This window comes from Phodopus roborovskii, unplaced genomic scaffold, assembly GCF_943737965.1.
Source record: "Phodopus roborovskii unplaced genomic scaffold, PHOROB, whole genome shotgun sequence".
In the NCBI taxonomy this organism is placed as follows: Eukaryota; Metazoa; Chordata; class Mammalia; order Rodentia; family Cricetidae; genus Phodopus; species Phodopus roborovskii.
In genome coordinates this window covers 23,549,861-23,672,127 of record NW_026126540.1, presented here as the reverse complement: position 1 = coordinate 23,672,127, position 122,267 = coordinate 23,549,861, and the positions used below count along the sequence as shown (strand labels likewise).

The following is a 122,267-nucleotide window of genomic DNA, read 5'->3' as shown; positions in this document are numbered from 1 at the left end:
AATGCCCTTACACACACACCAGCAAAAACAAATTGCTTTCTCCCAGCATTTACAATGAGAATGTATTCAGGAGTCATTAATAAATCCAGTTATATGGCTGTAATGACATGTGTAGTTAAGTCTGTTAGATTATGTGACCTATCCTCATGTTGCCTTCATTGTACAGGTGATATTAAATAACTTACGTCCAGACATACTTCCACCCTCACTACCTTTAAAAATGGGTGTACGAGTGGGTGTGTTATCACATTGGGTGTGGTGGTCATAAGCTGACCGGGAGTCAATTCTGTTTTCTCTATCTAGATCCTGGGGATCAAACCCAAAAAGTCATTAGGCTCAATCAGTTAATGTCTCTAACCACTGAGCCACCTCCCTGCCCCTCTTTGGTTTGAGGCTGTTCCACTTTGTAGACAGGACTGGTCTGAATCTACCACCCCTGACCTCCCACCCTTGCTGGAATTATGGGAATGAGCCATCATGTCTGGAGTATACAAAAATTTAGGAGCTAATTTTTTTTTTTTTTAAAGGAAATATTTTGAGCCAGATGTAGTGGAACATTCAGAGGTAGATGCAGACAGATTTAGAGTTCCAGCCCAGTCAGGACTACAGAGAAACTCTGCCTTGGAAAACCAAGTAAGTATGTGGAGACTCAACAGATGGCTGTCATCACTTATGCAGGGACCCTCCCTTTTCAGGGCCCCCTCTACAAAAGCAAGTGCTCCCAAGCCCCAAACCACCATAGAGACAGTCTTTTTGTTTTACTTTTCCAGACAGGATTTTTCTGTGTGGCCCTGGCCGTCCAGGAACTTGCCCTGCACACCAGGCTGGCCTTGAACTCAGAGATCTGCCTGCCTCTGCCTCCCTGTGCTGGGATGAAAGGTGTGTGACACCATGTCCACCATTAGAGACAGGGTCTAACCTGTACTTGGAGCTTACTGATTTGGCTAACTGGCTGGCCAGTAAGTTCCAGGATGTTCCTGTCTCTGGACTGGTGATGTGTTATGCTCAGCTGCTTACTATGGTGCTGGAGGCTGAACTCAGGTCATCATGCTTGCTTGGGCAAGTGGTCTACCATGGGTGCCATCTCCCACAACCAAGCCACATTCTGAACCCATTTTCATCTTTGTCTGCTCCCAGTGTATGCTCTATGTTAGGCCCCTCGGCTTTCAAGCACAAACAAAGCCTTCAGTGCAGTCTTTGTGGCCTTGTGGAGAAAGCACACTCGGTTTAAGGAAGTCGGTCGGAAGGTGGAGGGACTGGTTCTTTATTTCAAAATGTCGCTTTTTGATATTCAGTATCAAAACAGTTGCACTATGGGGTTCTTTCTCCCGACAGAGGAGAGTACAAATAAGCCAGTAAGCTGCAGCGTGCCCACCTAACAGGCCTCGAAGAGACCATTTGAACATGGCAATTGGGTGGGGACACTTGAGAGATCAGCACACCACCAGCCCACAGATTGCAAAGAATCCTCACAGCCGCTGGGTTGACCAAGACAACCCAACCCCCAAAAGCAAAATTTCAAAGTAATATAAAATTTAAAAAGTTTTCTTTACATAAGCTATTCAAGATTTCTCCAGCACGGACTGATACAAAGCACAATGAGATGGCACTTTAGAGACAGCAGCTTCGGGAACGGATATGAGATGACTCCCATGTGGCTAAATCAGTGGCACAAACATAATTTTCCTTTTCTGGGGGAGGGGAGACACGGACACAATAAGTGGTCACCTCAACATCAAGTGACAACATGGTCCATTCTGTGAGCAATTAGGACAGGGGTAGAGATGAGACAAGCTTGGTCTCAGGGCTGGGCGCACAGTAGCGCGCTCGCCTAGCATGCACATGGCCCTGGGAGGTGGGGGTGTCTTGGACGGCTCACCATCTTATTTGGTCACATCTGATGGAAAAAGGTAAAAAATAAAAACAAGGTTAAAGTTATTCAAAGATATCAAAGCTGAAAACCTTCACAGCCCGGCAGAGGTTTTTTTTGTTTGTTTTTGTTTTTTTTGTTTGTTTGTTTTTTGGCTAACTTCTAGATCCCCTGTTGTTTGGCTAGGACTTGGTGAGGAGAACTGAGGTTTCCCACAGGGGAGCCTGCCTGGGCTCTGCTGGCTGTCGCGAGGCAGGCCCAGTCCTGTGCTCCTCCTCTATGGAGAGCGGAGTCCATTAGGCTGAAATGTCACCTTTCAACAGTGAAAAGGAGCTGGGTTGCTGCTCCAAGCTGTGGAAGTGCTTGGAATGTTAAAAATGGCTGCTAAGACAAAAAGTATTCACAATATGAATATCACAAGTGCACTGAAGACACCGCATTGTGCTCACATTCCCTTAAATATTGTTCCCAAACGTGCTCAGCCCCTCCAGCTGGAACTCTGGGAAGAGGCTGACACAGTTTTATGAAAAAGACATGAGGGGGTAGAGGGGGGTGGCAGGAGGGGAAAGCAGCCTTCAGTTAAAAAGATCAGCCCTCAGTTTCAAGGTCAGCTTCAGGCAGGCTGGCCTCAGGCGGAGTCAGGGTCAGAGGGAGGAGCAGTCGCAGGGCAGGGGCTGGGGTGCTCTACATCTCGTTCAGGTCCAGCAGAGTCTGGTCCAGCATCCTTTGTGTACAGAGGTGCTCCTCTTTGGTGCACTTCAGCTTATCTAGTGGGAACAGAGAGGAATTACAGAAGTCAGTTCAAGCTCTCCTCACTCTGAAACTTTCTCCAGTCACTATAGAAGGAAGCTACAGGAGCCAGTTACTGCATCCCTGGGTTCTGTGGGGACTCACTCTGGCATGCCTAGTGCCTAGGGGAGGGAACTGGGGCGTATCAGCCATTTCCTCTCCCTCCCACAGGCAACTAGGAAGCATTAAGCTCTCAGTCTGAAAAAGCTCGGGCTGAAAGCACCAGACACCCACTCTTTCCTCTGCCCTCGGGTCAGTGTCTACTTGAAATGCCACAAGTGTGAGCACTGTAGGTAAGGACAAGCACCAATACCTAGTAAAGAGCAAGGAAGACCCTCCTGTAGTAGGTACTTTCTCTACAAAGGGGGAGAAGGGGTTGGGAGGGTGGGGAGAAGTCCTCAGGTCTAAGAAGAATATTACCCAGACACATTCTCGTAAGCAAAGCCCATGGAGATGCAGCAAGAAGGAAAGCTATGAGAAAGAAAACCAGTGCTAAGACACCAACCACTTCATCTGCTTAGCAAGTAAACCACGGAGCTTCAGGAAGAGAGGAAAACCAGACCCATTTTCATGCCGCACACCCTTCTTCCCCATCCATGTTTCCCCCCAGTCATAAGAGCCCACATCTGGGCCTGAAGATGAAGCAGTTACAACATCTTGTCAAGTCAGTCTTTTTATTGTTAGGAAATATCCAAGCGAAAGTGCAAACCCTACAGTCTGTGCACAGGTGAGAGAGAGGCTGCAGCTAATGTTCCCCCAAGTCCCCCACTAAATCTTCCAGGCCCCTTTCTTCTAAAATAGAAACAGCCATTGCAACTTCATGGGGGCTGTCAGGACATCAACAGCATTCTAACTGCCCTCATTAAAGAGCAACTTGCTTAGGGCAAAGCAGTAACTTTTTAAAAAGACAATCAGCTTTTTGCTGGGGTCCAGGTCAGTGGTGTGGGTTTACTGGGCATCAGGGAGCCCTGCCCATCAGTCACACAGATCATGCAGCGTTAGCTTCAGCTCATTAGAAAGCAGGCGGTTTCGCTCAAGTTGGCTGTAGAGACGCTCTGCAGCAGCAACAGAGAGAGGGGAAGAGGAGAGGAGAGACAGGAGGAGAGAGAGAGAAGGGGAGGTTAGTAAAGGCAGAGGCAAACGTGTCTTTCAACTAGCTGGTCTATGTAGCATGCACCGTGTGGCAGGAGGGTACAGGTACTCAGGGCAGAAGAGTCAGCCAGTTGGTGGAAAGACCAACAGAGGGATACAGTAAGAGTATCAGCTATAGGACCATTATGAATGGGAAAGAACACTTTCTTCACATTATCTGTACCCTGGGCTAAGAGTCACAAGGCAGATACAGTGGGCATAGAAAGAACTATTCAGTCACCAGGGATTGGAAAAACCAAAGGAACACCTCAACCTTTTCCCTATAAAAGGACCAAACACAACACTGTGCATAACTATCTCACCCACTCAATCTTTCACTTTCCAGTGCTTCTCACTGTAGAATCATCTAACACGCATATCCTAAAGTCTTCCCCAACTCTTGTTCAGGTTCCCCTTATATACAAGAAACTCAACCTATTAGGGTCAGCAGTATATCCAGCAGCCAAAAAGATCCAAGCCAATTATAGCTATTGTGGGGGGTGGGGGTGGGGGAGTGGAAAGATGGCTCAGAGGTTCAGAGCACTGGTTGCTCTTCCAAAGAACCTGGATTCAATTCCCAGCACCCACATGGCAACTCATAACCACCAGGAAGTCTAATTCCAGGGAATCCAATGCCCTCTCTGGACTCTGAAGGCACCAGGCATGCATGTGGTACACATACACACAGGCAGAAAAAATACCCCCACAAAATAAAATGCAATTAAGAATAACTACATTGGCTCCTTGCCAAGGGTGGTCACAGCTTCCAACTTGGGCCAGTAAGGAGGGGAAGCTGAGGCTTTACTTTGAATATAAATGTGATGCCCAGCTCTATATATTTAAATCTTAAAACAACAACAACAACAAAAACTAGTATTCATAGGGTACAGCTACTTATCAGTGGCTAGACTCCTTAGGTATAAAAATAATCTTATCTCTCTGAGGAGCAGATGGGAGGGGAGCGGGAGGAGAAAGGAGGGGAAACAAACTGGAATGTGAAAAATAAACAATTTAAAAAATTCTCTTGCTACTATGTTTTTATCTTATAACCTGAAACATTACTTAGGTGCACACTTAATTAGTGCTCAGGTCGGCTGCCTTTATCTGGGGTTTCCACTTGGAGCACATCTTTAAGGGGAAATGGATAATAAAGATTTTCGTCTCCACACCACTAAGGAGATAGTATTTGCTTTGTTGCTCTGGCTCCCTGGCTCATCTCCACCTTGATCTTGACTGGGATTATAGGGGTGTACAACCCCACATAACTGTAGATACATCTTAAACAGAGTTTGGAGATAGGAAAGCAAATTATTCTTGACCTACCCCTATTATCAGTCTCTGAAGTTCACATTATTTTATTTTTTTGTGGTAAGGTGTGGCAAAGTACCTCTGGCTGTCTTGGAATTCACCATATAACCAGAGATCTGCCTGCCTCTACCTATTTTTGCATTATTATGTATCATCATATAAATATGTGATATACAGGATATTGGATAGGAAGTCCTCAAAGGGGTCATGACCCACAAGTTGACATCCTAGAGGTTTAGCACTATGCAAGGAGTCTGGCATCGGGCAGACAGTGTTGTGACTAAGGTGTTACACCACCATACCTGGTTCCCAAAGTTCAAGTTCAATTTCTGGTTTCAAGGTGGGACAAGATCTTATTTATATACAGGCCTTGCTCTCTTGCTAGGACGCATCAGAGGGACAAATCACCTAGCTAAAGCAGTCTTTCTTAGGAAGTTGCACTGTCCCTCCTCTCTTCCAGGAAAACATGTGGGAATGAGCACAGGTAGGGCGGGGGGGTGGGTGGGGGGGGGTGGTGTCCTGTTTTTTCTAAGACTATATATCTCAGGTTGGCTTCAAACTTGTGCAATCCTCCTCCCCTTGCCTTCCAGGTGCTTTCATTATAGATGTGTGCCTCTATGCTTGGCTAGAGATAGGTTTTGGCTGTCACAATGACCAGAAGGTTCTATAGGTGTGTGTTAGCCAGAGGGCAGCAATATGCTTATGTACAGAATTTGTGTGCATAATCACCCTTACATGACAAGAGTAATCAAGTCAATAAACTCCAACAGGATTGGTACTGGGCTGGCTTGACTGAGGAGTCTCAGCTCATTACTCACGAAGTTCCTTTCCTATGGATAGTGCCCATCCCTATCCAACTTAGTTAAAGTCCCACACCCGTCTTGGGAAAGAAAGGTGGTCCCTACAAGTTGCCCTCTGACCTACATATCTCCACATGTGTGTCTATCTGGTCATGTAAGTGGCACCCACATTCACACAATAAATTAAAAAGGAATCCCAAGGAACTGCAGTGCTATTCATGTAGGGAAGCTCCACTGCCAGGCACAGGAGTCCAAGCACATCTGTTCCTCACCACAACAATGGCAACAAGGGAAGAATAAACTTACTGATCACTGCCTAAGGGGCCCCGCCCTGACAAGAACCAGGAGGACTGCATTAGGACACAGAATTCCAAAGAAAGGACCCAAACTAGTACCACATAGTGTATGAAGATACCTTTACTTTTCTTGTAGAAAGAGACCTACCAACAGGGTAAAGTAGAAACTACCAGAAAGAAGAAAGGGAGCTCTTCCCCCCCCCCATCCCTGTTCTTATCTCATTGTTTATTAAATGGTGCACACACTAGGCAATCTACCACTCAGCTATGTGTGTGTGCATGCATACATACATACATACATACATACATACTAATTTATATAGCGCCCTATCCTACTATTAGAGATAGGGTCTCACCAAATTCTCAGCTTGATCTTCCAACTAACTCCTGACCTATTCTAAATGGCTAAAACTGTGCTGAGCAATGGTCTTGGGGGATTACTTACATTAAATTTTATTTAGTTAAAAGTAAATCTGGAATTCTAGCCTAACCACAAGACACGTTTAACAGGCACAGAAGCAAGTGATTATTGTACTGGATACCAGTGCCCAAATTCTACTGGGTACAACTCCTTTAAGGTGCTCTACTGTCTTTTAAATATGTTGTTTCCTTCCCCATAATGCTCAAAGCATACCCTCAAATTACTAAAGCAGTGAATGTCTGTTGTAGCTGTCCTGTCAATCTGCTGTAGCTGAGAGTCATCAGTACTCTTCTTCCTTCTAGCCCCCCAACTTCCGTGTGTGTGTGTGGGGGGGGCAGGTTGAGACAAGGTTTCTTCTATGTGTAGCACTGGCTGTCCTGGAACTCTCCGTAGGCTGGCCAAGCCTTTCTTTTAATATTTAATCCTTTTTACACCTGCAGTTGTTGACTTTGTTGTTTTCTGTTTTGCTCTTTGTATGTGAGACAGGGTCTCTTATGTCGCCCTGGCTATCCTCGAACTCACTGGATTGGCCCGTGTCTGCCCTGAATACTGGAATTAAAGGTGTGTGCCACCACGACCGGTGTCTGTAAATGTTCTTTATGGTTCTAAGGTGTTTGTGTTACTTACAACTCTTTGCAATCCCTCTGGATTCCAAAATCTCTTTTATCCACACCCCCCATTCTAGCCTCAGGATCTTGTCTTCACCCTGTTTGTCAGACACATGCTTCTCTCCTAAATCACCTTTTCAGCATCAAACCCAGTAACTGAACTTTACTTCCACACAAGTACTTGTCAGGACCGTGAGTATCCATCTCACAGGTATGGCTATACACGCCTGTAACACAGCACTTTGGAAGCTGAGGGGACAGGGTTGTTTCGTCTCAGGTTAGCCTGGGCTTCAAAGTGAGATGCTAGCTCAGAAATCTTCCTACTAGCACAACCCAGAACAAGCCCCAATCACTCTCCAGAAACCTGCAAGCTAACCTAGTATTTCCCAAAGCATTGCATATTCATGGATAGTGGTGTGTGCACTCATAGTATACCTTTGTGAACTTTAGATAAAACATTTTGAAATTGAGAATGAATTTGAAAAGAACAAAGGTAATAACAGGCCAATGACAGCTAGCATAGGAAAAAAATGCCTGCAACTTGGGGTCAGCACACTGTTAATGTGTTCTCAATTACACACACACACACACACACACACACACACACACACACTTTTTTTTCTTTCTTCAAGATAGGGTTTCTCTACGCAACAGCCCTGGCTGTACTGGAACTCACTTTGTAGTCTAGACTGGCCTCAAACTCACAAAGATCCAACTGCCTCAGCTGGGATTAAAGGTGTATATCACCACAGCTCAGGTGGTTTTTGTTTTTAAAGACAGAATCTTACTATACTGGCTGGCCCAGAACTCCACAAGTAGACTGGCCTGGCCTTGAACTTAAGAGATCTACCTGCTAGGATGTAAAGTATATATCACCGTACCTCACCTTGTTTATTTTTCATTGAGGGTCTTATTATATAGGTTGGTGTGGCCTTGAAGTTTTTATTTGTGGTTTCCCTCCCCTCTCCTGTCCCTCTAATAGTTGGTCTTTTTGTTGTTGATTGTTTTTGAGACAGGGTTTCTCTGTAGCCCTGGCTGTCATGGAACTCATTCTGTAGACCAGGTTAGCCTTGAACCCTGCCTCCGGAATGCTGGGATTCCAGGCTTGCCCATCACACCCAGATACAACAATGTCCTCGTAGCTATCTGGTGAACTCTTCTTAGCAAGGAGGTGCTCATGTCACAGCACACACTCATTCACCACAACAGTGGCACTTCCCTGCAGCACTTTTAGCAACTGTCCCGTCTCCCAAATCTACCTTTGCAGCTATTGTGTGTTTTTTTTTTTTTTTTAAACCTTGTTTCTGCTCATTAAAAGCCAATCCTGAGGCTGGTGATGTAGCTCAGTGGCACAACAAACAAATCTCATCTGAATCTGGCACAGTGGTGGCACATGTCTTGGGAGGCAGAGGTAGGCCTGCCAGAAGCTCAAGAACAGCTTGGGTACATACGGAGTTCTAGGACAGCCCGGGCTAGTGCAAAGCTGTTTCAAAACAACAACAAATATCTTTAAAAAAAAAAAAAATCCAATTTGGGAGCCATCATGGAACCAGACCCCTCCCACTTCTGTCCCCAAACTTTCCCATCTGCAGCTCACCCAGCAGCTTTCACTTTGGGCTTGTCCTTTTCTCTTACAAGTTTCAGAGCAGCTCGAGCCTGCAGGCAGTTCCTTATCTGTAGTAATCTCTTTATTGGAACGTATCTAGATAACATCAGCACTCCAACCTCTACCTCAGTCTCAACGAGACAGGAAGAGATAATACATACAGGTACAGGAATCTTATTTGCTAGAGACTTCAGATTAGGGAACACTTCTCTATCTCGTTATATCTTTCCTTTCCCTCCCTCCCTTCTGTCTTTGTGGTACTGGGGTTCAAACTCAGAACCTTGTGCACATTAGGTAGTGTTCTCCACTGTGCCATATTAATAGCCCTGGGCACAAATAGAGAAAGCAAGTTTCAAACATAAACTTGATTAAGAAATGGAAATGCTATGTAACACTTAGCTATAATATCAAATTCATCCCTGTATAAACTGGAACAGTTCTGAAGTGCTGATACTTAGTTCTACAATATGTATCCAGAGAATTTCACCAGTAGAAATTTAATAGTAAGTCATTACCCTCATGTGCACATGACTGGTTGTTTTCATTTTTCCAACCATCTACTGTGTGTCTTAATGATATCCAGTTAGAAAACAAAGTTCAACAAATGGCAGCAGCCTCAAATAAGTGAGAAATGTTTAAAGACAAAAGGTGCATCCATTGAAAATTCAACCCATTATGCTACACGCTTTTCTGTAACCTGGGATGATAGAACTATTTAACTGTAAGGATGAATCTCACAGGCCCAGTATGCTCTGAGGATGTCATGTCTGAATCTTTGGCAAAAGGGTAGCATATCAGGGAACAATTCAATGGTTTACTGACCTTACTATATGGGAAGGGGGTCTAAGGAAATGAAAATGTCCCAGGTAGACTAGTTAAGAACTTGGAAGTAAAAGACTTAAGATGGTCTTTAAGGAGTAGCACTAGATTTCCTATCATGAGGAGCCTTTACTAGTTCACCACTCTGACAAGACTCCAATCAGCAAGTTAAAACGACAAGAAAACACACACACAAAAGTAACTTTGATTATACATAAATCAGAAGGGGACAGCCTAACACAGCCGTCCCCACATCACACCATCAGGGCTCCTTCTTAACAGCCTTGTCAATAACAAATGCAGGAGGGCATGAGGCTTCTGGAAGCTTAACAATTTAATTTGGGATGGGGGTGAAAGCAAGTATGTAAACTGCTTTTGGTGTCTCCCATCCCCCAGCCCTAAGGCTTTGGAAACCAGCCAGGCCGACCCAAATGGAATCCAGAGCGACTGGGGTGTTGGGTTCCCCAAGGAAAGGGGGTAGATCCAGAACAGAGCAGAAACGGTGACAGTTTATCTGTATGAAAAAGGACACTCCAGGTGAGAAGGGCTGGCTCGGCTGAGGCAGCAGCTTGGGAGAGGGAAAAGGCAAAGAGAAGCAGGACAGCCAGGCACCTGAGGGTCCAATACTCAGCTACTTCTGGGTTAGTGGGCAGAACAGGCACATTAGCATTAGAGATCACATGAAGTCCCCAAAAAACTTTTGGTGCTGTTCACTGGTTGGCTTGCTTAGGGACTCAGCTCAATTCTTAAACTGGCCGCTTCTAACCCTGGAAATGCCACATTAGCACAAACTTCAGGGCATAAATCAGGATGTATGTATGTGTTCTCAGTTTGTTTTTTGAGACAGGGATTCTCTCTAGACATAACCCTGGCTGTCCTAGAACTCAGAAATCTGCCTATGCCAGGATTAAAGGCTCACACCACCATGTCCATTGTGGTTTGCTTTTGAGACCCCATCTTGCCATGCAACATTAGCTGGCCTTGAACCTGCATCAATCCTTCTGCCTTAGCATCTAGGCTGCAAGGATTATAGCTGTGTGCCCCTACGCTCAGCATTAAGAAACAAAAATGAAAACTTAGTGCAAAGAACTGGGCACAATGGCACAAGTCTGTAATCTTAGGAGAATTTGAAGTTTGAGGTCAACATGGCTTAGAACTAGACCCTGTGAGAACTAGAGGGGAGAGTAAGAGAGAGAAAATTACATCCAAGATTAAATGCCTCCCTGGATTCTGCCAAACAAATAACCAGCACCAACGTTTTTTTTTTTTAAGTGGGTGGAGGCTATGATTCAAGGTCAAAACCCAAGCACACTCTGCGCAGTCTGCACCCTCACCCAGACCAGGAACCCAACCCACACTGCTGCCTGATAGTTACATAGAGGTCATGTCATTGAGGGCGTGGTCCAGCTCGTCGCTAATGGCCTTGTACTTCAGTTTCTGGGCATAGAGCTCGTCTGGACAGGCACAGGAACCATAGGGATGATGAAGGGGATAAAGTGAACGGTATCAGAAGCAGATGGAGAGAGGGAATCATTAGAAAATAGGAAAAATGTGACTGTGGGTCTAATACCCGAAAGGAAAAACACAAAATTGAACTATTCTGGCAATGGTGACCATTTTCAATCTACCTTACCCAATGGCCAATAGTACTTCCTGATTTCTCCAAATCAATGCAGCAAGAACGGAGAACCTGAGCACATGCCAGCTACTAAGGAACCCAAGGGACACCATTCCCACCCAATTCTGAATCAGTAATGACACTTAAGGAAGACAGAAAAGGGAGAAAGCACACACGCATGGTATACTTCTCTGCTTACTCAATGTGATCATTATTCATGGGCCTTTGCGCTACACTCTGCCTCCCAAAGAACAGCCAGCTACCAAGAACATATCCAGGGAGTTCTCAAAGCAAAAGACTTGTTTCCTTGGTAAGGTGGATGGACACAGCTGTCTAATATCAAGAACAAGAAACCCTGACACCGTTCAGCTGTGAGATTGGCTACTATCTCCTGGAGAGATGGCATACAACTTGAGTGATAAAAAACTATATAAAGTGGCCATATGACACACAGGACTTCACTATCTCTTAAAAAAATCATGGGTTCCGTTTCCATTTCAACTCAGACTCAAGATTTAAGACCACTAAATTTAGAGTTAAATACAGACATTACATCTTTTCAAAGGAAAGATGGTAGATTTCAGAAATAAGTAAAGTTGTATTAAAAGATTAAAAAAAAATCAACTCTAGGGTTTGACCTACTTTGCTTAGCTATTATAACAAAGGACAGGATACAACATATATTCCAAGTCACTACCAATTTCCCTTGATGAACAGAGAAAAGGCTCAAGATTAACGGGCAAGACCTTCCCCTCTCTCAACCCCCTGCCTTGCTCCATACCTTCCAAATCATCAATGGTCTTTTCCAGTTTGGCTACCGATCTTTCGGCAAACTCGGCACGAGTCTCTGCCTGAGGAAAGAGAAGATCAACCAATCAGAATGAAAGATGGTCATTTTTCTTCCCCTCTCACTTGTACACCATTGAGAACCAAGGCTAAATTATTAATTCTATCTTCCCTCATCTCACCTCCTTGAGTTTGTCAGTGAGAATCTTTATCTCCTCTTCATACTTGTCTTCTTTTTGAGAATACTGTGAAGAGAAGTAGAAGAGCACAAACGTCAGAGCAGAAATGGGCTGCACACAAACAGCAGCCATGGGAGTCTTACATGGCTCAGACACTCTCCTATATTTGATGTACCAAATGGTCCAGGACTAAAAGCAAGGACCAGTTTTTGACAAAGGGTTAGACCCAACCATTTCCACACATAAATCACACAGAGTAAACTCTGCCAAGACCTTTCTTTTGTTAACAACAGACCTAAATTTTGACCTTATTCCTAAAATCCTAAAGTGGGTTTTTTTGTCTGTTTTTTTGCCTTTCTCCAACTTAACCAGGAGGATCCATTCCCTTGTGATGGTAAATGGTAATCATCTGTCTTGACTGCTACTAGGTAGGTCTGAGGTCTAAGAGCTGGCTGACCCCATCTGATTGCTTACAAGTCAATACAGCCCCTTTAAAACTGCCTTTCAGCACAGCAATTCAGCTGGAGGAGCACATGACTCCAGGCACTGGAGACCATGGCCTTATTTGAACCTAAGCAGTGGAGGTAGCTAGGAATTAACATTAAACCTACAATCTGGGTGGACAGAGATTGGGGGGGAAAGGACAATTCACTGGCTTAAAAGGAATGGGTGTGTCTAGTCTTTCACTAAGAGCAGGGCTGGGCCCAGGCCCCAAAGCCTGTCACCTTCACAAACCAGCCCTACCTTCTCCGCCTGAGCCTCAAGAGACTTGAGGTTGTTGGTGACATTCTTCAGCTCCTCCTCCAGCTCAGAACACTTACTGTGAATATTTTAAATACCGCAGGAGAGGATAGGGGGAGAGGAAGAAATAAAAAAAAAGGAGAGAGACACACAGATGTGAATTGAAACTATGTGTAGAGAGAGTTGGACTGCACATCAGGGAAGAATAGATTCTGGGTAACCTGAGCAAGCATCAACCCTCCCCCTCTACCATGGAACATGTGTGTCAGGAGCTGGACCTCCTGTGCTCAGAATGTTTGGTTCTAATAAAGAAAGAACACTTGAGAGAAATCACTCACTACCAGGGACAAGTTACAGCTGCTATTTGGGGGTGGAGATGGGAACAGATCCCCAACACAAACGCCCCCCCCAAATCACCCAAGAGAGGCAGAGACCCTTTGGGGGAGGCAGTGAAGCAACTAGGGAAGAGATGAGAGATGCAAGTAAGTGGAAAGGAATGGAGCATTCCATGAAGAGATGAGAAAGCACTAACACATCAACTGGTGGAGGGAGACAGCTGCAAAACAGAATCAAACTCAAAAAACCACAGCACAGGCACAGACCCTCTCCGTGGGCTCAATGGTTAGTACCTTTTCTTCAGCAGCACTCAGACACTTCAGGTTCTGGTCCATCAGTCTGATCTGCTCATCCATCTCTCGGCAACGGCTGTTAGTGACAGTCACGGGAATGGCACAGGCCAGGTTGTGGGGAAAAGGTTAAAAAAGGAACAGCAAGAAAACAAGCCGCAAAATGGGGTGTGGGAGTGGGTAAAAATAAACAAACAAATGGGGAGAAAACACCACCATGGTCATGGTATGTCATGTCTGGGGTGGGGGGCGGGTGATGCAATGCAAGCACATACACATACTCATCCATGCTGACTTTGTTACACAAGGCCAAGCCAGTACCAATGGGCAGCAGGTGATTTCTCTAAAGCCTTTGCTCTCAAGTTCCCAGGCAGAATGGCAAAGTGGTAAAAACAGACCAGGTCTGAAGTCAGTACAGACCAAGGAGGAAGAAGATTGCTGGTGAAAGGACCCAACAGGATCTTCCTACTAGCTGTATGCCATATTAGTCTCGACCTTCCCTCAATTTGAGAATCTTCCCAAGAATAAGCAAGCCTTGCTACCTGTTACCAGTCAAGGTAAGAGAAAGCCCAAAGCCGTTCTTAGAGGCTAAAGCTGTCTAACCACCCTCCCAGGCCTGTTTAACAAGGTCGAAGGAATGCTAGTTTACTTGAATTAGTGCCCAAGCAGGCAGGACAGTATGACAAGATCTGGAGACAAAATACTCACGACTCTGCCAGCTCGGCCCGTTCCTCCGTGCGTTCCAGATCTCCTTCAATAATCACCAACTTACGAGCCACCTATAAGAAAGGATCCTGGTAGAGCTCAAGCAAGCAAAGGGAATACCCTTTCATGACTGTCTTTGTAGAGCCAGCAGGTCTCTGCAGAGGTGACTCACCTCTTCATACTTCCTATCTGCCTCTTCTGCGATGTGCTTGGCTTCCTTTAGCTGGATTTCCTGGAGTTCCATCTTTTCTTCATCTTTTAGAGCTCGGTTTTCAATCACCTTCATACCTCTGCCAGAAACAGGATGAACCAGCAATGACACTCTGAGGTGTGTGGCCAGCTCCATCCCAAGGACTCAAAACTATACTCTTTAGAGTCCATTCTTGTTTGTCACACAAATGGAAATTCAACAGCACTTGAGTGCCTGTACTTTTAATTTAAAACTCTCTTAGGCCAGGCAGTGGTGGCACATGTCTGTAATCTTAGCACTTGGGAGGCAGGTGGATCTCTGAGTTCAAGGCCAGCCTCATCTACAGACAGCCAAGGCTACACAGAGAAACCCTGTCTCAAAAAAACAAAACTAAACTAAACTAAAACAAACAAACAAACAAAAACCCCAACCTTTCTTTTCTGGTTTTTGAGACATGACTCCTCTAGTCCTGGCTACTCTTGACTGACGGCCTCTGCCCACTGAGTGCTGAGATGAAAGGCATGTGCCACCACTGCCTGGCTAAAACATTTTCTTATAAAACACTTTGGGGGAGGAATAGGGTGTTAGGTCCCAGTTCAACTCATGAAGGACAAACACTAGTAATCTACAAATCACTACCATTTAAAAAGTAGATATGGGGGCTGGTAATGTTAACTTGGTGGCAGAGGATGTGCTTAGCATATAAGGTAGATGCTGGGTTCAATCTGCAAAATCAGAAACAAATCTAGAACAGGATGTGGTAGCACAGGCCTGTAATCCCAGCACTTGGAAAGTGGAGACAGTAATAGGAGATGTCATTCTGTAAATGTGTTTCTCTTATTGGTTAATGAATAAAGGCACTGTTGGCAAATAGGAAGGCAAGATAGGTGGGACTGGGAGACAAGGATTCTGGGAGATGTAGTAGAGGGGATTCAAGATGTAGGGACTTTGAGAGGAAGAGGTCCAGACCCTCTCTCTGATAAGACCACGTGGAAACACTTAGATTGATAGAAATGGATTCATACTTAAGACAGCTAGCCAATAAGAAACACTAGTGACTGGCCAATAGCTTTATATTTAATACAGCTCCTCTGTGTGTTATTTGGGGCTGACGCGGCTCTGGGAACAAGCTGGCAGGAAAGCTGCTTGTAAAAGAGGCAGGAGGATTAAGAGTTCAAAGCCAGTCTGGGCTACATGAGACCATGCCTCAAACAAAACAAAACAAACAAACAAACAAAACAGGTCTAGAGGGAAATCTAGGTCAGAGCCACTGTCAACTACTTTGTTTGGAGTGCTGGGGATGAATCCCCAGAACACCTAAGGCACAGCAGGTGAGTGTCCCACCACTCAGCTACCTCACAGGCAGATACTCTTGGAATTTACACTCCCCTACATTCTTCCATATACCTTTCACTCTCATCAGCAGCCTTTTCTGCTTCCTCTAGCTTCTGCAGGGCAGTGGCAAGGCGCTCCTGAGCACGGTCCAGCTCCTCTTCAACCAGCTGGATCCTACGGTTCAAGGAGGCCACCTCAGCTTCAGCCTTAAGTCAATGGGAAATGAAAACAGAGGCTTGGTGAAAAGAACCAATATGACAGAAGGCTAGAATTCATCACTATGAAGAAGCCAGAGTCAAGTAATACAGATAAAATGTTTAAAGATCTAACATACAGGAATATAAATAAATCAATTTCTTCCTTTCCCGTCTAAGAACTCCCATTTCTTATACATGAAATGTTTTGTGTGACCCAATCTCGTGTTCAAAGCTTGCTTTGAACATGCCATACAGTACCTCTCAAGTGTTGGGATTACAGATATGTACCACAATGTCTAGTTTATGCTATGCTAAGGATGGAAGCCAGGGCTCATATATGCTAGACTGGCATTCTAACAACTGAGACGTACCCTCGGACCCAGAAACACTGTTTTAAAATTCAGTTCCTTGCCGGGCAGTGGTGGTGCACGCCTTTAGTCCCAGCACTCAGGAGGCAGAGGCAGGCAGATCTCTGTGAGTTTGAGACCAGCCTGGTCTACAAGAGCTAGTTCCAGGACAGGCTCTAAAACCACAGAGAAACCCTGTCTCCAAAAATAAAATTCAGTTCCTTGTTCAGACACTATTATCCTCTCTCTTCTGGACTGAATTCAAATTCCAGAACCTGTAAGAGTCAGCAAAGCCAAGTGTGATGACACACACCTTTAATCCCAGCATTTGAGAGGCAGAGGCAGGTGGATCTCTGCCAGCCTGGTCTACATGGTGAGATCCTTTCTCAAAAAAGTAGCCAGAGTTCCATAATCACACACACATACACACAAAAAAGCCAGAAGACACATTTCTGCTTTATAGCTTTATACTCAATAAATTGATGCCTGCTTCTAGCTTTCAACTCCAGATCCTCCTGTCTTTACTTTCTAAATGCTGGGATTACAGGCATGCATATATATATCAGGATACCAAACAACAATATTTCTATCTAGTAGTTATATTATTTTATAATATTTCTCTCTATATTAATTTAGTTTGCAGTTTAAGTTGTTAACCCTCTGGTCATCTTACATTAAAACATCAGGAGGATGACTAACTTCCCTGATAGGAAAGCAAACCAATGCAACTGGAGTAGAGGCTGGAAAGATGGTTCAACAGGTGAAGGCGCCAGATGCCAAGCCTGAGGACCTGAGTTCAATCCCCAGAACACAACTGATAGAGAGAACCAGTTTCTTTAAGTTGTTCTCTGACCTCCACAGTGTGTTGCATATGCTCACTCTCATTCGCCCACTTTAAAAAATAAAGATAAGATTCCTTTCCTCCACCCCAGCCTTCAATAAGTCCCCATATTCCCTTAAGAAAGAATAGCATACTTTGATAACAGTATAAAAAAAAACAAATAAACAAAGCTAGATAGATCCCACCTACTTCCACTCCTCTGGATGTCTGAACTACCTTTTCATTGCTCTAACAACTTCTTAAACTTCATTGACTTCAGTACAATTCATGACAGCAACTTCCCTGGCTTTCACACACAACAAAGTACAAGCTCAAGTCCAAGTCACAAACTGGCTATGAATGAGAAACAAACAAAATGAGATAGTTTGTACATAGTCTGTGGAAAGTGTCCTCATAGGCGTGAACAGTATGTGGCTGTAATCCTAACACTCTGTAGCCTGAGACATAAAGCCCATGAGTTCAAGGCTAACTTGGGCTACACAGGGAGAACCTGTTTCAATAAGCAAACACCAAAACACCCAAGTATAAGATCTTTGCTGCACAAGATGAGATTCAGATGCTTATACCCTGGTGAACTCTAGCTCTCCTCTCAAGCCCAGATTGTGCCTGAATTCTATTACCCTGGTTTTCTCTTAACAGGCAAGGGTGGTGCAGCTGAGGAATCTGGGCCATTAGCCCTATGGGGAGGGATATAACCGGACAAGACTCCTGCTAACAATCAAGATGGGAACAAAAATTTCCACATACAAACACGGGAGATTCAAGAAACTGGGAAAGAAGGCAGGAGTCCAGGCTACAGGAACAGAAGACTGAGATGTCTACATAAATTGAAATTCCCAAGAAGTCATTTGTATTCCTAACTGTACCATTCAGAATGCCACAAAGACAGGCATTCTCTAGTTCTGTGTCTTCTAGGACAGCACAGATACACCCTTACAAACCCAGCAAGGCCAAGCAGTCACAGGGAAGCTGGGCAAACAGGATGGGGCTATGAAACACATACACCACACAGTACATACTCCTTTTGGATGCCTTAACACACACACCACACAGTACATACTCCTTCATACTCCTTTCGGATGCCTTTAAAAAACAACAACAACAACAAAAAAAAAAAGCATGAAAAATGCAGCAACAAGGGCTGCAGAGATGGCTCAGCAGTTAGAAGCACTCGGGTTTGATTACCAGCACCCACATGGTGGATCACAACCATTCATAATTACAGTGCCTGAGGCACTAACACTCTCCCAGCTCCCTCGGGCACCAGGCAACTCGTGGTACACACACATACACACAAGCAAAACATTCATACACATAAAATAAATCTAAAGAAAAAAATTAAAGATAAAAGAAAAATGCAGCTGGATTTAGGAAGCAAATGTAAAGTCCCCAACCAGCTCCTAGTTACTCAAACTGGAAAAAGATAACAGCCTTTGGGGGCAGGGCAGGGTAGTTTCCATGGCAACAAGCTGGCTCTGGTGCTTTCGCCTACAAAACAGCATTTACAATTGAAAAAGGAGGAAGAGAAAATACATTGCTCTTCTAAGAGCAAGCCTCTGTTAAAACCAGAACCAAAGACTAAGGACTCCCTGAAAAAGCTTCAGACAGACCAGAGGGTGGCAGAGTCCAGGACTTCAACAAGGACAGGACATTCTTCTTCCCCTACAGCAGATCAGTTCTCTTTACAAGGAAACAAAAGCTTTCAAAATCAAGATCTGATACTCCATTTAAAGGAATAAGGAAGACAACTTGAATTTCCCTTTAAGTCAGAGGTTACATATACCAGTCAGGTCAGCATCAAATCTTTGGGTTATAGACTAGTCTGTTTTTTTCCAGTTAATCCCAACTGTTATCTGAAATGCTTAGCAGAGCCTGTCTACCTCCCTGCAACTTGGAGGTCTTCCATTCAATAGTAATAGGATTCTCCATTGTTCAGGAGGCAAAATCCTAGTGTTGGAAAGTACAGTCACTTGGTCATATTAAAAAATGGCTGTCTGGTGGTGGTCCACACTTTTAATCCCAGCACTCGGGAGGCAGAGGAAGGCAGATCTCAATGAGTTCGAAGTCAGCCTGGTCTACACAGTGAGTTACAAGACAGCCAGGACTACACACAGAAACCAGACCAAACCCCCAACCCCAACAACAACAAAACAAAACAAAACAAAAAAAAAAAATGAAGGAAGAAAAAAAGATGGCTGACAGCTTTGGCTATGACATAAGCTCAGTGTACATATGGCTCAGTGGGTAAAGGTGATTGCTTCCCATTATACAAGCCTGACAATCTGGGTTTGATCCCCTGCACCCATGTAATGGTGAGAGAAAAGACTCCACAAAGTTGTCCTCTGGGTGCCACACAATGCACGCCGGCACACATACGTCATATGCATACTACATCCCGTAAAGAAGCTGATGGGGAGCTGGTAGACAAGAGATAGAGCAGGGCCAAGGACAGACGGGATAAATCTAAATCTGGCACTTTGCCACACTGGGGTTTCTCTTTTTAGATGAAAGTCACAGGTGTAATTCAAAGTAGAGATAGTACTGGCAGAGTCAGGCCTTGACTGAAGAAGGACTTCTGGGCACACTGTGTGCACGCTCTTACCAGGGAGCTCTAGACTCTATTCTCCAGAATTTCCATTTTACCAAGAGGGAAAGCTGGGAGTTATCTGCTGCCCCAGAGTCAACAAAGGTGGAGTCTACCAAGCAGAGGCACTTAGAGCAAAGGGCTGTTTGCCTCTCCTGTAGCAGTGTGCTCTGCAATGGGGAGGTGGGGGGGGGGGGGCAGTGAAAGGAAAGCAGCAGCCAAGCCAATCCAAACCTGAGCCAGAGAGGTCATAATGCTTGCTATGTGTCCACCAAACACTCGGACATACTGAGCATACTGACAAATGCCCTAACCCCCTTCAGAGACCAAGAGTCTGGGCTTCCAGCCAGAACCAGTGTTCAAAGCCCACTCTCCTCTCAACAGTACTTCCAATGTTTTGGACTAGAACAAAATGAAAAATACTACAGGAAACTTGGAAGAGAAACATTTTTAAAGGGTAAGACAAACCATACATTTAAAAATGGCTACAATGGGGCTAGAGAGATGGCTCAGTAGGTAGGGCACTGGCTGCTCTAGCAGACATGTGGTGAGGCTGAGGGAGTAAGCTCACAAATGACCGCAATTCCAATTCCTGGGGTCAGACACACATAAGTGCACATAAATAAAAATAGTAATAAAGAAAGGTTACAACGGAGATCCCAGCGTGGCAGTTAACACCAGAGAGTATCCCAGAGGCTACAGGATAAGGGTCACCTGGGTCCAACAAGTCAAGGGCAGCCTGGATAGGTAACTTGTGCATTTCTATCATTAACAATGGATACATTTCAGTGTTATGCTGTCACCTGTCCTATACAGGCCAGAATTAAGGGTCTACCTCAGTATAGCTTAAGGCTCCTAGCACTTGAAAAGAAAAAAACCCATTAAAACCCTCTAACTAAACAAAGGAAATGCAAAACTGAAAGTAAGATTTAGCAGGGAGCTATACTATAAAGTCTGTCTCCAGGCCAAGAATAGGAAAAGACTGCCCTCAGAACTTCTCTCAACTTTGGCCTCATCCATTTAACAAGGGCAGGTTGGGTGCCCATTCGCAGTAGCCAGAAAAAGACCTGACCGCTTACTGATGCAACAGCATAGGACCCCAGCAGGTAACGCTAGCAGGTGGAACATGCAAAACCCACATTCCACAGTGGCCCTAGAGAGGGGGCAAGCAGGCCAAGTATCCCACTTCCCACTGAGTCCTCATTACGGGCTAAAGGTCACAGATGCAGAAAGTCAAAAGCTCAAAGAAGATACCAGCCACATCAATATTTAACCACCACCCTACTTCCCCATTCTGAGGACTTCCTCAGGAGACTTCCGTGAAAGTCACTCTGCTGCTTATCACCCCAGAGTCATCACCCATAAGAAAGGAGAGCCAAATTTTCCTACAAGGAAAATAAATGACCAAATTCTGGGACAGACAGACACAACCTTCCTACCCTAAAACCACTCCCCGGGTAACCACATTTAAGTAATGGGCCCAAGGCCAATTCCTTCAACTGTACTGTCCATTTTCCTCTTTAAGACGTTCTCATCTCTAGAACAATCTCACTGGAATTGATAAGGAGAAGTTGCAGGCATGCCGGGAGTGGCCAAGAGAGCCTGTAATTCCAGCACTTGGGAGGTTTAAGCAGGAAGACTTCCGGGAATACAAAGGGAAACCAGTCTCAAAACAATCATACTGAACGCCTGGGAAAGGGTGATGGTGAAGACAAGCTCTGACATCTCCGTGCCCCGTAATAAAATTTTCTTAATAACATCAAGGAGCTATGCTCTGCTTTTCCATACTCACCCCTTTTAGCCCTCAAAAATATTTTCAGTTACCCCCAAACGAGCAGCAAAGGGGAAGAAATACACCAAAAGGGAGAGCAGTAAAGAACACCATAAGCCACAAGACTTATCTTCATTCGGTCTTTCATAAGAATCCATTCATCCCACCAACAGTTGCACAAAAACCATTGTACAGGAAAACTGAGAAAGCAGCCCCTCCCCCAAATCATCACTGCCACTCAATAATCTGTTTCCATCCTCCAGTGTCCAGATCAATCAGCATCTTGCGATTGGCCTGACATTTGACTCTGTTATACACTCCCTTATCAGCCCTGCTTAGTTTAGGAGAAATGTTCTCCGTAAACCAAATTTGCACTGCTCACACTTCAGGCAGAAGTTCCTGCCTTCCAGGTCATGATGAGCAAGGCCAAGAGGTGTATCATCTCCTTTCCCACTTCTCAACGACTGATGGGCGGGAGTACCAGTTAGTTACAAAAGGTCCCCAAGCTCGAGGATGGGAGGTGGTGCTGTGGCCTTAAGCTCCGCCAGTGAGGGAGGGAGCCGCGCTTCCTCTCAGCCAACTGCTGGCTCATTTCCTGAGCAGGAGGATGGAGCGGAAAAGCTGCCAGCAGGCCAAGTCGGGGGCTTTCCGGCGGTCCCCACCTCCCACCCTCATCTTTCACAGGTTAGGCTCGGCCCCTCCCAAGCCAGAGGAGCACACACTTACTTCTATCCCTCTGGCCGGAAACCTCAAGCGAAAGCAAAGGGTCCCCACCCTTCGGGGACAAGTGGGGGGAGGGAAAGACCGCTGAGCCCCTCCCCTGGCCGCGCCCGGCTCCGAGGGACCGAATGAATGAGCTGGGGGGGGGGGGGTAAAGGGAAAGGGCAGCCCGTGGCGCGCGGGGCTCGATTCTTTCCAGGGTGCAGCCTGCTCGCACGAGCATCTACTTTCCTCCGTGTTCGCTTACCAGACCATCGTAATCGAGTCCCCCCCAACCTCGGAGCTCCGCGTCTAGTCCGGGCCTCCAGGACGCCGTGGAGCTGAGCTCCACAGCAGAGGCGCCGGTCCCTTCCCTGCGGCGCCTCGCCCTCCGCGCGTACCTGCTCCCGGGCCCGCCGTTCTCCCTCCACTTCCCGCTGGAGGCGCTCGGCCCTCTCCTCAGCATCATCCGCCTGCTGCTGCAGAACCTGGATCTTGCGCTTCACCGCCTCGATAGTGGTGATCCCGGCCATGGTGCCCACCCAGCTGCTTCTGGAATTCGGTTCCTACCTCCTCCGCTCGGCGTTGTAGCCGCTTCTCACCCTACTTCCGCCTGCTCCGCCCTGAAATACCGGAACTCACCCACCCGCCCGGATGTGACGCCGCTACCTCCGCGCGTTCTCCACCTCCCCTGCCAAGCAGGCGGGAACGCAGTCCACTCGAGGGGCGGCGGGCAGAAAGTGGGCGGTGGGGCCTCCCAGTCGCCCTAGGTGACCGCTCAGGGAGGTCTTTCCTCAGGCCAGTAAAGGGGGGCGGGGTTGGGTAAGGCTACCATAGTAACCGAAAGGTGCTTCGTGGTCTAGCCTCACCCACCAGGCTGCCTCTCAACAATAGTTGGCCCATTTACAAGTACGGTGCTGTCTTAACTCTTCCCCTGTTGACCTCTCTCTTTTATCCAGTGCCTCCCTACCACTGTGTCCTCTCCACTCTGCAGTATAGAGTATCCCGCATGCTTTCACTTCTACTCTACAACAGACTCCAAAAACAGGTTCTGAGAAAAGCCTAAAAGACTCTAGACTTCTTCTTGCAAAGAGTCCCAGTAAGCTCCTTGAAAATCTATTGAGAGGGTTGTGGGTATTGCTCAGTTTTTTTGAGCACGAAGCCCTACACTCGATCTCCAGAAGTGTGGAAAATGACATAGTGGCAAGTATGTGTAATCTCAGCACTTAGAGGGGTGGAGATAAAGAATTCAAGGTCATTCTTGGCTAGATGATGAATCCAAGGCTAATCTGATGAACTATATAAAACCCTGTCTCAAAACAAAACCCAAAACTATTCAGATAGATTCTCTCCCAGTTCCTGGAAGTCAATAAAGGGGTGAAAGAGACTAGTGGGGCAAATGGGCATCTATAAGGCCAGGTGTGAATTTAACTGTTCTGTTAGAATACCAGTCCGTATGCACGATCAGTTTACCTGCCAGCCAGCCCCTTAGACCCTTGGAATGATTTAGGACTTGGTAATTTAATCTTCATGTACAACCCCTTTTGTAGCCAAGATACTATATCTCTATTCTGTCAGGAAGAATTCATTATTTATGGCTCCCTATTATCATATTGTTGGTGCAGCAGCAAGATATAAGTATCTGGAAAACTATTGTGGAATTTAACCTCTAAACTGTAATAACTTTCATTCGTTTTCCTGCCACTTCTTTCAATTACTTCTACAGGTCCTATGTACAGGATTTCTGAGAGCACAACTGTAAAGAGGTTTATTGTTTTCTCTTTGCTAGTCTAGTTTTTTGTTTGTTTGTTTGCTTGCTTGCTTTTATGCTTGCTTTGTTTTCATTTTTGATTCCCCCCCCCCCAAAAAAAACAGGGTTTCTCTGTAGCTTGCAGTCTGTTCTGGAACTCGCTCTGTAGAACAGGCTGGCCTCGAACTCACAGGGACCCACTTGCCTCTGCCTCCCCAGTGCTGGGTGTAAAGCCGTGCACCACCACTGCCCGGCCTTGTTTTAATTTTTTGAGATGGTGTCTCAGGTAGTCCTGGTTGGCTTCAACTCACTTTTGTAGCCCTGATTGGTCTTAAGCTCTGGATACTTCTTTAATCAGGTGTGAACCATCACACCCTATCTTTATTTCTCTGTATTTCTGTCCCCTCCTCGGAAAGAAATAATGATAAATTCCTCCTTTGATACAACTCTTCTCTTCCCTTGAGAAATGGGATGTGGAGTAAGACTTAGAACTAAAAATACTAATTGGGTTGGGGTCTGTGGAGACTCTGGGTTTAATAAGACACTGCTGTCCTTTCTGATCCTGGTTTTCAGGAAGCTCCCTTCTTTTGGGGAGAAAAAAAAAGACTGCTGTGAAACTACTCAGAAGAAACAAATTGGGTGAGCAATAATTTTCTCAGTAGAGTATCCTGTACACTTTGATTCCCACCAGCCTCCCCCAAAACTAAGACAGAAAAACATATTTCTCAAGCTTGCTTTGAATGAGTGTCTTCACAGGAGTGCTGGTGAAAATTTTGTCATCTGAGTGCTGACCAGCAGGTGGCACTGTTATACCTCTCTGTACCCTTAGAGCTCATCCTAGGCAAACCAAAGTTGAGCCAATACTGCATTGCATTTCTGAAGCTGGTGCCTTTGTACAGATAATCTCTTGATCCAGGGAAGCAGATGGGTAGACAGACTCCCAATAGCTTGTAGAGACATGATGGATGGGCACCAGGGAGACCAACTAGTGCTGTAGTTTTCCTGGTGACAAACAACACAACATCTGTCCATCCCTGTTCTCTCCTTTCCTCATACCCCCCAACACATGTTCCTAAAAAAAGGGTGTTATGACTCGCATGTGCTAAGGCCTACCCATTGCATTCTTCTTTCCTCTTGTTTCTCCCTAAAAAGCTTCTGATTTCATCTTGGATCTTATGGGTTGGAAAGATGACATGCTATGTTGTACAGGCATGTACACACACACACACACACACACACACACACACACACACACAATTTTTCGAAACAGCGTTTCTTTATGTGTCCCTGAATGTCCTGAAACTCCATGTGTAGATCAGGCAGGCTGGCCTCAAACTCAAGAGATCTGCTTGCCTCTGCCTTCCAAATGCTGGGACTAAAGGTGTGCACCACCACATTGTGTATGTATATTTTGCTACAATTTTAAACTATAATAGTAACTAAACTCTGGGAAGAAAAAAAAAACACAAGATTGGGCTGACCTTGCCACAGCCTTGCCCTTTCTTTGTTCAAGCAGCCCTGGAAAATCCTACACATTCAGAAAGGCTTCTCAGATAACCCAAACTGCCAGTGTAAATATGTAGTTATTGGCTTCCTCCTCCCTCTCTCCCCAATACAGTTACAACCAGATAATATGTTGCTTGCTTACTTACTAATCTCAAGGTCAGCAACTGAGCTGTGATCCTTTTCTGTGTTAGACAAGCACCCTTTCCACAGAGGGCACACATTCTGATCTTCGCTTTCTAGTTAAGTCTCTGTGCCCTTCCTTGTTCAGCACTCTTCCCAATTCTGTAGACACCCAACTTTCTTTCTTGTACTTGAAGTTGAGGGTCAGCAAGTTTTCAGTAAAGGGCCAGATAGAATGCCTGGCTTAACAGGTCATACAGACTCTGCAGCAATTATTTTATTGAAGGGAGAAATCTCCTAGATAATATATAAACGGGAGAGCATGAGTGTGTTCTAATACATCCTTACTTACAAAACCAGGCTGTGGCAGGGCTTATCTTACCATATAGACTAGGCTGGCCTCAAACTCATAGAGCCCCACCTGCCTCTGCCTTCTGAGTACTGGGATTAAAGGCGTGTGCCACCATGATCAGCTAGTTTCTTATTATTGTACATCTCTATGAGGGTACTCACTGGCTATGTGAAAAAGGTGACAAGGTTGAAGATTTAAAAATTTTAGACAGAATTTCTAATATTTTTTAATAGGCAGTGGTACCATAGGCCTTTTATTCCAATACTCAGGAGGCAAAGGCAGGCAGATCTCTGAGTTTGAGGGTGCCTGGTCTACAGCGTGATTTCCAGAACTACATAGAAAAACCCTGTCTCAACAAACAAAAATTTTGAGAATTTCTATGTAAATATGAAGAAGCTTCTTTCAAACAAATACAGTGGTAAGACAGTGTTTGTATAGAGTATGTGTGTTTTCGTGTGTGTGCTGTGCTCCTATGTGCAAAACATCCTACAATTGGTAAAACTCGCCCCTAGGAAATTCAATTATCCTTCTGAATATATTGGCATTCTTTCTGGGACCCTTTCCCTCTCCTTTTCCCAAGGTTTGTATGACACCAAACCAAGTTCTTGTCCTGATTCTTAGCTCTTTCTGGCTAAGGACCTTTCCAGGGAAGTGTTACTTAACATCTCACAAAACTTAACCTAACACAGTTATAGTTTGTGAAAAGTGTCCTCCAGCCTCCATATTTAGGGCCAGAGAGACCTATCCATCTGTGCCCATAAGCTGGGCTCAGCAATTCAAGCAGGCCTTCAAGTACCTGCTTAATCGTGGAAACAACATAGTGTTGTTTTTTTATTTTTCCCAAAACAGAGACATAGCAGTGTGTAACGGATAGGACTTTATAAACTATGACTGTGTATAGTGCATGTTCCCCTGTTTACATCTCCAACCTCTGATGTCATGTACTCTAACATTCATTATGTCTCAGTCTTTGAAAGTGAAGAATCAAAGAGAAGAGCACTTTCCCCATGGCAGAGGCTGAATGTGAGGATCTAAACGCATTTGTAAGCCATCCACTCTGTCCTTTAACTGTTTCCCAAAACCAAATGTGATTTAAAATAACATTGGCTTCTATTTTCTCCTCACCCAGAGGCTAAGAAATGCCTGTGTAAATGACATATCTTTTTGTTACTGTTAAGATCCCTATGAGCTAGGTCAATCCAGGGGGTACTGCATTTAATCTCCAGCACCGCAATTAAAAAGTAATAAATGTAAACAATCCTCTGATACTTTTCTTCAAAACAGTCATCCTACATAGTTGACTATTTCTCTTTGCAGAAAGCATTGAGGTTGATGAAGGAAAGCAGGTGCTAAATTATAATAGGCAGTGAGTAAAGGTTTTTAATTTTAAGAGAGAAAAGCCCTGAAGAACTGTACAGTTTATTCAGAACCATTAGGTAAGGTCTGGGGCCATACCTTTGCCTGCTTCCCAGTTTCTATTATAGTCCATCCTTGATAGCTCACAGCTCTCCTATGATCAGGGTTCCCTGTAGCATCTTTGTGGCAGGGCAGATGCCCAACTTGACCAGGACAAATATACCCATATAGGGTCAGGGTCAATGTGACCTCCATTTCCTATTGTGAAATCTAAGCTGGCTTTGTTGGGTAATTGAGAGATGAGAGGTTCCCTATTAATACACACAAGCACATGCCAAACCTTGTACACAAAAGCTAAGAATGTGGCATGGGGGAGGAGGTGGACACCTGATAGCATGCATCTGGACTTGGAAGCTCCTCCCTTTGTCCAGGTCCTAGAAAAGGTCATTAAATTACGGAAGGAGGTTGAATAGTATAGAAATGAGATTGCCATATGTCTCTTTTTTTTTTCTCCCAGTGCTTGGCATAGAACCCAGGGATCCATAAACATTAGGAAAGTGACACTACCATTGAACTGTGCTCTCAGCTTCAATGTGTCTTTAAGTAAGAAAAGTCTGTTCCAATATAAGAGCATGCCAGCATGTTACATGCAAAAGCATTATGTTGGCTATGTACCCTCTGCCAGTGAACCCACAAGGAAACCATCTCCCTCATACTTACATCAGCTGCCTTCTTCTCCGCTAGCTCCAGCTTCTCCTGAGCATCCTTTAAAGCTTCAGAGTACTTGTCCAGCTCATCTTCTGTTCCTTTCAGCTTCTTCTGCATGGTGGCTAACTCATCCTCTAACTGTAGGAGCCCAAAGAGTAACCAGAGACATAAACACATCCATGTGTGCTTGGACTCTAAAGACCTCTGAGCTCAGCCTCCACATTATCAACCACCCCACAAAGAGAGACACACTTTTTCCAGCACTGTTCAATGCCTTATGCTATGGCTTGACATCAGACTCTATAATTTCTGGCCCCAAGATGACCAAGTCTGGAGATTTCATCCTAGACTATTGGATGGTAAACGTTGAAGAGAGAGAGAGAGAAAAAAATGGAGCATGCTCTTACCTTTTACTCTAGAAGTGAAACATTCTTCTAAAATATGGTCTACTTCTAAAGTCCAGCAGGCATGCTGTGGCACAGAAGAAGCCACTGGCTTTCTCAAGGTCATATGAACAGTCAGTCTAAGGTGGATACCCTAGAGGAGTGGATCTCAACCTTCCTAATGCTGCAACCCTCATACCACAGTGACCTCCAACCATAAAATTATTTTGTTGCTACATCATAACTATAAACTTGCTGCCACCGTTATTAATAGTAATATGTTTTTTGATGGTCTTAGGCAACCCCTGCGAAACGTAACAGGTTCATGACCCACAAGTTGAGAACCACTACTCTAAATGTTCTCTGCCCCTCCATTTTCCCATGAAAACCAACCATTCCCCCACCATTTCCATCTCTCTCCTTCTTCTTCTCTCTTTTTGTTTTCAAGATAGGGTTTCTCTGTGTCTTTCCGGCAGTCCTGGAACTCGCTGTGTAGACCAAGCTGGCTTCTGTCTCCTGAGCGCTGGGATTAAAGGCCCACCTCTGTTTTGTAACTAGCAAGGGCAATGCCAGTGCCTACCTGTTTGCTTCTTTCTTCTGCCTGCTTCTGCTCAGCTTCAGCTTGCTCAGCACGGTCCAGAACATTCTCCTTGTCTAACTTCAGCATCTGCATCTTTTTCTTGATGGCCTCCATCATGAGTTGTGACTGTTGGTGGGCTCACCTGTGAACGAACACTAGGGAAGAAAGGAAGGGCTGCCACCTGAGTGGCTAGAAGTTGTCCAAGTTTGAACCTTTATCTGTGGTCATGGCTCCACCTCTTATTCCTAACATGGTCTTTCAAGCTCCCTCCCAACCCATCATTGTTCTCCTGGGGGAACACAGGGTCACAGGCATTGACAGACTGACATCACCAGCAAGGAAAAAAAAAATATTGAGGGACAGCTGAGGCTGATTTTAGACAATGGAAGGTGGGGGTGGTGGGAGGCTGACCTTGAAACTTTCCACTCATTCTTGGCAGCTCTGTGGGTCTTTCAGAAGTGGAGGGACAGAGGAGGGAGAACATTGAAATAGAGAAGGGTTCCTGGGCAGCTCTAGCTGCCAGAGGGTCCTAGTTGCCTTCAGCTCTCTCATTTTACCCTAGACTGTTTTGGATATTAACCAAACTCTACTTACTGGTTGAGTTTCATCTTTGATTCCTGGTATTTTAGGAGCATGAGCAACAGTGAAGAGGGGAGGTCAATCATGATCCTTGACAATTCCCCCAGATTGCCAGTTGGAATTGCTGTGCTATTTTGGGATTCTCTAATTGGCAGGGAGACATCGGCCTGTAAGAACTATAGGGTAGAGTAGGAGGGTTAGGATCTGAAAGGCTATCCCAGGGCTTCAAGTGGGGTGAAACATAAGGAGGGTCTCAGTACAAGGTCATGACTTCTGTTTTCTCATAATGTTCTTAAAATAGAACTTTCATACCCACCTGTCCCAAAGTCTGTGTTGCTTTCTACTGCTTCTCTTCAACTGCTCCCTTTGTAAACCCCTGCCCAGCCTACTGTCCACCATGCCTATTTTCCCCAGTGTAGTGACAGCCATGTTCATAATTCCACTTGGAATCTTGTTATTGACAGGTGGCAATTGATCCCATACACAGTTGCCATATACCCAAGTGTGCCAGAGAAGTGGACACTGCTCAAGGTGACCAAGGGTAGTGGGGAAAATAGAAATGGTTCTAATTAGTTCATAAGGTCAAGGATAGTTAGTGTAAGGCTAAACCGAAGCAGTGTGGTAACTGAGTCCAGCATCAGGGTGGGGGCAGGGCAGAGCTGTCTAACTCATGAGAACCTCTCCACATCAGGAGTGGACAGACTGCTAGATAGACCACCTACTAACTGCTGGAAGAAAGCAAGGAAACCAAGTACTACTTCAGGCCAATCAAGGAAAGGGGGGTCAGGAACAAAGAGAACTAGGAAAGAAAAAGCTGTATCCCTCTCTACTATAAGAGGCAAGATGTGTGTGTGCGTGTGCGCGCGTGCCTCTGTATGTGTGTGTGTGTGTGTGTGTGTGGAGAGAGAGAGAGAGAGTTGATATAGAGTTGATCCCCAGATTTCAGCTTTCTCCCACTTCTATATGATCCTTCCAGGTTAACATGGGCTCCAGATACTTCTCTTTCAGCGGAGTTGTGGAGAGAAATTCAGTAAAACAAACCACAGGCAAGCTGTGGCTATAGCTTTGTAGTAGAGCACTTGCCTAGCATCTGTAAGTCCTTGAACTCAACTGCCAACATTTCAAGAAACAAAACAAAACAACCCCACCCCCAAACACAACAAAAGACAACAGGCACATGGGAACACATTCGTTTAATACAGGGGGCAGAGGCGTGAGGATTTCTGTGAGTTCAAGGCTATCCTAGTCTACATAGTGAGTTCTAGGGCTACATAGAGAGACCCTGTTTCAAAACAAAACAAACAAAAAGCACAAAACAAAAGCAAAAACAAACAAACAAACAAAAAACTCAAAAAACAGGTAAGAGTCTCAGAGTCCCAGGGGCTGAAGTAGCAGAGGGGGTGATGCCGAGTCTCCTTACTGCTGTGAGAATGTTTGACATTTAGTTGGTTCCTAACTTAACAACCCAATATCAAACATATCACACAGAAGCAGGCAGGCGAGCTTTGGTTATGATCTGCCTTTCTCCCCGCTCTGAAGAAAGGTCAGGGATGACAAATCAGAGCCTAGTCATGTACAGATGGAAACCAGCTTCTTCAAGGGCACTGACCCTTGCTCTTCCCCTCCCAAAACACGTTCTGGCTCATCTGTCCTTCAAGCCATTCTTCCTGCCACAACCCTTCTTCCACTGTGTCTGGTGTCTGCTGGACCATGTTTGCCTAAAGCAAGAACACTGGGCAGGGCTTCATATCCGGGCACTTACCATTTCCCAAAGCTCCCATATGGAGCTTCACCCTGTTGTGTGACAGCATCAGCTTCCAGAGGATCACCAGTGTCAACAGCTCCTCAACAGCTTTGCCACCTGCCCTTCAATGCCATCTGAGCTGCCCTGGGCTTCCCGGGGGGCAGGGTTAGGGGTTTGCATAAACTCTGCTTTCCCTTTCCAAGTAAACTTGTAACCTTCCCTGATTTTTCTCCTGAGACTGCTTGATCTTCTCAGTGGACACCAACTTCACAGCAGTCCCAGGATCTTCTGAAATGCTGGGCTGCTCCTTTTTGACATCTTGAAGTTTGTCCCTCCTCATGTCCTTTAGGCACCCTCCTTCAAGTTATCATTGGATGTCCAGAACAGAGAAGCTGTCTCACTCACAGGCTTCGGTCTGGGCTCCAGATAGCTTCTGCCTGGCTAAATTGAAACTAAGGCTTAGATCAAGAGGAAGAGGGAACAGCTTCTGCCAAGAAGTGGCCTGCAGCCCTCAGGACCCCCTTCTTTTCTGCAGCTTTTTTATTACCAGAGCTCCTGGGCTGGATTCTCCAAGGCTCTTCCTTCACAGAGATTCAACATGGTCCTCTTCTCCCCTCCACCCCCATTTTGGAGAGAATTGGGTCTGTGGAGCATCATTTGGCAAGTGGCTGCTTCATTCACTGTGGCAGAAAGGAGCCCAAGTTATAGCTGTATGGAGGGTGGGGGCTTGTATAGAAGTGTAGGGAGGTGGGAGGACACCTTCTATCAGTCCCCAGGCATGTTCCATGTGTCCTTGCTCCCATTCATCCTGGCATCTCCCTCCCCCATACACCCACTCCACAGTGACTTTGATCTGGATCAATAGCTTGTCCCAGTGCTCAATCAATTCCAATTGTGTGGCACTTGCCTTCCAGGGAAAGACTAATAAATGGGCCTAGGTCCCAAGATAGGCACTTGTGGCATTGTGTTTTCTCTTTTGTAGTTCCCAAAGTTCTGTGTGTGAATATGGAATATTTATATCCTTGCCTTCCATTTATTCTTAACTCTCACCTTTCAAGTTCTATTTTTTTCCCTGAAACAATGGGAAAACAGAGGAGGAATAAAAAGAGACTGGACAGGGACTAGCAAGAATGGAAGGTTTGCTACGTGATACACTGCACACCTTTAATTCCAGAACTTGAGGCAGATCTTTGAGTATGAGGCTAGTCTGGTCTACATAGTGAGCTCAGGACAGCCAGGGATACACAGAGAGACTCTGTCTCAAAAGATCAAAAGGTATTGAAAACATTAGTTAGGGGACTAGAGGAACAAAGGAAGTCTGGAATGGTGTGTGGAGGAAGACTTTAGATGGCACAATTAGGAAGAAACATGAAGCCTGATAAAGGCACGTCAGCAGTCCTTTTTCTTTAAACTACACTTTTATATTTTTGTGGCTGTGTTATTGTGCCTATGTTAAGGTCAGAGGACAACTTCCAGGAGTCTATTCTTTTCTTAATTATGTGGGTTCTTCAGTCAACCTCAGATCATCAGGCCTGGAAAGCAAGGGACTTTACCCACTGTGCCTTCCTTCTGAGTTCTGTGGGTTTTCTTCTTCTTCTCCTCCTCCTCATTCTCCTCCTTTTTCTTCTTCTTCATCTTGTTTTTTTTTTTTTTTTTTTTTTTTTTTTTGTAGCTATTTCAAATAGGTCTAAGTCCTTCTAAGCCACAAGACCCAGGGTGTAATATCAGCTATGGAAGCAACAGGGACAAATTGAGTTATGTGATGAGAGCACATAGAATTGGCAGGGCGGGTTAGGGAAGATGGGTGTGATTATGGGCCAACCTGCCAATAATAGAGCCAACATGGCACTGACGAGCCCTGAGGTAATCGGCCAAGGTCAGAGATCCAGGCACGGGATGAAGCATCCATCATGTCCAAATGAACAGAGAAATCAAAAAGGCTGGTTATAGAGTGTAGTGGAAGTGGAAATAAGGAGAGAAAGTACCATTGAGTAGCAAGATAGTGTAATGGCTTCCTGTTTATATTATATATTAAGTGTGATTTGTTCCCACGGCAACCCTATAAGGTAGAGATTGGCTCCATTTTATAAATCAGCAGCCAAAATTCAGATTTAAATTCTTAAAAAATATTTTGTGTGCATGGGTGTTTTGTCTGCATGTCTGTCCGTAGAGGCCAGAAAAGGGTACTGGATCTTCTGGAACTAGAGTTATAAACAATTGTGAGATGCCATATGGATGCTAGGACTCCAATTTGGGTTCTCTGCAAGAGTAGCCAATGTTTTTAACCACTGATCCATCTCTCCAGAAAACTGCCTCACCCCAGCCCCCAATATTAAAATTGCATCAAGCCAAACACCCCCTAAGTGACAGGGCAAGACTAAATCCATCTGGCCATTATTCTCTTAACTCTACCTGTGGATAGATAAGCAGGTAAGAAAGAAGCAAGCTGAGAGAGAGGTGAGGATGGTTTAGATCAGATGAACACAGGCCAGGAACAGATAGAAGGAATGGAAATGCAGTCTCGTTTGTCAAATTCAGGTGAGGTGTTTGTGGCTTCATCTCCTACAAAACTCATAGTCCATCTGTAATTACTGCTCGCAGCCTGCTTTCCCTACCAGCCTGGGAGCTCCATTTCACTTGATGTAAGTAGTCATGTCTGGTAACCAATGATGAGGGATTAGGAGGCATCAGTGATGAGGGCAGAGAGGGAAAAGTGTGTGATGAACAATGACATTGAGCTGGATGTGGGTTAGCCACAGGACTACCAGGCCAGGGTCTGGTGGCTATTTTTGGCCAGTCACTGGGCTTGTGTTCACTACCTACTTACCTGTTTAATCCTGAAGACAATCCTAGCGGGTGGGACTGTCCTCTCCAAGAAAGGGTCCTGTATTGTGACCCTGTAACTGAAGACTGTGCTGTTCTCTTTGTATTTGCTGCCTCTCCATGGTCTTCCTGGGTAGAATGTGGCTGGGCAGAAAGTAGCTTCCAACAGCTAACTGAAAAACGCAGGCTTTGATGAGAGACCAAGGGTAGAGACAGACTGGAGGGGAGAGGAGGAGTTTTGTAGTGGGGACACATCCACATGAAGCTGAGGGTAGGGAAAGATCCTATGGCACAGATGAGTGACCAATGACACTATTGATGAAAGGTGAGAGTTTAGGTGAAAGTATAGCAATTACATCAGAGGACATACTCTCCCAGAAGCTGACTGAAATGGGGGTCTCTGAATGTCATTTGTTTCCCTGTGGCCTACTGGTGCATATGTTATTACTTTCCAGGATTTTCAGTGTCAAAGACCTTGAGAATGGACATGCTTTTTCCAGCCCTTCAAGCCCACCTGCTACATTGTACACCCAATGCCTTAAGGGATTTAGTATGGAATCCTCTGTTTTGTAGAGTTGGAGTAGGAATTCAGGTCTAGAAGAGGCTAATTCATGTTTTTACAATAATGAGATGACTTTCAAACATAAAATTCAGCCCCCCCTGATACTCAAGCACCACAGTGCCCAAAGACTAACAGCCATGATTAAAGCTATTTGTCCATGAATTCAGAAAATATCAGTAAAACCAAAGTCTGAGGCTGTCTTATCATTTTTTATTGCTGGGACAAAACACCATGACCAAAAAGCAAGTTGGAAAGGGTTTATTAAGTTTACACTTTCACAATGCTGTTCATCAACAAATGGAGTCATCAAACAGGGCAGGAAGTTGGAGGTAAGAGCTGCTTCTTACTGGCTTGCTTCCCATGGCTTTCTCAGCCTTTCTTATAGAACCCAGGACCACCAGGCAAGGCAAGACACCACTCACCATGGATGGACCCTCCCATATTGATCACTAATTGAGAAAATGCCTTACAGCTGGATCTCATGGAGGCATTTTTTCAAATGAGGCTCCTTTCTCTCTGATGACTCTAGCTTGTGTCAAGTTGATAAGACCAGCCAGTATAAAAGCAGTGCTCAGAATCTAGGAAGTAAAACTATGGCAGCCAGGAACAAATCAAGACTTGGGGCTGAAAATAAATTCTGTGGTCTAAATCTCAACTTTTAAGAGTATGCTTTATTTGTTAAATCAAACCATTGTGCATTCTCTCCCCTTACAATACTGCAACATCCCACGCTGACCAGAAGGGTTGGCAGCATGAGGGAAGAGCAGTGTTTAGGTGGTGTCAGAGTCTCTCCTCATAGAAAGCTTTGCCCATCTGACTGAGCTCCTGCTGGTACTGCTGATGTTCCTTTTCAAACAGCTGGTGTAAGGCAGCTTGACGGACCTGGTAGGGAAGGCAGTTGGTTCTTTAATGCTCCTTTCAGTCTCTGGTTGCCTTCCCCATCCTTGTATTCCCTTGGACCTGGGCTTAGCAGGATCATAAAAGGAGGTAGTAGAAGAGAGTAATTTCCCCATCTTTGGGTGAATACTCATTGCTCAATAAATATTTTGCTGAGAATGCACCATGAACTAGAAAACCTGCCAGGTACTCAAGATACTAAAAGAGGACATGGCAACTGCCACCTCAGGTGGAGAAGAGAAGCTGGATGAAAAGAGCCAAACAATGCACTGGGAATTGGAAATGTGTTACCTACAGCAGGGTGATGGGACATGCTTATAATTTCAGCATATGGGAGGCTGAGACTGGATGTCAGCAAGTTTTAGGCCATACTGGGATGCAGAGGAAGACCTTATCTCAAAAATAGACAAAATACCAACCCTCCCATCCCCATTGAGTGTGATGGTGCACTTATCCTGGCATGCAGAAGGCATAGGCAGGTGGAGCTCTTAGCTCATGAAGGCCAGCCTGGTCTACATAGCAAATTTCTGGTCAGCTAGGGGAACACAGTGAAGACTGTTTCAAACAAAACACAACCCAACACAAAGAACCCAAGAAAACAAAGCTTCATTAAACCCAAAACTAAACAAGGAGTGCCATCTGTAAACAATGCAAAAATTAAAAAAAAAGTCACTGAGATTTATTTGATGTTAATGTTCTGATAAAAATAATGAAAAATAACAAAAAATCATGAAAAGTCTGAGGCAAACATCATGACAGAAGAGCTTGCTATGCCAGCTGGCAGGGTTGTAGAACAGGAAAGAGGTAGACTCCAGGCTGCCCTCCTGAACTCACCATCAGCAGCTGTTTGTTGGACAGTGCTAATTCCTGTTCCATAGTATCCTGCATCCTTAGGGTAGCATACAGGTTTCTCCGTTGGCTCATTGTCATCTGCCACATACAGTGAGTATGTGAATTCTGCCACCTGTCCCAGGTTTAGAGGTGAGGATTAAGTGGGTTAGGGGTAGACACAAATCCTTACTAATGTGGTTGCTTTGTGACCAGAACCTCTGCCAGTGTCAGAAGACTGCAAAGCTCTTGAAAGGGTAGCTAGAATGGACTTAGATTCAGTAACTGCACTGTTACTGAATCATACCACGAACAGAGCTGTCAGCTGTTAAAGTGCACACACACACACACACACACACAAGCTAAGTCATGTCACCTAGGTCTCAGAATTTGGTCTCAGTTCGTTTACCTTCTGTTTTTCAAGACAGGGTTTCTCTATGTAGTTCTGGCTGGCTTTGAATTCAAGAGATCTGCCTGCCTCTGCCTCCCTAGTGTTGGGATTAAAGACATGTATCATCATAGCCCATCTACCTTTTTAAAAAGACAGTTTCATGTAGGCCAGGCTGGCCTCCAACTCACTGTGTAGCTAACCCTGAACTACTTCTGATGATCCTATCTGTATCTCCTGAATGCTGGGAAATAAACCCAAGGTTCTATGTGTGCTAGGCAAGCAGTCTACTAGTGAGCTTCCTGTGCCACCCCCACTCACCTCTTAAAAGAATGTCCCACTATATAACCCTGGTTCCCTGGAATTATGTAGACTAGTCTGGGCTCAAACTCAAGAGCCCTACCTGTCTCTGCCCTCTCTAGTGTTGGGATTAAAAGCATTTACCACTCAACATACTGGGCCTCCATTTGTGGCTTTTTGAGTGTATCAATCACATTGTAACCTAGGCTGGCTCCTTAGACTCATGCTCATCCAAGTACTGGGATTATAGGCATGAACCTCCATGTCCTGCTTCTGCCAGCATTTTTAAAAAGCACAGGGTTAGAGGGATAGCTGGTGGTTAGAGCACCTCCATGCACAAAGTCCTGGATCCAGGGCTGGAGAGATGGCTCAGAGGTTAAGAGCACTGACTGCTCTTCCAGAGTCATGAGTTCAATTCCCAGGAACCACAAAGTCCTGAATTCAATACCCCAATGCACCAAAGGCAAAATCTTAGCAGGTGAAATACATAGTTCAGTTTTCCAGGTATTGTTCAACAACTATTTAAATATGTTATCTAATTAGTACAAAGCCAGGCAAGTAACACATAACACATGCTCTTAAAAAAAAAAAAAAAAAAGAAAAGAAAAAAGAAAGGCAGAACTAACACTTGTGTCTTTCCTGAAAAGATTGGGAGGCAGGCACAGGAACAAATGGGTCATCTATTAGGCATTAACATGCTCATCTCCATTTACTCCGAGAATAAGGTTGCCTCGTCGGCTCCATGTTTTCTTTCTTGAGGAGTTCCCAAGGAGAGCTGATTTGGACAGTGGCTCAGGGAGAGGAGAGTCAAAAAGACAAACTGAGAGGAGATGGAAACACAGTTTACCTGTTGACCATCTTCTTAAGTGCCACGGCTCTTTGCAAATTCTGCAACAGAAGTGAGTTATGTTCATCTGCCTTCATTACTAGAATCTGAGCATAGTACCTACGTTGGAGGAATGAAGTAGTTTCTTAGGGGAAAGTGGGAAAGCTCTACCTTTCTCAGAATAAACAAATGAGAAAATACAGTGGTCAGAGTGGGACATTTGTGAACAGCTCCTGTTCCAAAAGTAGTTTCTTGTTTTTGCTGACTCTCCTGCACTCTACTAAGCCTTTCTCAGGAATGCTATACTTTGGGTAAACCCACCTGGAAACCACACCAAGGGAAACTCCTCCAACTTCCAACCCTCCTTCCAACTCTGCATACCTCTTCTAATTTTGTCATTTTTTCCGCAGACATATCTATAGACATGATGTTTCTGAGGCCACTGAGAAGGCTCTCCTTTCTGTTTAGTTTGGTCACCAAGGTTTCAGTAGTCATAGTAACATTTAGGCGTCCAACAATGACCCTGGTCCTGTGAGTTGACTGGCTACTTGGCCTGTTGTCCTGGTGACCGACTTAAAGAGAATCTTGGTTCTCTAGCTTTCTAATAGTGACAAGACCAGGTTATGAGCATGAGCCACATAGTCCCTATTTCAGGATTTCAGACTATTTTCAATGTCTAGATCCAGATACACAGTCCAACCAGTTTCTGGCAGCAAAGCTTCACACCCTATGCTCAGTAAGGGAAATGCAGACACACATCAAATTGTTGTTTTAAAGCCCATTGAAATGATTCATGGTCAGAGGTAGTGGCATACTCCTTTAATCACAGGACTGGGAGCAGAAGCAAGTGGATTTCTGTGAGTTTGAGGCCAGACTGGTCTACAAAGCTAGTCCCTGGACAGTCAGTGTTACACAGAGAAATCCTATCTCCGAAGGAAAAAACAAAAAAAAAATTTTTTTTGTAATTTTATTAAATACTTTGTAAACTGAGACTAATATGCTGACAGAGAAAGCCACTTCATATTGTCTCACCATCTTGTCATAGGTTATACCAAGTACCATAATATTCCTTTTTAATTGTCACAACAGTATTGGATGAAGGCAGGACAGACCCTTCCACTTCAAGAAAGTCGTGTTCATGTCTTAACACACCTGGTTTAAATCGAGCACCAAAATTCCAGAGGACATTCTACACACTTCCTCCCTCCCTCTTCCTCATGAGGACCTGCCTGGCTTTTCTTTCAATCAAATCTGAGATTTCTATTCAACTGAGTGCAACAGGGTAGACATAGAGGACATCTCAATTTACACTTGGGACTAAATAGCATTGCACAGGGTAATGAATTACAGTCAAAAACAAGTGAAGATCTTCAAGGAGGCTTTGACACAAACATTAATGACATCTGAATTCAAATCAGAAAAAGTGCTGCTGGGAGATAAAGATGTCTTAGCCAATACTTGAAAACAGCTCTAAGAAAGGGCTGGGGAAATGACCTTTCAGACACAGCTGAAAGAACTCTGGCCTCAACAGGAGCTTTGGCTGGTAAAGTCTGGGCCTGCTGAGCCAGACAGCTCAAAGGCTGCACAGGTAGCACCTGCAGTTCCATCACAGAGTACTCTCCAATGTGTTATAGTTGTCCTTAAAGCTCTTCAGCTCCAGGAAGTGCTTAGGGCGTTTGCTCTTCTGACTGGAAGGGAGGTATGTGACCTGGATGGTTGTTGGCGACATTTCAGGTGACTGAGTTAGGTCTTTGGCTGCTGATTGGTGCTGTCTCTGAGAGCTCCCAATTCGTGCTTTGACCCTGAAGAATACACAGAAGACATGAACAGAGTAGGAACTATCAGAAAGGGGCTAGAGAGATGGCTTAGTGGTTAAGAGCACATACTGCTCCTCCAGAGGACCAGAATTCAATTCCTGGGAACCATGTCAGGTGTCTATAACTAGCTCCAGGCCAGAACCTCTGCATATGTTTATACATAACTAAAACTAAAACATAAATCTTAAAAATCCACCCCATAAGTAAAACTAAAATGGTCTGTTATGTATTTCACCAGTTACTAAGCAAGGTATGAACAATGGCACACACCTGTAATTCCAGCAGGCAGAAAGATCATCAAATATCAAGGTCAGTCTGGTCTATATAACAAGATCTGTTACACACCAATGAGTGCATAGGCGTGTGCGCATACATGCATATAGGCGTGTACACACACACAGGCACAAAATGAGCACCCCCACCAAAAAAAAAAAAAAACCCTCACAACAATATCTAAAACAACTCAATACTAAAACCATTTGATAATTTAGGTGTGACAGGAAAATAAAGCCCTTATTTCCATCGTATTCCTTTCTTTTTTTGGGGTGTGGGGAGGAAGAAAGGAAAGAAAGGATCTTATTATGCAGACCAGGCTGGCCTTACAGGCAGTGGGCCATTATACTTGGCTCTAGTTAAGAAAATATCTAATGAAATACATAGGAAATGTTTCCTGGACAGGGTTTCTTTATGTATGTAATCCTGGAACTCACTCTGTAGACTAGCTAGCCTCAAACAGAGATTCAGTACTGGGATTAAAGGTGTGTGCCACTATGACTGGCTGGAAATGCATCTTGACTACTTTAAAGTACATGCTTCAATACTGTTAAGTACAATCACAATGTTGTATAGCCAATCTTCAAAATGCTTTCCATTTTACAAAACTAATGTCTATGTTGATTAAATAATGCTTTCTTACCTTCCCAAGTCTTAGCAACTACTATTCTATATCCTGTTTGAGTCTGACACTTAGATCATATAAATGACATCAGCATTTATCTTTCAAGTGATTTTTCTTTTTTGTAGGGTTTCTTTGTGTAGTCCTGGCTGTCCTGGAACTCACTCTGTAGACCAGTCTGACCTTGATTGCAGAGATCTACCTGCCTTTGCCTCACAAGTGTTGGGATTAAAGGCGTGCTGGCCTCAAGTGAATTTTAACAGGTTTCCTGTCTAACTTCTTTCAAGATTTTTTTATTTGTGTATGTGCCTACAAGTTTATGTGCACCACACATGTGCAGGAGCCCAAAGGTATCAAAGGTATCAGAAGTTAGTATCATATCACCTGGACTGGTCACTCTTAGCCATCCAATGTGATAGCCAATAACCCAGGTACTCCACAGAAGTCAGATACTCTTCACTGCTAAGCATCTTTCCAGCTTCTAAAGGCTTATTTTTATTTCTGCTTTATGTGTATGTGTTGGTGTGAATGTAGGCTACCCACATGTGCCCTCGGAGGCCAGAACAAGTGTTGGATGCTCTGGAGCTTAAGTTATTGGCAGTTATGAATTGTCTGACATGGATGCTGGGAACTAAATTTTGGGCCTCTAGAAGAGTAGCAAGCACTCTTACAAACACTAAACCATCTCTCCAGACCCCTTGCCTAACTGATAAATGCTCTTTCTAGCTTTGTATTTATTTTGGTTTGAATGAGAATGGCCCCCATAGGCCATTGGTGGAACTGTTTTGGGGATATTAGAAAGTGTGGCCTTGCTAGGTGGTGGTGATGCACACCTTTAATCCCAGCACTTGGGAGGCAGAGGCAAATGGATCTCTGAGAACAGCCTGGTCTACAGAGTGAGTTCCAGGAGAGCCACCAGGGCTGTTATACAGAGAAACTCTGTCTCAAAATAGCAATAAACAAAACAAACAAAAAACCCAAAACAAAAAAAAAAAAAGTGTGGCCTTGTTAGATGTGGCATCACATTGGAGGTGGGCTTTTTCACTTTCAAAATATTTACAACATTCCCAGTCTCTCTCTGCCTTGTACTAGTGCATCAGGATGTTAGCTCTACAGTACTGCTCCAGTGCCCTGCTGGCCTGTCTGCTGCTATGCTATGCTAACCCTCATGATGGCCATGGACTCTGAGCCTTTGGTCACAGTAAATTATCACAGCAACAGAAAAGTAAGCAAGATACATGTGGTTGTTTTCATTATTGCTCTACACAAAAGAACACAGTAGAAACCAGGTATTATTTTTATGGCTGTTAAATTTTTTATGTATGAATGTTTTGCTTGCATGTTATATATGTGAACCATGTGCACACTCAGTGCCCAAGGAGGTCAGAAGGCATCAGATCCCCTGGAACTTGAGTTATAGATGGCTGGGAGCCACCATGTAGGTACTGGCTTTTGAATACCACCAGTAAGTGCTCTTAACAGCAGAACCATCTCTCCAGTCTTGTTACTATTATTATTATTTGATGTTACAACCAAGTCTCATGTCATGAGAGTGGCCTTGAGCTCCTTATATAACCAAGGATTACTATGAAGCTCTAGTCTTCACATCTCTACCTTCAGTGCTATGCTTTCAAGTGTGCATTACTGTGGCCAGCTTTATGCAGGACTAGGGACTGAGCCCAGGGCTTATTCATGTTTGGCAAACACTCATCTCCAGACCTTGGTAACTAGCTCTAGATTGGTTTTCCTTTTTCAACATGAATGTAATTTACAACTGGCCTAAATGGCATAATGAAACTATTTTAAAACATTCACTAGTCATATTCTTCTACAAACAAATGCTCAAAAGCAGAGTCTTTATATTGCTGTTCCTTTTTAAAGACAGGATTATAAGCCAGGCGGTGGCCCATGCCTTAAATCCCAGCAATTGAGAGGCTGAGGCAGGCGGATCTCTGTGAGTTCAAGGCCAGCCTGGTCTACAAAGTTAAGTTCCAGGATAGCCAGACCTTGTTACACAGAGAATCCCTGTCTTGCAAGGGGAAAAAAAAAAAAAAAAAAAAAAAAGCAGGGTTATGCTGCTTTATATGGTTAAAGTTGAGTGGGATTCTTACTTTTATTGGACCAAGGCACATAAAGAGGACTCTAAAACAGAAGGAATCCTTATGTGGTAAAAAACTTCATTCCTTTGCTAGTTATACTATTTTTGACTTTTCTTTTTTAAAGATTTGTTTATTTTTATTTACTGTGTATGGCTGTCTTGACTGCATGTATGTGCACTACATACATGCCAAGTTCCTGTGGAGGCCAGAAGGCATCAGATCCCACTGTAACAGAAATTACAAATGGTTGTGATATACCATGTGGATGGTGGGATTGAACCCTGGTCATCTATCTGCAGGACCAGTTAGTACTCTTAACCTCTCAGCCATCTCTTCAGACCTTTTGTTTTGTTTTTTTGAGACATAGCTTCTCTATGTAGCCCTAGGTGTCAAGTAATTAGCTATGTAGACCAGGTTGCTATCAAACACAGAGATTTGCCTGCCTCTCCCTAGTAAGTGCTGGTATTAAAGGCCTGCACCACTATGCTCAGATCATTTTGACATTTTAGTGGGCTAGACAAAAAAACAAAACACAAAATAAAAATTATCAAAATATGCATACAAAGTAGAAGTTTCTCTTACTAGCCTGTAGCACAAAATATCTGCTTGTTAATTTGGTAAGTTCTATGAGAACAGTTTAGCACTTGTATATTCTTCTACACTTACTTTGTTTAGAGACAGGGTCTTGCTATGTAGCGTGGGCTGGACTAGACCTTGTGATCCTTTTCCTTATTGTACTTCTCTATGTCTAACTAGCCATCATTGACATGCCCCACCATACTCACACAGTGGCCAGCTCACTCAAGGCTTCCTGATACCGCAAGTACTCACTCTGGCCAAAGACCTTAGGAAAGAGAAAGGAAAAATCAGTCTCTTTGTTTGGAGTGGTCCATCCCTTTAGGTCTTTGAAGGAAAAACTGTCCAACTTACCCCAGTCCCATAGCGGGCTGTCTCATATCCATCGAGGAGGGTATCAATTAGGGCCTTGCGTACACCCTTGAAAGGAGTACTAGTGTTTCGTAGATCTAGCAAATAGGAGCGGAAATTCTTACCCATTAAAGAACAGGGGTGCCGGCCTTCAGCATGAAATGGGATCTCTGAGAAGACAACAGGAGAATAATACTTTGTCTACCTGTTTTCTAGTCAATTTTCCAAACTTGGAAATAGTTCTAATTAAACCTGGTGGTGACAGCACACACCCCTGCTTCTGGAGGCAGAGGCAGACGGATGGATCTCTGTGAGTTCGTGGCCAGCCTATCCTATAGAGAAAGTTCCAGGACAGTCAGGGCTATAGAGAAATCCTGTCTCAAAAAGCAAACAAACTAACAAAAATATCTTCCATTATCACCTTGAAACCTCTATTTTGCAAAGTTAATATATACTAATAAAATACTACATCTAATGACATGAATGAGTTGAAAACAGTTTCTAATAGAATTAAGATCTGAGGAATACAGTTATGCCCAAGTGGTCATTTGAGCAGTAGCTACACAATTCTAAGCTCTATGCATTGATACCCTTTTTATTCTGTACAATTTGGCCATCTTGGCTTTAAGATATGATAGTGTTTCACCAGAACAGGACACCAAATGTTATTATAGGTGGTTGTAAGCCACTATGTGGTTGCTAGGAATTGAACTCAAGTCCTATGGAAGAGCAGCCAGCGCTCTTAAGCTCTGAGCCATCCTTCCAGCCCAAAAATAGATAAGCAGTCACATAATGTGAAAAAAATTCATTAACTGTCTTTCGTGGAGTTTGTGGAAAAGCAGATGCTATCATTCTTTTGTGGGAAAACAATTATCACTCAATTCATTAAATGTCTAAGTAGAAAAACTTTTAAAAACAAATTAAAGTGCTAGGTGTAGTGTATTGGCACATACCTATAATCCCAATGTTTGGGAGACTAAGGCAGAAGGATACTTAGTTCAAAGCCAATCTGAGCTACACCTTGTCTTGGGAAAAGAAAAAAAAAAAAAACCCAAAAAAAACCTCACAACCATAACCCGGTGCCTACAGAGAAAGCTCAGCAGTTAACAGCACTTACTGTGCTTGTAGTAGATCTGGGTTTAGAGGCTTACAACCTCCCAGAATTCCAATCACAGGGGATCGATAGCCTTTTGTCCACCTGCATACATACAGTACCTAAAAACTCATGCAGGCACACAATACATACAACATAAATATAGTAATTAAGGACAGGGTGTGGTGGTGCATGCCTTTAATTCCAGTACTGGGTAGGCAGAGGCAGGTGAAGTTCTATGAGTTGGAGGCCTTCCAGGGCCAATATCCAAATCCTGCCTTAAAAATAAAAAACAAACCCAGTTTCCTCCCTTCCCCCCAACAAATAAAAACTAAAAGGAAAGAAAGAAACCATAAACTGGGCTGGGGATATAGTTCAGCTGTTTGCTTGCTTATTCAGCATACCAGAAGCTTTGGGTTTATACTTAGCACCAAATAAATTGGGTGTGGGGGCAAAATGCCTACAATCCAGCACTGGTAGAAGCATGAGGCTCAGAAGTGCAAGGTCATCCTTGGAAACATGGTGAGCTTGTAACTATTTCCAAGTGGGTGGTGTTGGCACACCCCCTTCATCCCAGCATCTGGGAGACAGAGGAAGGTGAATCTCTGTTGAGGCCAGCCTGGTCTACAGAGCGTTCCAAGACAGTCAGGGCTACTAAGACAGAAACTACCTCAATAAAATCAACAAATAATTAATTATCCAAGGTGATTTATCTCTTTTGAGACAGCATCTCTATATGTAGCTACCCCTACATGTCCTAGAACTCCATATGTATACCAGGTTAGCTTTTAACTCACAGAGATCTGCTTGCCTGTCTCCTGAGTTGTGGGATTAAAGGTGTGCACCACCACACCTGGATGGATACCCAAACTGATTTCTTTTAATCTAGTACTTTCAAAACTCTAGGAAATCCCATGATGTACAAAGGACAAATCTTAACAAGGCGACTCATTCTGTTCCCCAGGTTTAGATTCTAGAGTTCCCCTTATTAGCTAACTTACCAGAGGCACGGATGGCATCTAGAGCTTTCATCCTGTACAGATAGTTGTAGCAACTTGCTGAAAAAAAAAAAAAAAAAAAACAAAAACAAAACTAGTCTCAGTTTTTATTCTCAAAATACCCCAAGATTACAGTAAATTAACAAAGTGCCTCCTTGTATCTGGCATATATGCAGTAACTGAGGACTACAGATGGTTGTTACAGGTGTTCTAAAGCTGTGGATCTCCTCACTGAAACATCCGTAAGAGCCTGTCACATACTTTGATTCCCCTGGGTTTCAAGCTGCAGTAGTCTTGTATCATCATCTGCAAGGAGCTGGGGTTCATATTTGATATCCTGAACCCTGGATAGTCGAATATCGATCTCCTCTTTTAAGTCCTGTGCATTCAGAGGAAACAAGACAGCATCATTACTTTGTATTCTGCTCCCTAACAATCTGTAACAGGTCCAGAGCATGTAAACTAAGATAAAATCTAAGAATGGGTTTGGGATTCTCTAACATACATCTCAAAGCCAAATCTCTCTCTCTAGACTTTTGAGATGCAGTCTATGTAGCTTGGTTGCCCTGAAACCCACTGTGTAGACCAGGCTGATCTCAAATTCACAGAGAACTACCTGCCTCTGGAGTGCTGGGATTAAAGGAACGTGCTACCTTACCTGTCTTTTTTTAAGATTTACTCGTGTGTTTGTCTGTGCATGTGAGTTGTACATGCACCTGAGTGGTTGGGCACATGTCATGTCTTCCTCTGTCACACTTGCCCCAACCCAAGGCCTGGCATTTTCTCATGGAGGCTATTCAGCAAGCCTCATCAATCCTTTAGTCTTTGTCACCTTCAGAGTAAGGGTCACAAGGGTACAGGGATCAGAACTCCACTTCTAATGATTGGACAACAAGAGCTCGTAACCACTGAGCCATCTCACCAACCCCTAAGCCAGATCTTTTAACTTGCCAGAATTTTTTTAGGTTGAATACCAACATTATTTCTGATTTAGGATATTGTTATAAAGAACTTTCTGTGGGGCAGTGGTGGCACACACCTTTAATCCCGACACTTGGGGAGGCAGAGGCATGTGAACCTCTGTGAGCTTGAGGCCAGCTTGGTCTACAGAGCGAGTTCCAGGATAGGATCCAAAGCTACACAGAGAAACCCTGTCTTGAAAAACCAAAATACTTCCTGAGTTGAGAAAGAAAATGAACGATGAGAAGTTATAACTCACTCTAAAAATGTATAAGAAAACTTGTATGTATATGATCTATAAAAGTTTGTAGATTATTCCACCTGGTATGCCATAAAGACTCGAGAAGCAGGAGGGCTGCTTCAAGTTCAAGGTCAGCGTGGGCTAGATTGAGTTCCAATCCAGCCAGGGCTACAGAATAAGACTTTGTCAAGACAAGGAAAAAAAAAAGTACTAAAAATTAATGTGTCAGTCCTTACACATTCAGAAGCAACCAACTCTATTAGTTTCAAGTCCGTCTAACCTTAGGGGATGCCAGAGCCCAAGGAAGTAAGTTTGTTCTATTCTAGGACAGAATCTTGGGCCAAGGATTAGACAGCTATATGTATTAGTATTACATAATGTCCAACCATTTCCAAGTGGTCTTATTAATATATACTTTCAGTACCAGTGGATAAGAATTTAGATATTCTCTCTCTCAATATGTACATATATATTCACATACATATGTATGTTTAAGTCAAAGGAACTTTGACATCATGTAGTCTAGAAGCTACTAAATATCTAAGCTTTAATTTGTCATCATGTGTTAGAAACCAATCCCTGCGTCCTTTTATATAGCCAAGTGGAAAGAGCACTGTTGACATTCCAGTCCATTGCATCTTCCTTCAGCCTTTCTACCATGCCAGAATAAGCACATCGGAAACAATACCGGTTAAGGAAAGAATATACTCTAGGAATAAAGAAATAACGTGTTAGCACTAGTTCTACCATTTCCCATTTCTCACTAAATAACAAGGACCTAATGTGAGTGATCACTGAGATACATCGCCAAAGTGTCAGAAATATTGAGATTTATAGTCTATTGAAAAAGGAAGCACTTTTTAACCAACATAAATGACAACTGTGGCACTGTTATGAGAAATTTAAGGTACCATAAGAATATAAAGAGGCTTGCATTAAAATATGTAATATGAGGGCTGGAGACTGCTCAATGGTTAAGAGAACTGGCTGCTCTTCCAGAGGATCTGGGTTCAATTCCCAGCACCAACTGGTATCTCACAACTGCCTGTAACTCCTGTTCCAGGGGATCCAACACCCTCACACAGACATATATACAAGCAAAACACTAATGTACATAAAATACAAATAAATAATTAAAAAATATGTAATATGTGTTAGATGTGGTGTTTCAGGCCTTTAAGCCCAGCACTCGTGAGGAAGAGGCAGGAGGCTCTCTGTGAGTTTGAGGACAGTCTGGTCTATAAAGCAAGTTCCAGAACAGCCAGGGCTGGCAATTATATAGAGAAACCTCATCCTGGAAAAACAAAAAACAAAATAAAAAAAAAATACGTAATATGTATTCTTCTCTTGAGGAAATAACTGAAATCTAGGCTAAGGACCTGGGTATTTTCATGCATGCCTTAATTCTAGCATTCAGGAATTCAAGGCCATCTTTGGCTATACAGTGAGTTCTAGAGGTCAGCCTGGGCTAAAGAGATCATCCTCTCAAAAAACCCACAAAGGAATGAATGAGGCAGCCAAGTGAAGACCATTTCTGGTCAGTGACAGCTTGTGTAAAATTATAAAATTCAGTAAGTAGAGCTTGATGCTGGTAACAGGAGAGTAAAAGAAAAGTTGGTAAAGTCAGTTGTCTTTTACTAAGAAGTGAAAGACTAAAAAAGTAAAAGTATGAGGAGGATGGCAATGGGTATCAGGGATTCTGGTTCAGAATTGGGGATGTTATCTCAGTTGAGAGAGGGAGCTTGTCTAGCATGCACCAGGTCCTGGGTTCAATCTCCAGCACCAAATAAACCAGGAGTGGTGGTGCATACCTATAACATTCTGCACTTGGGAGCTGGAAGCAGGAGGATTAGAAGTTCAGTGTCATGTTTACGTAGGTATCTAGCTCTAGACCAAGATTCAGGAGATCGACCAACTACCAACAGAAAGACTTCAAAGGAGATGGGGACAGGGCAGCCAGGCTATCCAAACTGGGAAGCTCCAAGCTTAGTGTAAGACCCTGTCTCCAAAATTAAGATGGCGAGCAACTGGGGAAGACAGAGATGCCACACTCAGGTTCCACAAAAACACACACAAGACTTTGGATTTATGCATATTAGATTTGAAATCTAAGTTTCAATGTCAGGTGGCAGTTATATATCCTAACAGGTTTCTCATAGAGACAAAGTTCCATTAGAAGACACTTTTCTTAAAGCCAAGTAAAGAAGGAAAGCATTTAAGAAAGTCAAGATTACTACTAGATTACTTTTTGTTTTAATTATTTCTATGTAGTCCTGGAACTTGCTCTGTATTTGCTTGCCTCTGCCTCCTGAGTGCTGGGATTAAAGGTGTGCACCAGGCTGGAGATAGCTTGAAGGTTAAGAGCGCTGGCTGTCTTCCAGACATCCTAAGTTCAATTCCCAGCAACCACATGGTGGCTCACAACCTTCAATAATGGGATCTGATGCCTTCTTCTAGTGTGCACTCATGCATGTGAACAGAACACTGTATGCTTGATGAATAAATAATAATAATAATAAAAAGGTGTGCACCACCACAACAGGCATGATTATTTACTTTTTCTTTTTTGAGACAGGGTTTCTCTGTGTAGCCCTGGCTATCCTGGAACTTGCTCTGAAGACCAGGCTAGCCTTGAATACAGAGATCAGGCTACTTCTGCCTCCCGAATGCGGAGACTAAAGGATATCTCCATACCCAGCATGATAATTTTTTAAAAATAATTTATTTGTATTTTATATGTAATGGTGTTTTGCCTACATGTATGTCTGTGGGAGGGTGTCAGATCCCATGGAATAGGAGTTGCAGAAAGTGTGAGCTACCATTGCTCAGATCCTTTGCTCTTAACCACTGAGCCATCTCTCCAGCCCTGATTATTTACTTTTCTTTTTTCCGAGACAGGATTTCTGTGTAGCCTTGGCTGTCCTGGAACTAGCTCTGTAGACTAGGCTGGCCTTGAACTCACAGAGATTCGCCTGCCTCTGCCTTCTGAGTGCTGGGACTAAAGGTGTGCACCACCAATGCCTGGTGATTATTCACTTTTTAATGTAGTCCAGTGTGGCATATTATTTTAGTAATCTCAGCACTTGTACGGTATTGGCAGGAGAACTTCTTTGAGGTTACATGGTGAGAGAGCCATCTTGGGTTACATAGTGAGTTCAAGGCCAGCCAGGGACACATATATGTCTCACAAATAACAAAATTAAAAAGGTAGGTTAAGGGCTAGAGAGATGGATCAGAGGTTAAGGGCACTGACTACTCTTCCAGATGTCCTGAGTTCAATTCCCAGCAACCACATGGTGGCAGACAACCATGTATAATGAGATCTGGTGCCTTCTTCCGGTGTGTAAGAATACATGCAGTCAAAATGTTGTATACATAATAAATCTTTAAAAAAAAAAAAAGATAGGTAATTTGCTTCCTTCCTTAGGGTTGACAAGAAGGGTGGAACCAAGTGATTAATGTTTTTCCCTCCTCCTTTTTGTAGTGTCAGTGTTCAAACTCAGACTATTATGCATTCTAGGCAAGCACTGTGGGCATCTTTAAAAGTCTGTAAAGGCAATTATTCTTACAGCTCTGGAGCTAAATGCTACCATCCCAACATTATGCTAAAATAAAGCAACATGAAACACTTGTTAATTTATTAGGGCGAAAATGAAAGTAATTGGACATAAAAGGATAGGAAAGTCATCTTGTGAAGTCAGAGAAAATCTCTTTATGCCTAACTATTCAAAGAATCATGTTTACATTGCATCCTAAGGACCTACCTTGGGAGCATTGTGTCCCACGGGGACATGAGGTCCCCTTCTAGATTTCATTGCAAAGCGCATGATTTGTCTCTTCACAAAAATAAACAGCAGTACAAATACCTGCCCAAAAAAATTAGAACCACCTTTAATAATTACGATAACTCAGTTAAAAAAAAAAACATTCAAAATCCCTGAGTTCAAGCTCTCCGGGCAGGATACTGTGGGATAAAACTTGGGGCAAAGCCAGGACGCTAAGGATGGGGATGGGTCCAGGGCTAATAGCGGGGAGGCGTGATGTCTGGGCCCTAGAATTTAAGAGGGAGGGTTCTTAGGCAGGGGCGGGCAGCTTTGACTTGAAGTTCTCAGGCAGTCTATGGGTACAATCAAAAGCTAGGAAACAAAGCAAGTGGTTGAGGAATGAAGTCAGGGAAAAGGTCAGGACTCGGAGGGTCTCTCCTGGGATAGACGCCACAGCAGGAATGGACTGGGGAATCTTCTCACCAGGCTCCCGTATGCCATCACAAGCACAACATTCACTCCGGACAGCCAGTTACTGCTAGACGCCATCGCCTCTCTCTCCGCGAAGACCTGCTAGGATATTCCCGTCGCGCTTGCGCGTCAGTCCAGGCCCAGCGGAAGCCAGGGCCCCTAGGTTCCTTGGAGCTACCCGGCCATTTCCATTTGGTTTTGGGGGAAAACCAAACTAGAATCGGTCAGAAAACATGGAGGAGGGGGGCGCTAGTTAAGCACAGCACCTTCCGCTCCACCCCCGCCACGTGACTCGCGTCCGCAAAGGCACCTGGGAGAGCGGGGTGTGGAGACGCGGAATTACGCCAGTAAGAGGAAGCATAGGAAGCATAGGCCGCCCGGGAGTCACGTGATGCAGGAGGAGCCGTACGGGGCGGGGGCGGGGGTGGAGGTGGGCCGGGCGCGCGGAACTCCGGAGCTGTGTTTCGTGGCGGGGAGGCGCGCGCACGGTGACGTGCGCGGCCCTTTCGCGTCACGTGCTGAGGGACGCAGGAAGGCAAGTGGGAGGGGTGAGGCGCGAGCGCGAGCGCGAGAGGGAAAAGGAGGGAGGGGGTGGGGAGGAGGGAATCTTATATCACGTGACAGGGGCGGCGCGGCCCGGGGTGTCAGTGTGGAGGAGACTGAGGTAAAGTTGGGAGCGCAGCGGCGTTGGCGGCGGCGGCGGCGGCAGCGGCAACGCGGCGGGGCCGGGTATTGTCCGCGGCCCCTTTAAATCCGCGATCCCCTTTTACCCTCCCTCCTTTCCCTCTGTCCTCTCTGTACCCCCCCTTCCCGCGGTAGGCCCCCCCCACGCCGTGTGTTTTCCCGCTGTACATCCTTCTAGTTGTGCGAACCCGGGCGTCCAACCCCCCCTTCTCCCCCCCCCCGTGCTGGCAGCCGGAGGTTTTGTTTATAGTTGGGTTCGCGGCCTACTGGGCCGCGCCAGAGCCGGGGCCTCGATTTGGGAGCGTGGCCGGGGCGGGGCTTGGGGCAGCCGGGGGGGGGGGGGGGCATGCGGCTAGAGCCTGAAGGGGGAGAGCGAGAAAGAGCGCGGGCGAGCGAGGCCCGGGCCCAGTCTGAGGTAGGGTTCTCTACGAGGGCCAGTGTCTATGGAGAAGGCCTCCTCCCTTCCCAATCCTCTATGGGCCTCTGGTCCGGATCCGGCCTGGTCTGGGGGCGGGGGGGGGGTCGATGGGGTGGAGCTGCCCTAAACTCCCCCGATGTGGCCCTCAGTTTGGGGTGCGGAGGATTAATTTGTTCCGGGTGGGAGGTAGAGGCGAATGGCCCCATGGGCTCTTGATGTGGCGCGGAGGGGGGTGAGCCTCCCATCCTCCGCGCGTGGGCTTCTGTCCTCTGTTCGTTTCCAGCCTCTTTGTCAGCTCCTCTTATTATCCTGCTTTCATTCTTAACGACTCTGATCGTGGAATATATTTTTGCTGCTATCTTAAGCTTCCTGTACTGTAGTTTTGGGTACCCAAGACATTTTATTATTTGGGAAGCTGGACATGGAGGCCCCCATGGGTTGTATTACACGCAAGGGACGTCACTAGATCACTGGGCATTTGTCATTTTTTCTCATAATGGGAATGGAATTCCAAATTTCTTGAGACCCTTCACCTGGTGGATAGTCTCTAAATTGCTGCGCAAAGTGATGTCACAAACAAGAGACTGTTTTTTCCACGATTCTTAAAATTTAGCCACCTCTGGATGTTGTGGAAAGAAAAACACAGTAAAAGGCGATTTTGTTGTTAACGTGTTTTTTTTTTTTTTGTTTTTGTTGTTTATTGCCTTTGACTCACTGTGATTATTAAATGGAGAAATCCTTTTTTGTCTCCATCTCCCATTTTGGGGATATCCAATGTGACTTGCTGGGAGGGGGATGTGGGTCGGTTTGATAACCAGCATTAGTAGAGATTAAAACATTTTGGATATGTTTCTGTTGGTAAAACTGTGTTGTGGTCCTACACCATTGTCTTTATTAGATTACCCCAATGATTGTTTATGTTGTGAATGGGAGATACTGCTGTGTATAAAACAGTGAAGGGCAAAATGTACTGCTCCCTACCCCTAAGTGTTCCTAACTGGGAAGGCTCCTTATTAGAGTGAAGTTGGTTGGGGAATGGGACACAGGTCTTTGGGACACAACTAAGCATCCAGAAATAAGTTCTCTGTAAGAGGTGGTAAGCCTAACCCATCCCAGTCCAACTTTAGAATGTCTGAATTGTTTCCCAAATTAGATTGTAAGCTCCCTGAGAGCAGCAACTAAGTCACAAAGCTTTTGTATTTCCTGAAGTATTGGACTCTAGTAGATACTCAATAAATACTTATTGTTTATTTTTTTCAGTAACATTTCTCTGGCTATTTTTTTTTAAGTAGCTGGTTTTCAAAATATAGTCAAGGGCACTTCTTTGTTGAAACCCTTACTTGTTCCTGTAGGTCTCTCGGTTTCCAATACTTCTTTCTCATCCTACTTCCCTTAAATACTTACACTTTTTTAAGAGTTAACAAACATGGTCACTCACTCCCACTGAATAACTCTTTGTTTGCTATTAAAAAGCTATTCTGTGCCGTTACATGGTTTGCCCCGATTATTTACTTTTGACCTGTTGCTCATTATTATTAATTAGGAGGCAAAATATTCTTAATTTCACATATCAAAGTATTACCAAAGAGGGGAATAAAATTAAAAACAAGAGTGATTAAAAGGATTTTTTCCTGGGTAGTTATGTGTTTTCCAGTATGACTTTGTAATATATTTACATCCAACTTGTAAAATAATGTGCAGTGATTTAAACAGCTAGTCTTACAGCTTATGTTTATGGTATAATTCTCAAAATTTGTTACTATAATGGAGTAGAAACCATTCAGGAGTAGGTTGGGATTGATTATTCCACATCTAATTTTAAAACGTAAGTAAAAAGCCTTTTATTGGTGATAAGGAATGTAATTGAAGTCTTTGTTCTTGGTGACCACATCAAAAAACAAAGACCTGTACAATCTATTGACAAAACTTGATGAAGGATTTATCCACAGGAAAGTCTGCTTTCTCTGTTATTCAAGAAGTAGGTGAAGTTCTTGCATATTTCTATAGAACTTTCATAACCTCAAAATCTATTGTCTTCTGGGCAGTCTAGAATTACCCTGTATAGTGTTTTGTTAGTGAAAAACAAAAACAAAACAAAAAACAAAAACCCAAAAAACAAAAAGAAGTAAAGGAGTAAAACAATGAAAAGTAACCTGATTTTGAGCACTCTATCATGATGATGAATGTTTTCTTTGTTTACTCAAAGTGGCAGCTGAGATTACTTTATAAAACAGTATGAAGAAAGGGAACTTAAATTTAGTAGAACACTTACTTGACAGAAAGGACAGAAACTATGTTCTAGTTTTGGGAAGGTTCTTGTATTTTCTGTTTCTCTAAAGAGTGAAATCATGCAAACAGTGTCTCAGATTTAAAGTCATTTCCTAGAAGCCCTTCTAAATATAACTTGGTGATAGGTGTATTTGATTGGGGGCAGTTTTGGGATTCCCTTTGTATTAAGGTGAGTGGGGAGCCTAATCATCATTCTGTTTACTTGAAAGTGTGTATGAGACCAACTGATGAGGCTATAAAAGACTGTTGGAATTTTCTAGGAAATGGATTCTAGGACTAACACATGCCCTAGTAGAGTCATGAAGAGCTAAAACTGGAAAGAAAGGCTAGTTATGAACTTAGCTTTTCCCAAGTAGTAGAAGCCACACACCACTTAAATCAAACAGTTGCAGGGTAGGTAAGGCTATTACTGTTTTAATGTGTGCTGGTTATGTTGCTTTCTCCTATCCTATTGTTAATGGTTATGACCTTAGGCCCTTAACTGAGCCATGCTCACAGCTCCTAAAACATAAGTTGTAATTTCTTTGATTTATAGACTAACCTAGAAGGCTTCCCTCCCTCCCTTCCTTCCTTCCTTCCTTCCTTCCTTCCTTCCTTCCTTCCTTCCTTCCTCTCTTCCTCTCTTCCTCCCCTCTCCCTGTTCCTTCCCTACCTTCTTTCATGTCTGTTTTTTGTGACAGAATCTTGCTGTGTTGCCCAGGCTGGCCTCAAATTTGCAATCCTCTCTGGTCAGCTTTCCAAGTGCTGGGATTACAGGTATGTGCTGTGCCCAACTCCTGGAAGGCATTTGTTTTCTAGGGTTTGTTAATTATCTTTTTTGTCATAGACACTTCAGATACTTTCACATGTATGGAAAGTTTTTTAATATTGATAATGTTTTTGCTTATTTGCAAGATAGCAGTAACTAAATTGTTATGTTTTTAACATCTTTTTAAAAATAGCCACATAGGCCAGCACTTAGAAGGCAGAGGCAGGAGGATTGCCTTGAGTTTGAGGCCAACCAAGGCTACATAATGAGAGTGTCTTCAAACATCACACATACTTTATATACATTTTTGGATGCAGGGTTTGTTGATCTAGTCTAGGACCTTATGTATGCAAAGCATATATTTTATTACTGAGGCACACGAATAAAAATGGTTTAACAGCCGTATTTAAACAACAATATAAAATGTCTCAGTGGCACACACCTGTAGTTAACAGCACTTGGGAAGTAGAAGAAAGATTAGATTTTCAAGGTCAGCTTTGCTACATTGTGTTTGAGGCCAGCACAAACTCAAGAAGATTCTCAAGAGGTGAATCTTGAGTTGAAAATGTAGCTCAGTGGTAGACTGCTTGCCTAGAATATAAAAAAAAAGGCTTGAGTTTGATCCCTAGCCCCACTAGAGAGAAAAGAAAAATTAAAAAAAAAAAAAAAAAAAGGTGAATTTCCTTGGTTTGTTTCTTTGAGAAAAGTAAAGTGATTGGTGGTAAATTTTTGCTAAAACAGAATTAAAAACATTTTACCTACATGTAACCTTCTCTTTCTTTCCTCTTCAGTATTCTTCCTTGTAAATACTGTTATTTGTATATACTGTAAATGATGACGTCGGTGGGCACTAACCGAGCCCGGGGAACCTGGGAACAACCTCAAAACCAAAACCAGACACAGCACAAGCAGCGGCCACAGGTAATAAACATGTAGTGTGTGAATAGCAGCTAGCTGGTAGTGGTTTCCATGCAATGTAGCATCATTCTGTGCTTTGGACTCTTATTTGGGTTTCTTATTCTTGTTCTTGGCTCTTTTAGTTTCAAACCTGATAATATAACATGTTTATACTGTAAAATAACATGTTTACTTTTTTGCTGCTTACTATTATGAGGCTTAGAACTTCACTTTGAGTACTGTGCTAGGTATGTTTTAACAGTGTTTTCCTTCTGGTATCTGAGCTGATTGAGTAGTACATTACTTATTTTCTGGTTCTACATTGCAATTTCTTTAGCCAGTATTTGTCATGATACCTTTTCCCTAAAAGATTTTGACTTATGCTCTTGTTTTCTCCTAAGGTCTTGAGGCCTTCTTTGAGTTTTCCTTTTTCATGAGACGCTAAGGTTTTTATTATAATACTTCTAAATTAACAAGAGAGGAACCATAGACCAGTGCTTTTCAATCTATCTAATGCTGTAACCCTTTAATACAGTTCCCCATGTTGTGGTGATCTCAACCATAAAATTATTTCCATTGCTATTTCATAACTGTAATTTTGCTACTGCTATGAATTGTAATGTAAATACCTGATATGCTGGGTATCTGGTATTTGATCACTGTGAAAGGGTCATTCCATACCCAAAGGGGCACAACCCACAGGTTGAGAACCACAGAGCATAGTTAAGTTCTATAGAAATAAATTAACCTTAGGCATTAAATTTGATTTAGATGTGGTATAAATCACAAACTCTATAACTAGTGTTATGGGTGTTGGTATCAATATGAGTTACTTAAATTGATTGAGCTACACTATAGGTTTCCTCATATGCTCCTTAACTTTCTTTCCCCCCCTTTCCCTTTTCTCTTTCCTGGCTTTTCTCCAGTTTTGATATGTAGCCCTGGCTGTCCTGGTATTCACTATGTATTCCAGGTTTACCTCAAACTTGGATTCTCCTATGTCTCAGTTTTTATGTAGTGGACTTAGACATATATTGTCATTATGATCTGCTTCCTTAAAAATTTCTCTTTTGTCTCTAAATGAACAAATTCATTCAATCCTTCCTTTCCTTCCTTTTCTTTTTCTTGTTTTCCCCTCCTTTTTTGGAGACAGGGTTTCTCTTGCCCTGGTTTTAAAGGTGTGCACCACCACAGCTGGGCTCCTTTATCTTGACACAGGGTTTCACTAAAATTGTTCAACTGGCCTTGTGTAGTGATATTCATGCTTCACCCTCATGAATTGTGGGATTAGAGGTCTGTATCACCAGGAGTGCTCCCCTTAAACTTTTTCCCCCCGGATTTAGTCCTGGCTGTCCTGGAATTTGCTCTATAGATCAGGCTAACCTCGAACTCAGAGATCTGCCTGCCTTTGCCTCCTGATTGCTGGGATTAAATAAAGGTGTGTGCTACCATCAAGTGATTCTTCAACATTTTTTATTTACTAGCCTTTCCAAGTGAATTTGTAGTAAAATTATAACACTTAAATCTCACTTATGATTATCTGGGTGTGTAGTGTTGCACACATGTAATCAAAACATTAAGTATAATCTACATAGGAAGTTAGTTACAGGATAGCCAGAGCTACATAGTGAGACTGTGAAAACTAAAATCAAAACAAAAAAATACTTTGGGAATAAAATTCCTGGTGTCTTTACATATGATGGATACTCAGAAGATACATTGAATGTATCCTTGGGTTAAATCTTATTTGGAGTAAGTGGTTGTTATTGGATTGAAGAAATAGGAACCTTGTTTACACATGACTTTATAAATACACTAATGTTGCTGGGCATGGTGTTGTACACCTTTAATCCCAGTGCTTGGGAGGCTGAGGCAGGTTAGTTTGAAGCCAGCCTAGTCAGCTAGAGTTCTTGGATACCTAGGACTGTTGCACAGAGAAACCCTATCTCAAAAAAACCAAAATAAAATAAAAACTCAAATTAATGTGAATTAATGGGCAGATATTTCAAAATAGTAATGTAATTCCAAGATAAAAATCTCAAACTGTGAACATTGGTGAAAATTTTCATTGCTCTCTGGAGTTATAAAATAGTTCACAACTTCACTTTGTATGTGCTATTCTGTTTAAGTGTCTTAACATTATTTCTTATTTTATTTCCTTAAGGTAGGGTTTTTCCATATCCCTGGCTGTCCTGGAGCACACACTGTAGACCAGGCTGACGGTGCTGGGATTAAGGGCATGCGCCACCACCGATCTTTATTTGGTTTTATTTTTTTTAGAGACAGAGTGTCTCAGTGTAAAACCCTAACTGTCTTGGAACTTGCTTTGTGGACCAGTCTGGTCTTGAACTAACAGAGATCTGCCTGCCTCTGTCTCTCAAATGTTGGGATTAAAGAGGTACATCACTACTGCCCTCCTTTGTTTAGTTTTTTTTGATTAAGTTTTTGTGGTACTGAGAATTGACCATACCGTTTTGAGTAGTCATTGAGTTGTCTCCCTAGCCTTGTATGTATGTATGTATTCTCATGTATGTATTCTCATAAAGTTGTATCATACACTGGCCTTGAACTTACTTTGTAGTCCAGGTCAACCCTGAGCTCTTTCATTCACCTCTAAAATAATGGATTACAGGCTTGAATGATCATACCAAGCTGCCTTTGGATTTTTTTTTTTTTTTTTTTTTTTTTTTTTTTTTTGCAAGGGAACTTGCATTGCTGAGAATTGAATGTGGAGCTGCACACATGCTAGGCAAGTGCTTCACTACTGAGCTACATCTGCAGCATACTGCTTTGGCTTTTTGCTTTCTTTTTTCGTTTTCTTTTCTTTCTTTTTCTTTTTTTCTTTTTTTTTTTTTTTTTTTTTTTTTTTTTTTTTTTTTTTGAGAAAGGGTTTCTCTATGTAACAGTCCTAGCTATTCTAGAACTCTGATCTGTAGACCAGGCTGGCCTTGAACTCACAGAAATCCAACTGTCTCTGCCTCCAGGATTAAAAATGTGTGCCACCACTGTCCAGCTTTTTAAAAAGCTGAGGTGGTAGAGAAAAAGATTTACTACTTAGGTCCCTCTTAGTTAATTTCTTGATTGAGGTTTCTTTATTTTATCTCAATTCCTAGGCTACTGCAGAGCAAATTCGACTTGCACAGATGATTTCGGACCATAATGATGCTGACTTTGAGGAGAAGGTGAAACAAGTGAGTATCCCACTAGCTTTCTGTAAGCTAAGAGAAAAATATTAGAGTGAAAGTGGCATTAAATGTCATTGATGCTTATGTTGAATAATTGTATATACATTGGATATAATTATTCTGGGTAGGGAGATTGCTCACTGGGGAAAGTGTTTGAGGATCTGACTTTGAATCCCATAAAGCCTGGCAAACCATGCATGGGAGCACTCATTATGGGAGTTGGAGATAGGAGAATTTGAGTTTTTGTATAGAGTGATGAATAACCAAAGAGACTGTCTCAAGGTAGAAGTATAGGACTGATAACTAAAGCTGTCCTCTAACCTCCACATATAGGCTGTGGTCCACAAATTCCTGTTACACAGAAATTTGGGTACATTTATACACACACAAGGAAAAATAATTACATTCATTGATAGTTTAGACTATTAATTAATTGTTTTCATTGCATTCCTTTAAATAGCTACCTCATCCAAAAAGTTTTGTCTCTATTCTGTGTGTGTGTGTTCTGATACACCCAGAATCTTGTGACTACTAAGTTCATACTTACCACTGAGCTGAATTCTCAGCCCCTTTGATCTAGCAAGTGTGGAAAATGACAATGTAGAGCAGAAGCTTGTGTGTTTCTACTTGGTTCTCCATTTGATGCTTAATTACTTTGTGAATATTTTTTACCTCATCCTTAAGCCACAGATATTAAAACTTTGCTTTTGTTAACATTTGAATGTGTTTGTATACGTACATGCTATGGTACGTGATGTGGAGGCAACATGATAATTTGTGGGAGTTGGTTTTTTCTTCCTAACTGTAGGTCCTAGCAATTGAACTCAAGATGTCTTGTTTGGTGGCAAGTGCCCTTAACCTGCTGAGCCATTTCCTGGACCTTAAAGTTTTGCTTTTGAAAGTACAATTATGTTTTACATATCTTGCTTTTTAAGCTTGTATCATTCAATTGTAGCTGGTATCTCCTTCCTTCATCTGGCTTCTTTTTTTTCGAGTACAAACTTAGTTATGATGACTGACATTTCTCTTTCAGTTGATTGATATCACAGGCAAAAACCAGGATGAATGTGTGATTGCTTTACACGACTGCAATGGAGATGTCAACAGAGCCATCAATGTTCTCCTGGAAGGAAACCCAGACACGGTAAATTGCTAATAAAGTGTTTTAAAGTGTGGGGTCCTGGGTTAGGAGGGTAGTAAGAAATAATTCTAAAAACAGCAGGTGGGCAGGTGGTCTTAAACCAACATACCTTTTTTCTAAATAGAATAAGAAAGATCTATAGAGATTGTGGCAAATTATAAATAATATATATAAATGATACATATATATGTATGTGTATGTCTCCAGAAGAATCATAGGAGAATGCAAGTGAAGTCAGTCTCTTTAATTGGTCTGGAATAAATTGTTCATTGCACCTGACTGATTTCAAGGCTTAGAAGGTTTGGGTTGCTTTGAATTAGAAATATCACTTTACAGTCTTGATTACTAGTCATGGAAAATGTCTGTTCATTTTAGTTGTTGGTGAGTTAGTTAACAAATTACGAGATTCTAAATAGAGGACTTTCTAATATTTATTAGCTTTATATTTATATTAGTTTTGATCTGCTAGTAAAAAAAATTGTATTTTTTTAATTTTTTGATTTCATTTTACATTCAGCCACAGTATTTGTGATATTTGTATAGCACTTGAGAAACTTTAGTTTTATGTGAGATCATTTTGAAACATTTTCACTACACTGGTCTTATTTATACTGAGGATTTCTGGTTGAGATAGAGTTCATCCTTTAGTATACCAGTTAAAGATATGCATTTGAGTTTCTCTGTATGTCCCTGGCTGTTTTGAAACTTGTTCTGTACATCAGGCAGGCCTTGAATTCAGAGATTCCCCTGCCTCTGCCTCTAGAATGCTGGAATTAAAGGTATGCGTCAATGCTTCCCGACCCAACTGAAGATATGTAAAGATAAAAACTGTCAGCAAACCACTAGAAGATTATCAGTTTCCTAGCATAATAGCAAATAGTGGGAAATGGGTTTATTTTTCTTTTTTTACTCACCACCTCACAATTTCATGCACATAATATACTTTGATCATATTTCCCCTGTTAGCCTTTCTTAGCCCCTTCTGCCTCCTGCCAGACTCCTTTCCAACATCTTGATCCTACTTCACTGTCTATATATGTACCTTTAATTAGATGTGCATGATAATTGGTTAGGAGTTGCTTACTTGAGCATGGGTAATTTTTCAGTAGCTACACCACTGAGTAATATGATTCCCCCTCCTCCAGCTACCATTACTGCCTCTATCTCCTTAGGCAGGGTGGGGCCTTATGAGCCCTTCTCCCATCCATGATGGAATGTTGATGGCCCCAGTCTTGTGCCAAGTGACCCCTGCTGGTATGGGTTAATGGTGAACTTGCCATGTCATATCCAGAAGACAGCTTTTCACAGCACTCCTTACTATCCTCGGCTTTTAAACTCTTTTAGCCATGTTCTGTCATGTTCCCTCAGCCTTGGAAAGGTTGTTGTAGACACCCTACTTAGAGCTGAGTATTTAGCAGTTACGTATTCTCCACACTTAGACCAATTAATGAGTCTGTCAGCTGTTGCTCACAATGAAAAGAAACAGAGAGAGAGAAAGAGAGAAAGAAAGAAGTGATCTATTTAGAGCTTGGTGTAGTGCATGCTTTAATCCTAGCACTGGGGAGACGAGGCAGACAGATAACCTGTAGGTTCTACATATTGAGTTCTAAGATAGCAAGGGCTACATAGAGGGACCACATCACAAAAACTAAAAAGCAAATATTTAGAAGTCAGGTTAATACCCTGTCCATTTAGCCGTTTTCTTCTTTTTGTCTGTTTATGTTTTTGTAAAACTAGGTCTTTAGCCTAGGTTAGGCTCAACTCACAAATCTTCATCTTCTTTTTCTTCTCCTTCTCTTCATACTACTCCTCCTTCTTTTTCTTCTTTTCTTCTTCAAGACAGAGTTTCTCTGCTTTGCTTTGGAGCCTTCTGGAACTTGCTCTGTAGACCAGGCTGGCCTCTATCCCCACCTGCCTCTGCTTACTGAGTGCTGGGACTAAAGTCATGCACCACCAATGTCTGGCTGACTCACAAGTCTTAGTCACAAGTATTAGTGTGTCTGTGTTTTCAGTGTGTGTTCTTATCTGTGATGGGGCGGTGCAAGTGTGTGAGGCCAGAGGGTAACCTCCAGTGTTATTTCTCAGCCACTTACTTTGTATTTGGAGGCAGGGGTTCTCTCAGGGACCTGGGGTTCAGGGTTCAACTAGGCAAGCCTCAGGGATCTGTCTCCACCTCACTAGTACTAGGATTAAAAGTACATGCTACCTTGTTGGGCTTTTTAATGTACAGGTCCTCATACTTGTGTGGTAAGCACTTTAACTACTTGATGTCTCCCTAGCTCTATATATTTACAGGAGTAAAATGTAAACTTCAAACTTGATACCCTCATGCTTCAACCTTAATCCCCCAGCCCCCTCCCCTCACTCCTCTTGCAAGTGCTGGGATTGTAAGTGTATGCCATCATGCACCATGCCTGGCTTAAAATATTTACTTTTTGTTCCTGGGGTAGTTTTATTATTATGTTGTGTTTTTAAAAATACTACTGGTCTTTTTTATTGTGTGTGTGATGTGTGTAGGGGTGAATAGGTACATATGGAAGTCAAAGGCTAGCAGTCAGGAGTTGGTTTTCAAGGCAAGTGTCCTTACCTTGTAACTATCTCATGCTTTTTTAAAGTTTTTACATTTTTCTTTATAGAAGTTATATCTTGTTTATCTTATCTCACCTTACATCCTTAGTCTAGTGCTATAAATCTGACCTTCCACTATTATCTAAAAGGGAGACTATGAGTTTAGGCCACATTTAAATCAGCTACAATAATAAAACCAATGAAGAATCAGTACTGGTAGCATTGAATATATTTTAGTCTGAGATCATTGAGAAAAAACCTAACAGTGTCTCAAGACGATCATAATTCTTTTTCATCATCTGCTACCATTAGTTAATATACACACAGATTTTTGTTTTTCTTTCAAGACAGGGTTTCTCTGTGTAGCCCTAGCTGTCTTGAAACTCATGCTTTAGACCATGCTGGCCTTGAACTCACAGAACCACCTGCGTCTGCCTCCTGAATGCAGGTGTGGCCCACTACTGCCCAGCTTAAAATTTCTCAAACTGGATCCTGAGAAAACAATTGTACCAGCTTTCACCTCTAGTGTGCTCATTGTAGTCCATATTGATCAGTCATGAGTGTTCTACCTTTCTTTAGCATTCCTGGGAGATGGTTGGGAAGAAGAAAGGAGTCTCAGGACAGAAGGATGCTGGACAAACTGAATCTAATGAAGAAGGAAAAGAAAATCGAGACCGTGACAGAGACTATAGTCGGCGACGTGGTGGGCCACCAAGGCGGGGGAGAGGTGCCAGCCGTGGAAGAGAGTGTATGCATGGGGCTTTATCAAAACCAGCTGTGGGTCAGTAATGTCTAGACTCCAGGGATGTGTCAGGCTCCTGCTAGGCAGGACCCTGGAACTGTTATATCACCTATTTGCTTTCTTGTCACCCATCTGTTAAAGTTTGATATCTTTTACATGTACTCTTTCCTGCAATAGTCATAATATGGTGTTAAATGACCATGTAGTCATTTATGAACTTACTTGACTGGACTCTGTTGTGTCTCATCACTATTCTTTAAATAACCTTCATGTTCCAGTCTACCAGGTCATGTTCTCTTAGTTTTGTCTCCTAGACTCTGTATTCAATATAATGTATACTCATCAAACTAATGTATCTTTATTGACCCTGTACTGTCTGTGTATGTTTTATATTCCAGTTCGGGGTCAGGAAAATGGATTGGATGGTGCAAAGAGTGGAGGACCTTCTGGAAGAGGCACAGACAGAGGCAGAAGAGGCCGTGGCCGAGGCAGAGGTGACAGTTTGGTGGGGGAGGGTTAGGGTGATAAATAGGCATGAAATACATTTACCATCGTAGGGTTAACAGGCAGATATATACTAGAGTATATTTGTGCTGGGCAGAATAGGAATGAAAGTAGATAACCCTGGTCTTTATTGGTAATGGGGTGCACTTGCTTGAAGACTCAGCAGAGTGTATGAGCACATGTACATGTGAGTTTGTGTGCTGGTTCATGTGTGGGGATCCAACCTCAGGTGGTAGTGTTCCCCAAACACTTTTTTATTTATTTGTTTATTTATTGATTGATTGATTGATTGATTGATTGATTGATTTTTTTTTTGAGAAAGGTTTGGTCTGTGTAGCTTTGGAGACCAGACTGGCCTCAAACTCACAGAGATCTGCTTGCTTTGGCCTCCTGAGTGCTGGGATTAAAGGCATGTGCCACCATTGCCCATCTTTAGTTCATTTTTATTTATTTATTTTTCAAGACAGGATTTCTTTGTGGTTTTGGAGGCTGTCTTGGAACTAGCTCTGTAGACCAGGCTGGTCTCAAACTCACAGAGATCTGCCTCCCTCTGCCTCCTGAGTTCTGGGACTAAAGGCATACGCCACCAACACCCAGCTCATTCATTTTTATTTACTTATTATATTTTCATTATTTTTTAAAGATCTTTATTTTGTATACATTGTTTTTTTTTTTTTTCCGCTGTATACCTGTAGGCTAGAAGATGGCACCAGATTTCATTACAGATGGTTGTGAGTCACCATGTGGTTGCTGGGAATTGAACTCAGGACCTCTGGAAAAGCAGCCAGTGCTCTTAACTGCTGAGCCATCTCTCTAGCCCTGGTTGTTATTTTTGAACTTAGAAGTTAACCTTTTTTTCTTTTTTCCTTAAGAAAAATTGTGTGTGCAGTGAGTTCAGGAATTCTAAGTTTCTTCTTTTTCCCTCCACTTCTTCCTCCTACCCATTTCAAGGTTTCTGAGAGATGCCTATAGGTGTCTTTTGTTTTTCTGTTTATTTTGCTTGTACATGTTATGTAAGAACTCTGCTCTTGGGTTATAACCCCAGAAACCAGTAGAGGGCATTGGATCTAGATTGAGAACTGTTAAGACTGTTAAGAACCACTCTGGGAACCAAACCCCAGTCTTCTATAATAGCAGGAAGCACTTCTAACCAGTGAACCATTTCCATTTAATGTTAAAAGTAACTTTGCTGTTACCTTTTTTATTTTCCTTACTTATTTCTGTTCTTTTGAGGTAGGGTTTCTCTGTAACAGCTTTGGCTGTCCTGGAACTCACTTTATAGACTTGAACTCAAAGAGATCTGCCAGCCCCCCCCCCCCCGAGTGCTAGGATTTAAGGCATACACCACCACCACTGCCTGGACCAAAATACCACTATAATAAATATCTTCATAAATTTCATAAATGATCGTTTATTTATTTTTTAGGATAGTGTTGAAAAAATGACTTACAATGCATATGATTTTAAGATCTTTTTTTCTTGTGCCAATTGTCAGGAATGCCAGGTAAATGTTTGTCACTGCATTATTCCCCAGCTCAAGGTCCATCTGCCCATCATACCCCCCCAAGTGAAGAGATATAAAAATGCTTAATTACATTTTATTTATTCTGTGTGCATATATGTGTGACACATAGGTGGATGACAGAGGAATGCTCCACCTTTAGGTCCTGAGGACTGAACTCAAGTCATTAGATTGACATCAAATATTTTTAACCCATTGAACCATCTCACTAGCCCTGGTTTTAAGACTTTTTTTTTAAAAAAGTTTTTAGTTACTTTTTGTTTGTTTTGAGACTAAGTCTCACTTTACAGCCCCTGACTGTGTAGACAAGATTTACTTGCTTCTGTTTTCCAAGTGTTAGAATCAAACATTTGTGCCTTGATATGTTCAGAGTTTTAATGTATTTTACTAAGTAATTTCTGTAATATCTTAAGCAAACCTACCAACTTTTCCACTCTAATTATTTGAACAAAGTTGACTTTATTGGTAATGATGAAACATGATATTGTGAATCATAAATTATTATATTCTTAACACATTTCAGAAATGTCACATATTAAAGAAATAAGGGAACAAAAAGAAAAGTGAAACTTCTTAAGAAAAAAAAGTCACTCAGCTTTTATCAGTGAGATAACCCTTAATACTTCCTGTAAATAGTTAAAATATGGGGTTGGAAAGATGGTTCAGCCATTGAAGAGTGCTTTCTGTTTTTGCAGAGGACGTGGGTGGGTTCTGTTCCCAGTATCCATGTAGTGCCTTACAACCATCTGTATCTCCAATTCTAGGAGATCAAATGCGTGCTTTGACCTCCTCAAGTTCTTCCTGCATACATATAGTGCATATATATACAGTCAGGAGTGGTTGCATATGCCTTTAGTCTTAGCACTCAAAGGCAGGTGGATCTCTGAGTTTGAAGCTAGTCTGATCTACATAGCAAATTCAGACCAGCCAAGGCTACATAGTGAGACTCTGTTTCTGAAAACCAATCAAATAAATAAAAATATTTATTTAAACAGTCAAAAACTCATCAGGATGGTAGTATAGGTTAATGGCAAGTTTCGCCTAGCATATGCACAAGGCCCTGGGGTTTGATACCCTGCACTGAGTGGGGTAAGTCTGCAGTATTTCTCCAAAAAATTTACAAAAAGTCCTAAATCTTAAAAAATTTTATTTGACTAAATTTACATTCATGGATAAGCATGGCTGTCTCCTTATCAGATTCTGCCCCTCCCCTCAAAAAAATACCAACTGCTTTTGTACAGAATAGTGAGAATACTGAGGACAATAGTAGTCTACAGCTTTACAGAGCCATTTTCTCTGGCTAGATCAGATGGGGTTTCAAAATTGCTTCTCTAAGGTCTTTAATGCTCTTGTCATCTTCCTCTGGCTATTTTTCCCTGAATAACATCACTGCTGGAGAATTTTTGAGCAAAAAAGCTTTGGGTTTAAGGTTAATTTCAGAACTGGTAAAAAGACATAGTTTTGTCATAAATTTATTTGCTCTGAAATTCGGCTCTAGTAATTTTTGGTGGAATGGTCTTGTTTTAATTGGCCTCTTTTTCCCTTTTCTTTCTTTTTTTTTTGTTTTTTTGTTTTTTTTTTTTTTTGTTTTTTTGTTTTTGTTTTTCACTTACTATTCCTTGATCTTAGCTACTTTTAATTCATAATGTGGGTGAATTTTCTACTTTGAATTTGCAAATTTACTTGGGAATTGATTCTTTACCGATATTTAGCAACATCAGGCATATATTTATTCTCAGTACTTCATTGGTAATGGACAGAGTCCACAACTTGAGGACTTGAAGTGGTGGGTAATTAGCATCTAACTTGACAATCACTGTTCCTCTCCTGTACATTCAGCCCCACTGGTTTCAGAATTATTATTAGCAATTTGATAAACCTATGTAAAGGAACAGCATCTATCAATCAAAATGACACATGGAATTTTTCTTGCTGTACCATCTAAGAATCCTTCTGGCTCCTTTGTTTTTTTTGAGACAGGGTCTCATTAGCCTGGAACTCATTGATAGTTTGATTGGCCAGTGAGTCCCAGGGATGGGATCCATCAGGTTGAGAATCTTATGCTTGGATGTCAAGCACTTTGTGTGAGCTATCTCCCTAAACCAAGACTCAGCAGTTAGCAACAAACAAACAATTGTTGTCAGTGATAATTGTCCTGTGTTAAAGATTAACTGGTGTATTCCGTAGTATTGAATGAAAGGAAGTTTGGTAGTAATCATTTTCTAAGTATCTGGGCTGGCAAGGTGTCAAAGTGTTCAATGTCAACATTTAAAATATGTTTATTTTTCTGCAGGTAGCTCTGGTAGGAGAGGGGGAAGGTTTTCTGCTCAAGGGATGGGGTAAGTTTCATTGTTTTTTTGTTTGTTTGCTTGTTTTTTGTTTTAAAATTTTTTCACCCTGAGAATCAACATAGATAACCTTAGCCAAAATGAGATCACAATCATTTCTAGACTTGTTTTTGAAGTGAGCTCTGCTTTCTTCCTAACATAAGTTGGCTTTATGCTCATAGTCCTCTTGCCTCAGCATCCCAAATGGTGCACAATGATACATGGTTGATTTGTAGAGGAATAAGGTTTGTGCTCATTTCTCAGATATAGGCATTTACCATCTGAATCATTTCTGTATAGCTTATGCTACCATTTTGCATTGAGTGTTAAGAAGAAAAGCATGTGGGATTATAGAATGGGAGAGTGACTCATCTCTGTTAGGAAGGAAGTAATAGTCAATATTCTGATTGTTTTATTTGAGTTAATATTTACTAACATTCTGCTAATGAAGTTAGAAATTTGAAATCTTTTTTTTTTTCCCCCTCCAGAACCTTTAACCCAGCTGATTATGCAGAGCCAGCCAATACTGATGATACCTATGGCAATAGTAGTGGCAATACATGGAACAACACTGGCCACTTTGAACCAGATGATGGAACAAGTGAGTGACTTTTCTGTCTTTGGGATTCTAAGAATCTTTTTTGTTTTGTTTTGTTTTTCAAGACAGGGTTTCTCTGTATTGCTTTGGAGGCTGTCCTGGAACTAGCTCTGTCGACCAGGCTGGTCTTGAACTCACAAAGTGAGTGCTGGAACTAAAGGTGTGCACCAGCAACACCTGGCAAGAATCTCTTTTTTTGGCATGGTGCTGTGGATTGAAAATCACAGTCTGTGCATAATAGGCAAATGTTCTACCATTGGGATGTACTCAGTCCTAGAAATAATTTTGCATGAAGCATTTTGGTTTCAGTGTAGCCAGGGTTGCACAGAGAAACCCTGTCTCAATGATCAAAATTAAAAATACCCCAAAAAACTGGAAGAGTAATTTTTGAGTCCTGAGATAAAAAAGATGATATAGGAATGAAGATTTAAATTAATGTGATTAATGTGTACTTTTGGTTAGCCATTGGTTTGTGGACATATTTTGTGTACCAGTTCTCAGTTCACTTGATCACTATTTATGAAGTCACAAATGTGTTGCTTGCACCCCTACCCCTGTTATTATTTTGTTCTTTCTTACTTTTCTTTTTTCTTTTTTTTTTTACTGTTTTTTCAAGACAGGATTAAGGACTGTCCTGGAACTCTCTCAGTAAACCAGGCTGCCCTTAAAGTCACAGAGATCTGCCTGCCTCTGCCTCCTGAGTGTACCACAGTGTCTGGCTTGGAATTTTTTTTTTTTTTTTTTTTGATGCATCTTAGTATCTTATCAAGAGACTCACTGGACTTTTATAAAAACCATATTTTTTGGCTGACTTTTCTACATGCATCTAGGTATCATGTAAATGTTTAAGGATGTGTTTAGACTTATGGGATACACCAAGGTATGTTCAGTGGTAAAAGACAGTGTGCTGTTTTAATGGGAGTAGCCCCAGAATCATTAAGTGTCTTGGTTTTTGTTTTGTTTGATTTCTTCATGGTGCTGGGGTTTGAACCAGGGCAGTATGCATGCTAAGCAAGAGCACTATTCTTGACCCCTACAGTGCTTTTGTGTTTGTGTTATCATCTAACTTCCTGTCTGAGCTGGCACATGAGAGCTTGTAGTTTTTCCCACTATTTTTTTAGAGTATTATTTTATTTTTTACCTCAAGACAATTTTTTTTATTTTAATTAGAAACAGTCTTATTTTACATATCAATTCCAGTTCCCTCTCCTATGTTCCCATGCCCCCCCCCCCCACTGATCCCCTCATCCACTCCCCAGGTTTTCCCTCTTTATAAAGAGGTCTGACCATCAATGTTAGCACAAGCTGTAAGTTCCCGAAGGCAGAGGCAAACAGATAGATCTCTGAGTTTGAGGCTAGCCTGAGCTACACAGAGAAACCCTGTCTTGAAAAGGAAAAAAAGGTCTGAAATTTTGGGCTTCTTGTCATGTTGCCATTCAAGTTCGTATATACAAATATTCATATATGCAAATGTACGAATATATGTGTGTGGGGGGGTGTTTACATTTATATCTGTATACAGTATGCATGCTTTTTGCCTGTGGAGGCCAGAAAAGGGTGTTAGATCCCTTAGAACTGGAGATTGGTTGGTTATTAACTGCTGTGTGGATGCTGGAAATTGAAACCTGGTCCTCTGGAAGAGGCCAGTGTTCTTAGTCACAGAGGCACCTGTCAGTTTCTTTTTAAAAGTTTTAGTATTTACCATGGTGAAGGCAAAGTTGAGGTACTGAAAAATTCTGGGCATCTTACTTAGGTTTCCCTATCATTTGGTTATAAAATGATGTTTTAACTTAATATGTTGTATAGGCTTTAGAATTGTTCTTAATTTCCTTTTAGCTTTTGAAGGTGGTGGCAGCAATTTCAATATAAAAACGTTACTGGTTTTCACTTACAGTGTATTCTTAAATAATCAGCTTTTTAATCTTGGGAACAAAAGAGAATGAGAGAGAGAGTGTGTGTGTGTCTATGTGTGTACGCATGCGTGGGTGCATGGGCGCGTGGCACCCAGAGTAAGGGAGAGGTAATTCCCAGTCTTTATCTGTACCTGTCTTATATTAAGAATCTGGTTGGAAAACAAGGATTGTTGTAATGATTAGAAAAGAGCAAAGTTTAGAATTGGGAGTCACCAATCAATTATGTATGGCTAGAATGAAATGATAGATGATGCCACTATCATCTCCTTGGTGTGAAAGGATTGATGGTAGCTTTGTAAGCTCCTGTTGTGAACTTCATGATGTGACATACTTTTATGCATGATCTCTTTTATGTTTTCATAGAGCAAACCTTAAATTTCTTTTTTTAATTTAAGAAATAACTCAAATCTACCCTTAAAATATCCACAGGTACAATGGGGATTGTGTATTGGGGGCAGATGTTTTCATTCACAAACAAAATTTCACTGGTTGTTTTTTCTTTTCTTTTCTTTTTTTTTTCAGGACTTGATTTCATTGGGGTTGAGGGGTCAAATTATCCCCGAAAATTTGAGACTGCTCCTGGTATGATACATCCAGGCGCCTAATTGCCCCGGATATTTTTATAGATTTTTATGAACTGAAATATCTGTGGATATGTCATTTTTCTGTCTTTCTGCTTTTTTTTTCTTCCTGCTTTTTCCTTTCATTTTCTGTGCCCACATTTCCCTCTCCTAAAATATATTCATTTAGTAACTATTTGATATTTACATTGATTGACCTTTGTGCTGTGGGAATGCAAACGCTAATCTTTGTTGAACGTTTGCATCTTACTATCTGGTTTCAGTATCTATGAACTTGCAGTACAGGAAAGCATCAAGCACAAGTATTCATATACTTTCCAATCACAATTCAAATCACAAGAGTTCAGAAAGAAAATTCTTGGGACAAAAAACCCAAGTTAGGTTAACTTTCTAGTTCTAACTCCAGGATTATATTAAGAGCTTACACATTTGGGGTTCTATTTAGCCAGAATGATGCAGATGTCAGTGAGGAGAAAGAAAATAACCATAAGAATGAGAGGATATGGTTTGTAATTTTGTGATTTTTATTTCCCTGTACCCTGTAGAAGAATGTTTTCATTATTAAATATTTTGAAATTCTTAAGGGCTTTTTTTTTTTTTGAGGTTGTTAGATTATTATTTGCCTTTTTCCCCTTAATGAGACAGGATTTATTATGTAGACCAGATTGACCTGAAAACTCTTGATTGTGTGTATGTACACATGTTCATGTCTGTCTGCATTTGTATATGCAGAAGCTCTGAGGTGTCTTCATATTATTGCCACTTTTTTGTCTGACTATACCTGAAGCTCCCAATTCAGATAGAATAGCTTTCCAATAAACTCGAGTAACTCTCCTTTTTCCACCTTCTTTGTTTTGGCATTAGTCTCATGTCTTTGTGCTTGGTTTTGTTTTTGTGTGCTAAGCAAATCGTGCTCCCATTGAGCCAAATGCCAACCTTGTAACCAACTTTCATTCGATTTTGGGTATTGAACAGGTTCTCATGCTTGCATAGAAAGACATCAGCCATCTTTCCTTGCTCCATACTCCTAAGTTTGGATGTTCTTGCCTTATACCTTCAAAGTACTGGGAGGAGGGATACTCAACCATTAATTTGTTAGTTTTATTTTTATTTTATAGACACAGGGTCTCACTATGCGGCCTGGATTCTGGGATTAATGGAATTTGCCACCATGTCCAGCAACCGCTTGTAAATTCTTATAGAATCAATATTTAGGTGGGCTTCGAGAGTTACTCTATGTATTTTGAGTTCTAGAGTTTAAAAAAAAAGGAAAAGTTATAGTTTCTAGTACAGATAAATTCTTTTATTAGTCTTTTAGTAGAAGGAAAGAATCCTATTATTTTTTTCTTTTAAAGATTATGTATACAGCATTCTGTCTGCATGGATGCCTTCAGATGAGAAGGGGGTACCAAATCTCATTATAGATTGTTGTGAGTCACCATGGGGTTGCTGGGAATTGAACTCAGGACCTGTGGAAGAGCAGCCAATGCTCTTAACCACTGAGCCATCTTTCTAGCCCCTAAGAATTCTATTTTTCAAGAATGTCCTCATGGTATTTTTTTTTTCCTGAGATTATATTTATGTGTGAGACAAAAATTGTGAGGATAAGAAATTGTAGAGAGAATGGATAAAGCTCTTGTTGTCCAAGCATGAAAACTGGGAACTGGAGTTTGGATTCCTAGCATCCATTTAAAAGCCAGGTGGATGTAGAGAACTTGGAGGAAGTAATGGGATCCCCAGTGCAAGTTGGCAGCTGGGCTACGCAAAGAGATGAGCTTCAGATAGAGTCAGAAACCCTGCCTCAGTGAAGCAGTGTGATGGAGGAAGATGTCTGACATCAACTTCTAGCTTCCATATTCATCAGAACACCTACTAGCACAAACATTGTGTCTGCATGTGAACGTAAATGCATAGTGCGTGTGTGCACACATGAGAGCGCACACACACAAACAGAGCAGGTACCAGGTTAAGTATATGTAAGTGGCTTGACAGTACATAGTAATTTTCTGTGAATGACCTTGGCAGGTCAAGTCAGTATAGTTATACTGATTTAAATCAGTAAGACTTAAGAACTTGATTTATGCTGGTTTTGTTCATTCCTAGTAGCAGATAGGTTATTGTTGTCTTCTGTTCAGCTTTCAAACCTACTCATTCCACTTTCACTACACATGTGCCAACTTTATATAGTTCTCTACCACTAGTGTCATCTCTTCTGATTACCTTGAATTTTTGTTGTTGTTTTATGTTTGTTTGGTTAGTTTTTTTTTTATATTCAAAATAAATAGACTTAGCTTGCATGTTCTGGTTTGAATTAGTAGTAAGCATCTCATTAAATGACTACTAATTTAAAGCTGAGGTCTTTAAAGATACTGCATGGCATGTTAACTCTTGGTGGGAAGGAGGTAGGAAAGGGTCTTGGATGTATGTATGTATGTATGTATGTTTATATATATTCTTTTATCTGTCTCTTCCTCTCCTATTACAGCTCTGTAACCCACCTGAAAGTGGCTATGAAATAATAATCTTATTAAAGCCTTTTTACTTTGGTGTTTGTAAATAGTCTTTCTTTACTTCTGATGTCAATAAATTCTTTCTGATTGCTGAATTCTAATGTTAAAGTGGTAATGTTGTCTGAACATATTTTATGATACATAACTTTATTTTGCCTTTTTTTTTTTTTTTTTTTTTAATTCCTAGGTGCATGGAGAACTGCAACAGAAGAATGGGGAACTGAAGATTGGAATGAAGATGTAGGTATTCCTAGTCTATTCCTTACATAATGTATTCTATCCCTAAGTTACATTTAGGGATAGAAAATGGATATGTTTCTACCTTTCAAAATTCACTGCTAAGATTCTGACCTAAAACTTTTACATCCAAAATAGTGTTCTGAGCCAGAACTTTTCACATATGTTATATGAAGGAGACTGGGCATGGACAGGACTCTGTGGAACCACACTATGGAAAGGGCAAGTTCAGGTGTGTAAGTCCAATAGAGTGGTTGGTTAGGGTACCAACAATGAAATTAGGACTGGGAACAAGCTAAGTGATAGAATGCTTGCCTACTATATGTCAGATCTTGCATTCAAATCCCATCACTGCAAAACATTATTTTTAGTTGGACAGATAGTAGGCAGTACATTGTATAACAGCTGTTAATGTTGTACAACTCTACATGGAGCTATTGCGTTATTTGGCATTTAGTCCTATAATGAATTGCCAGTGGATACCTGGCAATTATGGTACCTAAGCCTCAAGCATAAAATACATTTGGCTATGAAACTTATTTACCTGATTCTTAATTCTTCAATTGAAATGACTGTCCAGTTGGCTATATGCCAGCTTGATTCCACTTGGAAAACTCACAGATGAGTGGTATTGCATAAGTAAAAGAATTTTACCTTTCCTGGTCATAGTGAAACTTATGTTGAGAATTGTGGTTTTCACTGATTATGGATAAAATTATTTTAATATTTTAAGTCTGTTCTCCTTTAAGTAGGTAAGGTAGTTTTGTCAAATTGTTTTGTCAGTCTTAGGTTTCTAAAAATTTTAGTGTCAAAGGGTAATGATTTTCTTTATTTTTGTTTTTTCAAGGCAAGGTTTCTCGGTGTAGCTATGGTTGTCTTGGAATTTGCTCTCTAAAACAGGCTGGCCTCAAATTCCTCCCTCTGTAGCTGAGCTAAACCGCTCTGTGAATATGAACAAGTTCTACTTTCTGAAATTTAGTTGGTGTTACTAAGAGTTATAGTTGGAAAAAAATAGAGTTTAACTCAAGATTGACAAGAAACAAACCTAATTCAACTCTTCTTTAGGAGGAAGAGTTATCACCTATAATTGATTACCTAACCTAGATGTCTTAGAAATGTAATACAGTCACTATTAGTGCAAAAGTGGAATATAGCTAAAATTCCTGAAAAGATACTACTTAACAAGCACTTGGACCTGAACAGGAATTAATGTTATTTCTTTCTTCATCTTGGTCATGCATTTCCTTTCATTGATGGAGAGAAAATGGTGGAAGATAAATGTCCTTTGGGTAGAAGTAGAAGTTAGGGTTTGTAATGAGAAGATAAAAAGGAATTTCCTCAATATATGTGACTAGCACACAGATATCTTTCCTGTGAATTCAGTGTGTATATGGTATAACACTACTATGTTTTATTGCATTCTTTCATTCTATTCTTTGCTTGGATAAAACCATTAAGCAGATTTGGTATCAGCCCATTCAGGATTCTTCAGGGTAGATAGTTTCTTTTTGCATAGTTTATCTCTTTTTCTTGGTATTTACCTTACTTGTCTTTAACTTATCTGACACCAGAAGTAACTGATTCCTCTCCTTGCAGCTTTCTGAGACCAAGATCTTTACTGCCTCTAATGTGTCTTCAGTGCCTCTGCCTGCGGAGAATGTGACAATCACTGCTGGTCAGAGGCAAGTGTGTAATAAAATTGAGTATCCTTGTAAAACACATAGGTTCCTTTTGATTGAGTTATATAGTTAATTTTATACTTGTGTATGCCATGTTTGTGGGTGCATATGGAGGCCAGAGGGGGCATATCAGGTCTCCCCTGTAAATGGAGCTATGAGTGGTTTTGAGCTGCAAGGTATGGGTAAAGCAAACTGAACTTGGGTCCTCTCCTCTGGAAGAGCATCAACTGCTCTTATTTAACCACTGAACCATCTTTATAGCACACAACTTAAAATAGTTCTTTAATTATGTAGATCAGTTTGTCTTATAAACTGCATTGAGTATGTAACTTGCTTTGTAGTAAGCCAGGGAAAGAAGAGCTACGGAATTTTTTTGTAAGCACTTTTGAATTTTACAGTGCTGTTTAGTAGCTTATAATAACAGTCTTTATCTACTCAGGTAATTGAGAATAATCCAACCTTCACATTAATGGGTTCTGCATCCATGTAGTCATCTAGCCATAGTTTGAAAATACTGAGATGTCTGGACATGGTGGTTGCACACCTTTAACCCAGCACTTGGGAGACAGAGGTAGGCAGATGGATCTCTGTGAGTTCAAGGCCACCCTCATCTACATAGTAAACTCCAGATAGCCAGGACTACATAGAAAGACCTTGTGCCCAGAGAGAAGAAAAATGATGGAGAAGAGTCATATCTATATTGAACATATACACACTTTTTTTAGACTCAAAAGTGTTGTAAAGAGCTGTATTTGATGGTACTTGGGAGACAGAGGCAGGCAGAGCTCTGAGTTTGAGGCCAGCCTACTCCACAGAGCAAGTTCTTTCTAGGACAGCTAGGACCACATAAGAGAAACCCTGTCTCCAAAACAGCAACAACACCAAAAAAGTATAACAGGACTGGAGAGAGAGAGATGGCTCATTGGTTAAAATCACTTGAAAGCCTGGGTTCAGTTCACAATCACTTGTAAGTCTAGTTCCAGGCTACTGGAAGCCCTCTTTTGCTTCTGTGGGCACCAGGTGTGCATATGGTGCACAGACATATTTGCAGACAAAATACAAATGCACATAAGTGAAATGAATTAATTAAAAAAGAAAAGAAAAAAGGAATAGAGTGTTAGGAATGCCATAACCAGAATACTGTATTTTTTCTTTTACTATTCTAATAATTGTACAAATCTATGATACTAGTTCATTGTGTAGCAGTTTTAATTTGTAACTACCCAGAGTTGGTAAAGACAAAAAAAAGCTTAAATCCTGTCTTTAAGTCTCTCTGCCAATTACAAATTCAGAAGTTCCCATGATCTTCTCAGGTTTAATAATTCACTGTAATGACATAATTCAGTAGAATGTTTTACTTATTACTACTTTATTATAATCTCAGAAATAGCCAAATGGAGAAGTACTACACAAGGCACTGGAAGAGAGAGAGAAACTGTGTGTGTGTGTGTGTGTATGTGTGTGTGTGTGTTTATTGGGGCAACCAATAAGCCATTGGAATTTTACTTAAAATGGCTCATTCTCCTACCTTGGACATGGGTAGAACTGGGAGAAGCTGGATGTTTTGTTCTTCAGTTTTTGTTTTCTAGTCATCGTACTTATTCTTACATTGTGTCCTATCCTGGGTCACTACTTTAGCAAAAACTTAGGGTAGTATCTTGACATTTTCTCTTTCCTTTCTCTCCCTCCTTCCCTCTCTCCCTCCCTCCCTCCTTCCCCCATCTCTCTCTCTCTCTCTCTCTCTCTCTCTCTCTCTCTCTCTCTCTCTTTCAGATAGGGTTTCTCTGTATAGCCCTGGCTATCCTGGAACTCACTCTGGAGACCAGGCTGGCTTTGAACTCAGAGCTCTCTCTGTCTCCTGAGTGCTGGGATTAAAGGTGCACCACTACTGTTTGGAGAAATTTTCTTTTTGTCTTGATGAGATGCTTGGTGAATTTAGGACCTTGTGGATACTGGACTGTTATTGTACCATTGAGCTACACATCAACCCCATATTTTGGTTATATCACAAGTAAAATTTTAAGTTTGTAGAAAAACTTTTAACTTACTCCATTCTAAATCCATATGGTCTTTTCTTTAGAGGAGAAAGGGGTTTTACTATTTAGGCCAGGCTGTCCTTGAATTTTGAGTAATCAATCCTCTTGTGTTAGCCTTATGAGTACTGGAGATTGCAAATTTACACCACCATGCCCAGCTAATTGTGTGATCTTATATATCTTAGAAATTAGTTTTATGTATTAAAATAATAACTAATTACTTTTGAGTTTCTACCCAGTTGAACTGCTATATTAGAATTTATTTAAAGTGTCAGGTCTGGTTGTGCATAACTTTAATTTTAGTACTTGGGAAGTAAATGCAGGTGGATCTCTGAGTTTGAGTTCACTCGGAGCTACATAGTAAGTTGTTATCTCAAAAAAACAAAGTCAACAACAAAACCCCAACTGGATATATCATGGCCCATACTTATTATTCAGTACTTGGGATAGTGAGGATAGAAAGTCATAATTATGAGGCAAGCCTTGGCTACATAGTGAGACCTTGTTTCAAATGGGAAAAAAATACCAAACCCTGAAGATTTGCTATTTCATTAAATTAATGCTGTCATTAAATTAAATATTCATGTTGACAAATGCTATAGTGGTTCTTATACCTCAGTTATTTTGATTAATATAACATTTTAGGACTTTATGAAACTGTAGCATCAGAAAATAATATTCATGTTGATCTTACCATAATCCAAGTTAGGTGCAGGAAATGTTAGAATGTTTAGTCATTATTCATAAAGATCTCTTTGTCTCCCAAACTAGAATTGACCTTGCTGTTCTTTTGGGAAAAACACCATCTTCAATGGAGAATGATTCGTCTAATCTGGATCCATCTCAGGCTCCTTCCCTGGCTCAACCTCTGGTGTTCAGTAATTCCAAGCAGAATCCCATATCACAGCCTGCTTCGGGGAATACATTTTCTCATCATAGTATGGTAAGTAGGGAATAAACCATCATACTAACCTCAGCAAACACATACACATAATCATTCTGTTGTCCAGGACTTTAAGATACAGTCCTCACAGTGTAGGCCAGGCAAAGGTCTATCTGCCTTCTGATTTATAAACACGAGCACAATGCCTAGCTGCTTGGCCTATTTTCAATTCTCAGATCATACAGTACTTTGTTCCCTAAAATGGAATAAACATTCCAATATTCCAAGCAGAAGTTTCTGGGTTTGTTTGGATTTTTGAGACAGTCTTTCTGAGTAGGCAGGCTGCCCTTAGGCTCATCAGTAGAACTCAGTCATGCTTTCAGGTTATGGTGATCATCCTCTCTCCACTGGTGCTGGGACCACAGGTAGAGGTACATCATGATGCCTTGAAATAAAGTGGTTTTACAGACAGAAAAGGGCTGATAAAATAGAAATAGGTTGGACGTTGGTGGTACACGCCTTTAAACCCAGCACTTAGGAGACAGAGAGCTCTTGAGGCCAGCTTGCTCTACAGATCCGAGTTCCAGGACAACCAGGCTATACCCTATCTCAAGAGCCCTCCCCCCCTGCAATAAAAGACATTGTTACTTTTGAAGTTATTTGCCTTATGAGTAGACAGAAGAAGAGAAAAGTACCTTGTTAACATGTTGTTTTTTGTAGAAGAGTTAAGGCTAAGGATCTTGATTATTGTACTACTTGAAATCACACTGCTTAAGAAACTTGTATCTTCTGATTTTTGAGGTTAATGGATGAACAGTGTAGTTTCATTTTAGAAATTGCTGGACCGCCATAACATTTTTTTCATTCTTTTTTTTTAAGTTTCAGTTTACACTCTATCCTCAGTTCTCCTTCCAACACTTCCTTTAGCCCCCATTCCCCTACCACCACCCAGTCCATTCCCCATCCACTCCTCCATGGATAAGGGCTCCCATGTTGAGTCAACAGAATCTGGCACATTAAGTTGTGGCAGGACTAAGCCCCTCTCCCATGCTTTAAGGCTGAGCATGGCATCCCACCATAGGGGATGGGCTCAAACAAGCTAGCCTAGTATCAGGGAGAGATCCTGGCCCTACTGCCAGGAGCTCCTTAGATAGTCTGAGCTTCATAACTATCTCCCATATGCAGATGGTCTAGTTTGGTCCCGTGGAGTTTTCATAGCTGTCAGTCTATTGTTCATGAGTTTCCATGAATTTGGTTCTACTGTCTCTGTAAATTTCTCCAACATGATCTTGACCTCTCTTGCTTGTATATTCCCTCCTACCTCTCTTTGACTGGATTCCTGGAGTTTGGCCTGGTGCTTGGTTGTTTGTGGATCTCTGTATCTGCTTCCATCAATTACTGGATGAAGGCTCTGTGATGGTAGTTGGGGTATTTACCAATTTCATTATAGGAGTAGGGCAGCTCGGGCATCTTCTCCACATTGCTAGGCAAGTTAGCTGGGGTCATCCTTGTGGATTCTTGAGAGTTGCTGTAACACCAGGTTTCCCCTTAATCCCATAGTGGCTCTCTCTGTTAAGATATTTCTTCCATTACTCTTTGACTGCACCCCCCACTCCTATCCTGTGTTCTCATCCACCCCTCCTTTTCTTAATACACACACACACACACACACACACACACACACACACACACACCAGTTTACCCAGGAGGTGTCATCTACTTTCCCTTCCTGGAGCAATCCATTTGCCCCTCTTAGGGTCCTCCTTGTTACCCAGCTTCTCTGGAACTGTGGATTGTATGTAGTCAGGCTACTAAAAGTAGCCAAGGTTTACATTAAGATAAAGCCTTTGTCACCTGTAAAAACAGCTTCATGCATAGAGGTATTGTTGGGTAGTAAGTGTCTAGCTAGGAGAACTTGGCTGAATTATCTTATGGAATGAGATAATATCATTTATTGAATATTTATAGTGTTGAACATTTTCTTCATATTATTCCCTCAACAGAAAGTCAGTGGTGTTAATAAAACCTGTCGACAAGTTTGTATTTTTTTGTAATCCTCACTAAACAGAACTATAGCCATTTCATATTTCTAGAAAATTACCTCATCTCTTTACTTTATTATACATTTGTAGACTAGAGTTCCAAAAACCTAAAATGTTTTCAAATCTTTCAGTATATGTGTAGTCTCTCCACTTGGCCTTTAAGTGGAATGAGAGTGTTTGCTTGTCCTATCTTGTTAGATATTAGGAAAATGAGTAAAGTAATAGATATCAGTAGGTGTTTGTTATTTGTTTTGAGACAGCTTCTCTTTATGTAGCTCTAACTGACCTAAAACTCACTCCCTAGTTCAGATGACTTTGAACTTGAAACAGTTCTGCCTCCTGACATAAGGAATTAGAGGCATGTGCACCACATGTACCCTAATTTTTTTTCTTTCATTGTTGCTTTTAAATTTTTCCTTATTTACTGTGGTATTGTTATTAGTGTTTCAGGCTAGTCTCAGACTCATTGTAGTGGGTGGATTCTGGTCTCTACAACACAGCTTGTTTTATATGGTGTTAAGGATAAAAACAGTGCTTGGCAAGCATTCTAGCAACTGAGCTAGATTTGTTATTTTTCATTGAGAATAAATGTTAAAGGATCACTTTTCTTTAAATTTTAATAAATCTTATCTGGGTAGTTGGTAGTGGTGCTAGCCTTTAGTCCCAACACTCAGACAGCAGAGACAGGTGGGTCTCTGGCAGAGGCCAGCTTGTTCTACAGAGTGAATTCCAAGACAGCCAAGGCTACACAAAGAGACACTGTCTTAAAAAACAAACAAATTAATAGGCCTTTGTTTATTTTCTGTGTATGCTGATATCTGAGACCAGAAAAAAAGTAGTATTTGGTTACTTGGAACTAGAGGTGTTTTGTTTTGTTTTTTGTTTGTTTGTTTGTTTTTGTTTTTTAAGCAAGGTCACTATATACATTTTTTTTGCTTTTTAATTCATTTTTTTTGGACAACACTACCATCTTCTGCCTCTGATCCCTGCCTCCTGCAGAGAGTAACAGTATGTGCCCACCATGTCCAGCCTCTTTTTTTTTTTTTTTTTTTTTTTTTTGAGACAGGATCATTCTATTTAGCTATGGCTGTGTTAGAACTCAGTATGTAGACCATGCTACTTCTTGATGTAGTCTCTTAGTGCTGAGATCAGAGATGTGCGTCATACCACCCGCACTCCCTTGTCTGGCTCCTTTCCTTTTTTAAATTAGTCCCTCTTCTGCTTTCATGTCTTTTTTTTTTTTTTTTTTTTTTTTTTTTAACCATCCCCCATTGCAACAAATTTCTGACTAAAACTGACAACATGGATACAGAAAACAATTCCATAGTCCTATTACATCCATTTAGTAAAGCAATAGTTCTCCCTCTTGTGCCTTTGATTTCCCTCACCACTGGCTTTTGACCAGGTTTATAGTCAACTTACTATTTATTTTGATCAAGGTATCATAGCCCAGGCTGGCCTGAACTCACTGTGTATTTTTGTTGAGGTTGACCCTGGACATTTTGTTTGTTGTTTTTGAGATAGGTTTTGTATAGTCCCAGCTGGTCTGAAACTCAGAGTCTCTTGCCTTTGCTTCCCAAGTGCTGGAATTAGAAGTGGCTTGTGTCATCATACCTGAGGACCTTGACCTTCTGATGATCTTCTGCTTCTTAGCTTGCAAGTGTTAGTATTCCAAGCATGTGCTTGGTTTATGCAGCATTAGGGTCCAGTTCCAGGTCTTCTTGCACCTGAGGTCACCTTCATATTAATCTAATTAAATTTATCCCTACTTTTATGGTGGTAGTAACATTTTTAATGACTCTCATTCATTCATTGTCCCACTATGTTATCTATTTCACATCGGCTACAAGTTCATTTTCCTCTTACCTCCTAAGTGCTTAAATTTACTGGGTTTTGTTTTGTTTTTTTAATCCTTTGAGATGGGGTCTTGCCATGAACTATGTTCTTCTGCCTCAAGATTTTGGATAGTATAATTTCATAGATGTATCACCATGCTTGTCCTTAGATTTATTTTGTTACTAATATATGAACTACCAAAATTTTACATTGTAAGGATGTCATGCTGTTCATGTTTTTAGTGCTTACTGTATACTGTGCATGCTATAGTTGGTAAAAATGTTCCACCTTCCTATAACTTTATGATGTATACTACTTTTACTGTTTCAGATTAGGAGTAATTTTTCCAAGATAGACACTCAGAATTTGAATGTAGGTATTGTGACTCGAGAATCTGTGCTCATAATAATGCAGTATACTTGGTCTGGTAGCTTTTTTTTTTTTTTTTTTTTTTTTTTGAGGCAGTATCTTAATGTGTTGTTGTCTTAAACTTGTCTTTAGTATCTGGGATGTAGGTATTTGCTATCCCCCTTTCCTTGTTAGCATTCTTTATTTGAACTATAGGCTTTTGGTCTGTCTTAGTGTAAGCTGAGCAAGGTTACTACTTTAAACTTCTCTAATCTCTTTGTTGATATGCAGGTGAGCATGTTGGGGAAAGGATTTGGTGATGTTGGGGAGGCTAAAGGAGGTAGTACAACAGGCTCCCAGTTCTTGGAGCAATTCAAAACTGCACAGGCCCTGGCTCAGCTGGCAGCTCAACATTCTCAATCTGGAAGCACCACCACCTCCTCTTGGGATATGGGCTCAACAACACAATCACCATCACTGGTGCAGTATGGTAAGATGATGAGTGACTTAAATTTTTACACATAAATTCATTTTCTAGAAAGTAGTGGGGGACTGGATAATACATTCTGGGTTTGGAAAGTTGTTTGATTAAAAAAAAAAGTTTGATGCTATATTTAGCTTTAGTTCTGTGTTTCTTTATTGATCTGGTAGACCAGGCTGGCCTCAAACTCCGAGCTTTGCCTGCCTCTGCCTCCTGAGTGCTAGGAATAAGGGCATGTTCCACCCCTCACCAGCTTTTGATTTTATTGGGCTGTACTTCAGTACAGAAATTATTCAATAATTGTCACTTATAGAAGTGAAATGAGATTCTGTCCTAAAAGACTATATATGATTATATGCAACTTGAGTTCGTGGGTGGATAGATAATTGGTGTGTGTATTTGTCATGCATGGTACATGTCTTCATTTGCTTCTGTTGCTGTAATAAAGACATGACCAAAAATGAACTGAGGAAGAAAGAGTTTACTTGGCTTACATGTCCTGATCATAGTCTATTACTGAGGAAGCCAAGGCAGGAACTTGGGAATTGGAAGTAAAACGGAGACCATAGGGGAACACTGCTTGCTAACTTGTTCCTCGTAGTTTGTTTAGCCTGCTTTTTTATAGTTATCTGATGTCATTCATTAAGAAAATGTGAGCCAGGTGTGATGTAAGCCTTTACTCTTAAGCATTCAGACAATAGAGACACTAGGATCGTTTTCTTTTCAAGGCTAGGACTTGTACTTGTCCTAAAACTGGGAATTTTAGGACAGTCAGTGCTACCAAGAGACCCAGTCTCGAAAAGAAAAGAGGAGCTGGAGAGATGGTTTAGCAAATTAAGCATAGTGGCTGTTTTTCCAGATTACCTGGGTTCAGTTCTAGCACCCACATGATGGCTCACTACAATAGGTAATTACAGCCTCAGAGTCTCAGAGCGGACATGGCATGCAAACAAAACATGTGTACACATAAAATAAGTAAATCCTTTTTTTTTTTTTTTTTTTTTTTTTTAAAGAAAATGACCTACAGACTTGACAACAGTCAGTCTAATGGAGATATTTTCTCAACTGAGGTTCTTCCCACATAACTCTAGTCTGTGCCAAGTGGCAGGAATCTTTCTGCATTGAGCCATTTTGCTTGAAACTTGGTCTTTTCCTAGTTCTCGTATAGGACAGTAATATTACTTTGGGGACTCATCAGTATCTCTGGCCTAATATATGTTATATTTTCTTCTTGCAGATTTAAAGAGTGCAAATGATTCAACAGTGCACAGTCCTTTTACAAAGCGCCAGGCATTCACCCCATCTTCAACCATGATGGAGGTGTTCCTTCAGGAGAAGCCACCTGCAGTGGCTACCTCGACAGCTGCACCTCCCCCACCCTCTTCTCCTCTGCCAAGCAAATCCACCTCGGCTCCACAGATGTCTCCTGGGTCTTCAGACAACCAGTCCTCCAGCCCTCAGCCAGCTCAGCAGAAACTGAAACAGCAAAAGAAGAAAACCTCCTTGACATCTAAGGTACTTGAGTTTCTCAGAGATTTTTAAGGCAGGGAAGTTATAGGATTTAAGGATATAAACTATGAGAATGTATTTTAGAAATTTAAGGATGAAAGGAATAATTTTTTTTTTAAGTCTACAGAATGATTTAATAAACAATTACACCCTTCTCCCCTTTCTTTATAGATTCCTGCTCTGGCTGTGGAGATGCCTGGCTCAGCAGATATCTCAGGGCTAAACCTGCAGTTTGGGGCATTGCAGTTTGGGTCAGAGCCTGTCCTTTCTGATTATGAGTCCACCCCCACCACGAGCGCCTCTTCAAGCCAGGCTCCTAGTAGCCTGTATACCAGCACGGCCAGGTAGAGGAATCATCACCCAGAAGACCTGTTTTAGTATCTTAGTTTTGTGCTTATTTCTTCACCTCTGGAGAAGCTATATCTATTTGAGTGGATAAAAGTAGTCAATCATAGCATTCTGTGTGTTTTTAAAGAAATACATTGGGTTGTTTTTTTTTTTTGGTTTTGTTTTTTGGTTGTTTGTTTTTGTTTTATTTTTTGGTTTTTTAAAACAGGGTTTCCCTGTAGCATTGGAGCCTGTCCTGGAACTAGCTCTGTAGACCTGGAACTCAAGAGATCTGTCTGCCTCTTGTCTCTGAGTGCTGGGATTAAAGGCGGCTAGAAATACATTGTTACTAAGACGATCTATGACTTTAAACATTTAGTTAGATAAGTGCTATTTAAGTACTTCTATACTGTTCAAGCTCAAGTTGTGTTTTTGTTTTGTTTTGTTTTTATGTGTGCATGTATACATGTCCACATTAGGTATCTTTCTATTTTCTAAATTAGGATCTCTGAACCTGGGAGCTTACTAGACCAAATTGGCTGGCCAGTAAGCTCCAAGAAATTGCCTGTCTTCACTTCCCCAGTGTAATGAGATTATAGATGTCTCCTTCCCAGCTTTTATGTCAGTGCTTGATATCAGATCTGGCTTTCATTGTTGCATAGTTAATGCTGTACTAACTGAGCCATCTCTGTAGCTCCTCAAGCTTTGTTGGTTTTGAATGATAAGATACAGGCCTTTGTTATGGGACTGTTATCTGAAAAGTAAAAATACGAACTCAGGAGCATTACTTTAAAGTAACCATAAAAGGAAAGGAAAAGGACCTTTTCTATCTCCTGGTAGTAATCAAAGAAACCCATTTACACACAATCTTAGAGGAATTTGAAAGGACAATTTTTCCTTAATGTTTGGAATTTAAAAACACAAATATCTGACTTTAGTCTAGATGAGATCATTTAAGTCATAATTGCCACTGATGCATGTAAAGATTTTATTTAAAAATTTTGTCTGGAAGACAATTGTGGTTCAAAAAAGGAATAAGGGAAATATGTAAGATCAGAGCAGATGCTATGGTACAGGGAATAGTGAAGATCTGCTATTGGAATAAAACAATTAAAAAGAAACTTTCAAGAAAGAAAGACAGACTGGACATTACATGGTGGTGTACACATTTAATCCCAGCACTCAGGAGGCAAGTATATCTCTGTAAGTTCAAAGCCAACCATGGTTACCTAGTACCCAAAAGGGATCTGGAAAAATAGTCTAGTAGTTAATATCATTTGTTGATCATATAGAGGACCTGGGTTCAATTTTTCTACACCCACATTTGGTTCATAATTATCTATAACACCAGTTCTAGGATGCACATGGCATGTGGGCATGCATGTGAGCAAAATACTGATAAACATAAAATATAATAATGTTTGTTTTTCCACTCTGAAAAATTCTACCAGTAATCTTTGATAAGGTGGTTAGGAGATCCAGAACTCACATTTTCCCTAAAATGAGGTTGATCAAAAGACCTTATTTTCTAGTTTCTTCTTAATTGAAATTATTTTATTTCAATAGAAGATCTCCACCATTTCCTAAGTTTTTTCTTTTTATTTCTCACAGTGAGTCTTCATCTACAGTTTCATCTAACCAGAGTCAGGAGTCTGGTTATCAGAGTGGCCCAATTCAGTCGACAACTTATACCTCCCAAAATAATGCTCAGGGCCCTCTATATGAACAGAGATCCACACAGACGCGGCGGTATCCCAGCTCCATCTCTTCATCACCCCAAAAGGACCTGACTCAGGCTAAGGTAGTAGCTTAATGATTCCCTGGACCTTGGTTAGCAAAGTAGTGGGTAAAAATCCCTTGAATAATATTATTTCACTTTTCTGGAAATGGTGCTACAAAATCTTGGAGGTGCTGACTGAGATGCTGACAAAAGCACATTTCTGTGATTGGTAATCTAAAAGTTCCTTTCAGCAAGAGTGGAGGAGACTGAAGAGCCAGAACATTTCTCTTTGCAATAAAGATTTTTTGGTTATAGCAAAAACTGTCTCAAATACCTGTCCTTTTCTCATGGAAGATCTGATTGCTAGACTTCAGGGTGCATATATATTAGTAAATCAACCTTACTATGGTGAAAGGGGTAGCATATACCAAAGGTGGTGTGGAGTACCTGTCCATCAGGATAGGTCTTAATGATCATTTTATTTTAAATTACTGGGTGGAGGGAGTGGCTATGTGCACATCAATAGTGGTGCCCTAGGAAGCCAGAGGCATTGGAACCCCAGGAACTGGAGTTAACAGGTGGTTGTAAGCTGTCCAGCATGTGCGCTGGGAACTGAGCTCAGATACTCAGTTATCTTTGCAGTTTCCCTAATATATATTTGACCAAAATTAAACTGACTGGTAATGTCTCTTTTACAAGTTTGTTCTTGCTCATTTCTTGCTCCAGAATGGTTTCAGTTCTGTGCAGGCCACGCAGTTGCAGACCACGCAATCTGTTGAAGGTAAGTGTTATCCAGGCTTTTTCTTCTCGGTTTTAGTTATTTTCCTCAATGCTGATGTGGGTTTTTTGTTTGTTTTTAAGACAGGGCCCTGTTGGCCTCTTAACTCACAAGAGATCCACCCATTTCCCCTCTTAAGTGCTAGGATTAAAGACATGTGCCACTGCGCTCAGCTCTCTCTCTCTGATTTGTGTGTGTGTGAGAGAGAGAGAGAGAGAGAGAAAGAGAGAGAGTGCGCGCGCACGCACATATATACCATGTGTGTACTTTTGGATACCCTGGGCCTGACATTGCAGACAGTTTTAAGCTACCATGTGGGTGTTAGCAGTTGAACCTGAATCCTCAGGAAGAGCAGTCCTTGTTAACCCCTGAGCTATTTCTGTATCCATTTATTTCTTTAATTTATGAAGAATCTTGATGTAATACAAACTGGCCTTTAATACTTCTGCCTCAGCCTTATAAGTGCTGGGATTGATCGTAGCTTTTCGATATTTTGAGTTTTTGTTTAATGTGTGCAGATACTTGCCTATGTGACTGTGTACGAGGTGTGTGCCTGTTCCCTGTGAAGGTCAAAGAGGGTATCACATTTCCCTGAAATTGGTTGTAGATGCCATTTGGGTTGTCTGTAAGAATTGAGTGCTCTTAACTTCTGAACCACCTCTCTAGCCCCATATCTTTGTTTCTTTTCCTATTTTTCTGGCCTGGAACTCACAGAGATCCACCTGCCTCTATTTCCCAAATGCTGGGATTAAAGACGTGCACCACCACCACATGGCTTAATACTTTTTATGTATTTTATGTATTTATGTGTTTTGCCTGCATTTATGTCTGTGTGAAGATCCCAGATTCCCTGGAACTGGAGTTATATACATACTATGTGGGTGCTGGGAACTGAGCCCAGATCCTCTGGAAGAGTAGCCTTTGCTTTTAACTGTTGAGCCATCTCTCCAGCCACCATGTTTGGGTTTTTGAAACACACTTTCAGTCTGTAACCTCAATATTATGGTGATTTTTCTGTGTTAGCCTGCCATGAGCTAGATTATAGGCCTGAGCCACCATGCATAATGAGTTCTCTGTTTTAGTTGATTTTAAAAAAAAATCCAAGTTTAATTTTTGAGGATGTTGTGAGTATAAGCATGCACATATCACAGCACTCATGGATGCCAGAGAACAGCTCTCATACTCCACTGGGATCCGGAATCAAACTCAGGCCATCTAGTGGTTTATGTGGTGCTAGGAATGGACCCCAGAGCCGAGTTTATCATAAAAGCAAACACTCTGGCACTGAAATATCCCCTTCAGCACAGAGTTTTTGGTTAGCTTTTTTCTCCTTCTCTCCCTTAAAAATGATAATTTCATTGATTTCCTTCACTGGGCAAATGAAGTTTGTGTTGTTAACTGCCTGAAATTAAAAAGAGTTGTTGTGGAGTTGGGCAGTGGTGGCACGACTTTAATCCCAGCACGGAGGCAGGAAAAACTCTGAGAGTTTGAGGCCAGCTTTATTTACAAAGCAACATAGAGAAACCCTGTCTCGAAAACAACAACAAAAAGAATTGTCCTCATTGAAAACCCCTCCCTTTTTTGAGTAGTTGAGAACTATAGCTTTTCTTTGCTCATAGACAGTCCCTGTTTTCTCATTTCCAGGTGCTACAGGCTCTGCAGTGAAATCTGACTCACCTTCCACTTCTAGTATCCCCTCTCTTAATGAAACAGTACCTGCAGCTTCCTTACTGACGACAGCCAATCAGCATTCATCCTCTTTAAGTGGCTTAAGCCACAGTGAGGAGATTCCAAACACCACCACCACACAACACAGCAGGTGATTTGGGTTGAGAATTGAGGTTGGGATTGTGAGTTTCAGTAACAGTGCTTAGCTGTCTTGTCTTATTTTTAATCATTACCTATCAGAGACCACCTTAGCCCTGTTCTTGTGGAAAGTAAAAGCAAAGGAGACTTACTTTCTCCTTTTAGCATCTGCTCTTGCTATGATTGTTCATAGCCCTTGAAATTGGCCATTGTACATGTCAGTATGTTCTCAGTCTTGCTCCTGTATTCCGCTTTTTGGGGCTGCTGAGATTCTTAATTCATGTTCCAGGTCAAGTAACCATAGCATTATGTTAATGGCAACTTTTTCCCCATTATAGTGTGTTATCTACACAACAGAATACCCTTTCTTCATCAACATCTTCTGGGCGTACTTCAACATCCACTCTTTTAGTAAGTATGACCCTTGTAGAGAAAGTGTAGTTTGTGGACTTAAATTGCTAACCTTGAGATTGTTCCAAGAGAAGTTACGTAGTTTTCATTGGTTTTGTTTGGCTGTTTGGTTTTCCCTTTCTCCTGACTCTGCTTCCCTAGTGTTGAGATTACAGGCTTTCATTTAACACATCTGGCTCACCTAGTAGGGAATTTTAGAGATTTTTATGATTTAACTGGGCTTGTAGGAAAAGAAGTAAAAGAATAGTGAGAAGCCAAAAGAATCCAGAAATTCTACACTTGTAGAACATAACTGAAAGTCTCAGCTTGTTCTATTTAACCAAAAGTAGGTAGGGGCTTTGTGTTCTCTGGTAAGTGCAGAAGAACATACACCTTTTTTAAAAATGGAGGTATACTCACAGCCATTGGTGTCATTCACCTTAATCCCAGTACTCAGGAGGCAGAGGCAGGCAGATATCTGTGTTCAAGGCTAGCCTGGTCTGCAGAGAGAGTTCCAGGAGAGTCAGGGATACATGGGGAATCCCTGTCCCCCCCCCCCAAGGTTTGGAGGTATAGTTCAATGATAGAATACAAATACATCATTAACATACATAAGACCCATATAAAAACAGTAATAAAACAATGCAAAAATCATACCTTTTAACTGGTAGAATGGTTCTTAGCCTGGGAAATGCTAAATATAAGTCTATGAAGCAGGACATCTTTATCAAAGTAGTAGTCAGATGAGAAGTCATTGCTTTACAGTTGTAACTCTTTCTGTGTGGAATTAAGCTCAAATTAGTTAGGGAACATTGTTTAGTTTACAGTAGCCTAAGAAAAGGTATGAGGGCTAAAGCTTTCTTAGGAGTCTCCAATATTAAAAATTTTGGTTTTAAGCTGGTACTGTCTTCTAGTGAATCAATAAGTCTTACAAGTTACACTAGTGAACTAAAGTATTGAAAAGAAAACTGATACACCTTTTAATTCTAAGCTTTACCCTAACAGATGTTGTTTGTCCCTATGGAATTTGTGTCTCCACCTACTTTACTCTTTTTCTGATCAGGATGATGATGGTCAGTGGGCAATTGGTAGAAACATGTAGCTAGAGATTTCTTTTTGCCTTAGCATAGGGAATCCTGGTTCTCTGGGTTGGCTTTTTTAATTGTCCTGTTTGTTTTGTTCTGTTCTGTTCTTTTCCTGAGACAGGGCTTCTCTGAGCAGCCCTAGGTGTCCTGGAAATAGCACTGTAGATCATGCTGCCCTCCAACTCACAGAAATCCACCTGCCTCTGCCTCCTGAGTGCTGGGAATAAAGACTTGCACTATCACTGCCCAGCTTTAATTGCAAATTTGATGAGCAGATTGTAGATAGGTTGTTTATCTTTCCTACATGTTGCTAATGTTGTTTCCTTCTGTCTTCCACTGCTCCCCTTTGAAGCACACAAGTGTGGAAAGTGAAGCGAATCTCCATTCTTCCTCCAGCACTTTCTCTACCACGGCCAGCACTGTCTCTGCACCTCCCCCAGTGGTCAGTGTTTCCTCCAGTCTGAATAGTGGCAGTAGTCTAGGCCTTAGTCTGGGCAGCAACTCTACTGTCACAGCCTCAACTCGAAGCTCAGTTGCTACAACTTCAGGTAGCTTTGTATACATGGGCAGCATTTCCTCTGGGATGGAGAGGGTAATCAATTGTGTGAAAACATGAATATTTCTCTTTTAGGAAAAGCTCCGCCCAACCTTCCTCCTGGAGTCCCGCCATTGTTGCCTAATCCATATATTATGGCTCCAGGGCTGTTACACGCCTACCCGGTAAGTGGGACTGAAGGATCTTCTCTACAAATCAAGGATGATGTGATTATTCTTTGTATCTCTGGCTTCAGATGGAAGACAATAATTAAAGCAGAATAAATGAATGGTACCCACATATAGGTAAACAAGTTTTGAGAGAGAGAGAGAGAGAGAGAGTACACCTGCTATGTGCTAGGATCAGTTTGTTCCCTCCTTTTGACCATTATGCAGGGTCAAGTTAGGTTTGCATGGTTGTGTGGCAAGCACCTTACTTGCTTAGCTATATTACACTAGCCAAACAAAGTAACAGGGTTTGTTTCCTTTTATGTATCTGGGATTTTTATTTACATGTGTCTGTAACAACATACTGTGCCTGGTGCCTGTGGAGGCTAGCATTGGATCGTGTAGAACTCAAGTTACAAACAGTTGTAAGCACCTGCATGGGAATCAAACCTGAGTCTTTGGGAAAACAGTCAGTACTATTAACTTCTGAGATTCCTACCCTGATCCCCCCTTCAAATATAATAGTTTTTGTAGAGGAAGGACTAAACTAAATAAGGCCCTTTGCTTGCATGAAATAAGATTTCTGGATCTTGAGCATCAAAGGCCAGAGTGTGTAGTATATTATTTCATATAATGCTATTGATTCTCTACCTCTATGGATCTTTGCTTTCTTTAATCTTTTGAAAACTCAAATCTAGAACTACCTGAAAATAAATGACTGACAATAGTAGTCTTTTATCTGGTATATCTTCTTTCACCCTCAGGTATTCAATACTCATGAAGATGGAAAAATTCATAAAAATTCTATTTAAAAACACATGTTTTTGCTGTGTGTGTTGATGTACGCCTTTAATCCCTACATTTGGGAAGCAGAGACAGGTGAATCTCTGCAAGTTCAAGGCCAGCTTGGTCTACAGAGCTAGTTCGAGAGCAGCCTGAGCTACATAGTGAGGCTCTATCCCAAAATAAATTTAAAAACTCAAAAACAAAAAACACCTATTCTTAGGCTAGGTGTGGTGACACATGCATTTTAAGCCCAGCACTGTGGAGGCAGAGGCAAGTGGATCTCTGAGTTCTAGCCAGCCAGCGCTACCCAGTTTGACCCTGTCTCAAAACAACAAAACAAAGAAAGCCACTTAGCTACCTTAATGAAGATTATATAATATAAATATAACACTGAGGCAATTATTTGAAAAAGATGTGGCAATTAGCTGTATTGTTTCAGTTTCTGATAGGCACTCATAGCACTTGGGAGGCTGAGGCAGGACGATCAGGAATTACTGGACAGCCTGAAATATGTGACAAGTCATAAACAAATCATAGTTTGTGCAAAAGAAGATAAACAGGCCAGGGGGTGATGGTGCATGCAAACTTTTAATCCTAGCACTCGGAAGGCAGAAACAGGCAGATCTTTTAGTTTGAAACCAGCCTGGTCTACAGATCAAGTTTCAGGACAGGCTCCAAAGCTACACAGAGAAACCCTATCTTGAAAAACAAATTAATGTATTTTATGTACATGCGTGCTCTATTTGCACGTATGCCTGCATCACTTAAAGGGGCATCAGATCTCATCATATATGAACTGCCAGTGCACCTAACTGCTGAGCCACCTCTCCAGCTCCTGCACTGTATAATTTTTAAAACATTTTCTTTAAAGGTGTATGAATGTTTTGCTTGCATTTGTGGATGTAGATTATTTGAAGGTAGATGCCTATGGAAGTCAGAAGAGAGCCTTGGGTCCCTTGTAACTAGAGTTACTCATAGTAATTTTGGTGCTGGGAACTGAACTCATCCTCTACAAGAACAATAACTTGCTCTTAATTACTGAGTCACCTCTCCAGCATCTCATTGTATATTAAGGAATATATATGTATATATGTATATGTATATCTTTGTGTGTGTGTGCGCGCGCACACGCGCGTGCATATGCAAGTTATGTGTGTACTTGGTTCTTCTGGAGGCCAGAAAAAAGGCATTGGGTTTCCTGGAACTGGAGTTACTGATGAGTGTAACCACCTAGTGGGTGGTTACCTTGATCTTCTGGAATAGTAGCCAATGCTCTTAACTGTTGATCCATTCCTCTATTTCCTATATTGCATACTTTTTAACATTTCCTAGAAATATGGCAAAATAACAATAAAATGTGAGTCCGTCTAGGAGAAAATTTCCAGTCCAGGTTTTAAGGTCTACAACAGTGGCTGCTGTTCATATATTTGAATATACTCATTCTCCTTACTGGTCCTGATGTTAGCACAGTCCTTATTTATAGTATGTAGAGTAAGGGATGCTTCAAGACCTTTCATGAATCATTTAACCTCTTTGTATTTTATTACTTTACTCTTAAAAGAAACTGAAGGAAATAATTTGTCATGTTCTAGAGGATTAATGTTATTTTGAGTTATCATGACTAGTTCCTATTAATGTTATTAAATGTCTTGCAGCCACAAGTATATGGTTATGATGATTTACAGATGCTCCAGACAAGATTTCCATTGGTGAGTATGTGGGATTGAAATTTGGAAAATAACATTAAGTTTTTTTGTTTGTTTGATTTTCAGCATTGGGTTTTACTATGTAGCCTTGGCTGTCCTGGAACTCTCTCCATATACCAAACTGGCCTGAAACTCACAGAGATCCGACTGCCTCTGCGTATGTGCCACCACTGCCTAGCAAAATCATTAAAGTTAATGTTAAAATCAGTTGTAGGTCTTGCTTATAATCCCAGCATGTGAGAAGTGGAGACAGGAAGACCAGGAGTTCAAAGCATGTTACCTATATAGTGAGTTCAAGGCCAGCTTGAACTCCATTAGCTCCTTTCTTTTCTTTCTTTTTTTTTTTTTTTAAGCCAAAAAATTTGATGGTTGGATTCTCAGATGTTTAATCACTGTCAACAAGCCTAGCTTTTTCTTGGTCTCTTTTCTCCCCCATATTCTTTATATTTGTGTATAGATACTGGGAATTGATTTAAATTAAAATATATGCTACATTGCTACAACTCAAATGGATTAATAAAAGTGTTAACATACTTGATATTAACATTAATTTCCTGTTCTGCCTTATATTTTTAAACTGTGTGAGACCCTTAGGATTAACACTAGACTTTATCCATGCTAGGCAGGTACTGTACTGCTAACTATATTCCTACTCTTTCATTTTAATAATGGGGGCATATCTTGCCATGTTTTTTCAGGCTCGCCCCAAACTACTGGACCTTGTATTCTCCTGCCTAAATTTCCTAAGTATTTAGGTCTATTCTCATGTATCACTACTCCTGACTGTTTTGTATTTTGAGTCAGGGTTTTTCTATATAATCCTAGCGGTGTATACAGAGTACTGGAATCAAAGATAATTACCACCACACTCAACTTCCTTGGCTGGCTCGATGCCTTCCTGCCTGGCTGGCTGGCTTCCTTCCTTCCTTCTCTTTTCTTCTCTAGAATCTGTTTTCTTTGTTTCACCTCTTTTTATCTTCTTTACTAAGAAGTTTCCCAGAATCCTTAGAATGGTGTACTTTAAGCTTTTAATGTCTGAGCCGCACAGTTTACAAGAGTAATTGGAACTAATGGAATGATCTAGGCCTCTTATTTTGGCAATAATGTATTTCAGAGCCTTTAGTCTATTAGCTTAGGCTGGTGTTGAACTCCCTTTGGAACTTAAGAAGACCTGAGATTTGACTTGTGCCTCTAGGTAGTTAGATTTCAGGCCTGTGTCAACAGACCCATCTTTTGTGGAGACAGAATCTCACTTGTGTAGACTATGTAGTTCAGTCTGGCCTTGGTGATTGTCCTGCTTCAGCCTCCCAAATCTTCAAATGCAGGAATTATGAGGAGCACCACCACATGCAGCTTTTGTTGATGTTTTTAGATAAGAGGGCTGGATGTGCTGTCACATGCCTTTAATCCCAGCATTCAGTCTAGTAGCCAGGGTTCTATAGCCATGGCTGACCTAGAACTCACTATGTAGACTAGGCTGGTCTCAAACTCTAAAGGTACACCTGCCTCTGCTTCCCTTCCCATGCACCACCTTTTAAAGAAAATATGTGCATGCAGGTGACATAGGAGGATATTGAATGTATCCTGCTTTCCATTCCCACTCACCCACATAACCTCTATTCTAGTGTTACAGGCATGCCCATGATCATACCCATAGGTTTTTACGTGGATGCTGGCAGTCAAAGTAACAAGCACTCTTATCTACTAAGCCAATTTCTCTGTCCCCACACTCAGCTTAAGCACTTCAGTAGGAAGAACCTGTCCCCGGAATTAGAGGATCTGTATAAGATTAAAACTTGTTGGTCCTTCTATACATTGATGTGTACTTCAATAAGCATATCCGTAGACCTTGTCTGACTCTATTCATGGTCAGACAGGGGGGGCAGTATATGCAAGATTAAATGGTGTTCATGTGAGCATTAACCTGTTTAATCAGTACCTAGGTAAATCGCAGTACTCAAACATTTCTCTTGCTTCCTTTCATCTTGTTTTCATGCTGGGGAATGTGTGGAATTTAATCTCTGCTCTTTTATTTTTGTTCTAGGATTACTACAGTATCCCGTTTCCCACACCCACCACTCCACTTACTGGGAGGGATGGTAGCCTGGCCAGCAACCCTTATTCTGGTAGGACTGGGATAGAGCTGAATACAGGGAGATATGTTGGAATTAGAGGTAGAACTTCAATTAGCAAAAAGGGTTCCATAATTAAGGTTTTTAGCAGAAGTGTGGTTTGTTTGTTTGTTTGTTTGTTTGTTTGTTTGTTTGTTTTGGCTAGTCTCCACCTTCCCCAGGAAGTATGATTGAACTGTTCTGCTGTACTCCCCTGTGTCACTTTACCTTATGCACAATGGCAATCTTACTGCTTTGCTAGTCTTTAGGTTCTTGTTTATGCATAACTTATTATTGTATTCTCTTAACTATTGTCCTTCAAGCCCTTGGAGAATTGAGGTGTAGGAAGAGTGGGATGGAATTAAAGGAAACACGTTGGCAGGGGAACATTGGGAAGTTTCATTTTGGGAGACTCTTTACACATTAGAGTATGCATCTAGCCCTTCTTTTCATAGGTGACCTCACCAAGTTTGGCCGTGGGGATGCCTCCTCCCCAGCCCCAGCGACAACCTTGGCCCAACCCCAACAGAACCAGACGCAGACTCACCACACCACGCAGCAGACATTCCTGAACCCGGCGCTGCCTCCTGGCTACAGTTACACCAGCCTGCCATACTACACAGGGGTCCCGGGCCTCCCCAGCACCTTCCAGTATGGGCCTGCTGTATTCCCTGTGAGTAACTGACTGACTATGGTCTCCTTGTTGTGACAGATCCCAATTCTGGACACTATCCTACTGCTTTCAAGGCTAAATGACTCATTAATAAATGAGGATCTACTTGTACCTTTGGCCCATTTTTGGCCTGGAAAGAAAGTATGAGATTTTAATTGGAACAAGGATTACCTGACCTTAGAATTAATCAAACAAGGACTGTTACAGATATATCTATGCTGCTTCCTCCTTTCTCTGCTACCATTGTCTCTTTTTTAATCTACAAACCACTCTTTCTCTCAACTGCTCAGGTCAGTTCTGAAAACATTAGTATGTTAGTTACTTTTCTTTTACTTTAAAATACCATGAATAAAAGCAGCTCACAGATGATAGTTAATTTTTGGCTTTCAGTTTGAGGGGAAGAGTCCATAATGGTGGGGTTCCAGGAGTAGGAAGTAGAGAGAACAGGAAGGTGGGATAGGGCTGCAGACCCTCAAGTCTTATTCTTTCTCCAGTATGACTCCACCTTCTAAAGTTCTGTGGCAACTGGGGAAGTAAGTACTCAAGTACAGGAGCATTTGGAGGACATTTCTCATTCAACCACAGTCAGTCATGATCCCGTTTCACTCTTCAGTCTGTGGCTAGGCCTACCTTAGAATGGCAATCTGCCTAAATAAATGTCTTTGGAGTAGAACAAGTGAGACAGATGCTGTCTGATGCTGTTTCATTCTGTTTCTTCAGGTGGCTCCTACCTCTTCCAAGCAGCATGGTGTGAATGTCAGTGTGAATGCCTCGGCTACCCCTTTCCAACAGCCAAGTGGATATGGGTCTCATGGATACAACACTGGTAAGTTCCCTTTGGCACTTGCTTATGATCTGTGTGGGATATTACTGGATGAGAGAAAGACTTGGTATTTGAAAGTGGGTCAGCAAGGGTAAGCTAACTCTCCACATATTGCTATTGGCTGCCTTAGGAGTCTAAGAACAGTGCCAACAAAGAGCTTGCACTAGGGCATGTATCCACTATTCACAGTAGGAGTGCTCAAAGAGCATGTGTTAGCTAATCTGAGTTTTGGTGAGAAATAGGGCAGGCGCCCAAAGATGTCACAAATGTCAGGGAAAGTGGTAGTGAGGCCTGAGAGTGGAAAAATGCTGATAGAGAAGATCCACTTTCCTAGTTGACAGACTGTATAAGATAGGTTTGGCGTAAGTTTGTTTGTAGCACAATTTTGTTATTTGATTACCCTTTTTTTAATTCCCTAGCTAGAAGACCTACAATATATAGAAAAAAATGAGTAGACATGACCAATTAGAGTGAGATTTGAAATCTTAGATTTCTTCATTTGTATAGCTAGTCTTGCAAAGATCTGCCAGATATCTAATGGCAGAGAAGGAAGTGTAGAGATTTTATGGACACATTTAGCCTAACCCCTAACCCTTGCTTCTCTAACATTGATACTTTACTTTTGGAGGGTGGCGATGAAGAGAAAATTTTTTCAAGGTTTCTTTTTTTTCTTTTCCCTTTTTTTTTTTTTTTTTTTTTTTTTAAATAGGGTTTTAAATTTTGGTTTCTTTTGTTTTTGTCCTTTTGAAACAGGGTCTCTTTTTGTAGCCCTATCTGTCCTGGAATTCAATATGTAGACCAGGTTGACCTGGAATCCACAGTCACTTGTCTGCCTCTGCCTCCCGACTGCTGGGACTAAAGGTGTGCGCCACCACATCTTGTTTTCGAAACAAGGTTTCTCTGTGTAGCTCAGGCTTGCCTCTAATTTGTAGCAATCTTTGCCATTATACCTTGGTCCAGGAGAAAACTGGGAACAATTCTGTGTAAATTTTTTTTTTCTTTTTATGAATTTTAGTTGAATCTGGGAAGGTAATTGCTGTTGTTGCTAATGGGTTGGACTTGAGGGTTATCTTTAAAAGCTTGCATCCTGATTACAGTTATATGGGCTTTAGAGGAACCAACAAGTTCACACTTCTGTGGGCTCTGGATGGGTAAATAACCAAACTTTTCAGTAATTGGAGGACTGAGTTCAGAAGACAAGAAATAGGTTTAGTTATTAATACACAGATGGAGGTTTGAACTGTGACCTTTAAGACTGGGTCATGATATACATTTTAAAAATCTTGAGGAACCTTTGAAATTTAATACCCATACTACTTTCATTGTATAAGGCCTAGCCTAATCTTTGAGTAGAGAAATAGAAACTTTTATTTGGACTGGTTTCATTCCCCAAATTTACTATTAGATTTAATTATTTGTGGTCCAGTTACAAATATTTTAAAGGCTATGTGATTGATGAGAGTTGGAATCTGATTTTGAAACTTAGCTTCTTACCTACTTTAAGATTTCAGAAATCTGCAATAGCAGCTTTTTGAGAATCCCCAGTTCCCAACCCCTAACAGAGGGCTCTTTTCATTCTGTTCCTCATCAACCTCTAAATTCATTTATTTTTATGTATTTGATTCCTTTTAGGAAGAAAATATCCACCCCCTTACAAGCATTTCTGGACGGCTGAAAGCTAATTTGGCCCAAGCCTGGGGGCTGTATTTTGTGTGTGTATATAAATTTGCACTGAAGTCTTGTTTCAGAAACCAGACCACTGAGGAGAGCCTGCTGAGCTGAGGCCATGGCCTGCGTAGCTTGGGGAAATGAGTTGGTGGATACCTTCTGGGCTTTTGAACTTGCCCCTCCCCTACCCTCTCCCCCATGTGTCTGACCCTGTCTTACCCATTTCGTTCGAGCGGTGCAGCACCTCCGAAGCATCAATGCACACACCTGCTGTTGCTTTTGATTTCTGGAAGGCATGTAGTTCCAACTTGTAACAAAAATATTTGTAGTCTTCAATAAACTGTGGTATTTCTTTAGCTAACTCTGCGTTCTTTCCGTGCATGTCTTTCTGGACACTAGGAGCCAATGCTGTATTGTGGATAAAGGGTGGAGGGTGGTCTTTTCAGTCAATCCCCCAATATAGCCAAAGAGCTGTTAGTGTTTCAGTATAGTTGTTTTTAAGTTGGGGGAGGTAAAACAGCCTGTTTCCAGCCAATTGATTGGTTGGTAAAGTTATAAATAAACAAAAACAACAAAACTGATTTCCCATGCTTTTATGTCTTTACTTTTTCATGTAGATCATCCCCTTGCCTCTGACATGGGCTCAGGGGAAAGGGCAAGAAGTTAGTGTCACATCATGGTGAAAGGTGAAAGAGATGGTGTTCAAAGCTGTTGTTAGGGAAGTATTATCCAAGGCTTAATTTCTACATCCGGTTCTCAAAGTCTGACTGGCTGATGAATATCTGATCAGGTCATTAGTAATCACTTAGTTGGTGACTGGGGCTTTGTGGAAACTGCTAGCCTGGAACATTGTTCATGGTCTTTTGATGGCTTCTCAGAGATGGTGAATTATTAGTAATTTTTTACTTGTGAATGTAGCCAAAGATATGTGAGAGATGTTTGGTCAGACTCCTGGTGGAAAATTTCCATGCACTCACTAACCAGAACACCATCAGCCACTGGTGTATATCATAAATTTAAACAATTGGCCCACCACCCTTGCTTAATTGGAAACCAGATATTCAGCTTTCCTTGTATAGTTCCTACCACTCTGGTTCTATAGAATCTAACCAATTTTCCAAGCTGCTGTCATGCTAAGTAAGGGAAATGGGTTCTTGTTTGGTCTACCTACCACCTACATTGTTTTGTAATGATTTGTATCACTGTTGGGAAGTTGGGGTAGGCAGGACATATGTGATGGGCAAGAGAGCAAAACTTTAGTATAAGGATCTCTGGAATAGTGAAAAGAAGAGAACCAAAGTCTTGCTATTTTTTAGGTTTTCTAATACTTACATAGAAGCTATTATAACTACTATATGGGATTCTTTTTTCTTCCACTTCTTGTTCTATCTTCTATATAATTAAAACCTGAACTAATGTAAGAATCAGGTAGGATCTTGCTAGAACTAAGTTTCTCCTTACCACTCAGCTTGGATCCAGTTAGTAATTTCTCCCACCCGGTGTAAATACTGTAACTTCTCTTTGTAGAAGGTAACCAAGTAAGCTATACACACTTACCTATTAAAGATAACTCATTGTCTCTTTGGTTTTTTTCTTGAAAATAATTCTGTGTACTGGTTCATCTCCCTTCCTCATCAGACCTCACTACCTTTAGGCCTTTTAACCATAACTGAACTTAAAGTTGTGCCTGTTACTCATTGTTCTGTCAGATAGGCATCTGGAATCTAAAAAGAGAAAAAAGGAAAATCTCTGCTGCCTCCAGAAGAGTTTGATGTATTCCCTTTGTTTACTCTGCCTTCCAAGTATGCAGTTAAGACTTTGGAGATGGGACAGTAGTTTTTTTTCTTGTTTTGTTTCTGTGATTCAGCTTTTTCTCCCTTAGAATTGCATTTGTTCCTTTCGAAGGGCACTCTCTGGGCTTGGGATGTGGTAGGGTTTAACAGTTAATTTCCCCCCCCCCCCTTGGTGCTAGAGCTCAAACCCTGGTCCTTGTGCTGGCTAGAAAAGCACTTAATCACTGTTTAAATCTTTACCCCTTAAAGAAAACCAACCAATTCTATTGGAAGATTGTGAACTTAACTCCTAAAGCCTGCCTTTGTTTTAGTCATTGGTTAGGTGAATTTGAGTTCTAGAATTGGTATGGAGACTGCTGTTGAATTGTGAGTGAATGGAGGATTCCTTGTGATTTTTATCAGTATATTCTTTAAAAAAAAAAAAAAGGCAAAACAAAGTTCCATCGGTATGTTCCTGAAATAAAAGAATAATGTACCTCTGGAGGCAAGAATCTAAAAGTATAGGCATGTAGTTTTTCTGGTCTCCTTTTTATCTTTACAGGAACTAATAATGTCTTTTTTTTCATAAATTGTGAATTAAATTCCTAATTAAATTATTTTTCACATTTTTATTTAAAATCTCTAGTGAGACGCTAGATTATCTCATGGCTTTTCTTGTCTTCCGATTTATTGACCAATACCTTCAGGAAGAAAGAATGTCGTATGTTTATTTTAGTTTGAGAACAAATGGATTATACTACTACAGGCTAAAACTGGTGGTAGGGAACTTTTCAACAAGAAACAAGTTAGGTATGGGTTAACTTATTTTGTGGACATTGCTTTTGTGTTCCATGTAGGTTGAAAGACTACCCTTTACTATGTCCTCCCTATCCCCCACTAAAATTATAAAGCTAGAAATTCATCTTGTGTTAGTCCTTTAAGTCACAAAGATATAAGACTAGAATCCCTTCCATCAGAGAAGTGAGGATAAGTGAACAGAGGCTCTGAGAGTTAAGCACTCTGGGGACTCCATTGGACTGTTTCTAATACTTAACAGTGTGGTGTTAAGCATTTTGAGCCCCAAAGTGTCTTGTAGAACCGAAAGAGCCAGATTACCCACATCTTAAAAGGCATAACTTCGTGGAGTTTGGGTAGACTGCTTCACAGTGGACAGTAAATGTATAATATCCTGCTTTGAAATCATGCTACTGAGACTTTGTTCATATCGTCTTGCTCCCTCAAAAAGAAGTTCTATACAGAAAGGGCAAAAGAACTCTTAGGTAGCATTCATGCCATGAATTCTGACAACAGAATTGACTTAAAGGTGGAAGAAAACATACCAAAATTCCTTTGCAGTGCCATAGCTAGAAAGGCTGCAGACATCACAACCTAGGAACAGAGACTAGGCTGATAACAGACAGCTAATCCTCTCTGTTTCCTCCTCCCCTAGGTGTATCAGTCACCTCCAGTAACACGGGCGTGCCAGATATCTCGGGTTCTGTGTACTCCAAAACCCAGGTAGGTGCCTGATCTGGATGGAAGTAGAAAGATGGATATGGAGGTGGAGTTAGAACAGCCCTTGGGAGGCATTAGACCAATGCTACCTTTTCTAAGTGATTTGTCTCTTCTAGGCTTCAGTTTCTCTAGGACTCTAAATTTTGCCCTCTGGGGGGGGGGGGAGGAGAAAATGAGAAATGTCATAGGAAGGTCAAGTGTCATAAATTGTATGGTGATGTCGTTTGCAATGGTCTTGGCCCCTTGACCTACCCACTTACTTCCATTTTCATAACTTTGCAAGAGACTAAATATGGAAATGGAAACTAATTAGTTTCATTTCTTGTAAGTCTATAACCAAGAGTGGAAATGAAGTGAGCTATTTGTTACTGAGTTATCTATAGGTATGTCTGTTGTCATTTTTATGTCCTAGCACCTCCCAAACACAAAATATCTCATTTTGTTTATTCATTTGTTCTGAAACAACAGAGGCAGGAATGCCCAGACTAGTGAGCAAATTTCCCTGTAGTCACATGAAATATACAATTTTTTATTTTATTTATTTTGAGGAAGCGTTTCATTATGTATTCCTGGCTGAACTGGAACTCACTTTGTAGACTAGGCTAGTCTCAAATTTCAGAGAATCTACCTGCTTCCCAAGTGATTGGGATTAAAAGTGTGTACCATCATGCTTGACCAAATAAGATTTTTATGGGGTCCTTTGACAGTCATCTTCCTGCTTGATGCTTTTAACAAGAAGTCAGCAGTATCTTTTTGTTTTGGTTTAGTTTAGTTTGGTCTTTTGAGACAGGGTTTAGTTATGTAATCTTGACTGTCCTGGAACTCCCTTTGTAAACCAGGCTTACCTCAAACTGACAGAGATCCTCCTGCTTCTACCTCCTGAGTGCTGGGATTAAAGGCGTGCACCACCACCAGCCTTACTCTTTAATTTATGAGGAAAACTGAGGCTGAGTGGTTAATTTGCCTAGGATTATGGAGCTGTGAAAAGGCAGAGCTAGGAACTAAGACTTTTGAATGTTTGACTTGAGATGTGTGACATTGTTTCTGATCATGCTGCTTTCTGAGGATAGGGGTATTTGGGCTCAGAGAGTCCTAAGATCTTCTGATGATCCTTTTACTCTTTCCTCCTGTTTTCCTGGGATAGCAGTCCTTTGAGAAACAAGGGTTCCATTCCGGTACTCCTGCTGCCTCCTTCAACTTGCCTTCAGCCCTAGGAAGTGGAGGGCCCATCAATCCAGCCACAGCTGCTGCCTACCCACCTGCCCCCTTTATGCATATTCTGACCCCCCATCAGCAGCCACATTCTCAGATCCTTCACCATCACCTGCAGCAGGATGGCCAGGTAATAGCCCTTCCCCCCTCTCTCCTTTCCCTTCCTCTTCCTTCCTATCCCTTAAAACTGCCTTCCCTTTTCCTTTTCTTAACCTTCCTTCCCACCACCTTCACCCAGCCCTCACCAGTGCCAGCCAGGGTCACACAGCACATACAGACACAAGCGCACATAACATGAGCAGTTGGCAAAGGAAACATGAGAGAATGGGCCAGATTGAAACCCTTTTGCCCAGTTCCTTTGGTACCTTTCTCCTCACCTCCCGTGGCACAGTTGTCCTCATCCTGTCAGACCTGGGTCACACCTTCCCTTTTAACCTCTCCCAGCCTTCTCCCTTCCCTGACATTATAGCTTTCCCTTCTAACAGTGGAGTTCTATTGTCAAAAGTTTGTCCCTTTATTTTCCATATATCCTGGTTCTGCCTCAGCTACCATATTTGCAGATGATTCTCTGTTGCCAGCGCCAGCAGGAGGAGCAGGTAATGAAACTGAATGATAATATGCTTAAACCAACTTCTTTTTAGTCCCCATTTTACCTCCACAGCCTCATATAACTTGAGAAGCCTACCCAATCACAAATCGGGATACACAAACAGAAACACTATGCTAAACTCTCTGGCCTCCCCATCCTGTCTCTTCCTTCCCCCTTCAACACCCTCTTTATCTTTCTACCCTTCCCCTACTCTGAACACTTGGTTACCACAATGGAAAAGATTCTTGGGGAAGCATCTGGAGCCTGATGCCTCAGATCTTTCCTACTTTGTTTGAATTGGTTTCACATTAATTAATATGTGGTGGTGGGTGGATCTGAAGGGTGGTAAAAATGAGACCACTTAAGAGCTGCAACATAGGTGGCTGGGCTACTTGCTCTCAAAGATAGCTTTCCATATTGAGGCATTCTCTGAGGTGAGTGAGAATGTAAACATCTTGTGATCACTCACTTCAAAAAGGCCAGAATCCTCATAGTTGCCTTTTTTCCTTCTTCTTTTTTTTTCTTTAAGATCAGGGCAGTGGGTAGTGGGGAAGACAACTGAACAGGAATAGAATCAACTCACCATCTTATATCCAAAGTTTTCTTGTCCACTTTTCATTTTTCTCTATTTTAAGGTTAAAAAAAAATGCTGCCTTGTAAAAGAGGCTATGTAGACTGAATTTTCTGTGCTTGAAAAGTAAACTTCATAGTAGATTCTAAGTAAAGGAAATGAGAGAGCATTAACTATTTTACACATTTCCACTTGAAGATGTTACAGATTGGTCCCACTAACTAGACACCTTTTTCCTCCCCCATAACCCTCCCATTCCCCTGCAGACGGGCAGCGGGCAACGTAGCCAGACCAGCTCCATCCCGCAGAAGCCCCAGACCAACAAGTCTGCCTACAACAGCTACAGCTGGGGGGCCAACTGAGGCCCTGACCCTCTTCTCCCGGTCCCATCTTCTGAGAGGGCTTCTCAGCCTGGAAACTATGGAAACAGCATCAAAGAGAGAAAAGAATGTGGGGCGATTCCGCTGCTCCACACCCCCAGCGGCCCATCCCACACCTCAGCTTCATGTCTGTCCCATTCCTATACCATCCCACCCTGTTGTATGTATTATAGGATTTGTATTTTCTCCCTGCCCCCTTTTCCTCTTTGCATTCAAGATTATGAAACTTTGCTGTGGGCCCTGCCTTTCCTTCACTTCTTCCTGTTCACCCTGGTGGTGTATGGGTGAGGTGGGGAGGTGAACCCCACCCCCAAATATATATCAGCCCGACAGCCCTAAGTCTCCTCCTTTATTATTAGGAAAACCAAACAACACACACAAAAAAATGGCGTCATAAATATGAACAGCATTGTCATATGAATTAGTTGAAGTGGTTTTTTTTTTGTACTGTGTCCTCAAATTTAATGGATTGTGTCTTGTATATATATATACATATATATATGTAAAAAAAAAAAAAAGGTGAAAAAAAAACCAAACCTCTACCTTCAGCCTCTGCCCATTCTTGCTCCGTCTAGGATATCCTCACTCTCGTCGATGACCAGCTTGGTGAATAAGTATTACCGTACCAACTGGGCCTCTTCTAGCAGGCTCGAAGGCTGTGGAATAAAGTGAAATCTTTGCCCTTTAAGAACTCTCACCTTAATGTGCTAATATTTTGCCCTTAAGGGGATTCCCTTTCACAACCCCTGACTGGAAAGAACCACTACAAAACATTTCTTCTAGAAACTGCCTAATCTACATCGTTTCGGGAAGTGAAGGGGGAAGGAGTACAGATAGTTAAAAGAAAAAGAACTGGGAATATAAGCACGATTTAAGGGATTTTTGAAGTCTGAAGCTAACTGTTGGCTGGCAGAACTAAAGCTCAAGAACATTTCCCTTTATAGAAGTACCCTACAGTAGTTTTTGTTGTCTGAGTTTTGTTTTTGAGACAGTCTTATTTTATGACCCTGGGTGGCCTGTAACTTGGTATGGAGACCAAGCTGGTCATAAATTCAGAGGTCTGCCTGCCTCTGCCTCTTGGGTGCGGATGTTAAAGGTTCTCAACACCATACCCTGCCTTGCCTACTTTATGTGGCCTTAGAAATGCCCGATTTCTGGGAAAGGGGTGGATAATGTTAAGCAAGACCTGGGGTGAGGCGTGTTGTGGTTAAAAAAAAAAAAAAAAAGTTTTCAACCTAAATTGCTTGGGAAGGGAATTTTGTTTTTCTTTTGAAGAGCCTGAGACTTACCGTATTGCCAAGGATTCAAGAAATTCGGCTTCAGACTTCCCAAACTGCAAGTATGGCTTGGGTGGGGAGGGTGTGTCAAGGTCTCAAGTAGCTCATGCTGGCATGGAACTCATTGTGTAGACTGGCCTCATACAGGTCCATCAGTCTCTGCCTCTGGAGCGTAGAGATTAAAGGCCTACACTACCGAATCTCGTAACTACACCGTCTTTGTTCCTTTCCAGGACGTTTCTGTAGTTTCTCTTCCCTGCCTAGTATAAATCTTACCTTGTTGGTAGTAGTTGTTTTAAAAGTTTAAAAGAGCAGCTAGGTGTGGTGGCAACAACGGTCGCAGAGGCAGATCTCTGTGTTTGAGACATGCCTGGTCTATAGAGTTCCAGGACAGCCTTGGCTGCACAAACCGTGTGTCGAATAAACACGTTTAAAAGAATTTTTATGGCCAGAACTAACTCCCTAATAGCTGAGGAGACTCCTAGCATCTTCTGTCTTTATTCAGCAGTAAGGAATCCGCCCTGTAAGGAGCTTAGTAAAACACTACTCAACCTGTAGTGTGTGGGACGTCACATCTGTCTAGAAACAAACACAAAGAGTGGGGGCTTTTTCTGAGCCCGGGTCGAGGCAGGGCTCGGGATAGGCCGCTCCCTCTGGCGGCTTACTTGGAACCATCCAGAGAGTAACGGAAACACCCGTTGGGGACTGGCAAATGGGCGGGAAAGAGAATCACCTAGAAGGGGTGTGATCTTGGACACTAGGATTCTGGAAGCCTACCCTCACTCAAAACTGAAAGGTAGCTTATAAGCTTCGCGTCCGAGGAGCGCCGTCAACCCCGCCTCTTCCTTCCTCCTCCGGGTTACAGCCTTTTTACGACAATGCCGCGCTGCACACTTGCTTTCCGGCAGCGAATGCTGAACCCTGGCTATATCTGACAGGGTAGCACAAGCTGAAGGTCCACTGGTCCTCATGTCCTGCAGAAGTTTAAAGTTTCTAGGGCATCTACGGGAATGAGCTTCTTTGACCTTTTCCGGGGCTTTTTCGGCTTTCGTGGACCTCGGAGGTGAGCGTAGTTCTGTGCTGAACATGAGGAAGCTGTGTTCTTTGGGGACGCTTGATCCCTTCACCGTATTTTTGGAAAGCTTTCTCCCCCGCCCCCTTCAACTCCTGCTGAGAGGATAGGAATCTCAACTTTGAGTGCTCACCCCGCCACAGTAACCAAAGCTGTGTGAAGAGAGAAACAGTACCTTTCTCCAGAGTGGGGTGATGCAACAGGGACCTGGGCGGAGAGACAATGGGGGTCTGGGGAAGAGGACAATGAACAAGTGAGCAGGACCTTAACGGGGCAATTAGGAGTGGGCAGTGAGACACTGAAGAAAAGGCAGGGGAGGCGTTGGAAGGTGTCGGGAGGTTGTGGGCTCTAATTAGAAACAATACAAAATCCTAATAGAGCCAGGAGCTTTGTTTTGGCTTGGAAGTCAGCCCTCCAGTTTTCTTCAGCTGCTTAGACCCCTGCCTTTTGTCCCATTTTACTGGCCTTGGGTTGATTTTATTGCTTAGACAGTGCTGAAATCTTGGTGGCTTATCTGCCTCCACCCTCAGCCACAGAGATCCCTTTTTTGGAGGGATGACTCGAGATGATGACGATGATGATGACGACGAAGAGGAGGAAGACAGAGGCACATGGGGCCGAGGGAGCTATAGGTTTGATGGTTTTCAGCCTCCGGAGGAATTCGGTTTCAGCTTCAGCCCAGAAGGAGGGATGCGATTCCACGACAACTTTGGCTTTGATGATCTAGTACGAGATTTCAATAGCATCTTCAGCGAAATGGGGGCCTGGACATTGCCTTCCCACTCTCCTGGTATGTAAATTTCCCTGAGGGAGAATATTGGGTTAGTGGACGAAATATGGACCTTGCAGATTAGTTGGGGATGGATAGTATGCAAAAGCTGATTTCAAAAAGATTTAATGTGTCTCAAGCCCTTCCCTATATCAGTATAACCTGCCAACTTTTTACAGAACTTCCAGGTCCTGAGTCAGAAACACCTAGTGAGAGACTGCGGGAAGGGCAGACATTGCGGGACTCAATGCTTAAGTACCCAGACAGCCACCAACCCAGGATCTTTGAGGGGGTCTTGGAAAGTCCTGCAAGACCTGAAGCCTCCAAATCAGCTCCAGATTGGAGGTCTCAAGGACCTTTCCATCGGGTGAGTACTCTGCACCCAAAGTGCAGTGACTAGAATCCTTCCTGGAATTTCTTAGAGTTGAGTTGGAATTCTAGCTCCTGTAATTAGTGCAGTTGTCTAGATTTTCCTTGTTGGACTTTTTGTTTTGAGACTTGGAATCCACTATGTAGACCAGACTGGCCTCGGATTTAGAGATCTGCCTGTCTCTGCTTCAGGGATAAAATGTGGCAGCACACCTAGCCTAAGGTTTATTTATTTCCTTTTTTATGAGGGAGTGTTTTGCCAGCTTTCATGTCTTTGTGCCACATGTGACCTCATGCAGTACAGGAGCATAGAGTACAAAAGGGAAATGGGAATAATCTACTTCTTTTTTCTTTTTTGAGACAGGGTTCCTCTGTGGCTTTTGTGCCTGTCCTAGAACTAGCTCTGTAGACCTCAGATGTCCTCAGACTCAGAGATCTGCCTGTCTCTGCATCCCGACTGCTGGGATTAAAGGCATGTGCCACCACCGCCCAGCTAGTTTCAATTTTTGATTAAGAAAGGATCTTGAGGGCCGGTGGTGGTGGCGGCGGCGGCGGCGGCGGCGGCGGCGGCGGCGGCGGTGGTGGCGGTGGCAGCAGCGCACAACTTTAGTCCCAGCACTTGGGAGGCAGAGGCAGGCAGATCTCTGTGAGTTGAAGCCAGCCTGGTCTACACAGTAATGGGAGATGTCATTCTATATATATTTTTCTCTTATGGGTTAATGAATAAAGCACTGTTGGCCAATAGGAAAGCAAGATAGATGGGACTAGGAGACAGGAGAGAGGAAGTAGTTCTAAGACGCCAGCCCCTCTCTTTGGTAAGATATGACCATGAGGAAATACTTAGATTAATAGAAATGGGTTAATATTAAAGACAGAACCAGCCGATAAGAAACTAATATGGCGTCTCTGCATGTTATTTGGGGCTGGCAAGGCGACAGAGGGAACAGACCAGCAGAAAAAACTACTCATAACAACACAGAGAAACCCTGTCTCAAAAAAACAAACAAAAAAGGGGCCTTGGGGCTGGGCAAGGTGTTGCCCACCTTTAATCCCAGCACTCCTGAGGCAGAAGCAAGCTTATTTCTGTGAGCTAAAGGCCAACCTAGTCTACATAGAAAAATTCTGCCTCAAACACACACACACCAAGAAAAAAGAAAAAAAAAAAAAAAAGAAAAAAAAAAAAAGGAAGAAAGGATCTTGAGCAGGGCATGGTGGTATACACCTTCAATCCTAGCACTAGGGAGGCAGAGGTAAGCAGGTCTCTGTCAGTTTGAGGCCAGCCTGGTTTATAGAGTGAGTTCCAGGGTGAGAAACCCTGTCTTGAAAAAACCAATATTGAAGATGAAGGAAAGTATTTTAGGAAGCCTATTTGGTAGAAGTCCATATGAGTCTACAGAAGGTCTGAACATAAGCTGCCCAAATGGAAGTATTTCAGGGCTTTGGAACTTAGGAGGAGGAGTCTGGGGTCTCTGACCCTACATGTTTCAGATTGGAAGGTGTCTTTTTACCAACTATGTGTGGCTTCTTCTACAGTTGGATGATATATGGCCTGTGACTCCCCATTCTAGAGCCAGAGAGGACAATGGTGAGTGTAGAGGGAGGGCACATTTACCATGTCATTCTCTAAAGTTCTCTCAGAAGTTTCTTCCTCACACACTTGTCCTATTTTCTTCCTTCCACTCTCTTCTGGCTTTTTTCTCTCTGCCATTCCAGATCTTGACTCCCAGGTTTCCCAGGAAGGTCTCGGTCCACTTCTTCAACCCCAACCCAAACCCTACTTCAAGAGCATCTCTGTGACCAAGATCACTAAGCCAGACGGGGTAAGTTAAGAGAGAAGAGTTAAACTGGCCAGAGAATGCTCTGGAAAGAGGGGCTTGTGTAAGAAAACTTCTCCTTGCAGGTAGTGGAGGAGCACCGCACTGTGGTGGACAGTGAGGGACGGAGAGAGACCACAGTGACCCATCAGGAAGCACATGAAAGTTCCAGAAATGGTGAGTCAGGAGTAACTCAGAGAGCCACCTCTGCCTCCTTGGAGACGGATATGCCTACCTATTGATATTTCCCTGTCTTGTTCAGTTGTCAGTGTTTGACTTTCTTCCTTAGATCCAGTCTCGGAAAGATCTTCAGCTCTGGATGACCCCTTTTCCCTCCTGGATTTGCTTCTAGGACGTTGGTTTCGATCCCGGTAGCTTTGTAAACCTTCAGAAACCTTCAAGTCGTTTCCACTCCCTTCCTGTTGCCCATTGCCAATAAGCTTAGCTTTTTGTGTCATCCTAAGGGTCTTGAGTGTGTGAAACAATTAATTGAGTTTATGCCAGTCTATCATTCGTCAAACTGATCAATAAAGCCTTTATTTATGCTAAAGGTCTTGGTCTTGATTTTTGTCAAGGTTCTTCTGCTTTCCATACCTATCCAGGGCTTTCAAAATGATGTTGGCTTATAGCTTTATATTGTGTGTGTACACCAGGGGTGGTATGCACATGTAGAGGTCAGGACAGCATGTAGGGGTCAGTTCTCTCCACAGTGTACTTCCCATTCAAGTTCTCAGGCTTGACAGCAGATAGTTTTACCCACTAAGGTGTTTCTCCAGCCCTTCATTATTATTTTTAAAGTATTTTTTCCATTTCCAAAACAAGATGTAATAAACGACAATTAGACACAAGAAGAAAATTATATTCTTACTAAGGAAATGACTAGAGATAATTCCAGTTACATTTCTAGAAAAACATATTTCAGATTGCCAAAAGGTATTTTATGAAAGTAAGATAACTGCTTTCCTAAGTATAAGACTACTGACTGGATAATTCATGAGATAACTTGCATTCCATGGGCAAATAGGCTTTTGCAAGACAGCGTCTCACTATGTTGTTTCTGGTTGTCCTGGAGTTCCCTGTGTAGACCAGGTTGGCTTTGAACTCGAGATCTTCTGCCTCCTGAGTGCTGGGATCAAAGCCTTTTTATTTCTTTATTATGTAATTTATTATTTCTTTATCTTTATTTCCATGTAATTATTTGTTTTAATTAATATTAGAAAAATATAACTAGCAAAAAATAGGTATTTTTTTTAAAAGATCGTTTTAGTTAAGTCTAAGTTTTTCTTTTCTTTTTAAATTGTTTTTGAAATAGGGTCTGACTATGAACTATAGCCCAGCCATCCTAGAACTCTATCATCCCAGGACAGTCAGGGCTACATTGAGAAACTGTCTCAAAAAACCATAACAAAACAAAAGGTATAACAGTCAAGGACAAGAAAATAGTAGTTTTTTTTTTTAAAAAAAAATCTATTAAGGGTTAGGAGAGATGGTAGTGCCTGCCTATAGTCCCATCAGACCTCTGAAGCCAGTATGGGCTACAGAGTGAGCTCCAGGACTGCCAGGATTATGCAGAGAAACCCTGGTACAAACAAAATCTTTTTTTTTTTTTTTTTTTTTTTTTTTTTTTTTTTTTGTTATTGTTCTCATATTTTTTTGGTTGGTAAAGCTTTCTGTTTTTCTTACTATAACCAAAGTTATCTTTGGGTATTAAACTCTTTGGTTAGTGTTCATTGTTTTTTAAATCTCATCTAAACCAGAATTAAAATGGTACTCTTAAGATGATGTTGTTTTGAATGTATCACAAGAGCTGGGCAGTGGTGGCATAGGCCTTTGAGATATGAACCTTGAACCTGAACCATATTTCCTGACCTGATATAATTTTCATACTTGTACTTTTTATTTTTAGGTTTTTGAATTCTGGGTTTGATCTTTATATATGACATAAATCTAGAAAAAGGTTCATTTTATTTTATGTATATAGGTTATTTTGACCGCATGTATGTATGTGCGCCATGTGCATATCTGGTGCCTGCAGAGGTCAAAAGAGGACATGGTATTCCCTGGAACTGGAGTTATAGTTATAAGCTACCATGTGGGTGCTAGGAAGTGAACTCAGGTCCTCTGAAAGAGCAACCAGTGCTCTAAGCTGATGATCCATCTCTCTAGCCCTCTTTTATCACACTTTTAAATATGATAGGGCCAGGTGTGATAGTGCCACTTATAATCCCCGGTAGAGAGAAAACTATTATTAAAAGTTTGAGACTAGCCTGGTCTACATACTAAGACCATATCTCAAAAATATAAATGCTATATTTATCTTTGTAGTTTCCCAATTTTTATTCTACTCCTATAAATTTATATAAGGATACAGTTGATTTTTCCCAATAGCTTTTCAGTGTTTAATTATAAATACTAAGCTAAAGCTCTCCAGATAAGTGAAGAAATCTTCTCACATGAGTAATAGAGATTCATATAAACAAAAGTAACTTGGAATAAGTTCACTATACAGAGAGAGGAACGCTAGAGAGATGGATCAGTGGTTAAGAGCACTGACTGCTCTTGCAGAGGACCCAGGTTCAATTCCGAGTAGACACGTGACAGCTCACAACTGTCTATAACTCCAAGATCTGACACACAGATGTACATGCAAATAAAATAAAAACAAATAACTTATTTTAAAAAAAAAACTATTCAGAGAGAGGAAAACTTAACAAGTAAACAAATATTTGTGGTTTTAAAAATATGAGATAATAAAGTATGAAAATGTCATAATGGAGCTCCCAGGTTGTCTTTGTAAGGAAAGGAAAGGAACTTACTGCCATACCTGCCACCTTAGTGCCATCTTCAGGACCCACATGATAGGAAAGGACTGATTTCCATATGTTTTCTTATTTTTCACAATGACACATATATGCCTACACACACACTAATATAATGATCCAAAGAGGTGGTTCAGAAAAAAAAAAAAAAAAAAAAAAGAACACTTGACATTGAGGCTGCCAACCTGAATCCAATACCCAGGACTCCCCATGGTATATAATAAACTGGGTTGGGGTGCTTAGTAGGTGAAGTACGTGTGCAAACATGAGGCCTAAGTTTGGATCTAGCACCCACATAAAAAAACTGGGCATGGGGGGCAAATACTTGTAATCCCAAGCCTGGGGAAGCAGAGAAAGAAGAAATCTTGGGCTTGCTTGCCAATCAGTCTAGCAGAATTAGCTTCAGGTTCACTTTAGTCTGTTTGAAAAGGTGAGGAAAAGATTAAAAGCAACTGAGAATAATTCCCATTGTCAACCTCTGGCCTCCATACACATGTATGTACATTTCTTACCACTCAAATTTTTGTTTAAATAAATAGTGCATGGACTGGAGAACATTTGCTGCTCCTGTAGAGGACCAAGTTCAGGTCCAATTAAAAAGTGTACTACAGAACTAAATAGAGAGTTCTCAAAAGAGGAATCTAAAACGGCTGCAAGACACTTAAGAAAGTGTTCAACATCCTTAGCCATCAGGGAAATGCAAATCAAAACAACTCTGAGATACCATCTTACTTGTGTCAGAATGGAAAATCAAAAACACCAATGATAACTTATGCTGGAGAGGATGTGGTGGGAGTACAAACTCGTACAGCCACTTTGTAAATCAGTATCATGGTTTCTCAGGAAAATGGTATCAGTCTACCACAAGATCTAGCAATTCCACTCTTAGGCATATACCCAAAAGATGCACATTCATGCAACAAAGACATCTGTTCAACTGTGTTCATTATTTGTAATAGGAAGAACCTGGAAGCAACCTAGATGCCCCTCAACTGAAAAATGTATAGAGAAAATGTGGTACATTTACATAATGGAGTACTACTCATTGGGAAAAAATGGAATCTTGAAATTCGCAGGCAAATGGATGGAACGTGAAGAAACCATCTTGAGTGAAGTAACCTTTTACGAGCAGTTTCCCACCAGCCTGGTCCCACAGCTGCATCAGCCCCAAATAACACATAGAGACACTATATTAGATATAAAGCTATTGGCCTGTTACTAGTGTTTCTTATAGGCTATCTCTGTCTTAAATATCAACCCATTTCTATTAATCTAAATGTTTCCATGTGGTCTTATCTTACCAGAGAGAGGGTCCAGACCCCTTTCTCCTCTCACATCCTAGATCTTGACTCCTCTTTACTACATCTCTTACTCCCATCAATCTTGCCTTCCTATTTGCCAACAATGCTTTATTCATTAACCAATAAGAGAAACATATTTACAGAATGACATCTCCCATCAGTAACCCAGTCACAAAAAAATGAACATAGTATATACTCACATATGGATTTCAGACATAGAGCAAAGGATTACCAGCCTACATTCACACTGCCAGAGAAGCTAGAAAACAAGGAGGAACCTAAGAGAGACATACATGGTCTCCCACAGAAGGGGAAAGGGACCAGATCTCCTGAGCTAATTGGGAGCAGGGGGTGAGGGGAGAGGGAGTTAGAAGAAAGAGAAGGGGAAAAGAGGAGGGGAGAGGAGAACATGAGGGAGCAGGAAGATTGAGTAGGGGGAAGAATAGAGGAGAGCAAGAAAAGAGAATCCATAACAGAGGAAGCCATTATAGGTTTAAAGAGAAATATGGCATAGGGAAATGCCCAGAGATCTACAAAGATGACCCCAGCTAACAATCTAAGCAATAGGGAGAGGCTACCTTAGATGTCCTTCCCCAGTAATGAGATTGATGACTACTTTAAGTGCCATCATAGAGCCTTCACCCAGCAGCTGATGGAAGCAGAAGCAGACATCCACAGCTAAACAATGAGCCAAACTCCTGGAATCCAGTTGTATAGAGGGAGGAGTGATGAGCAAAGGGGTCCAGAACGGGCTGTAGAAACCCACAGAAACAGCTGACCTGAACAAGGGGGAGCTCATGGACCCCAGACTGATAGCTGGGAAACCAGACCCTCTGAATGTGGGTTTCAGTCAGGAGGCCTGGGCAGTCTATGGAACCTCTGGCAATGGAACCAGGATCTATCACTAGTGCATGGACTTCAGGAGCCCATTGCCCATGGAGGGATATTCCTTAGCCTAGAGACATGGGGGAGGACCTAGGCCCTACCACAAATAACTTGACAGATTTTGATGATCCTTCATGGAAGGCCTCACCCTCCCTGGGGAATGGGTGAGAGGGGGTGTGTGGAGGGCATAGGATGAGAGGGAGAGAGAACTGGGATCAATATGTAAAATAAGAAAAAATATTAAAAAGAAATTCAAATGAATCATGAAGTTTAGCAACTGAAGTGGAAAAAAAAAAAAACTGACTACATGGACCCAACAGCAGACTAAGCTAACAAAAGAAAAAATTAAGTTTAAATAAAGAGCTGCAGAAATTATCTGTAAAGAACAGAAAAAGGTAAATAGAGCTTTTGATGCCAATATATTTGAACTATACCAGTATGCATGTTAAAGGAGTTCCAGCAGAAAGAAAACAAAGGTTCAGATTAAAAATCATTGAAGGAAGGGCTGGAGAGATGAGATGGCTCAGCGATTCAGAGCACTGGCTGCTTTTCAAGAGATCCTGAGTTTAATCCCCAGCAACACATGGTGGCTCACAACCATCGATCTGATGCCCTCTTCTGGCATAAAGGTGCACATGCAGATTAAAATAAATAAATGAAAAAAAATCACTGAAGGAACTATGTTCATAGCAGCATTATTTGTAATAGCCAGAACCTGGAAGCAGCCTACATGCCCCTCAATTGAAGAATGGATAAAGAAAATTGATACATTTACACAATGGAGTACTCTTCAGCAGTAAAAGACAATGGCATCTTGAAATCTGCAGAAAAATGAATGGAACTAAAAGAAACCATCCTGAGTGAGGTAACCCCAGACATAGGAAGACAAACATGGCACGTACTCACTCATAAGACATAGAGCAAAGGATCACCAGCCTACAATCCACAACCCCAGAGAAGCTAGGAAACAAGGAGGTAACCTAAGGGAGACATATGGACCCCCACTGAGAAGGAGAAAGGGATAAGCTCTCCTGAGCAAATTGTGATGGGGGAGGGGTGGGAGAGGGAGGGAAGAGGAAGAGAAAAGGGGAGGGGAGAGGAGAACATGAGGGATCAGGAAGGTCAAGTTGGGGGAAGAACTGAGAAGGAGAGCATGGCGACACCTTACTAGAGGGAGCTGCTGTGGGCTTAACAAGAAACCTAACATTAGGGAAATCTCCAGGCATCTACAAGGATGACCCCAACTAAGAATCTAAGCAAGTGGAGAGGCTACCTTAAATGCCCTTGCTCTATAATGAGATTGATAACTACCTTAAATGCCATCATAGAGCAGCAGCAGAGATTCATAGCTAAGCACTGAGCAGAACTTCAGGAATCCAGTCGTACAGAGGGAGGAGTGATGAGCAAAGGGGTGAAACCCACAGAAACAACTAACAAGTGAAGAGCTCACAGACCTCAATCTGATAGCTGGGGAACCAGTTTAAGACTGAACCAGGCCCCTGAATGTCGGTGTCAGTTGTGGGTTCTGAGCAGTCTATGGGGCCTCTGGCAGTGGAACCAGTATTTACCCCTAGCATATGAGTGAGCTTTGGGAACCCATTCCCTGTAGAGGGATACTCTCTCAGCAAAGGAGGAGGAGGAAGGAGGAGGAAGGAAGGAGAAAAGGAGGAGGCCAGGCATGGTGGCTCATGACTATAATCCCAGAATTTGGAGGCTGAGGTCAGATAATTTCTAAGAGTTCAAGGCCAACCTGGACTATAAAACAAGTTCCAGATTAGCCTGGGCTAAAGTGAAATCCTGGAGGGAAAAACGTAAGCTGGTATGTAGTTTGGTTGGTAGAGTGCTTGGCTAGCATGCACAAAACCCTAGCTAGGTTCAATCCCTAGTAAGAATGCTATGTTAGAATCCATACCAAAGCTATTGAAGCCACAATATCTACAGTAGTCCTTCCCTTCTCACAGACACCAATGGGCACCCTACTGAGAACACAGTGAATCTCTGACTTTCAGGTGCCAGAAGCTCTCACCTGGGGAAGTAACTTTAGGTCAAAAGCAGCACTGGTGGTCATAATGCTGCTCTCCACCCCCTTCCCTGCCTCCAAGCCTCCTGCCTGGGAATCAGGGAACCTGACTGCTGGTTTGTGCTGAGAGCCATGCTCTCCTTTTCTCAGCTGTAAGAAAGACCCCCACTATGTGAAAGAGCCCTATATTCTCTTCAAAGCATCCCCACACCATCCCTGGTGGTGGGGCCTGAACTTTATTAGAGCCCTGCCATGATGTCTGTCTGCCTATCCATGCATTTTTCTTACTTTATGAGTATGAATGATTGCCTGCATATATGTATGTGCACTATGTGTGCCTGGTGCCTTCAGAGGCCAGAAGAAGGTGTCAGATCTATAGGCAGAGCTTTCCTGTCCTGGCTGTGCTCTCAAATAACCACAAAGAAACTTACTTTCTCAGTAACTCAGACTAACAACTTAAGTTAACCCATTTCTATTCATCTGTGTATTGCCATGTGGCTTGTGGCTTTACCTGTCCTCCAGCATGTCCTGCTCCCTCTGTATCTGGTGACCCCACTGACTCTGCCCTTCTTCCTTCCAGCATTCTTAGCTTGTCCATCCAGCCTATACTTCAAAGTGTGGGAAATAAGATTCACTAGACTCAGTATTGGATAAAGCATGGTTTATTCAGGGGGAATTCACTTACACATGAAACAGATGACTGCCGCGGGTTCCTGCTCCACGGTGCCACCCAGATGCTCCTCACAACCCAACCAGGAAGCAAGAGAGCAAACTTGGGTCCAGGACTCCAGACCTAACCTTCCCTGTCATGTCCGAACCTGTGTCCATGCCCAAATGGGTGTGGTCAATGCAACAGGTGTGGGAGGGATGGATATCTCACTACAATTCCCCTTTTAGTCTAAAGAAAAGACTTAGGCTTGATACAAGACTATACACAAAGAGCGAATATCAAGTGTGCTCTAGGAGAAGGAAAATGTAAGAACATACAAACTTAAGATCTATTGCCAGTGAAGCAACAAGAGCAAATGGCAAGAACTACACATCCAATCCTAGGGTGAAGGCATAACAGGGAGTACTATAGAGTTGTCCTATTCTGGAAAGTTTAAGTCTTGTACCTGGTATTTCTATTTAGGAAGAGAGAGCAATAATAGTGACAATCTAATCTTCAAACTCATCAAAGACCTGAGAAGGAGGATAACAATACTAGGGTAGGCAGGAAGTGCAGGCGAGCACTTCTAAAAGGTGCAGCAAAGACAGAAACAGCAGGCTACCTGGACAGTCACCCAAAGTCTCACAGCAGCATAGGGGCAGCCATCTTTGGCTAAGGCCTAGAGTGTCTGACTGACAAACACAGAAGCAGGGAGGTAGAAAGGCTGTCTTACCCTGACTTGGCAAGGTTCAGCAGTCTTCTATGTTTGGCTCCTGCAAGCACAGTAGGACAGCATGTCCAAAGTCAGTGGTTGAGGTGGGGACAGTTCTTTGCCCAAGAGGCCAAAGCTGAGGAGAAAATGGACTCCAGAAGGAGTGGCATCAGTGCCCAACATTTTCTCAGGAATAGCTTGGTGATGTCAGGAGAAAATTTGTCTCATATCAACGGAGTACTAATATTAAAACATTTAAATGCCATATTCTGCAGTTCTATGAAGTGTTTGAAGATCAAAATCTATGTCTGACTAATCTCATAGGTACAAGAACCCAAAATGGCTGAAAGACACTTAAGAAAGTGCTCAACACCCTTAGCCATCAGAGAAATGTAAATCAAAACAACTTTGAGATACCATCTTATTCCTGCCAGAATGGCTAAAATTAGAAACACCAATGACAACTCATGTTGGAGAGGATGTGGAGAAAGGGGAACACTCCTCCACTGCTGGCAGGGGTGCAATCTCGTACAGCCATTTTGGAGATCAGTATGGTGGTTCCTCAGGAAAATGGGAATCAGTCTACCACAGGACCTGGCAATTCCACTCTTAGAAATATACCCAACCAAATGATCCACATCCATGCAACAAGGACATCTGTTCAACTATGTTCATAGCAGCACTATTTGTAATAGCAAGAACCTGGAAGCAACCTAGATGCCCCTCAACTGAAGAATGGATAAAGAAGATGTGGCACATCTACACAATGGAATACTACTCTGCAGGACAAAAAACAATAAAATCTTGAAATTAACAGGCAAATGGATAGAACTTGAAGAAACCATCCTGAATGAGGTAACCCAATCACAAAAAGAAGAACATGGCATGTATTCGCTCATATATGGATTTTAGACATAGAGCAAAGGATCACCAACCTATAATTCACATTGCCAGAGAAACTAGGATACAAGATTCATTCTACAAGATTCATGCAAGGTTCCTCACAGAAGGGGAAAGGAACAAGGTCTCCTGAGCATAGTGGGAGCTGGGGGGCAGTGATTGGAGAGAGAGTTAGGGGAAAGAGAGTTAGGGGAAAGAGAACGGGAGGAGAGGAGAGCATATGGGACTAGGAAGATTGAGTCAGGGGAGGAATAGACAAAAGCAATATGGTTTGATGAAGCAAGAACCCCTAAAGCAGTGACCAGGTGATCCAGCATCAAAACAGCTGGCACAAAACAGCCTTGCAGACCACTACAGCCAGGATTTCTGGATCTTCTTAGAATCCTCAAGACAGAGCCCCCAAACAGCAAGAAGCAGTTTAGGGAGAACAATGCCCACATTCTCAAATATTGTTTATAAATGTTTGTTTTCACTTAAATGGGGTTGGTTATTAATGGCAATGATCACAGTCAATCTCTTTTTAAGGGAAAAAAGGGAATAGGATATAGAAATGAATACTTTGAAATGGTATGGATTTTCATTTATTGATACAAATTGTTATATGTATATTTCTCCTCTTGTTTAGATATTGGGTTTATTTAGCTCTTTAAAAATGTAATGTATAATTAGGTACAAATTATAGATAGTTACCTATAATAGTCAAAACTTATACTTAGGTTAGTTAGGTTTTCTAGATATACAGAGATATATTTCAAATGGATAGGCATTCTTTGAGTCTCTCAAAGACCTACAGAATATGGCATTTAAAATGGTTTAGGATTTTTTTGTGACAGTGACATGTAACTTCTCCTGGCAATACCACCAGTGTAAGGCGTACGGTTTTTCCGCCCACCACCTGGTCTTGTCCTGCCGCCACGCCGCCAGCCCCAAATAATGCACAGAGACTCTGTATTTGATACAATGCTGTTGGCCCGGTTACTTGTTTCTTATCGGCTAGCTCTGCCTTAATTATTAACCCATTTCTGCTGATCTATGTATTTCTCTTACCGGGGAGCCATCTTGACTCCTCCTTACTACTTCCTATTTCCTCCTTGTCTCCTAGTCCCTCCTATCTTCCTTTCCTATTGGCCAACAGTGCTTTATTCATTAACCACTATGAGAAACATATATACATAATGGCATCTCCCATCATCTCCTCTTTTCTGTCTAAATAAAAAGAAGGGTTTTAAGCTTAACATAGCAAAATATATAACACAACAGTTATCAAGTAAGAATCACAGTTAACAATATTTAGTCCATTAACATTTAGTAAGATTTGAAGAAAATATTCCATCATCTATTTTATCTTGTGAGTCTAAAATCCTATATGTACCTTATCATTGAATCCTGACTAAGGAAAACTATAACCATAACTATCTGTCTTCAACTCCATCAAAGACCACAGAAGGATAATATATTAACTCTAGAAATGACAGAGACAACTCACTGCCTGGTCACCCGAAGTTCTTTTGTAATCTTCCATCTTCAGCCCATAGGCCATAGTGTGTCTGGCAGACTCTTCTGCAAAGCAGGAAACTTTAAACTGTCTCCTTGTATTGGCAGTTTGTCGGTCACTTTTCTCTGTGTCCTGCAGACTGTCTGGCAGACTCTTCCATGAAGCAGGACCGTTGTAGCAATGTCCATCTTGAATCAGCAGTCACTTTTCGGTGGGTCCTGCATATCCAGTTTATACAGCATAAAGTCAAACAGTCCAGACAAGAGCAGTATCTTGTTCAAATGGCTAGTCTTGACATATTGGAAGTAAACTCCATAATGACTTTCTTCAATGTCCATCTTCCTTTTTGATGAAGGTGGTGTTGCCAGGAGCATTTATGTTTCATTGTCGAGAAAAACCCTAAACCATTTTAAATGCCATATTCTGTAGGTCTTTGAAAGGTTTGAAGAATTCCTATCTATCTCAAATATATCTCTGTGTATCTTGAAAACCTAACTAACTTAACTCTAAGCTTTGACTATCATAGGTAATTATCTATAATCTGTATGTACTACATTATACATTACATTTCTAAATGAGCTATATAAACACAATACCTAAACAAGAGAAATATACATATCACAAAATTGACCTTAAATTGTATCAATAAATGAAAATCC

At 41.8% G+C, this 122,267-nt stretch overlaps 5 protein-coding genes, 1 long non-coding RNA gene and 1 other non-coding gene across 53 annotated transcripts; 3 read left to right on the top strand and 4 right to left on the bottom strand.

The window, feature by feature from the left end:
• Positions 1 to 1,248: 1,248 nt before the first annotated feature.
• On the bottom strand, positions 1,249 to 29,168 carry Tpm3 (tropomyosin 3). Of its 16 annotated transcripts, none has more exons than XM_051199385.1 (10): positions 29,023 to 29,168; positions 28,072 to 28,197; positions 15,901 to 16,034; positions 14,476 to 14,593; positions 14,307 to 14,377; positions 12,976 to 13,051; positions 12,235 to 12,297; positions 12,048 to 12,117; positions 11,024 to 11,102; positions 1,249 to 2,637 (listed from the first exon to the last, which is right to left on the bottom strand). In XM_051199385.1, exons 1-10 carry the CDS (start codon positions 29,137 to 29,139, stop codon positions 2,634 to 2,636), a joined length of 858 nt encoding a protein of 285 aa, XP_051055342.1. In that variant the 5' UTR covers positions 29,140 to 29,168; the 3' UTR covers positions 1,249 to 2,633. The 16 variants fall into 16 exon arrangements, with proteins under 16 accessions (XP_051055342.1, XP_051055340.1, XP_051055339.1 ...); XM_051199380.1 differs by lacking the exons at positions 1,249 to 2,637; positions 12,976 to 13,051 and adding exons at positions 3,284 to 3,714; positions 13,602 to 13,677; XM_051199381.1 differs by lacking the exon at positions 1,249 to 2,637 and adding an exon at positions 3,285 to 3,714.
• Positions 29,169 to 34,972: 5,804 nt separating this feature from the next.
• Cfap141 (cilia and flagella associated protein 141) lies at positions 34,973 to 38,524 on the bottom strand. Of its 2 annotated transcripts, none has more exons than XM_051199222.1 (4): positions 38,291 to 38,524; positions 37,991 to 38,031; positions 36,462 to 36,591; positions 34,973 to 35,612 (listed from the first exon to the last, which is right to left on the bottom strand). In XM_051199222.1, exons 1-4 carry the CDS (start codon positions 38,462 to 38,464, stop codon positions 35,511 to 35,513), a joined length of 447 nt encoding a protein of 148 aa, XP_051055179.1. In that variant the 5' UTR covers positions 38,465 to 38,524; the 3' UTR covers positions 34,973 to 35,510. The 2 variants fall into 2 exon arrangements, with proteins under 2 accessions (XP_051055179.1, XP_051055180.1); XM_051199223.1 differs by having other exon boundaries at positions 38,351 to 38,518.
• Positions 38,525 to 38,775: 251 nt separating this feature from the next.
• On the bottom strand, positions 38,776 to 51,570 carry CUNH1orf43 (chromosome unknown C1orf43 homolog). 2 transcript variants are annotated; one of them, XM_051198850.1, is made up of 7 exons: positions 51,247 to 51,561; positions 50,764 to 50,865; positions 46,060 to 46,177; positions 45,802 to 45,858; positions 43,711 to 43,877; positions 43,566 to 43,624; positions 38,776 to 39,771 (listed from the first exon to the last, which is right to left on the bottom strand). In XM_051198850.1, the coding sequence occupies exons 1-7, from the start codon at positions 51,310 to 51,312 to the stop codon at positions 39,576 to 39,578; spliced, it is 765 nt and encodes a 254-aa protein (XP_051054807.1). In that variant the 5' UTR covers positions 51,313 to 51,561; the 3' UTR covers positions 38,776 to 39,575. The 2 variants fall into 2 exon arrangements, with proteins under 2 accessions (XP_051054807.1, XP_051054808.1); XM_051198851.1 differs by lacking the exon at positions 50,764 to 50,865 and having other exon boundaries at positions 51,247 to 51,570.
• A 219-nt stretch (positions 51,571 to 51,789) lies between these two features.
• Ubap2l (ubiquitin associated protein 2 like) lies at positions 51,790 to 106,223 on the top strand. 29 transcript variants are annotated; one of them, XM_051198966.1, is made up of 29 exons: positions 51,790 to 51,898; positions 56,165 to 56,294; positions 59,384 to 59,461; positions 60,489 to 60,599; positions 63,744 to 63,945; positions 64,305 to 64,400; positions 68,226 to 68,271; positions 68,748 to 68,860; positions 71,293 to 71,352; positions 74,049 to 74,101; positions 75,695 to 75,780; positions 78,585 to 78,756; positions 83,214 to 83,412; positions 84,641 to 84,918; positions 85,084 to 85,256; positions 86,851 to 87,040; positions 87,686 to 87,740; positions 89,382 to 89,556; positions 89,882 to 89,954; positions 91,371 to 91,566; positions 91,650 to 91,738; positions 94,162 to 94,215; positions 96,257 to 96,338; positions 96,779 to 96,996; positions 97,717 to 97,822; positions 102,710 to 102,777; positions 103,919 to 104,116; positions 104,532 to 104,582; positions 105,413 to 105,947. In XM_051198966.1, exons 2-29 carry the CDS (start codon positions 56,205 to 56,207, stop codon positions 105,506 to 105,508), a joined length of 3,408 nt encoding a protein of 1,135 aa, XP_051054923.1. In that variant the 5' UTR covers positions 51,790 to 51,898; positions 56,165 to 56,204; the 3' UTR covers positions 105,509 to 105,947. The 29 variants fall into 29 exon arrangements, 28 of the variants coding, with proteins under 28 accessions (XP_051054923.1, XP_051054926.1, XP_051054935.1 ...); XM_051198969.1 differs by having other exon boundaries at positions 51,822 to 51,963; positions 103,922 to 104,116; XM_051198976.1 differs by lacking the exon at positions 105,413 to 105,947 and adding an exon at positions 106,102 to 106,223 and having other exon boundaries at positions 51,823 to 51,963; positions 63,744 to 63,912.
• Positions 96,045 to 96,179, top strand: LOC127233166 (small nucleolar RNA SNORA58). Its single transcript, XR_007835467.1, has one exon. It is a non-coding gene; the product is annotated as a small nucleolar RNA SNORA58 (small nucleolar RNA).
• On the bottom strand, positions 99,760 to 107,650 carry LOC127232758 (uncharacterized). 2 transcript variants are annotated; one of them, XR_007835428.1, is made up of 4 exons: positions 107,581 to 107,650; positions 106,070 to 106,182; positions 105,159 to 105,291; positions 99,760 to 99,895 (listed from the first exon to the last, which is right to left on the bottom strand). It is a non-coding gene; the product is annotated as an uncharacterized LOC127232758 (long non-coding RNA). The 2 variants fall into 2 exon arrangements; XR_007835427.1 differs by having other exon boundaries at positions 107,537 to 107,624.
• Positions 107,651 to 107,658: 8 nt separating this feature from the next.
• On the top strand, positions 107,659 to 111,377 carry Hax1 (HCLS1 associated protein X-1). Its single transcript, XM_051198995.1, has 7 exons — positions 107,659 to 107,866; positions 108,406 to 108,665; positions 108,824 to 109,011; positions 110,547 to 110,598; positions 110,727 to 110,833; positions 110,914 to 111,004; positions 111,117 to 111,377. The coding sequence occupies exons 1-7, from the start codon at positions 107,814 to 107,816 to the stop codon at positions 111,200 to 111,202; spliced, it is 837 nt and encodes a 278-aa protein (XP_051054952.1). The 5' UTR covers positions 107,659 to 107,813; the 3' UTR covers positions 111,203 to 111,377.
• The last annotated feature ends 10,890 nt before the right edge of the window (positions 111,378 to 122,267 follow it).

What these genes read in the sequence shown, in the direction of transcription:
- Ubap2l (XM_051198966.1), top strand. Translation starts at nt 56,205, where the DNA reads ATGATGACGTCGGTGGGCACTAACCGAGCCCGGGGAACCTGGGAACAA. An exon ending in AGCACAAGCAGCGGCCACAG is followed by an intron (nt 56,295 to 59,383) that starts GTAATAAACATG and finishes CTCAATTCCTAG; the next exon opens with GCTACTGCAGAGCAAATTCG. An exon ending in TCCAGACAAGATTTCCATTG is followed by an intron (nt 94,216 to 96,256) that starts GTGAGTATGTGG and finishes TTTTTGTTCTAG; the next exon opens with GATTACTACAGTATCCCGTT.
- CUNH1orf43 (XM_051198850.1), bottom strand. Translation starts at nt 51,312, where the DNA reads ATGGCGTCTAGCAGTAACTGGCTGTCCGGAGTGAATGTTGTGCTTGTG. An exon ending in TGAAACCCAGGGGAATCAAA is followed by an intron (nt 45,859 to 46,059) that starts GTATGTGACAGG and finishes TTTTTTTTTCAG; the next exon opens with CAAGTTGCTACAACTATCTG. An exon ending in AGATGCCATCCGTGCCTCTG is followed by an intron (nt 43,878 to 45,801) that starts GTAAGTTAGCTA and finishes TTGTCTTCTCAG; the next exon opens with AGATCCCATTTCATGCTGAA.
- Cfap141 (XM_051199222.1), bottom strand. Translation starts at nt 38,464, where the DNA reads ATGACTACTGAAACCTTGGTGACCAAACTAAACAGAAAGGAGAGCCTT. An exon ending in TCCCTTGGTGTGGTTTCCAG is followed by an intron (nt 38,032 to 38,290) that starts GTGGGTTTACCC and finishes CTTCTGTTGCAG; the next exon opens with AATTTGCAAAGAGCCGTGGC. An exon ending in CCAACAAACAGCTGCTGATG is followed by an intron (nt 35,613 to 36,461) that starts GTGAGTTCAGGA and finishes CTTCCCTACCAG; the next exon opens with GTCCGTCAAGCTGCCTTACA.
- Hax1 (XM_051198995.1), top strand. Translation starts at nt 107,814, where the DNA reads ATGAGCTTCTTTGACCTTTTCCGGGGCTTTTTCGGCTTTCGTGGACCT. An exon ending in GGCTTTCGTGGACCTCGGAG is followed by an intron (nt 107,867 to 108,405) that starts GTGAGCGTAGTT and finishes CTCCACCCTCAG; the next exon opens with CCACAGAGATCCCTTTTTTG. An exon ending in AGATCACTAAGCCAGACGGG is followed by an intron (nt 110,834 to 110,913) that starts GTAAGTTAAGAG and finishes TTCTCCTTGCAG; the next exon opens with GTAGTGGAGGAGCACCGCAC.
- Tpm3 (XM_051199380.1), bottom strand. Translation starts at nt 29,139, where the DNA reads ATGATGGAGGCCATCAAGAAAAAGATGCAGATGCTGAAGTTAGACAAG. An exon ending in TCACTGACAAACTCAAGGAG is followed by an intron (nt 12,118 to 12,234) that starts GTGAGATGAGGG and finishes CTCTTTCCTCAG; the next exon opens with GCAGAGACTCGTGCCGAGTT. An exon ending in GACCATTGATGATTTGGAAG is followed by an intron (nt 11,103 to 12,047) that starts GTATGGAGCAAG and finishes GTGCCTGTCCAG; the next exon opens with ACGAGCTCTATGCCCAGAAA.